The following is a 144,179-nucleotide window of genomic DNA, read 5'->3' as shown; positions in this document are numbered from 1 at the left end:
GCATTTCTCCCTTCAATTCTGCCAATGTTTTCTTCTTATGTGTGGATGGACAGGTACATACATGTTAAAATTGTTATATCTTCCTGGTGAATTGACTCTTCTGTCATTATATAATGTCCTTTTTTTTTCTTGTGATGGTGTTTGAATTATAGTCTATTCTATCTGTTATAAGTATGACCACCCCTGCTCTCTTTTGGTTACTATTTTATGGAATATCTTTTTTTTCCCATTCTTTCACATTCAGCCTGTGTATGTCCTTATAGTTAAAGTAAGTCTATCATACAGAGAATATAGGTGGATCTTGTATGTTTTTTATATTCACCCAGCCAATAAATGTCTTTTGATTGGAAAGTTCAATTCCTTTACATTTAAAGTGATTACGGACAGGAAAGGACTTATTACTGCCATTTTTGTGAATTGTTTTCTGTGTTTCTTGTAGTTATTTTGCCTTGCATTTTCTCTCTTGCTCCATCCTTTGTGTTTTGTTGATTTTTTATAGTGACATGCTTTGACTCCTTTCTCTTGTCATTTCCTTGTGGTTACCATGGGTATTGCATAAAACATAGTTATGGCAATCTATTTTAAACTGATGACAACTTAATTTCAGTTCTATACAAAAAATCTATTCCTTTACATCCCCTCATACTTTATATTATCAAATTACATCTTTTTATGTTTTGTATCAATTAATATCATTTTGTAGTTATTTTTATAATTTTATCTTTAAAATTTTATACCTCAATTAAAAGTGATTTGTGTACCACCATTACAATATTGGGGAACTCTGTATTTGTCTATATATTTATTATACCCTTACCAGAGAGCTTTATATTTTTATATACATTCATGCTGCTGTCTAGTGTCCTTTTGTTTCAACTTGAAAAACTCTTTTTAGCAACTCTTGTAAGGCAGGTCTATCGGTGATGAACTCTCTCAGCCTTTTCCAAGATGAATATGTTTATCTGGGAAGGTTTTTATTTCTCCTTATTTTTGAAGGACAGTTTTGCTGGATATAATGTTCTTGGTAGCCTTTATCTTTCAGCACTCTGAATATATCCTCCCACTCCCTTCTGGCCTATAATATTTCTTCTGAAAAATTTGCTGATAATCTCATGGGAGCGCCTTATACATAATGAGTTGCTTTTCTCTTGCTGCTTTCAAGATTCTCTCTTTGTCTTTGAATTTTCACAGTTAGACTATAATGTGTGCTGGTGTGGGCACTCTTTGTGTGTGTGTGTGTGTGTGTGTGTGTGTGTTTGTTTTCTGAGATGGGGTCTCACTCTGTTATCCAGGCTGGAGTGCAGTGGCATGATCTTGGCTCACAGCAACCTCTGCCTCAGGCTCAAACTATCCTCCCAACCTCAGCCTCTTGAGTAGCTGGGACTACAGGCACACACCACAATGACAGGCTAATTTTTAAATTTTTTTGTAGAGGTGGGGTTTTGCCATGTTGCCCAGGCTGGTCTCAAACTCCTGAGCTCCAGTGATCTACTCACCATGGCTTCCCAAAGTTCTGGAATTACAGGCATTGAGCCACCATGCCCAGCTTTGTGGGCACTTTTTGGGTTCATGCTAGTTGAAGTCCATTTGTTCTTTCTTATAGATTCCAGACGTCTGGTGAAAATTTCCATCTTTCTTTCTATTTTCTTGAATGTATTAATCATATTATTTAAAAGTTTTTCTCAGCTAACTCTAAAATATGAAATACATTTGGGTCTGTTTCTATGTTTTTTTCTTTTCATATTTGGTTCTATTTTTCAGCATAATTTGTGATTATTGAATAGACAAATAGATATTGTGTATAAAAAGTTGTTGACATTTTAGAAATCTAGATGATATTGTTATCCTCCAAATAGTGTTAAATTTTCTTCTGGAGGCAGATGGAATTACTGATGGATCACCAGCTAGTTTTAGGCTTTGTTGAGATTGTTGTATTTCAGTTTTACTTTTACTTTTAGGCTTATAACCTTTACTCCTAGAATGTGGCCTCTCTTTGTTTCAGCAGAAATCCAGGAGTGGTTATCATGTCTCCTTCTTCCACTTTGGTAAGACATGAATGTTTACTTCTTTCTTCCTGCTGTTACAGAGCTGTGGAGATTAGCTTATCATTTTTGGCCTCTCAGTTGCTATTTTCTACTGAGAGGTCTTCTGGTAAGCCACCTCTTTAAGGAGGTAGAAAAAGCCATGACTTACGGTATTTGCTGATTTTCATGGTGTAAGTACTCCCATCATAAACAATTTCAAGATACCAATGTAACATCATTGAATGAGAAGTTGGGAAGAGATGTGTACAATCACCTTTAATGAGCTGTTGTGAGTTGGCTCTAAGATAGAACTGGTTTGTTGGAGTTTTGTGGACATGTGTAGCTTTGGAGTCTCCTAACAATATGACAAAGATTTGTATGCAGATTTGGAGATCAATTTCTCTGTGATTCCCTTCTTTCTATGATTTTGTCCCTCAACCTTCAACCCTAACTCAATTTAGTAGCCTGAGATCTTACCTCTGTCTCCTCATCCCAGAAATACTCACGCTTTCTCAAATCAGAAAAATATCCTTTGGTGAATGCCTGGATGAATGTGAAGGTCTCCTCATGTGCATTTCTCCTTTCAAGGAAAGTAACATATCATGTCTTGCCTGTGTTGGTTGTTCTTCAGTATCTCCAAAGACTTTGTTTAAAAATGTATTTTGTATAATTTTTATAATTATTTTCAGAGGGAGACTTAGTCAGATAAATGCTACTCATTTGTAGTTAGAAGTAGAAGTTTTTTTTCCCGTCCAGTCTATGACTTTAAATGAAGAGGTTAGTCTATTATATTCATTATGGTTAGTGATATATTTGGATTTATTTATACATTTAACATTCATTTTTATCTTTTCATTGTCGTTCTTTTGTTTCTCTTTCTTCGCCTCATTTTTTGCTTCCTTTCAGATTGATATTTTTATGGATGTGTCTGTTTATCCCCAACAATTTTTTTCCTTTTTGACTTGAAAGTTATATGCTCTGTTTTCATTATTTTAGTTATATTCTCTTTTTCTATTTTAGAAATGTGCTGCATATTTAATAATGTTTAAATTAAATCATTATATTTGCCACCCTCCCAAACAATACAAGGACCATAGAACATTTTAATTCTGATCATTCTACTCTGACTTATATGTATTCATTGTCCAGCATTTTTTACTATATTTTTGATCCCATGAATTAGATATTGTTTCACATAGTCACTATTTTAGCTTACTCATGTATTTATCACATTTTAAATGTTAGGTCAAGGGGAGGAAAAGTAAGATAAATTGACAGAGGTTCACTCTCCCAAGATTTAGGATTGAATATGACAGTACTCAAGTACAGTCATGCTCTGCATCATGATGTTTTGGGCAATGACAAACCTCATATATGGTAGTGGTTCTATAAGATTATAGTGGAAGCCAGGCATGGTGGCTCCCACCTGTAATCCCAGCACTTTTGGAGGCTGAGGCAGGAGGATCACTTGAGCTCAGGAGTTCAAGACCAGCCTGGGCAATATACTGGGACCCCATTCTCTACAAAAAATTTTAAAAAAATTATCCCGTCATGGTAGTGTGTGTCTGTAGTCCCGGCTACTCAGGAGAATGAGGTGGAAGTATCAATTGAGCCCAGGAGGTCGAGGCTGCAGTGAGCTGTGATCACACAACTGCACTCTAGCCTGGGTGATAGTGTGAGACTCTAAAAAAAAATTAAATAAAAATTATAATGGAACCAAAAATTCCTATTGCCCAGTGATGTTATAGCCATTGCAACATCATAATGTAGTTACCTTATTTATTTATTTTTTTTTTACAGATTTAGTGTAGCCTAAGTGTACAGTGTTTATAAAGTCTACAGTAGTATACAGTAATGTCTTAGGCTGTCACATTCACTCAACATTCACTCACTGACTCACCCAGAACAACTTCCTTTCCTGCAAACTCCATTCATGATAAGTGCCCTATACAGGTTTACCATATTTTATATTTTATATTGCACTTTTACTGATGCTTTTCTAGGTTTAGATATGTTTTGATACAAAAATACTTACTATTATGTGTTACAGTTGCCTATAGGAATCAGTACTGTAATATGCAGGACAAGCGTGTAGCCTAAACAGTATGCTATCCCATGTACCCCAGGTGTGTAGTAGGCTATACATCTAGGTTTGAGTACGTACACTCTATGACGCTTGCACAATGATGAAATTGTCTGATAATGCATTTTTCAGAACATATCCCTGTCATTATGTGATGCATGACTGCACTTGGGATTGTCATTAGTGATCCACCAGGATGACTAATCAAAGCTTAATCTCAGTATATCAATCATGGCCTAGTTAATAAGGCAAAAATATTTGAACATCCTGAATGCACTGTAGAAGGAGTCCATGATGTAGTGGAATTGGATTCTCTGATCATTTTGGGAATAATGGATTTTTGGAATTATAGAACACAGATGGTGACACCTAACCATTAGAAATAAGGGAATACAATTATCACAGTAAGCCACAGTGGCATAATGGCAACTCGAATATTCTGGAATGGAGAGAACTGTGGTAGCTAATTGGTAACAGATCCCTCAAAATGAAATATATGGGCAGCCTATTAAAATGCTGCTTGTTTGATACATGTGGAAAAATTTTAGGTCTGTTGGACAAAAATCTAACTTGAATCAAAACAATGGCAATTCATAGCCTCTTACCTAGTTCTTAGACTTAAGCTTGTTAATAGACTTGGAGCTTCTCAAATGGAGAGGTGGTTGGATCCTTTTGAAGAAGCACCCTATAATATGGCCATATGTATATACTGTCAATCTTACCCTAAACTTTTCCCAAAGTGGCCTTCAGCCATGTACTAAGGGGACTGTGCAGTGGGGAAAGAAACATACCAGAATTTTAAAATTATCTATTATGTACTGGCTCTGACCCATTGGAACAAGAGATCCATTCAGTGGTTATTTCTATAGACATTAAACGTATAGTATGAACATATATACTTAGTAACTGGCAGAATCTCTACCTTGTCCCCACCTGAAGGATGAGGTCTCTTACGGTGGGCAGTGGCCAAGTAAAAGCCCTTGGAAATTCCCTTCATCCCACTCAAAGACAATAAACCAAAAGCAATACCATATCTCTGGAGGAACTGCAGAGATAAGACTAGAGAGATGCAAGGGTGATAACTTCTACCTCATCTCCATTTAACTCATCTAATTAACTGGTACAAAAGTGAGATAGGTTGTGGATAATGACAGCAAATTGTTACGGACTTATTCAGGTGATGATGCCAACCACAGCTCCAGTTCTGGATATGGTATTTTTACTAAGGCAAATCAACACAGATTCTGGCCTGTTGTATACAGCTGTTGACTTGGAAATTGCTTCCTATTCCCATTCCTCTCAGTAATGAAAATCAGAAGTAGGGATGACTGTATTGTTTCCAGAGCTATTCTAATTTTCCTATTCTTTATCATAATATAGTTGAGAGGGATCTTGTCCATCTTGATATCTCACAGATCATTATTGTTCTATTAAATTGACAATATTATGCTAATTAGATTTGATGATCAGGAAGTAGAAATAAAACTAGATACCTTAGTAAGATATGTTCATATATATGGTGGGACATAGTTCAAGATCCTCCCATGTAGATGAAGTTTCTAGGGGTCCCATTTCAAGCATCTTGAGATATCCTTCTAAAAGGAAAGTTGCTGCACTTTACACGGCTCACCATAAAGAAAAAGGCTTGATGTTTGGTGGGCCTTTTCAGATTTTGAAGGCAATATACACTATATTTGAGCATGTTTAATTAGGTACTAAAGAAAGGCCCAGTGCAGAAAAGGGTCCCAACAGTGGGGCAAGCTGTGCTGCCACTTTGACCTTATGACTAGAAGAATAATAATAAGGACGAGTCTACAGAAGACAAAGTTTCTGAATGATGTCTCTGGAAATCTCCAATAAAAATATCACATTGCAGACCAAATGCTTGGAGTAAGTCCATGCTCTCCTTGACTGACAACAATTCTCTGTTTGAAAGTCAGCTCCTAGCTTGCTATTAGACCCTGGCAGGAACTGAATTCCTGACTATGTGACATAAGGAAACTATATGACCTGAACTTCTCCTTATAAACCGGGTGTGTTAACTGATTAACTGAATCATAAAATGAATATATTCATCAGTGTCCTGCTATAAAATTGAAGTGAGATATACAAGACTGGGCACAAGCAGGTCTGAAAGGCATCCACTTGAGCAGGTTATTCAAGACTCCTATGGTACTTGCTCCTGGTACTTTACCAATTTCTCCTGAAACATACTCCTATGGCCTCATGGAAATTTCCCTATGAACAATTGCTGTGGTTTAAATGTTTTTGTTTCCTCCAAAACGCATGTGTTGGAAACTTAATTCCTACTGTAACAGTATTGAGAGGTAGGATCTAATAGAAGGTGTTTGGGTTATGAGGGTTCTGACTTTGTGAATGAATTAATGCTGCTATAAAAAGGGCTGCTGGGAGTAAGTTCTCTCCCCTGCTTTTCTGCTAGGTCAGGACGTAATGTTCCTACCTTCCAGAGGATGCAGCATTTAAGTTGCCATCTTGGAGGCAGATGGAACAGGCTCAAACCTGCTGGCACCTTGATCTTGGACTTCTCTGTGCCCAGGACTGTGAGAGAATAAATGTCTGCTCTTTATAAATTACCCAGTCTGTGGTATTCTGTTATAACAGCACAAAACAGACTGAGACAGAAATTGGCACCAGGGAAGTAGAGTGTTGCTATAACAAATACCTAAAGATGTGAAAGTGGCTTTGGAACTCGGTAATGGGTAGAAGCGGAAAAGTTTTGAAGTGAATTCTGGGAAAAGCCTATATTGCTATGAAGGAAGCATTAAGGGTGACCCTGGTGACGGCTCAGAAGAAGAAGAGAGCTATAGAGGGAAACTCAGTCTTAGAGATTATCTAAGTTGTTGTGAACTGAATATTGATAGAAATATGGGCAGTAAAGGCCGTTCTGATGAGGTCTTTGATAGAAATGAGGATTATCTTACTGGGAACTAGAGGAAGGGTCATTCTTATTATAAAGTGGCAAAAAATTTGGATGAATTGTATCCATGTCTGAGGGCTTTGTGGAAAGCAGGATTTAAGAGTGATGAACTAGGATATCTGGCAAAAGAAATCTTTAAGCAGGAAAATGTTGAAGCTGCTGCATGGCTTCTTGTAATTGTTTATAGTAAGAAGCGAGTACAGAGAAACAATTTAAAGATGAAATTTTTAATTAAAATGGAAGTAGAACATAAAGATTTGAAAAGTTTTCAGCCTGACCTTGTAAACAATAAAAAAGTGTGTTTAGAAGAGAAAACCAAGAGTGTTGCCAAGCTACTGTTTGATAAGGTTAGTATGGATAGAGTGAATCCAGATGATATTCATCAAGACAATGGGAGAATGACCCCAAAGGCATTTCAGAGATCTTGGCGGATGCTATGTCCATTACAGGCCTAGAATGCCAGGGCCTTGAGGGGAGAACTGTTTTGAGAGAGAGGCCCAAGGTGCCTGGGAGACTTTGCTGCTCACTGTTCAGGACGCCCTCATGATTTTGCTCCAACATTCTGGCACAGCACTCATCAGCCACCCCAGATGTGGCTCAGGTGGGCCCAAAAGCGGCTCAGGCTGTCACTGGGGAAGGTGCAAGCAGTGAACTTCACCAGTGTCCACGTGGTGCTAATTCTGCAGGCACACAAAATGCAACAACTTGGAGACATGGCCTCTTCCACCCAGATTTCAAAGAATGTCTCAAACAGCCTTGGGACCACTGTAAAGACCACAGTGGCTGGCAGAACCACCACAGAGAATACCCACTAGGGCACTACTTAGTGGAGTTGTGGGGTCAAAGCTGCCTCTGAGACTCCATAACTGTGAGACAGAGCAGGCACCCCTTTTAGGGGCCTGCTGGGTGCCCCCCAACCCCACCGCTGACTGCCTTAAAGGCATGGAAATAAAGAAAGATTTGAGTCCCTTCAAGGGAAATACTAGGCACCGAGCTAGCACTGTAACCAGCAATTAGGGAAGTAAATGAATAACATGCTAAGTAAGAAGGTAATAATAGCATAAACAATAGTCACCCAAGTAAGTCAGAGTCACAAGATGTTTCATTCCCTATAGAAACTAGAGAGAATGTATTGACATATGTCCTTTAGTTGTTTTTCAGAAGCCACGGACTCCACCAGGTGGAAATGCCAACCACTGTCATATAGACGTCAGACAAACTGAAATGAGAAAATGTATAAGGAAGTTCTAGAGATTCCTCACCCCTTAACTCACTTTGGAAATTCCTCTATCCCTGCCTTAAAAACCCTTGACTGTAAGCCGTCAGGGAGTTCAGGTCTTAAGCATTACTTGCCTGTTTTCCTTGCTTGGCCCCCTGCAATAAATGCCTTACTTTCTCTTGCTGCAAATCCCAGTATCAGTGTTTGGCTTTGTTGTGCACTGAGCAAGCAGACCCAGGTTCAGTAAGATGACAACTGTAGAGCTACCAGTGTATAACACCAGCCTGGGAAAACTGCAGGCACCTGACTTTAACCGATGAGAGTAATGCAGGCTGCACCTAGCAAAACTGTGGGGGTGGGGACACTAAGGAGCATTGAGGGTCCATTGCCCACATTAGTGTGTCTGGATGGCAGGACATGGAGTCAAATAAACAAACCTTAAGATCTAATGTTGTTTGCCCTATGGGGTTTTGAACTTACCTGGGACCTTTTACTCCTTCTTTCTTTCCTTCTGCTCCCTTTTGGAATGTGAGTGTCTATCCTATGCCTATCCTACCATTGTATTTTGGAAGCACATAACTTGTTTGATTTAACAAGCTCACAGCTGGAGGGAAATTTGCCTCAGAGTGAATTGTGCTTTGAGTCTCACTCATATCTGATTTAGTTGAGACTCTGAATTGTAGACTTTTGGGTTGATGTTAGAACAAGTTAAGACCTTTGGGGCTATTGAGATGGAATTAATTTCTTTGTATATAAGAAGGATATGAATTTTAAAGGGACAGGGGTAGAATACTATGGTTGGAATTTTTTTTTAGAGATGGAGTGTTTCACCATGTTGCCCAGGCTACACTTAAACTCCTGAGCTCGAGCGATCTTCCCACCTCAGCATCCTAACTAGCTGGGATTACAGGCAAGTGCCACTGCATCTGGCCTGAATGTTTTTGTCCTCTCTAAAACTCATGTGTTAGAAACTTAATCCCCATTGCAGCAGTGTGTGGAAGTGTGGCCCAATAGGATGTGTTTAGTATGTCTTTAGGCCCAATAGGATGTGTTTAGGCTCCACCCACATGAATGAATTAACGCTCCTGTAAAAAGGGTTGATGAGGCCAGTGCGGTGGCTCACACTTGTAATTCCACACTGTGGGAGGCCAAGGGAGGTTGATTGCTTGAGCCCAGGAGTTTGAGACCAGCTTGGACAACATGGCAAAACTCTGTCTCCATAAAAATACACAAAAATTAACTGGGTGTGGTGGCATGTCCTGGTAGTCCCAGCTACTATAGAGGCAGAGGTTGGAGGATTGCTTGAGTACGAAAGGTAGACGCTGCAGTGAGCCAAGATAGTGCCACTGCACTCCAGCCTGGGAGACAGAGTGAGACCTCATCTCAGAAAAAGGGCTTATGACAGCAGGTGCTTTCCCCTGCTTTTCTGCCAGGTGAAGACATGGTGTTTCTCCCCTCTAGAGGATGCAGCATTCAAGTTGACATCTTGGAAGCAGAGAGAACAGGCTCTAACCTGCTGGTGTCTTGATATTGAACTTCTCAGCCTCCAGAACTGTGAGAGAATATATTTCTGTTCTTTATAAATTACCCAGTCTGTTTTATTGCAGCACAAAATGAACTAAGACAGCAGTTAAGGGAGAAAGGAGACATGTATGGCTGATTTAGGCATGCATCTGCACAGTAGGCCATCACTAGTTAGAAGTGGATGGCCTTTGCACTACAAGCCCCTCTGGATGGCTCTGAAAGACAGTGGAGAAAGAATTTCCTTCCAGTGAGGTGAACTTCAGGAGCATCCAGTTGTCCATTTCATGTGGAAGAAGAGATGGCCTGAGGTATGTATTTGCTGGTCAGGGACTTGGAAAGAACATAATTCGACAATTGATGGCAGGAGATCTAGGGGGAAAGATATGTAGATGGACTTCTTGGAATAGGCAGAGTGTGAAGATAGTTATGCCTTACATAAATGCTCACCAGAGGCCAGTTAGTCCAGAGGAGGTTCTCAATGATCAGGTGCGAAAGATGACCCAGCCTGTGGAAGTCAGCTAGACCCTCTCTTCTGCCACTCCAGTGCTTGTATAATAGACCCATGAACAGAACAGACATGCATGCATGGATAGAGGTTAAGTCTGTGCCCAGCAGCATAAAACTCATTAAGGTTGATTCTGATTACTACTGGGTGTCCATTCTCCCAACAGCATAAGCCAGTGTTGAGCTCCTGATATGGCACTATTCCCTGGGAGGACCAGCTAGCTACCTGGTGGCAGGTCGATAACATCAGACTTTTTTCATTATGAAAGGGACAGTACTTGGTCCTCACACGGATAGACATATTCTGATAGAGATTTGTCCCTAATGTTTACAGGGCTTCTTTCCAGTCACCATCATTCATAGATTTAGAGAATGATTAGTCTATGCAAGAGTAACCAATTGTGATGGTAAACTTTATGTGTCAAGAATGGCGCAAGATGGCCAAATAGTAGCCTCCGTCAATCGTCCTCCTCCACAGGAACAGTAAATTTTAACAACTATCTGCACACAGAAAAGCACCTTTATAAGAACCAAAAATAAGGTGAGCAATCACAGTATCTGGTTTTAACTTCATATTGTTGAAAGAGGCACTGAAGAGGGTAGGAAAGACAGTCTTGAATCACTGATGCCACACCTCTTCCAACCCCCAGCAGCAGCTGTGTGCTGTGGAGAGATAATCTGTGCACTTGGGGAAGGGAGAGTGCAGTGATTGAAATCAGTGCTGCTGTGTCTCAGCATAAAGTAAAACCATGCTGAACTTAGCTAGTGCCCACCCACAGAGGGAGCATTTGGACCACATCTAGCTTGAGGGGAAGTGCCCATCCCAGTGGTCAGAACATGAGTTTCTTGGCAAGCCTTGCCACCATGGAATAAAGTGCTTTGGGGTTTGTATTAGTCAGGGATCTTTAGAGAAACAGCACTAATGGAATATATATATATATATATATATATATATATATATATATATATATATATGACTTTATTAAGTATTAACTTGCACAATCACAAGGTCCCACAATAGTCTGCCTGCAGGCTGAGAAGCAAGGAGAGCCAGTCAGAGTTCCAAAACTGAAGAACTTGGAGTTCGATGTTTGAGGGCAGAAAGCATCCAGTACAGGAGAAAGATGTAGGCTGGGAGGCCAGGCGAGTCTCTCATTTCACATTTTTCTGTCTGCTTATATTCTAGCTGTGCTGGCAGCTGATTAGATTGTGCCAACTCAGGTTTAGGGTGTGTCTGCCTTTCCCAGCCCGCTGACTCAAATGTTAATCTCCTTTGGCAACACCCTCATGGACATACCCAGGATCAATAATTTGTATTCTTCAATCCAATCAAGTTGACACTCAGTATTAACCATCACAGGATCCTAAGTGAACTTGAAAGACAGTCTAGGACACAAGGACTGCAATTCTTAAGCAAACACTGATGCTATGCTGGGCTTAGAGTCAGTGGACTTGGTCTGCATGTGACCTAGGGAGACACCAGATGGTGTGGCTGGGCGAGTGCTTATATTACCCCTCTCCCAGTGTCAGGCAGCACAACTCAGATCAGCAAAAGTGAGTCCTTCCTTCTGCCTGTGGAGAGGAAAGAGAAGCATAAAGAGAACTTTGTCTTGCATCTTGGATACTCGTTCAGCCACAGTAGAAGATGGCACTGGACAGAGTCGTGAGACCCCCATCCCAGGCCTCAGCTCCTGGGTGACATTTTTAGACACACCCTGGGTCAGAAGGGAACCTGCTGCCTTGAAGGCAAGGACCCAGTCTGGGCAGGATTCATCATCTGCTGACTAAAGAGTCCTTGGGCCCTGAATAACCAACAGTGATACCCAGGGAGTAATGTTACGGGCCTTGTGTGAAACTTGGATATGTGCTGGCTTCAAATAGTAGGTCTTAAATAGTAGGTCTTATTCCTAAATTTTATATGGAATCCTAAAATTTATATGGAACTACAGAAAACCCAAAATAGCCAAAGCTGTCCTGAGCAAAGAGAACGAAACTGGAGAAATTACATTATCTGACTTCAAATTTTACTACAGAGTTATAGTAACCAAATAGCATGGTACTAACCTAAAAACAGACACATAGACCAATGGAACAAAATAGAGGACCCAAAACGAAAGTCACACATCTACAGTGAACTCATTTTTGACAAAGTTTCCAAGAACATGCTTTGGGGAAAAGACAGTCTGTTCAATAAGTGGTGCTGGGAAAACTGGATATCCATATGCAGAAGACTGAAACTAGATTCCTATCTCTCACCATATACAAAAATCAAATCCAAATGGATTAAAGACTTACATCTAAGACCTCGAACTATGAATCTATTAATTTGAGGAAACCCTCCAGGACATTGGTCTGGGTAAAGATTTCTTGAGCAATACCTCACAAGCAGAGGCAACCAAAACAAAAATGGAGAAATGGGATCTCATCACGTTAAAAAGCCCCTGCACAGTGAAACAGACAATCAATGAAGTGAAGAGACAACTCACAGAAAGGGAGAAAATATTTTCAAACTACCCATCTGACAAGGGATTAATAATCAAAATGTATAAAGAGCTGAAACAACTCTATAGGAAAAAATCTAATAATCCAATTTAAAAAATGGGCAAAAGATCTGAATAGACATTTCTTAAAAGATGGCATACAGATGGCAAACAAGCATATGACAAGGTGCTCAGCATCACTGATCATCAGAGAAATGCAAATCAAAACTGCAATTAGAGATCATCTCACTCCAGTTTAAATGGCTTTTATCCATGAGACAGGCAATAACAAATGCTGGAGAAGTTGTGGAGAAAAGAGAACTTTTGTACACTCTTGGTGGGAATGTAAATTAGTACAACCAATATGAAGAACAGTTTGGAAGTTCTTCATAAAACTGTAGATAGAGCTACCATATGATCCAGGAATACTACTGCTAGGTATATACCCAAAAGAAAGGAAATCAGGATATCAAAGAGATATCTGCACTCTCATGTTTATTACAGCACTATTCATAATAGCCAAGATTTGGAAGCAACCTGAGTGTCCATCAACAGATGAATGGATAAAGAAAATGTGGTACATTTATATGCACAATGGAGTATTATTCAGCCATAAAAAGGAATGAGATTCTGTCATCTGCAAGAATATGGATGGGACTGGAGGTCATTATGTTAAGTGAAATAAGTCAGGCACAGAAAGACAAACCTTGCATGTACTCATTTATTTGTGGAAGCTAAATATCAAAACAATTGAACTCATAGAGATAGAGAGTAAAATAATGGTTATCAGAGGCTGGGAAGAGTAGTGGGGGGAAATTAGTGGGAAAGAGGAAATGGGGATGGTTAATGGGTATAAAAATGGTTAGAAAGAATGAATAAGACCTACTATTTGATAGCACAACAGGGTGACTATATTCAATAATAATTTAATTGTACACTTTAAAATAATTAAAATAATATAATTGGATTGTTTGTAACACAAACGATAAATTCTGAAGGGGATGGATACATCATATTCCATGATTTGATTATCATATATTACATGTTTGTATTAAAATATCTCATGTACCACATAAATATAAACAGCTACAAAAATTAAAAATTAAAAAAATTAGGTACCCACAAAAATTAAAACAATTTTGTATCAAATTGGCTGGGCCATGCTGCTCACAGAGTTGGTCAAACGGTATTTTGGATGTTTCTGGTGAATGTGTTTTTGGATAAGATTAACATTTAAATTGGTGGACTTTGAGTACAGCAGATTACACTCCATAGTACGAGTGAATCAAATTTAATTAGCGTTAATAAAACAAGACTATCCTACCCCAAGCAATAATTTCTTGACTGCAGATTGCCGTTAAACTTGGACCGTAACTATTCCCTGGGTGTTCAGTTTGCTGGCCTACCCTGTAGATTTTGGACTTGTATCTTCACAATCACATGAACCCATTCCTTAAAATAAACCTTTCCTTCTCTAGGTGTACATATCCTGTTGGTTCAGTTTCTCTAGAAAACCCTCACTAATACACCCACCCAACATTTCTTTGACCAGAAATTCACTTTATGGCAAATAATAATAATAATAATAACGCAGTGGGCTCATACCCATGGAATTCACTGTCTTACTATGTACTCCTTCATCCAGAAATAGCTGTCTTCATAAAATGTGTAATGGCCTGCTGAAGGCTCATTTATGGCAGCCTCTGAGAGACAATACTTTGTGAGCTTGGGGTGTTATCCTGCAGGACAGTTTATGCTTAAAAGCAACCCATGGCCAGAGTGTATAGGTATGATAACCAAGGAGTGGAATTAGGAGTGGCCCTTCTCAGTATAATATCCAATAATTCACTTAAAGAATGTTATCTTCCTGTATCTGCAAGCTTGGACTTGGTGTGTTTGGAGTCACCAAGGGAGCTAAAGCGCTAAGAGAGGATTGCTTACACCAGGATACATGGTCAGGATGTTTCCAATTAATTGGGAGCTGCGATATCACCTGGTCATTTTGGAGACACCATGCTATTGAACCAACAGGTCAGTGTGTTGTCTGGAGTGACTAATCCCATTTACTAGCGGAAAATTGGGTTCCTGCTACACATGGGAAAAATAAGAGTATGTTTGGAACCCAGCGTATTCACTGGGGTGTCTCCTGTACTTCTTTTACCCATACTACTGGTCAAATTGGAAATGGGACAACCCAATAATATAGATATGACCACACTCATATGCCACTGATCTAAAGAGTTTGTTTTTCCCACCAGTTTAAGAGCCCCATTGAGCCTGTATGCTGGCAGAAGATAAGGGAATTATGAGGTGGGTAGTGGAAGAAGGTAGCTTTGATTACTTAAGCAGGTTACAAAAACAGATACTATAGCAGCTACTTTTTATGTTACTTTTAAAAGTCCTGTTTTTATACCGTCTGCCTTATGTGAAGAGCACTAGTGGTGATTGTTTTAGGTTTCAGTTGGGAATGCAACTCAATTGACATCATCCTTTGATCATGCAATAGCTGTGGGTCTTTGTGTGTCCTGTGCAAGGGACACAAACTCTTCACCTAGGTGAACAACAATAGTGGACACTGAGGGGCAAAAGGATTGCACTATGTTAGATATGTATCACTTACTCCTCCAGATCCACTCTCTACCTTTTTTTTATTCTGCTCTCATCCCTGAGAGGGTGATCTTTATGGATTATATCAACAGGCTTCCTTTCCTCTAGTTAGTTTCTATTTTTGTTTGCCCATGGGGACCATGGCAGGATATCATAAAGAAAATAATGAGCTTAGGCTATTTATTACATTCAGCTCTTTTCTTGTTGGGTCACCTCGAGCTGGCTGTGTCCATTTGTTGATGGACCTTTTGTTAAAAGGTCACAATTCTTTTCCGAGTGGTCCTTTCTACATGACTTTTTTGAGTTCTGGTAATTACTCCCTTCCCTCAGTCCTTCCAGCCTAAGGGTTTTAATATCTCCAGTTAAGAGTGTTATCCCTTGTGGTTTAGCTGCACCCTGTAAACACCTTTGTAACAATTTCTTTATTAAGCCATTCTTGAATCTTCCTATTTTGAATATGTCATCTGTTTCCTGCTGGGACCCTAACATGTCCCTTCTGGTTGTTTCCTCTCTATGTTGCCCCTTTCCTTCTCTAATTCCCTTAACTGTAGATGCTTACTTAGAGTCCATTACTAGGATTTCAACTATTACCTCTAAGCTGATTAACCCCTAATCTATAGCTGTAGCCTGGATTTCTCTTCTCAGCTTCAACTCTGCCTTTGCATCTCCCTACTATACCACTTAAAAGTTAACATTTCCAAAAATGAAATTTGTCCCCGTCTCCCCAAGACTGTGTGCTTCCTGCCATGTTCCTAACTCAGTTCTAAGATATTTCAGGGATAAGGGTCCTCTTCTCATGAGTAAAAGTCAATTACACTCAGAGAAAAGGCATTTTAAAACACTACTGTCACTGTCATCCAGGTCTAAATCTCAAGATCATATTTGACTCGCAGTTCTCCTCCACTCCCACCTCCAATGCCATCAAATCAGTTACTGTTAGTTCAATTCTACCTCTTAAATGATTCTTGAATCCACCCTTTCCTGTTTTTATGGTTACTATACTATATAGCATGGTGATGAAGGGATAGGTATTGGCTTCAGTCAGACCTGGATTTCAATTCTATATCTGCAACTTACTTGGCTAAGTTCATTTTCTCATTCAATGAATACTTATTGGGCATTAACAGCACCAGGTACTGTTCTAGGCCCTAAGGATTCAGCAATAAGCAACAATAAGTCTCTGCCTTCATGAAGCCTACATTCAAGTGGGAGAGATAGATTATAAATATGTTAACAAAGTAGTAAATAAGGTATTTTTAGATTGTGCCCCAGTGAAAACAAAACAGGGTAGTGGGAAAGTAAGTGTCATGGGAGATGGAAACCTTAGACAAAGTCATGACAGAAGTGTGGCTAGAGAAGAAAAGAGGGTCCTGGACCAATTCCTGGAATATGCCAAGATTCAGAGGTTGGGAAAAATAATAGCAAATGTGTTATAGGCCTTACTAAGTGCCAGGCACTGTCCTAAGTGCATGACATAGAGTAATTCATTGAATCCTTTACCAAAACACTAGGAAGTATCATTTTGATCTTTACCACCATTATACTAATAAGGAAATGGAGGCACAAAGAGGTTAAGTAACTTCCCAAGCTCACATAGAAAGCAAATGGTAAAACTGAGGCTTGGACATAGGCAGTCTTGTTTTGGAATCCATGTTCTTAACTACCATGCAGAATGCTGCCCTCCCAAGAGGAGGGAGAGGAAGAAGAGCCAGTAAAAGAGACTAAGAAGTAATGTAATCTGTATGATTTTCAGTTTTCTCATCTGTAAAATGGAAATAAAAAGTATGTGGTTCATGGGGTTCTTGTGAAGATAAAATTTTATAATGCTTGCAAAATACATATCACAGTGCTTGTCAAGTAGTAGCCACCCAATTAATGGTAACTACTATTTTTACTTCTTAGACTGTTGTAGTAGTTCCCTGAGTAATTTACGTTACCCCTCTCTCTGATCCCTTATGCCAAACCAAACAACTGGTTCACACATTCCAGTTTACCTCTATGCAGGGGTGCCATTGTAATATTACGTACCACTCATCTAATCAATTTCCTTCAGTAGTTCCCAATTGCCTGCAGTAGAGGTTGGCAAACTTTTTATGTAAGAGTACAGATAGTAAGTATTCTTAGGCTTTGTGGGCCATGTATTTTCTGTTGCAACTACTCAGTCCTGCCATTGCATAAGAAAATAATCTATAGACAATGCATAAGTAAATGAATGTGAATGTGTTCCCACAAAACGTTACTTGCAAAAACAGGGATCAGGCTCGGTTTGCCCTACAGACCATAGTTTGTCAACTCCTGGCCTACAGAATTCAGTTTGGCATTCAAGATCCTATCTACCTCTTACACTGGCCTCCTGCTGCTCCCAATCATGCATTCAACATTCCAGCCAAACCACATGATGCTCTATTCTCTTTGTTTACACCAGTTCCTCTCTCTGAGTTGTTCTCCTCTTTAAGCTCTGTTAAAATCCTATCTATCTGTATTGATTATGGTCCTTTGTTAGCAAGTAACAGAACTGACCTTGGCTGTGGTATGTAGACTGCAGGTGCTCATACATAATAATGTTCTCCTCTTTTGTTTGGACACCCATCTAGATTACATTTCCCTGTCTACCTTGCACCAAGGAATGGTCATGTATCTAAGTTCTGGGCAATGTAATGTGAGCAGAAGTGATATGTGCCATTTTCCATAAAAATCTCCCACATTTTATCCCGTCAGTTGAATGCAGAGGACTTCTAAGACCTAAAAGAGAGCAGAGCCAAAGAATGGAAAGAGCCTGGGTCCCTTAGTAGACCCACTCTGGGTAGGACATGAATGGGAAATAGACTTATATTTTAAAGCCACTGAAATTTGGCAGTTGATGTATTACTTACCCAAATTAATACACTGGCTAGTCAAGGAGTTTACTTGGAAGACAATGAGTTAGCTTGCAGAAGGAATAATTAAACCAGCAGGTCTCAAAAAAGATGGAAATCATGACATCATCCAGGATCTATATGGAGGGAACTAATGAGCTACTTTTCCAGGTGCATTAGACCCTTCTCACATTGCTAATGAAGACATGCCCAAGACTGGGTAATTTATTAAGAAAAGAGGTTAAATTAACTCACAGTTCCACACAGCTGGGGAGGCCTCAGGTAACTTACAATCATGGCAGAAGCCACCTCTTCACAGGGCGGCAGGAGAGAGAATGAGTGCCAGCAGGGGAAATACCAGATGCTTATAAAACCATCAGCTGTCATGAGACTCACTCATTATAATGAGAACAGCATGGGGAAGACAACCCCCATGATCCAATTACTTCCACCTGGTCCCGCCCTTGACATGAAGAAATTATTACAATTCAAGGTTGAATTTGGGTAGGGAGACAGAGGCAAACCATATCACCAGGGCACCATTGGCACTATGAATCAGCTCTGTTTTTCATCTTTGCATTGCTTAGCTCAAGATTCAGATTCTTAGGCAAATCCAATTGACTTGGTTTGGACATAGTACCCGCCACTTTCTTGATCAGAGGGGTGCAGGGCATATTGATTGGCAGTCCCTGAATGCTACACACAATGGGGGAAGGGAGTCTTCCAGAGGGAATAACATAACCGGTACTCAGAATATCATACAAAGTAGTGGTGAATATCCAGAATCTACAATGAACTCAAACAAATTTACAAGAAAAAAACAAACAACCCCATCAAAAAGTGGGCAAAGGACATGAACAGATACTTCTCAAAAGAAGACATTTATGCAGCCAAAAAACACATGAAAAAATGCTCACCATCACTGGCCATCAGAGAAATGCAAATCAAAACCACAGTGAGATACCACTCACACCAGTTAAAATGGCGATCATTAAAAAGTCAGGAAACAACAGGTGCTGGAGAGGATGTGGAGAAATAGGAACACTTTTACACTGTTGGTGGGATTGTAAACTAGTTCAACCATTGTGGAAGTCAGTGTGGCGATTCTTCAGGGATCTAGAACTAGAAATACCATTTGACCCAGCCATCCCAATACTGGGTATATACCCAAAGGACTATAAATCATGCTGCTATAAAGACACATGCACACGTATGTTTATTGTGGCATTATTCACAATAGCAAAGACTTGGAACCAACCCAAATGTCCAACGATGATAGACTGGATTAAGAAAATGTGGCACATATACACCATGGAATACTATGCAGCCATAAAAAATGATGAGTTCATGTCCTTTGTAGGGACATGGATGAAATTGGAAAGCATCATTTTCAGTAAACTATTGCAAGAACAAAAAACCAAACACCGCATATTCTCACTCATAGGTGGGAACTGAACAATGAGAACACATGGACACAGGAAGGGGAACATCACACTCTGGGGATTGTTGTCGGTGGGGGAGCGGGGAGGGATAGCATTGGGAGATATACCTAATGCTAGATGACGAGTTAGTGGGTGCAGCGCACCAGCATGGCACATGTATACATATGTAACTAACCTGCACAATGTGCACATGTACCCTAAAACTTAAAGTATAATTAAAAAAAAAAGACACCAATTAAGAAGACTATGTAATTCAAAAAAAAAAAAAAACAAAGTAGTGGTGAACCTTAGACTTTATGTGGCCCACTCTTGAATTATTAATTTCATTTATTGTATTTTTCATTTTCAGAATTTCCATTTGATTCTTTTTTTATAGATTCTAGTTTTCTGGTGAAATTCTCCACATTGTTCTTCATTTTCTTGAATATTTATAGCCCATGTCATATAACTGCAATAACTTGGTCATTAAGTCTGTTCCTGTTGCCTGCTTTTTTTTTTTTTTCTTCTTGGTGCTGTTTCTTGGTACATTAGTTAATTTTTCACTGAGTGCCAGACTTTGTGCCTAAAAAAGTATATAGACTCTAGATGATCTTATGTGCTCCAGAGAGGATTCACCCTATATTTTGCCAGGCAGCAGAAGGGCAAATTATCTTAATCCTTTCAGCCACTGAGCTGACCTGAGGCTGGTTTGCAGTGTTTGCTAGACTCAACCTATTTCTAGTTTGCTCTATTCCTAGGATATAGCTCTCCAGGGATCCCAAATGAGAACCAGGGATAGATGTTTCCCAGGGACACATCTCCTTGAGAAGTTCTGAACTCCAATTTTTGCATCTTCAGCTCTGTGAATCTTCCTGAAACTCCGCTCTACTTTTTAGCCACTCTGCAGGGCTTATAATCTTTATAATCTTTTGCCCTGCGCAACTTAATTGGCAATTTCCTGGAGTGGAAAAGTTGTGCTAAGTGTCAGGTTCACTTTCCTGTGCTGCTTCTCTCTGCAGTTTCATGGCTGTTCAAATCCTGGCTGGCCTTGGGAGACCTTAAACTTCAATTTTTATACTCCGAGTTCTGTGATATTACATAAAGCTCTGTTGACTTCTCTGCCTCATAGGAGTCACCCTCTACCCAGTTTCTGGGCCAAGAATTGAGAAATACCCTAAGGGAAAAACAACATGCAGAAAGTTGGGCTTATTTTCATGAGCTTCCCTTCTTTCTGGGTTCTTACCTCTCAAGGCCTGGCTCTCTGATGCCTTCAAAAAGGAACTTTTTGGGGAGTATTTCACCTGATTTTTCTAGTTGTTCGCAGCAACAGCATTAGTTTGCTACAAGTTGCTCTATCTTAAAACAGAAGTCCCTTGTGTGGTACAATATTTTAATAAGTATTGGGCCTCCAAGAATTTTCTTGTATATTTATTTTATTTATGAGATTCATTACTGCATGAGAAACCGGCTGTTTGCACCACCTCAGATATATAATGTTTAATGATGATAACGATGACAGTGTGTGTACCAGTCAGGGTTCAGGGCAGAAAACAGAAACCACTGTAAGTTTCTTAAGCAGAAAGGAATGCCCTTGCCTCTTTAATTACAAAAATGGAATTATACAGACCATTTCCTTAAATGTATCATGGCATACTTTCAGATCAATAAATGGACAACCTTTCCTTTTTAAAAAAAAATTTTAAATTTTTTAATTTGATTTATAGTATTCCGCAGCGTGGATGTTCTGTAATGAATGTAACCACCCCCACCCCCCCATTGGTGGGCATTCAGGTTTTCTCCAGGTTGTTTTCTGCCACTAAAATAACACTGCAATAAATATCTTTGTGAAAACACATGCTAATGCTTTTATTTCCGTGCAAGAGAATTTTCCAAGTACAACTGCTAGGTCAAAGTGTATACATATTTTTATATTGTAATATATACAGTTAGATTATGTTCCAAAAAGTTCCTAACAATTTACAGGCAGAAATTTAAAACAGGGTACTGAGTACTTATAAGATTGCTGGAAGGTCTAACGGTCTATTTCACAAGCGTAGTTCCAGAAAAATACAGAACTGAAACTTTAAGGGAATTACTATCTTTGATGTCACCAGTAGAGCTCTGCCAGAATCAAAAACCTGTTCTTTTCTCCTCTGCAGCTGCTGCAGCTGTTTCTGAATACCTACGGATCTAGATGAAGAGCATCCAATAGCTGTGACCCAGTGATTAGAAACCAGATCGGGACGCTGCTGTTGTTGACTTTGGTGGGGGTAGCACATCACTTCCTCTTGAGACCTAGGAAGGTGGAAAATGAGCACTGCAGAAAACCTCATATATACACATAGTTTTTCAGCCCACTTTTAACTGCCAAACTTCATATGAGTGCATCTACTTGGTGACATCTAATCCACATGGCAAATCTTAGGTACAGAAGATTCCGGGGTGGAATGGAAGTGAAGCAAGCCAATCCATAGTATTAGCACAGTTTATAAGCACTATATAGTATTATTAACTACCTGATTCTGCATAAGACTGTGCAAAGACACTAATTTTGGGGAATCCCCTGTCTACCACTGGACCTTAGAAGCAGGGAAAGAGACAAAGAGAAGATTCACAAAGCAGAAAATGCATATGGCTTATAAAATTATGAGAAAATAATTTTTAAATAACTCAATAGTAATAGAAAAATAGACGTTAATACCAAATATCTTTTTCTGGCCTATACAATTGACAAATGTAAATTTGAGACAATCTGCAGCTGGTGACAGGGCAATAAAATGGACACTTTTATTTTATTGACCATTGGTGAGAGCATAAATTGGTCCAAATATTTTGGAAAGTCATTGGACAATACATGTTAAGAACCGTTACTGATATTCATACACTCTGACTCAGTAATTTTACTTCTGGGACTCTATCATAAATTAATAATCCTATTATATTGAAAAGAGGTTTATATTTAACGATATGCATTGTAGCATCATTTATAATAGGGAAAATTTGGAAACAACCTAAATACTAGAGGAATGATTGAGTACATTTTGGAACATATACAAAATTAAATATTCTGTAGCCATAAAATAATGCATAAGTGAAGTGGTAATAATGTTGACCAGATTCTTTTATTTTAATCCATTGAGCACTACAAGGAAAATGCCTAAGACCTATGAACTTCCCAAGGATCTGCCAAAGGGGTTTGAAGCCCGACAAAAGTTATTGGCTTCAAAATATGAAGATAACTGCAAAATTAAAGTCTATAAATGTCTAAGTAAATGTCAAAAAATGTAACTCATCGTTTTTATAGATTATTCCATTTTGTGTTCAGAACAATTTTGACACATTGGAAAAATGGCTGGTTAGATTGTATCAGTTGGTAAGAATTCTTTAGTATATATAATCTCTGCTAAGAAGCATAACTGATAATAAATTTCAAAGGCAAAATTTTAAAATCGTCTCAAATTTTTAGCAAAATATATACTTATTTGACATAGGATATGGGGTGTGTACATGTCAAAGTATATGGGATAAAATGTAGAGTGGAGCGTCTAAAAACAAGAGTGCCATGGGGTTAGCATGGTCTAAAGAAATGCCATGTTTTGAGCACCCACCGTGTGCGACACTTAATATACATCATTCTTTTTAATCCCCACAACAGTGCTGGGAAATAGTTCTGTTTATCATAATTTCTTTCATTTGAGGAAACCTAGGGCTTTAGGGAAATTAAGTAATTAACCTCAGGTCACACAGCTAGGGAATATGGTGATGGGGTTTGAAGGCAGGTCAGCTTGACTCCAAATCCTGTGCCCTTAGTGAGAACATAGGTATGTTTTAATGTCAAATTAAAAAAATAAGTTTACAAAATTGTATACCTGGTTTGAGTATAACTTTGGAAAAATACAGGATTCAATAAGAGCAAAAATTTTTTTCTGTTTTTTACTGTTCTGTATTTTCTGACATAGTTTTACAACAATCAGGCAGCCCGTATTAATTTCTTAAAAAAATTGATCTTAGAGGAGTTTGATAATAATGTTAAAATATTGACATCTTGCGGCCGCGTGGTGTCATTACAACCTTGGCTTTACTTTCAGTGTGGGAGCTGACTACTAGAGGGCAGCACTGAGGTTTATTCGGGTCACGTTTTCTGGGCTGAATGTGGCAGAAAGCCGGGTCACTTCTCCACTCAAAACTGAAGAAAAGCAAACTCATTTATAATGCCATAAATACACACACATATATGTAAACAAAATAACGTATACTGTAAATATACAAGCGTAATACATTTCAATAACTTCTTTGCATCCTGAAGCAGTATAGCAAAGTTATTCAGCGTCAGGCCCTGGAACTATGCTACCTGAATTTGCATCATGGCTCCACCATGTATCAGCTGTGTGACTTTGGCCAAAGCACATAAACGTCCTGTACTTTATTTTTTTTTCTCTATCTCTAAAGTGAGAATAAGAATTTTCCCTACCTCTTAGGGATGCTGTGAGAAATAAATGAAGTAAGGCCAACAGTGCCAGTTGAAAGGAGATGCTCAAAAATTGGAAATTATCATTTTGCCTGTTGCCCAAAGCTATTCTACTTTTATGAAAGAATATATGTCTTGTTGAGTACTATAAGCATTTGTTTAGTACTATAAGCAGACAGAGAATTTTGTTATTACTACTGAATCAGAAAAATAACTTTCTGTCAGGTAGGGTTAGGTGAAAAATCTAAAGGAAGGTCGAGAATCACAGTTCAGAGCCCTCACTGGAATGAAGCAAAATGTGTAAGTTTGCCTAACATCCTTTCTTGTAGTTTTCCTCTCTCATTCTAATTTATCTTTGTCCATCACCTCCCTTGTTCCCCAGGTTCTCACTTCCCCCAGGACAAGGAGCTACTTGTCCAAGCCTTATTCTGGATGATTAACTAGAAGCACACCATTCTGAATCATTTTTATACCTCATGCCCCAGCCCTGCATCTTAGTCTCCAAAGGAATGCAAGGATCCTAGGCTAATATTATGTAAGGCCATTTCCCATGATGTATGTAATTAGGAGTTCCCTGTAGTGTTTAGTAGTAATATATGTATATATAAAATGTAAAAGGGCTACTTTTTTTCTTTGCAACTAATGTTAAGAGGAAAGCTCAATTGATGTGACTGGCTTCACAGTTTTGTGGAGGGAGAGGGTGCTATTTTGGATTCTTTCATTCCATGGCACCTTAGGGAGTAAAGATCATACAGAGAAGACGAAATTTTGTAAATTGTTAGGCTTTGATATTGGAAACATAGACAGGAACTGATACGAGTTCCAACAACATGTAGTAGAATCCATGAACATTCTGGTGTTGTAAGTCCATGAGAACACTAAGGTCAATACTTAATCATACAGTGTGCTGATGTTTCTGACATAGCAGTTCTAAAAGGTGTATAGGAATAATTCTTGTTTGTACTCGTGAATGGATTTGAAGTATCTGTATAATTTTAGATTCATGAGGACCCCAAATGGTTTTAGATTTCTGTTCTAAAATCATCTTTAATTATACTATAACTAAAACTTAGAGATCTAATGGGAATTCTTGAGTGTATGGATAAATCCAATGACGCCCATACTGTGATTAAGAGGCAGTGGTTAAGAGCCCTGACTCTAAAGCTAGACTACTTATTTTCACAGATGGCTCCACCAGAAACTAGCTGTATGCGCTTGGGCAAATTACTTAATCTCTTTGTGCCTCAGTTTTTCATCTATAAAATGTGGATGATAATAATACCTACCCCATAGGACAGTTGTGATGATCCATTGAGTTAGTATATGTAAAGTCCATAGAGCAACAAGTGTTTGTGGAACTCTTAATCAAAAGAAGCAAATTCACTTTAGAAATTTTATTTATGTGCTAATTCCCAGCTACTTCTACCTATAAATTTAGAATCTTATGTCTATTCAGGATTTTGGAACATTCCTTGAATGATGGTCCCTTGAACATCCTAGTCCTCATCAGAACCTTCTCATAAAATCCATACTGGGGTTGCTCGTGGCACCATGCAGCACTACATAGAGAATGCTAACTGGGGCCCTCACTTGCACCAATATTTCCATCAGGTCACCTGAAATTCTACAATTAGGGATTGTTTCCTTTGGGCAGTCACGGTGTGTTTCTGGAGACTCTATTAGAGTGCAAGCAGTCTTTGGAGGGATAGCACAAGGGTGCATTAGTGGAATATATCAAGGATAAACATGAGCTTTCTTGGAGCCAAATAGTCTTGTGTTTAAATTTTCTGGCTCTATTATTTACTAGAATTAGAGTGTCTGAGTTCAAATTCTGTCTCTACTGACCAGTGGCTGTGTGATTTTTGGTAAGTTACTGTAACCTCTCTGGATGTCTGGGAATTCAAATAGTATCTATCTCGTGGGGTCACTGTGAAGATCTAAGGAGATAGGGCTTCCAAAAATGCCTGTCACATCATTGGCACTCAGTAAGTATGATTATTGCCTAATTTATCTCAGTCTTGGCATCCTCATTTACAAAATGGAAAGAATGGGTAATATCCACCTTCATGGTTGTTGTGAATATAAAGATGTACATATAAGTATAATGTACATATAAAATGCCTGTCATACTTAAATAAAAAACTGATGGATAATAACAAGTGTTGGTAAGCATGTAGGCAAAAAAGAACCCTCATATGTTGCTGGTGGGAATGCCAAATGGTGCATATACTTTGGAAAACAGTTTGCCAATTCAAAAAATGTTAAACATAGAGTTATTATATGACCCAGCAATTCCCTGGGTATATGCCAAAGAGAAATAAAAACAATATGTCCATATAAAAACTTTTACACAAAAGTAATAAAAGCAGTATTCACAATAGCCCAAGGTGGAAACAACCTAAATTTCCATCAACTGATAATGTGGTATATCCAAAAAACTGGAATATTATTTGGCCACAAAAGAAATGAAGTACTGATACAGGCTAGAACATGCATGAACCTTGAAAACAGTGTGCTAAATGAAAGAAGCCACTCGCAAAAGATCACATGTTGTATGATTCCATTTATATGAAATGTTCGGAATAGGAAAATCCATAGAGAAAGTAAATTAGTGGTGGCCTGGGGCTAGGAGGAGGAGAGAAATGGGGAGTGACTTTTAAACAAGAATAGAATTTCTTTGTGGGAATAATGAAAATGTTGCACAAGCTTGTGAATATACTTTAAAAAAACCCTAAATTATATACTTTCGTGGTAGATAAATTATATCTCAATAAAACTATTATTAAAAAACTTTTCTCATTTAATATAAGTCATTTTTAGCCCTTAACACCTCAGTTCTCACGTTGGGAATCCAGAACAGGGCCCTGAGTGAATGATGCCCAGGACAGAGAGGGACTTCTTAAGGAAAAGGAATACATCTAAAGTATGGGGAAACAATGTCTCTGTACAAAGGTGTAGAGGGAAGTAGGGAGTCTCTCTTGGGAGGAAAGGCAGTGAAGGCACTTAAGGGGAATAGGAGAAGGAGACAAAATTCACCTGCTTTGAATTTTGCAGGGAGCCAGCCTGGATCACCTTTTATATGCTGGGCTGGAATCACAGCTGATGAATGTTTTGGCATTTAGAACTGTCCTGGAGAAAGGGCGATTGGTGGTTATTAGACAGAATGGAACAAGGAAGAACACAGAGGCAAAATCTGAGAGTTTGTGTCTGACTTTGAAAGGTAAAAGAAGGCAGTAGTCTGTGGAGGACGTATTTATCCAGAGGACTCTATTTGTTTGTTAATCTCTGGGTCATTGCATTTAGGTCAGCACTAACTCTGCTACAGGTGGGATCAATTTAAAGGATTAGAAGTGTCACTCTAAATCCTAATCCAAGTCTTGGTCTGCGGATGCTGAAGAGTGATTTTCAAAACATTTACTAACGCTTTCAATTATTTGCCCCATTAATGGAATTTGTCAACAGACTGGAGTCCTTGACAGGACTGTGAATGCATAGAGGATGCAAAGAAATGGACACACTGAGGTAGCTATGCCAGTGGTCTGCATGCGCAGGCAGTAAATTGAAGACATTTGAGCGGTGAATTACTTGGTGAGTAGTTGACAGCTCTTGTTTATAAGAAAGATTGTAATGGGGGAAAAAAGACACAGCCCACCTGGGAGCTGAGACTCTGATTGAGATACATTAGTTTTACTGCAATATGTAGTAAAAAAAAATTTAAAGAATGAAGGAAAGAAGGAAAGAAGGGTTAAAGAGAGCCTTGGAGATACTTTAAGTCAAGATTTGAGCTCCAAGGCTCTCATCCAAGCTTTCGTTTAGTTTCTCTCATGATTCTTTTTTTATTTCTTCCTAATGTTGTCTTATACAAGCTGTTAACTTGATTCAGGCTGTAATTAGAAAGACAAATCAATCTTTCATAGAAGTCCTCAGCTTGAGAAGCTGGTATGAGGAGACATTTCCCTCAGAGCTATTTGTCATAGTCTTTCTTTGTACATGTTTAACAGACAGTGGTTTTCTGTGTGAAGCCAGGCTTCCCACCAGATTGTAAAAACTACCTGAAATGAAATTATGCATCCCTATGCTCTAGCCGCTTTCCATGGAAGTCAGATCCCATGCAGGTGTTCACACCTGAGTAACCTAGGCAATGGCCCCAGAACAACTGTGGGCCAGTAGTATTCTATTTCCAAAATTTCATACCTTCAAACTTTGTTTTAGTTATATCCACATTTCCCATTAACCCCAGGAAAGAATTTAGTGAGCTAATTTTTTTCCTTAAACCAAAATCAGCAGGTGGAGGTTTAGGGCATCCTCCCCCTATCTTGCCCCTTTCTTTCCCTCCCTCCCTTCCTTCCTTCCTTCCTTCCTTCCTTCCTTCCTTCCTTCCTTCCTTCCTTCCTTCCTTCTTCTCTCCCTTCATTCCTCCCTCCCCTTCTTTCCTTCCTTCTTCTTCCCTCCTTCCCTCTCCCTTCCTCCCCCTTCCTCTTTTCCTTCCTTCTCTCTTCCTCCCCCTTCCTCTTTTCCTTCCTTCTCTCTTCCTCCCTTCCTTCCTTCCTTCCCTTCTTTTTTTCTTTTTTCTTTTTTAAAGAATAAGTTTCCTTCTGTAAAATCTTGAGTTGGGGGATCAAGACTAAATCCTACAGCAACATAAAACTTTCTGGTTGTCCAGGGAGTCCTAACAGAGTTAGAAATATCACCAAATGCATCACATCGGTACCAGAAAAAATGTAAGGGCAGACCTTCAGCTTGGGAAATGTTTATCTTGCAGTTAACAAAGGGAAAAGAGCAACAAAAACTGAGAGTGAATGCCAAGGGGCACTTTGTGGCATGTGGCCTGAGGAGGGACCCGTGTTGTATGAATTTTAGAAATGGTATAAAAAATCCAACTTTTTAGAATTTGGGGTGGGCATTGTGCTTAGGAGTTACCTGGATTATAACACAAAAATGCCAGCCTTACACCTAGAATGGACAGTTAATCACTTTGATCTGAGGGGCACCAAAAGTTTCTTCATTTTTTTACTCAAAAAGTAGTCCATTCTCCTTTGCCTACCTGCAACTGATGCTTGAAATAGACATTATATTATTAGAGATTAATTATTTTGGCATAAACTTCTCCCCAGCCCTTAACAGAGAACAAATACCACTGGTTGGGGAGGAATACAGGAAAGTGTCAAATATTATCATTCATTTACATATTAGTGCAAATCATTTAAAGAGTTTCTTTCTTTAGAGTTGTTTTCTCTCCATTAACGAGAGGGCAGAGAGAGCTGTGCTAGAAGTTTGAAGACAAACTTTACCCCTTGATAATTTTGCCAAAGGTGGGTCTTGATTAAGGCCTAAAATAGAGCATTTTAAATAACATGGTAATACAAAACATTTTATTTGTGCTCCATATCTCCTCTTCAGTATTAATTCAACATATATTTTTTGCGCACCTACTATGTGTCAGGCACTGCGAAGGACACTGGAGATTTAATATTAAGCAAAAGCAAGCAGGGAACTTACTAACTTGGTTTTCTCCCTCCTGAGGTACGTGCTTGCTTTTCTTGTTTAGATTTCTTGGCCAGGCCCTTATACTCTCCCATTTTTTTTTGTAGTTAGTCTTAGCACAGACCAACTTCTCAACGTGTGTTTGTTATTAATGATAATAAGATAACCAGTGATTTTAGGAGCCCAGGTTTTCAGTGTAGCATAACTCCAGCATTGTCGGGGAGTGGGGTCTTCACATCACAGATGCTTGACAGAGGATTCTAGGCCAAAATTAAAAATGATCAGGAACTGGATCTACCAGATAGAAGCAAGTACTTTGGGGGAATCCAACTCCAGTGAGAAGCTAATTAGAGCAGCAAAGGCTAGAAAATCTTGAATGAACTCAGCAGTTTCAAAGTGCAGAGGTTTAGAAAAGTAACTGCCTAGACAAAGTACAGAATCCCAGGATGGATGGAGGTCAGAGAAGAAAGGGACTTGCTGATCTGCTAGTCCAGCTAAAGGGGAAAAAGGAGAGACCTAGAGTAGGCAACAATCTGTTCGGGTCACATGGTGGGTCGGTACAGAATTGGGTCCAGGACCCTGGCCTTCTGATTCCCAGTGCAGTCCTCTTTCCAAATAGGAAGGAAGAACCAGTGTTTATTGAAAGACAACTGTGCACTCAGTATTCTAACTTATTTAATTCTTTATCTCAAAATGATTAAATTAAATTTACCCCCACTTTGCAGATGAGGAAGTTGAAAATTGGGGCTAATATGCTGAAGGGTGTACCCTCAAGATTTCCATTCTCAAAGATTAGGATTAGCTTTATATAGAAAACAGTGGAACTGGTGCTCCCCACCCCCAGCTGTGCAGCACTGTGCCCTGAGTGAGGAGTCAGTGGGCAGTCCCAGGGCTAGGCTTGAACACTAGTAGCAAATTACTTCTGGTTGGATAATGAATTTCTTGGTGGCTCCTCCCAATTTACTCTGCCCCTCCCCAACTCTACCTAATTTATCCTTTCATGGGTGACTGGGGAACTTCTTTAAACTGCAAATGAATGATTCGAACTCAGTTTGAGTAATATAGCAGGTATAATAATGGTAGTCTCATTGACTTCATAGATGAGGGGCTATCTGCAGAACTTCTATCTAGTACAGGGCTCAATCAACTGGGGTGCAAATCTCCATTCTACCATGGTTTGCCCTTAGGCAAGTTACTTACCCTTTCTGAGCCTATTTACTATTTACAGTTTCATCATCTGTAAATAGTGATGATAATAACACCTACTTCAAAGGACTGTAATGAGTTTTTTAAATTCAGTTTTTAAAATGAGACAATACAAGGAAAGAGTGTAGCCCAGCATTTGACACATAGCAAGAACTCAGTATATCTTAGACTTGGTTAGTCTAAGTGCTAATTTCTGGATTAAATGCACAGATACTGGGAAGGAACCCAGGAAACTAGTGTGTTTGGGGAAGAAGAGGCAGTATGTCGGCTTTCTTGCCCTGTTGCTGTGAATAGGGTTCTGTTTCCCATATAGAGCTGTCCTCACTGTTGCACATTCCTAGTGGTCAAAAGAGTGAGGCCTATAAGGACAGAGAGATAATGTAGTTCAATATCCTTGTCACAATACAGACCAGAAATAGAGACCCTTCCCATATTACTCCAGATGAGTGGCTCCTACAGCGTCCTGGCTCCCAAATTTTGCCATGGCAGAGAAAAGAGGGAGGCTGGAAGAAGCTGGAAGAGAAGCTTGTGGCTCTTGACTAGAGCTCAGCTCTGGGTTGGGAGCTCTTTGAAGCCTGAGTCAACACCTCACACTTCATCCATCCTGTATCTCACTCTCATGCATTCAACATAGTGCACAGAATAGATCTAATTTTTTTGGAGGCAGGTTAGACTGGATTATCTTTGAGGGCCTAGGAATAAATTTGAGGCTCTTATGCATATAATCAGCTCAGAATCATCTTTCCACTATCCCCAAAGCAAAGTTGGAAGCCCTCCCCCATCCCACACACCCCTCAGCCACTGGCTTATGTTGTTTTGTGAACTGTTTGCTCCCCCAAGACTTTCTTGACTCTCATTCAAATCAGCTTTCACCAATATACGAATGTTGGGCATACTATTTGTGGTAGGTCTTTAAGATTCACTAGATATGCCTCAGATTGGTCTCTCCAGGAGTCAAGCTTTCTCATAAAATTAGGAGTGAGAGTCAAGATAATAACCAACAGGGCTGGCACAGACAGAATTGTTGCTGCCCATAAACAACCAGTTTGGCCTGACTGGTACACACCAGCGCTGATTATCAGCCCTGAAGAAAGCTATGCCATTATTTTGATCTTTGATTAGAATTAAGGATTTACTAAGGATTCTCCTTATTAACATCTCTGTGACCTATCTTTAAGTGTTGTGGGGTCTCAGGGTTTTGTCCTTTGTCTTCTTTCTTTACTCCACAAAAGGCATGTTTTAAATTACCCTCTATCAATTGATTACACTCAAATTTATAACTCTTATTCAGCTTTCTATTAAGAATTTATAACTCTTGTTCAGCTTTCTATTTTTTTCCTAGGCCCTCCAGTATGTGCTATTATCTACTGGATATTGCCACTTGTTGGCCAGTTCAAGATCTCTATCAGAATGCATCGTCTCTCCCACCTCCTTCCTCCAACGTTTCCTATCTCAGAGACTTGTGCCATTTTCCAATCAGTTTCCTAGGTCTGAAAATCTCAAAATCATCCTAGAGTCCTCCTTTCTTTTCACTTACCTTCTATATCTTGTCAGTCACCAAGTTCTTGTTATTTCTGTTTTCTTAATCTTGATATTTTTAATCTTGGAGGAAATGATCCCATTCCTCTAGGTCTTCACTACCACTGTCTTGGTCTGTCATCATTTCTCATATGGATTATTGTGACAGACTCCAAACTGGTCTCTTTGCCTCCAGTCTTGCTTTCTTCCAACTCATTCTCCACATTGTTCCTAGAGAGATCCTTTAAAATGGAAATCTGATAATACTATTTCCCTGCTTAAAACCATTGGGTACACTATTCAATCATGGCATATCTTGGTGATCTGGCCCTTGCCTTGTCTGACATCACAGACTCAAGCAGAACAAATGCTTTAGAATTCTAAGAATCCATATATATATATATATACACACACATATATATACACACATATATATACACATATATATACACACGCACATATATACACACACACACATATATATAGTCTGTCTATCTATCTATCTATCTATCTATCTATCTATCTATCTATCTATACCTCTGGGTCTTTCTGCATGTTGTTCCTTCTGTTTGGAAGGCTCTTAGCATCTTAGCACCAAACTACTCCTGCAACCTCATTCACCTGGCTAACTTTTCTTCAGTACTCAATCCAGAGAGACTGTTCTTCCTCCCTTCTCTCCTCCCCTGAAATCTGGGTTTAGGTGATCCTCTCTGTCTCTCTGTTTGGGCTACCTCAATCATAGCACTTTTTACTCTGCATTGTTATTATCTGTTTACATCTATTTCTCTCCAAGAGAGCTGTATGGGAGAGAAAAATGGACATATTGAAAACTATAATAATGATACTATGTCTAATATAATGCCAATGACTTGCCAGGCTCTGTTATAAGCACTTGCCGTGTGTTAACTCATGTAATTTTCACAACACTGTAAGGTGGGCAGCTATTACTGAAGTTGAATAAATAGGAATTGGTGATAGATTGAATGTGGGGGAAGAGAAGGAGTCTCAGTGATTTCCAGTTTTCTGAAAGAAGCAAGTGGGCAAACAGTGGATGGATGTGCCATGTACTGAGATACGGGGTACAGGAAGAGGAGGAGTTTTGTCAGGATGGGGGAAAGAAACTTTTAGTTTGGGCACTGCCATTTTTTTTGCCATTCTTTCACAACCGATGATTTCCAGAAGCTTCAGAAATAATGTGAGTAACAAACCTTTTCCTCTGATTGACAGGCATTTCGAAACACCACCGTCTGTGTCGGGAAAGCAGAATAACTCTCCAGTATCCCGTCATTAGCTTGCTGGAAGCAGGAGGGCTATGTTCCTGGGACTCGGGCGCTTTTCTCGCCTTGTTCTCTGGTTTGCGGCTTTCAGGAAACTGCTGGGACACCATGGCCTTGCATCCTCCAAGTTCCTGTGGTGCTTGTGCCTTCTGTCTGTCATGTCGCTTCCGCAGCAGGTGTGGACACTCCCCTACAAGATAGGGGTGGTGGGCCCTTGGGCTTGTGATTCGCTGTTTTCAAAGGCCCTGCCTGAGGTTGCTGCGCGATTAGCCATTGAGCGAATCAACCGGGACCCATCTTTTGACCTGAGTTATTCTTTTGAATACGTGATTCTCAATGAAGACTGCCAGACTTCGAGGGCCCTCTCCAGTTTCATTTCCCACCACCAGATGGCCTCAGGATTTATTGGACCTACCAACCCTGGCTACTGCGAGGCAGCCTCGCTCCTGGGAAACAGCTGGGACAAAGGAATTTTCTCTTGGGCTTGTGTGAATTATGAATTAGACAATAAAAATAGCTACCCGACCTTTTCTCGGACACTCCCTTCTCCCATCCGGGTGCTTGTAACTGTCATGAAATATTTCCAGTGGGCTCATGCTGGAGTCATTTCCTCAGATGAAGACATTTGGGTGCATACAGCCAATCGAGTCGCAAGTGCTCTTCGGAGCCACGGCTTACCTGTAGGGGTCGTCCTGACCACAGGACAAGACAGCCAAAGCATGCGGAAAGCTCTCCAGAGGATTCACCAGGCAGACAGAATTCGCAGTGAGTGCTTTCTCCCGCTGAAATTTAAACGTGACTTCAGGGAAAGAGATTACAATCTCCAAAAGGTTTCCTACCCTCACACCCTAGAGTAGCACATCCCTTCCCATTTCTTTACACATTTGCCCTTTTTCACTCACACACAGGTCCCAAGCCTGCCCTGCTTCAACAGAGCCTATTTTATGAACTGAATAACAGTACAAAGAACTCTGTGCTTCATATGCCTGTGAATGCTAGTGCCTGCTCTTAGCGCCTGAGTGAAGAATGGTGTCAAGAGCACTGTAGCCATACATCCTTTCTTTCTGCCCTTAGGACCTCGGTAGCTTCGAAAGTGCCAAAATGGTATGGGGAGGCGAGGGTCTTCTTATGGCTTCATTTTTGTTTGTTCTAGTCACTGAGGAGAGATCTACTTTTGACTCCTTTCTGGATACTTTCCTTCAAAGGTACCCAGTGTCCTTGTGGGACACTTACTTAGAATCTGTCTTCTGTGGACTCCGAAATGTCCATACCTTCTGCCTCTTCTCAAAGCAGGGCTTTTCTTTTTGCAGCACACAGTTAGTTGATATGGAGGGCACCTAGCTGATGAATGAAAGCATATTAAAATGAGAAGACTTGTCTAAATTTTAACAGTTTCCCCTTCCAATGGAAGCTTAATGTTCAAAGATGATTCTTGCAGAGACAATAGACAAAATGTGAAGCAAAGGACTTGACCCACCAAAGCTATCATTCTCAAAGTTAGTTGGGTGCATTTTGGCAAAAGGGGGCCCTTTCTGGTCCTCTTGAATCAGATCTCTTTTACTCACACTTAACGGCAAGCCCTTGTGACACCTGGTTTTGATTTTTTCTATTCCAATTTTTTAACCTCCATTTTACCTTCCTCTGGAGATGGCTATGATTCATGGGAACGCTGCTCATTCCCCCACTGCAGCCACTCCACCACTTTAGGATGGATATCTCAGAAACTATTTGACAAACTGATTCCTTCAAGGATTAGTCCTGGTGCCAGTCATTTCCTTAACCATTCTTAAGGAAATGTTTGTTAGAGAATGGTCCAGCTTAGGCCTGGCCTATAACCAGAAGCCTGTTTTAAGTTTCAAGTGGCTTCAGTATTGGACCTTAATTATGATGATCACAAGAGGATGAGGGCAAGAGGAGTTTTTAGTTCCAGAACTATAGTAATCTGCCTCCAGCTCCAGTTGACAAGATTCCGTGATGTTTAGCAATCAGTATGGCTCTGATTACTTCATAATAGAGCTTGATACTTTCAAAGCAGAGCATAGAATTATTTTGAAAGACATAAAATCGTTTGCAGGAGGAGCCATGCCAGAAACAGGCTAATATATTTAGTATCATAACTTTATAATAGGTTACAAATCTTCTTGAAGCCCAGTGTCTCCTGCAAGTTTATATTCCATGAATGTTTCACATCCCACCCATTTGTATACTTTGAAATGACATTTTGGCCTCTACCATAAAATGTTAAATAAATCCAGGCCCTGAAGCAATTTGGGCTGCCAGACTGAGAAGAATTAGGATTGAGTGCTAACCACCCACAACCCCTTTGAGGCAGGGAGGAAGCAAATGCACATATTATTGCCCTACCATTAGAGATTCCTTTAGGTCAAGGGTTCTCAGTCTGGCTGCATGCTAGAATTACCTGGACATCTTTTCAAGACTACTGGTGCCACAGCGCCACCTCCAGAAATTCTACTAGAATTGGTCTGTGGTGGGTCCCAGCAAAGGTATTTTAAATAGCTTCCTGGGCGCTTGTAACGTGCAGCCAGAGTTGAGAAATGCTGCTTTAACTTAATAATAATCAAATAAATATTTCTTGCTTTAAGTTCCCATTGTTTTAATATGACTTCGCTTAGTCAGATTGTTTTCTTTATTACAGTACAGATCTGCTCACTAAGGGAATGGAAATTTTGAGGATGCAGAGAAAAAAACCTAGAGAGGATGGTTATGGAGCAAACGAAGACCTTGAATAGCAAGGACAGCAACAGGAAGTGGAGGAGGGATTCAGAAAGAGAGATTAAAGGGAGTGAAGACAAAAACTCTGCACTGCAGGATTTTCCTTTGTTTTTTGACAAAACATAGGCAGATTCAGATGAGGCATGCTGGGACCTCAGTGACATGAGTCAGAATGTGGGTGGGGTGGGGGCAGGGGAACTGAGCCATTGGTTGGGCTGTGGCCTGAGTACAACCTCAGGCAGCTCACTGTGCTTTGTTCAAAGGAGTGTGTAATACCCATACGTGGTACAGGCACATGTCTGTATCTGAGGGCATGCCAACTGGTGGGTGAGGTGTGACGGGGGAATGGTGGAAGGGGAGTGAGTGTTAAAGTAAGATAGACCTTGCCCTTGTTGTCCACTTGATCATTTGTTGAAAACAATGCCCCAACCCATGGGAACATGTAAAGCAGGATCCAGAGAATGAACAAAAATAGATTATCAGAGCTTTAGCTAAGTGGCCTAAGGGTCAGGGCACATCTTTTGTCCCATTAGAAAATTGGAGATTTGGTGAGAAACCGAGCCAGAAGCCAGTGAGTACAGATTGGGTCAACATAGCAGTGAGGAAGACTGCAACACACCATCCATAGCACATACTGGATCAAATCTTTAGCTAATTTTCCAGCTCCTCTCAACTGCTGGGACTGAGGCTGCTAAGTATTCCTGGATGTTATCTATCTGGACTGAGAAGAGCTAAAAAGACAACAAACTTTTTGTGTGATCTCAGCTGAGAAGGTCTGAGGAAGGCAGAGCCTGACTTCTTCCCTATTTTGCTGGATATGAGGCTACTTTTTAACACTGTGGACCCCCAAGCAAACCTTCAGAGAGGACCCTTTGTGACATACAAAATACAGTGGAAAGGGACCCCTTCCTTTGGAGGGGCCTAGAAATATTTGGTAGTAGAAATAATTGGGAGGTTTTTTTTTTTTTTCCTGATCTGTTCACAAAAGCAGTGATGGCATTGCCATGTGGCAGTAGCAGTGGTGGTTGTAGTGATGGTGTGGGAGGGGAGAGAAGAGCAGCCTATTACTGGCTGGTATGACACTTCTGGTTCTTATAAGTTAATATTTCCAATTAGGAACTCTCATTGGCAACTTACTGGAGTTAGAGGAAGCGTCTTTCTCAGAAACAGGTCTAATTTGCACTTACATAATATCAATGCAATGATAGATTTAATAGTAGGTAATAATAGCAATAATAATAGCCATGCGCTCTTGGGTGGGAAAACAGCAGAGATGTTACTATATGCTGCCACAGAGACAATAAAAGCAACTATACTATTACTTTACGTGTAAACAGCTCTCTACATTTTACAAGGCATTTGCACATAGATCTCAATTAATTCTCAGGATCATCCAGGAGATAGGCATTTTCTTTCAAGTTTTACAATACCTGCGAGTCTCACAGTAATAAGTACATATGTGTAAGCACTATCAACACTAAAGAAGGAATAAATAAAGTCTCAGAGTAGGGGGATTCAGCCTCTCCCAGATTCTCAACTCAATTCTCTTAAGCCTTGGGAGCAACTATTTCTTTGCTTTGACAAAGTCAAATAGGAGAGTTATTAATCAAAGACAAAGGCCTTAATTTATAGTCAGGGCTGCTGTGTGTGGTTATGTAGGTTGTGCCCTGCATAAGGAAACCTAGCTGATTGGACTTGAGGGCCAAAATCCAGTCCAGTCTCTGCTCCACAAACCATGAACCCTGTTGGAAGTTTTTGTCCAATGGCACAAAAGGGCATTTACTTACCAAGCAGGGCACCTGTAGGGTTGCATTCATTCAGAAGGGGTTCCTCTTCTAATTCCTGTGAAGGTTAGCAGGAGGCCCTACCTGCAGCTCTTTAGAGAACTTTTCAAATGGCTATTCTAAGCCCTCTCTTCTCCTCGTCTTCTTGCTGATCAGCCCTGTGCTTGGCTGATTGTATAATCCTTTCAATTTGGGCTTACCGGGATGTTGGACCATTTGGGATTTCCTTTCAATCCTTCCAAATTGGGAATGCTTCATTACAACATGATGTTAAGTAAATATGACACCATTGGAATAGCCTTCTCTTGCTCTTCCAAAATTAGGTACCTGATTGCTATCTTATTGCCTGGGACAGAATGGCTTCTTCTCATTTATTGAAGATTCTTGTATATAGGAAAAAGATAGCAATAAAAATAATGGTAATAGTTAATATTTATTGGGAGTTTACTATGTGCTAGTAATTTTTCAAGGGCTTTGTATGGACTATGTCATCCAATTATTGCATCACCCCTATTAAGTAAGGGCAATTATTGTTTACCTACTTTATGAATAAGACTTCTGAAGCTAAAAGGGGTTAAATAACTTACCCAGTGTCATACAACTGGTGAATGAGAAAGCCAGGATATATATTCGGAGTAGTCTAAAGCAGCGGCTCTCAAATCTCAGTGGGCATCAGAATCCCCTGGAAGACTTATTAAAACACAGATTGTTGGGTTCCTCCTCCTGAGTTTCTCGTTCAGGAATGCTGGTGTGGGGCCCCAAAATTTGTATTTCTAATACTGCACATTCTCAGGTGACACTGATGCTGCTGGTCCACGGACCACACTGAGAACCACTGGTCTATTGATAGACCAATACTATACTACCTCCTGAAGCATACTCACTTGAGATCCTGTGTTCTATATGTGGCATATAATTCAGCCCTTCCACCTTTCTTTCTTAACTTTTGGACCCATAGATAAAATTCTTTTATGTGCCTCAACATACCAGATGTCAGCCCTGTTTTCCTATACTAATAACAACAGTGATACTGATAATACTATGACTATGAGCCTTAGCATCAATAGGGAATTTGGTATAGGATTTGGTATAATGTAACACCAAATGTAAGTAAATATAAATGGCAAGAGGACAACTGGCTTTCATGAATGGCAAATGATCACTAATGATCAAATTATTGAAGGCTTGACACAAGAGGAAATCTCTAAACATCTAGACTTCTTGCATTTAAGAGGCCTTATGTACATAGCAGTTTAGGAAAAACAGGAGGAAACATATGTTTCAAGGTATGGAGAAATATAAAACCTTATCTCAAGCTGGGCAGCAATGTTAAGGCAACATTGCTGTACAAATTGCAATGCAAGTTTGAGTGTGGAAAAAAACATGGTCTGATGCAGATGGAATAGTCTTTGAATGTTATATTTGTGTGCCATCATGCTGAGCTACTTGGACCAGTTCAACACCAGTGGTAGTTAAGTAAGTGGTAGCTTCAGGACTTATGGCCAAAAACGTGTGGGGTATCCTTAGCTGATAGAGATAGCCACACATCACCTAGTATAGTGTTCCAAAAGTCTACTTTGAGAGCCTCCTGCACTGAGTCACAGTTGAGGATGGGGCCTGGGAAACATGCACTTTCCAGAGCCTCCCACCTTCCTCTTACACAGCCATTTATTAGGCTGGGTGGGAGAAAACTGAGAGGGAGAGTGTAGGAATGTGCTTCTTTCACAATATGGCCAGATAGGAAAGAATCCTGAGAGAAGATGGGACTTGGGATAAATCTGCATGTTGCCCTCCTCCTCTGGTCTGCCTCCCCTCCCCGCCCTCTTAGCAACTGTTCAAATGAATGACAGTGGCAGGAAATATCACAAAGGGGTTACAATAAAGAGCAAAGACAGTAGAATGGGGGGGTGTCTCTGTGGACTGTGAGCAATATCGATGACTCACAAATGTGAATATGGCTCCTAAGGACTTCTTTAGCAGCAGCAGGTGGAATCATTTCCATCTTGCAAGGTGTGAAACTGGGCCCAGTTTCCTCCATGGAGGACACCATAGCCAGTAATCTGAGAGAAATAAGTGACCTTTGCCTTTTCAGAAACACAGTTACTCTCTCTCAAGAAAATATTTGATATAATATTTTAATTTAGGAAGAGAAATAGGAATTGAGTGACATGGAAATTGGCTTCTCCCGGAGTTTCATGGCATTTCCTGCTGCTAGTGAAAGAAAGGATCCTAGACAGCCTGCTATGGTTGGTGCCACAATATAAAGACATAGACACTAGGCAGCTCAAGTAGCTCAGAGAAAGTGCTGGTGTCATATCCTGGTGAGATGCGATCTCAGAAGGGTGTATTTCCTGGTCCTTGTTTTGACTATAAAGTAGCTTGACAGGATGGAAACTTACAAATTAGTATTATTCAGTGACCACCTGTTGACCCAGGCCTTGTTTAGGATTTAAGGTTTCTGTACACTAATCCTTTCCTGACAACAACTTACAGGTCAAATCCCATTTTAATGAATGTAATTTTAACATAATAAAACTATTTAGTAAAATTATCTTGTAGAACAGATGTATCTACAAATCCCTGTTCACGAAGCACTCAATCTATTAAATTAAGATGCTGTTGTTTGAATTCAGTATTTATGCTTTCTACTTTAATCATGTTCAATGGCAAGATCTTGCCAGGCAAAAAATAGAGGAGCCTGTGATTATTCCCTGTTGAGTTTCCTATTTCTTCTTCTATAAAATGATGGGGACAGGTTGGCCTACTTGGTCTTAAAGGGTCTTTTCAGTTATAAAAATTTGGACCCTTTGAAATATGGTCAGTATGGGTCAATGAAACAAAAATAAAGAGGAGAGATTCAGGGTTGAGGGTAAGGTACTGGGTATAGTTAATGATAGTAGGCATGAACAACAGGTATGGCAGTATCTACCTGCCCAGCAAATATCACTTCCAATTGTTCCTCCATCCTAACAATCAATATATGCCCATATCTCGTATCTCAAGGAACCCACAAAAAATACCCAAGTGTACAAGCTCTCTTCCTGAAGAGGCTGTTAGTTTACAAACATTCATCTAAACAACGTTCATTGTGTGCATAATATGTACAAGGATATGGAAATAAATAAGACACGGTTCCTGACCTCAATGAGCTCACAGTTTGGTAGTAGAAGCTGATATAGGTAAATAACAGCAATAAATCTTGTAAGTGCCAGGATAAAAATCATCTCAGGGTAAGATGGGGGCTCTAATCCAGTGTCACAAGTCAGTTTCCCTGGAAAGCAGCCTGTTAGATGGAGCTTTGAGTGCAGGAAGCTTACTGAATGAGTATTTTCAAGGAGAACACCTGTGAGGAAGAGAAGACAGTAGGATTGGGCAGAGAGAACTGAACTGCAGTGCAGCCACAACAAAGGCCTCAGCCAGTCTTAGAGGGGAGCTCTAGAGCTGGTATGACCCTTCAGAGTTGTCCAGAATTGAGATGAGGAGTCTGGGCTGTTCTACCTCCATGTGGAATTGACATTAGGTTCAGTCTCACCCACAGAAAGGGGCACAGTGTGTAATAATAATTGTTTAACAGTCAGATCTTCAGATGGAAAAAAGTTCTGATTTGTAGTGTTTGCTGATTTCCATAGTGTAATCACTCCCACAGTGGTCAATTTCAAGCTAATAACATGATGTTAACTGGCTCACAAAATCTCCGAAAGTTGAACCAGCAAAAGCGAACCCCAGCACACTACTGAGAGGATGTAACCTTGAGAGAGGTGCCTTTCCTTAGCTGAGGCCAACTCTCAGAGAAAAGTCACCTATCAGCTACTAACACACCCAGCAGCTGGTGGAATGAGTGCTTCAGTGCTGAAGCGTGTATCTTGGTGGCACATCACCATAGCACCTACTACATGTAATGTATGTTAAAGTATTTGCTGTATTGCAATCAGCACCAAACACTAGTTCTATTTAACTTTTTCCATGCAGTAAAGTCATTTTAATATTCCTTTAAGTAAATTAAATCAAATTGTATCACTGTTGAGTAACCTTGAACAAATCACTCAATCTCTGATTTGCAGAAGAAAGATGCTAATACTGATCTACTTGCTGAGGATACTGTTGGACAAACTGGCCAACCGAAGCCTCTGACTAAACTCATTTTCCCCGCCTCAATGGACCTACGACTATACTAATTTGACCAAACTAATTTACTTTTAATGGTTCAGCCAAATGTACAGAGTGAGAGGTCTTCAGTTCTACTTTCTTTTTCTAAATCCAACTCTTGCATTGTCAAACATCTCTGGCACTCCATTTTCCCATTATACAATGTGTGATTATAAACAAGTGAGGCTGAATTCCTTGTGTGGCTCATGAACTAGCTCCAAAGATATCCTTCGAGAATTCTAAGGAAGGTCTGAACATCAGAATACATGTAGAACCTCTTAGCGTAATTATTTTGAAGGAGTTAATGGTCATTTGAAAACTCATGTCATGTTGTGGTGTGTGCATATGTGTGTGGTATGTTTAAATAAACTTCATAACTTATTAGTTACACTTTAAAAACTAAAAGGTACCAGCTCTAGCTCAAAGGGAAACTTTCTAGGGGTGCTTAGCAAGTGTAAAAAGGTGTTTGAAAATAGATGAAACAATATGCAAATGCCAAAGACAAGTCATTGAATGTAGTTAAGCACCCTTAGTTCTTGAGATTAAAGGTTCCATATAAACATGTATAATTAATATTTACCAGTAGCAATAGAGTCTTTGCCTTTCTTCAAGGAGCTCAGAATGCTTGCCAGGCATTATCTAATTAAACTACTCAGTGTACCTGTAAAATGCATTGGAATCTACATTTTAAAGATGTGGGCACTGAAGCACAAGTGGGCTTAAACTAAACTTATTTAGCATGCCAAGGGTAAAATTGGATATAAGACTTTCAGTCTCATGGTCTAGCTGCCATTTTTCAACCGTGGCCCCCTTGAATCCACTCTATTCTAGCATAACCTTGCCAAACAACATAGTTTCATAAGTCTAGGAAGAATTAAATTGAGTGCATAGTAATTTCAATTACAGGGAAGTTAGATTTTAAAAAGTTGAACATCTCACCCATAATATTACAGAGAGTACATCCTTAATCTTAGAATCTGAAATCCGAAATGCTCCAAAATTGAAAACTTTTGAGCACCAACATGACTCTCAAAGGAAGTACTCATTAAAGTATTTCAGATTTCAGATTTTTGGATTAGGGATGCTCAACAGGTAAGTATAATGCAAATATTATACTTAATATCCCAAATCTAAAAAAAGTCTGAAGTCTGAAGCACCTCTGGTCTTCAATAGTTTGTATAAGGAGTACTCAACCTGTAGTAACATTTATAGGTGAGTGAGTTAGTGCTTTTCATTGTCTATAATGACCTTGGTAAGGATGAGAACAATTGGTCAAAATGTATTAGAGTGCATGTTTGTAGGAGATGGACAATAAAAAGCAATAGTGGCTGTGGTAACATCTCCCATCCTCTCTTACTATTCTCTCTTCTAATTCTTAGGTATATAGTAGCTACTATTTATTGTGTGCTATGTACTAAGTAAATGACTTGTCTCCTTTCTTCAATCATCAGTACCACCCCATAAGTATATATTGTTATCTCCATTTTATGGACAAGACAGAGAGTGGTTAAGTAATTTAAAAAAGGGTACACAGTTAAAACTGGTGGTGTTACGATGTAAAGCTGATTTTTCCAACCCTAAAGCCTCTTTTGTTATGCTACTCCCCATTAATTATACTAGTTCTTGTTCCTGTCTGAGTATTAGGCTCTGCAGCCTGTAGGCATCTCTCTCTTGTCACTATCCCCAATCCAGAGTCCATGAGCATACCTCAGCCTCAGCTCAGGACAACATCTTGCTTATCTTGGAAGCATAAGAAACCACTTACAAATTGGTTAGAACACATTTATTTTTCCTCTCTGTAGTTTTTGGTACTGTGCTTTACTAACAGTTTGCTTCCACAACCTCCTTGCTTTGTTGGTTTCAGTAATCATCATGTGTATGCATTCAGCTTTGATTGGGGGAGAGACTCAGATGCATCTCTTGGAATGTGCTCATGATCTGAAAATGACTGATGGAACCTACGTCTTTGTTCCTTACGATGCCCTGCTCTACAGTTTACCTTATAAGCACACCCCCTACCAGGTCCTAAGGAACAACCCAAAGCTCCGGGAAGCCTATGATGCAGTGTTGACCATTACAGTGGAGTCCCAAGAAAAGACCTTCTATCAAGCCTTCACAGAGGCAGCAGCAAGAGGTGAAATTCCTGAGAAGCTGGAGTTCAATCAAGTAAGTACACATTCATAGGTTGTCATGAGCTGAGAACCTAAAACATCAGCATGGTAAATTATTTTCAGACCAACAGTCTCAATTCCATAGGAGACCCAATCAATGGCAGGCAACCACAGACAAATTAAAAACATCTTTAGTTTGCTGAAAACATTTGTGAAACAAAGGCATATTATTTGAGATTTTTTTCTTTTATCTTTAAGCAGCCCACGATGACATTATATAGTCAGGAAGAATAAATGTATTTAAGAACAGATAAACAAAACTTTAATATATACTGGTGCTGTTCAAGGGAGCCTAATAAAAATAAGTCCTGTTTGTGGTGTAAGTTCTGAATTAATTTAACAATAAGGCAAAAGAGCTAGTATATAAGAAACTATTTCCTTTATTTTTGATAACACTGGTATTGGAGGATGCGGCTTCTACCTGTAGGCATTTGAGCTTCCCAATACTGAACCCAAGGATTAAACAAACTTCTCCATCTTGTCAATGGCATTGCTGGACCACTGCAGTCCTGCCCCATGAGGGCAGGTCTGTTTTAAAATGTGTAGTCTGGAGAGGAACAGCAGAGCATTTGCTTCTTGTAGGTAGTCTGCTCCCAAGAGAAAGAAGACAGGAGGGGCTGAGCTACACATACTTACTTCTCCTTCCAAACTAACCAGTCAGATTAATTCATTTTTCCTTTGTGGGGAGGAATGAGTAAGTGGGTGAAGACAGGCCACTTGGAATGGGGAAGAAGTCCTCCCTTCTGATATACAAGAAATAGTATTTATATATGTGTAGATAAATGTATGTATAGGCATATTTCAGATTCCAATCATAGCCACTGAAGGCTTAGAAAAAGAAAAAGGAGTGAGGAGGGGAAGAAAGTAGAGAAAACAATGGAGAGAAAAGAAAGAAACAAAGAGGATGAATACAAAGAAGACGAGGAATATGAGAGGAAGATGGGGAGACAAAAGAAGCCATTTAGATTGGAAAAAATACAGAGGGACTTTTCTGTACACTGGAGGTCAGATGTAGAAAGCAGACATTTTCAAAAGTACTTAGAACAACATACACATAAGTTTAAAAGCTCTGGCATTTGCTAGAATACTGCATTAGTCATATTGCTTCCAGCTGTAAGTAATAGCTCAATACAAAATGGTTTAAGTAATAATTCTTTTTCAAAATTTGAAGATAGGGCTTCAGGGTTGGTTAATTCAGCAGTCAATGATGTCATCAATGAAACATGTTCATCTTTCCACTTTACAAGCCATAGCATGCTAAGCTTGCCCTCATGAGCTGGTTCCTCTTATGGTCCCAAGGTGGCTGCCACAGTTCCAGACATCACATACAGGTGGAAATGTCCAGAGGTGAAAGTAGAGACTGTCTTTCCCTTGTGTCTCTTTTTAAGAGTGAGGAAATCGGCCGGGCACGGTGGCTCACGCCTGTAATCCCAGCACTTTGGGATGCTGAGGCGGGCAGATCACGAGGTCAGGAGATCGAGACCATCCTGGCTAACACGGTGAAACCCCATCTCTACTAAAAATACAAAAAGCCAGGAGTGGTGGCGGGCGCCTGTAGTCCCAGCTACTCGGGAGGCTGAGGCAGGAGAATGGCGTGAACCCAGGAGGCAGAGCTTGCAGTGAGCGGAGATGGCGCCACTGCACTCCAGCCTGGGCAACAGAGCAAGACTCCATCTCCAAAAAAAAAAAAAAAAAAAAAAAAAGAGTGAGGAAATCTTTCCCAGAATCTCCCCAAGTAGACTTCTTCCCATACCTTGTTTGTCACGATTGTGTCCCATGCCCATGCCTAAACCAATAATCTGGAAGGAGGAATGTGACAACTGTGATTGAAAAGTGTGAACAAAATATATAGCTGCTGGAAAAATGTGAACAAAATTGAGATTCTGTTAGCAAGAAAGAAGACTGTTAGGTAGGCAGTTGATTGTGTCTGATATTCATATTCTTTTTTATCTGTCTTTTATTTCATCATTCTGTGGGCTGCTTCTCTGTCTGAATAGTGATTCAAATGAAATTTAGGTTTATGTATCTCTTTCTGCTCGGAGGATTTATATCAAATATTTTGCTGATTCTTGTTCTAATAAAAAAATTAATAACAGATATTAACAATGCTGGATTTGGACTTTATTGTTACTGATAAGTTTATAATAAGTACTACTGTCTTTTAGGAGACACACACATGCACACACACACACATAACTGAAAACAACTGGTCAGTTTAGTCAAGAATTGCAAAACTCAAATTGCTAAAAATGGTCGGTCAAACCAGTTGTTTGATGTGTTTATAGGCAAGCAACAAGATGGTAACGTTTTGTACTTTTTAGCCAATGATATGGCATCACATAGATACAATTAAAGTCAAATTTCTATTTTAATCAAACGATCAAAGGAAGGAAGGAGAGGGTGTATGTGTGTGTGTGTGTGCACATGTATGTATGTGTATGTATATTGTTCATATATATGAACAGGTATTTTGATATAAAAACTCAGACCTTCTTCTCTTGATATTTGTGTCAATCCTTTTGAGCTTGTGGAAAACATAAGGTAATTAAGGCAAAAAAAAGACGCCATTAGCTTGGTTGCTAGGCAGCCTGCACTCTGCTTTACACAAGGAAATAGAATAGCTACAACAAAGAATCCAGAGCTTATGAAAAAGCCTGTTTGGATGCATTTGTACCCCTCAGTTTGCAGGTGCCCAGTCTGGACCTTCATAACTGAAGAATGATAAAAGGGTGAGATAATTATCTTCATGTCTCTGATAAACAAAACCCCAATTTTCCTTAAATTATCTTGCTCAAAGGTACTTTAGAAGGAAGCCAGTATAGCAGAAACTGCATATGTTAAGCTCTCACTTTTACTAGCTGTGTGCCCTTCGGCAAGTTACTTAGACATTTGAGTCTCAGTTTCTCCATGTGTAAAATGGGTTAGTGAGCTATATCTTCTAGGACTACTGTGAAAATTAAACAAAGTAACATGTAAAAAGTGACTATCAGAGTGCCTGGCTCACAGCTACCTTTCTTTCCACTTTTTCTCCTTTGAGGCTAGGATGACCTTATTGATTGGTGGTGACCTAGCATCTAAGTTACAATCTTTAGCTTCCTACTCTCTTGAAGTTTTCTGATTACTGGCAGAGAGTCTCTCAATATTTCCAGCTTTCAAAATTATAAATGGCATATTCTCAGATCAAGTTATGTAGTTTGATATTTGCCTATCCCTGGGCTTCTGTTGTTTGTTCCCTATTTGGTCAACAGGTCAACAACTATTTATTGAGCACCTGTGATGTGCTAGGCAATATGTTGAACCCAAGATAGAACACTATACAAGACAGACAGGGTTTCTAGCAATGGTATGTTAGAGCCAGTCCAGAAAAGTTGATTCTGTGCATCTTTTCCCAGCTCTCCATTCAGTGACATCAATTGGTAGCTTGAAATCAGGCATGATAGTAGTAGTTACACCGCAGAAACAAGCAAATGCTACAAATAAGAGTTTTTTTTTTCCCTCTCCATATAGCTGTTGTCAAACACTTACTAGCACATCACTCATTGCCACCCTTATAGACCTTAGATTTTAGTGAGAGAGACAGATAATAAATGGTTAAGCAAATGCATTAACAAGATGGCTGTATTTATCCCTTGCCCAATAACTTTCAATGAAATAGAGATTTCTATGTACAAGGAGCATTGCCTACAGCAGTGGTCTGCAACATCTCTTAATTTGTACCTTTGCTTCTTTAACAAGTAAAAAATGAAATGAACAAAAAGCTATCAAAGCGATACAAACACATAGTTTTAAAAGTCAAGAAATGCGAAAAGGTTTATATCAATAACAAAGCAGTCTATAAGGCCTCCTTTCTTCCCTTCATCAGAAGCAACCACTTTCATATTTTTTTAGCTCTTTATTCTGGTATTTACTTCTATGTTTCTAAATGCTATGCTGCTACTGGTGACTCTCGATTAATCAATTTTGAGCATTATTTGTTGTATTTCTATTATAGTTGAGGAGCACTCTTAGTCTTTTTGTACTTCCTTACTCTCCTTTAAACCTTAAATATGGTTATGTCCCAATTTATAGTTAAATCCATATTTAGTATTTTTAACATAGTAACTATGTAAATATCATTTATTGCTAATCCACATGAAATAATATGGTTATAATTCTTGTCACATGTAACTTCATTTTTACCGGGGTTAATAATTACTTCGATTTTTAATTTGTTTACCTTAATTTGAATGTCTAAGTCTTTCCATACTTTCTGATAAGGCTGTAAAATCCTGTCAAAACAATTTTATGCATAGTAAAGCCTATTAAATACCTTATGAATTTCATTTGTTTTTGCTGGGGCTCTCTGTCTTCCTATTCCAATCTAAACATTTTGCTCCCTAAGGCTGCTGCACAGCTATTAATATTACGCTAGTTTTCTATTTTCATAATTCTTAAATGTCTCTTTCTTTCTCTTCTCTGCAGGATCTATGTTTTATGAATCTCATGACCTATATTCTTGGTTTAATCTGTCATTTTTTGTGGAGCACATCCTGTAGTAGCTTTTTACAGGAGGTAAATTTTTGAGATTTTGCATGTCCGAAAAGTCATTATTTCATCTTCACTATTGATTGATAGTTTGAATGAGTATACAAATCTAGGGTAGAAATCATTTTCCCTCAGTCCTTTGAAGACATGTCACATTGTCTTCCAATTTCCACTGTTGGTGTTGAGAACACCAATGTCATTCTTATTCCTAATCTTTTGATACAACCTATTTCCATTCCTCTTTGTCCTCTCAGAAACTTTTAAAATGTTCTCTTTATTTCTGATGCTATGAAATTTCATGATGATGTATGAGTCTTTGACACATAATATGCTGTATTGGTGGAGCCTTTCAATCTAGAAGCTGATTCCTTCTGAGAAATTTTCTTCTATTGTTTATTTGATAATTTCTTCAACAACATTGTCTTTCTTCTCTCTGGAAATACTATAAGATATATAAGATATAAGATGTCCTTGGTTGATCTTTTAATTGTCTTATTATTTATCTTATATGGTCCATATTTTTGTTTTTAGTTTTCCTTTCTGGGAGTTTCTCATCTTTGTGTTCTAACACTTTTACTAATTCTTAAGAATGATTTAGTTATATTTTTAATTTCCAAGAGTTCATTCTTGTTGTTATCAATATAGTATTTTTCCTATTTTCTTGAGGTACTCATTACAGTTTTTTTGAAGTTTTCTTCTGCTCTCTATTTTATCCGTTTTTTCCTCAGTTCCTAATTTTTCATGTTTTTATTTCATGTTGAAAGTTTTCCTTAGATGTCTGCAGATTTGAAGGTTTATGTGCATGATGGATATGTTGACAAGTGGGCTTCAGTACAGGGCAATTGGCTAAACAGTTGCTTTTTGTTTGCTTCTTTTGGTCAATATCTGTAGGCCTTGGCTCTTGAGCTAGTCTTTTTCTTCAGAGAAGAGTCTTCTAATCTTCTTGGGAGTCATAATCATAGCTGTCAGTATTCCGGAAGCAATGTTGGGAGGAGACTGGGATTCTCACCATTAAGCATGAAAACTTTAACTTCATCACTGTTTTTTTGTGCTCCACCTCATTTCCAACTTCCTTTTCGTCTAGTGCCCCAGCTCTGGAGCTGCTCTGAATCAATTTAATCTGTTTCCTATAGACGTCTGCACCTCCTGGTAGAGGTGGGTATGGGGGATGTCTACATGTTTATTACACAGACATTCAAAGAGCTCTCGCTCTTTTAGTGTTTGGCCTCACCTTCACTTCTACAGTACTTGGTGGTTGTAATTACTCTTTCCAGGATTCTTAAGGGGCAGATCTGCTTGTTGCTTATCAGTAATTCCCTCTGCAAGGACTTAGGTTTGACTGTTCTCCTCTTTGCTAAATCAGTTGCCATGTTTGTAGCAACTTTTTATTTTCAGATTCTGTGGTACAGGGTTACAGATGTTTCCTAATACCATTAGATATGGAGATTTAGTGTTTCTGTTCCTTGTTCTCTTTGTTTGAGAGTGATGTTTGAGAGGAGAAAGAGAGTGAAGTAAAAAAAAATCTTGATTTCATTATTTTTAATCAGGAAGTCTATGGAAAGTCATGAAGGAAAAAATAAGTCACAAAAGGGTGCATGTGATATTATTTTACTGGTGAGTTCACCAAAGCCTATTAATGAAGTTAGTAAGTATTTATTAAGCTCAGATTTAATATGAAGGTTAAGATCATGGGTTTTGAAGGCAGACTGCCTTAAGTTTACTTAAGCTCTCCACGTCTTCTTTTCCTCATTTTTAAAATTGAAAATAACAGTAGTACCTAACTAACAGGGTTCTTGTGAGGATTAAATGAATTAACACACTAAATAGTTTGCCTGGCACCTGATAACCCCTCAATTAATGTTAGCCATTATTATTATTAAAGTTGTGGTTATTATTATTATTGTGGGTCAGGCACTCTGCAGGGGATATAATAGAGATCAAAATAGAAATGAGATCTTTCCCCCAATGAAGGAGAACAGTTTTTCCATTTCAGGTGCTAAGGAAATTGGATCTAAAATTGGGACTCTAGTACTTCTTGGTCACCAGTTCAAAACTAGGACAAGGGACTTGAACATTATACTTTCAGGATAATGTTACCAGAGCCCTGTGCTCCTCTTCTGAAATACAAATAATAGCAGCTGTTGTATATTCAGTGTTTACTCTGTACCAGGTCGTTTACATAAATGATCCAATGGGATCCTCAGACAACACCTACAAATTAGATATTAATATCTACATTTTGTGGTTGAGGAAACTAAGGCTCAAGGTAACTTGCTCAAGGTCATACAGCTGGGAAGTGGCAGAGCTGGGATTCCAACCCAAGTCTGCTACCAGATCCTGATCATTTAACCACACATTAGGCTTGTTGTGTTTTATTCCACTGTGCTAATAATATCTAATGCCAATGCTTTACTCAGGCAAAGTAACATTGCTAAGTGACTAATACTTTGATTTGAATAGATTTATTGAATTGTTTTTCTGTAATATAGGAGGTACTAGGGCCTTATGAGGACCTGTGAAAAGAGAACAATAAATCAGAATAGAGAGATCTGAGGGGTGGGGACACCAGTGATGAACTTCTTAATTTAGTCTCAGGATGATTGGGCAAGGATTATAACTTTGTACCTTTATATTTTGGCCAAATTAGAATTCTGAATTAGGGTTTGATGCCTACATTCTTCCTTTTCATTGTATTCCCAATGCTTGTTTTCAGTTAAATTCTATTGGCCACAAATGTATATGGCTGGAACACACATTTTGGATATTTTTCCAAATGTACAGTTATTTGATTAAGCAAAGGAAATCCTCAGGATTTCTTAGAAAGCTTGGGGACCTTATGCTCTTTATTGCTATTGTTTTCTATTACCCTAAATATGGGTGCCTGGCAGGGGAATTCTAGGCTGCAGCAGATGTGGTTAGGACTGGAACATTCCAGAATGGGGCCCACCAAACAAGGTTGTCAGAAAAGGTTGCCTGCAGCTCACAGTGGCTAAGATTGTCTTTCTACCCCATTCTATACAAAATAAGGGTTTTGTGTTGATGTGCATCACATCAAACACATTGGTGTTTTATCCATCTCTTGACTATGCCCAAGGGTTGAGATCATGCATTATTGGAGGTACTGCCTTTAATAACAAGAATTCAATTATCCTTTGGTTTCTTGATCTGTGCATGTGCCTGACTTTTTGTTCAAAATTGATGTGCCATTTTGTCCTTCAAGTGATGGCTTTTCAAGCTAGGCATGTTTTAATGTACACTTCTGAGGATAAAATTCTTTGGAAGGCGGTTTTGTGTCTTCTCAGACATAGTAAATCTGAACTGATGGTAGTCAACTTAAAAACAGCATGAACCATTATACTGAACAAATTCATATATTACTGTTCCTGATCCAGACCTTATTCTCTTGGATAAAAACTTTAAAAGCCTCAGGTAGAGCTATCTAAAGTAACAGAATAAAAACCAATGATATGTTTTAATTATCATTCATAATTAATTCTTTCAGGTTCAGGTCTATACAGTAGGCAAAAACAATGGGCTTAGTCACCAGTGGTCTCACCATTTTGGACTGTGATGTCAACAAGGTCATCTCTCTGACAGAAGTTCCCACCAATTCTGTCTTACTTTTTTGGAGCTGTAGTGAGAAGCTGGATAGAGGCCTGTAGAGAATGCCTCTTCTTCCTGTGTTCCACCCTTTACCTTTTCTCTTTCTTGTTATTTGTGGCAAGTGCAACTAGAGACCTTTTGTGAGTGATGCTAACATTGTGTGCCCTTGATGTATGGGAAGAGGCAATTCCCTTTGCTGAAGGGCACCATGGGTGAAGCAGGAACTCAAACCAACTACAGCACAACTCCAAGGCCTTGAAGTGACAGTGGACCATTGTGACAGCCCCTCTTTTGCAAGTCAATGCTGTTGCTATAGCTATGCTATAAGTCTCTCTACCATACTTTTGTGGCTGTGAGTACATGTGTTGTCTAGGCTAGAGAATCCTGAAGAACAGGCTTCAGGTTTCAGTCATCTTGGGGAGTTTCTGTCAGTCAGCTCCAATGGGTCAATCAGAGCACAAAGACCAGCACAGCCTGGCCAGCTGAAAACCCAGTGTGTTGGATCAACTCAGAGGTGGGAATGTTGTTTTTGAGTTTTAATCTTCACTTTTGGCTGTAGGTAGATGCAGTTTCTTTCTCAGAAGGCTCTGTGCCTTTCAAAACAGAACACTAGCATTCTGTTTGCTTTCAGGAGCTTGCTGCCCTGTGTGTGTGTGTGTGTGTGTGTGTGTGTGTGTGTGTGTGTGTGTTTTCACTTATTTGTTTTACTAGTATTGATTTTATACTCCACTTTCCATCCTTCACTTATTGTCATAACCTACCAAAGCCCCCAGAAAACAGTCAGGGTTTTGCAGAAATTACAAAGACAATCAAATAGAGCATCCAAGAATGTCAGGAGAGGGAATTAGTGAAAACCTCTTAAGGGAGCTCAGCATGTGCTAGGCAACTAACTGTGGATACCTTGGTGGCAGCACATGCCATCCATTCATGATCTATTTCTACAGAGCACATCTTGAGACAGGGTGATGAAGGAAGATCACTGGAATAAAACCCGCTGGAGACTGAGGTATTGATTTCTGCTCTGCTAGTAGTTAACTCTGTTATGTGGGGCAAGGCTTTTGGCCTGAACAACTAGAAGAAGGGAGTAGCTATTAACATAGACTGACAAGACTAGTTGTAGATGGATCAGGAGGATTTGGGGTGAATATCATGAGTTCAACATTGGGTATGTTGATTTTTAACATCCAAGTGGAGATATAAAAGTAGGCCATTGACTACATCAATCTGGAATTTAGGATATAGGTCTGAATTGGAAGTATGAATCTGAGAGTTATGGCATAGATCTAGTACTTAAGGCCATGAGAGCAAAAGAGATCACCAAGGAAGTTAGTGTGGACAGAGAAGAGGACCAAGGACTGAGCTGTGGGGCACTCCAACATGAAGAGAGAGGTCAGCGAGATGAAGAACCCTTAAACAGGCTATAAAAATGTCTACAAGCTAAATTTTGTCCCTGAACTATACCAAGTATTAGGAATTTTCACAGGAGTTCAGAGCCAGAAGGGACCACAGGGGACATATATTCCAATCAAGAATGCTAAACTAAGAAACAGGAGACCTGGATTTTACTCCTTATTTTATGCTCAGGTAGGTGAACTTGACAGGTCATGTAACTTCTCTGTGTCTCCCTTTCTTACCTATAAAGTAAGACAGTTAGACAAGATGACTTCTAAAGTTTAGACATTCATGATTCTGTATTCTCATTTCACAGAGGAAGAAATGGAAGCACAGAGAAAGCTGATAAATGACTTTCTCAAACATTCTGGCATTAGGCACTGATCACAGGACAGGGTATCATCTTCTATACTGATGTCTTAAAATCCTGCATGCATATTAGAGTCTTTGAGGGGCTTTTAATAATGCTGATTACTGGGGTATCAAACTAAAAGCATCTCTTTTTGTTGGTCTGGGTTCGGTTTGGCATTGCTATTTTTGACACTCTTCAGGTAATTCTAATGTGCAGCTGGTGTTGAAAACTCCCACTCTACATTAACAAGACATGGCAGTGTCTTGCTATCTGCTACACCTCTCTGCATCTTGACTTTTATTTCTAATAAAAAATGATTCACTCAATTTTAAGCCCTTTTTTTTCACATGAAGGTTGTTACAGGAGCTTAGCTTTCTAGATCTTGTGAAACCAAAGTAGCAAGTATCAGCTTTCCCTGATGCTCAGTAAAATGGCATGACCATAGCTTTCTTGAACTCCATCCTAGAAGTGAAGTGACATGGAAAACCATGAAGCCATGGCCGCGTGTGTGAGGGGCCATGTCGGGAGAGGTACAGAGAAGGGAGGAATTGTTTGCTCATCCTCTCTACCTTTTTGGAAAAAAAGATACAAGATTTTATCCAAAAATAAACTTACAAGGTTAATGGGCAGTGCATCTGGGCATAGTATACAAAAACATTGTTGCTTTTACCATATTTATTTAGCAGGCATAGTTATGCTATCCACCTTAGCAGTCTTACTGTTTTAAAGTGGCTTCTTGTTGAAGCTTTGCCACTTTGCACACCAATAGGTTTTCTGACTAAAATTCACATTCTCTATACTCTACAAACTTTGGCTCTAGATAGCTGGGTGCATATGTGTCAGGGTGGATGTCTGTGTGTGCATACATGTGTGTATGTGTAGGTATGTGTTTAAAACTGAATTCTAATATTCACTTTCTCTGGGGAGCATGTGTCTAGAAAAATAGCCATTTTGAACTAAGACAGGATACAGACATGGACTGTGGAGACACATTATTTACAGTCTTTCCACACACACCTACAACTCTAGTAGTGCCAGCAAAATGATTTTACCATGCATAGTGCACCAGTAATTAACCTGGCATATTTCCTTTGAACTCCCCTTGTCTATTCTATACTTGTTTTCTTAAGTGCCCTTTATAATTCTAAATCATTTTCTTAGTTTAGGAGCATAAAAATATATTGTGTATGACTTGGTTTGCTCATAAAATTGTCATATTTGATATATTTAAAGATGTGACAGCCTGGGGGAAAAAAACAGAAAAATTCAGGGGAGAAACCAAGCAAGTCCTTAGAAACAATTTTTTTCCTCTGGGTCTTCATAGCTCTACTTCACTCAGATGTGCAGACCATAATAATGAACACAGGCTTGGAATATACTCTGAGATCGCTCTAGGGCGACCAGGGCTCAAGATAATTGTAATTTTTAAAAATAGGTTTCACCGTTGTTTGGAACCATCTACAATTCAATTTACTTTATCGCACAAGCCATGAATAATGCTATGAAAGAAAATGGACAGGCTGGTGCTGCCAGCCTGGTTCAGCATTCCAGAAACATGCAGTTCTATGGATTCAACCAGTTGATGAGGACAGATTCAAATGGAAATGGAATTTCAGAATATGTAATCCTGGACACCAACTTGAAAGAATGGGAACTCCATAGCACCTACACTGTGGACATGGAAATGGAACTGCTACGTTTCGGAGGGACCCCTATTCACTTCCCTGGTGGCAGGCCCCCTAGAGCAGATGCAAAATGCTGGTTTGCAGAAGGGAAGATCTGCCATGGAGGTAAGGAATGGAAAATCACTAGTAGTCAATTTGGCTCAGCTTGGGTTACAAGGGAACCTCTTTAGGAGAAGGCATATTTTAATATTGAAACACTCATAAAATCAGTCATTTGCATTCGAGTGACATACACTTCTTGGCACTCTATCTAGTTAATTTAAAATAATAAGAACAATGAGAGGTACTTTGCAGCCTTGCATAACCATCCACAACTTAAAAGCCTCCCCACCACTCTTTTCAAAAAGAATCCCACTCTTTCCCAAAGAGCTTACTCTAAAAAGAGGAAGACATTAGCCTTCTTCTTGCTCTTTTGTAGGCTATGACCTACGATTGTTTCTCCTGCTTTCAAGGTCCCCTATCCATCCCTTGATGTTTCCAAATCCTGCCAATCAGGTCCTACCACAGAAATACCGTATCTATACTCTCTCCTCTCTGAACTCCCATTGAAGTAAAAGTCTGTACCTCACAGCTTAGCACAAAATTGCTTTTCAATTGTTTCTTGTGTACTGATTGTCTCTCCACTTCCACTCCCAAATATATTGCTTGTTGAGGGTGGGGACCATAGCTAATAATTTTTATGCTGCCCAACTGCCCAACACAGTAGGTATCCAGTAAATACTTGCAGTTTGATTGACTGGTGGAACTCCTCTAGCTTGTGGAAGAGCGGAAACTTTGTCCAGTCTCTCAGAGCCAGAGGGGATCGTTGGAAGGACCCATATTGTTATTATGCAACTGTATACCATACACTTTTAAAACCAAATGCATCTATTTGAAAGGGGCTTTGATTTCTACTTTGCTTTAACATGATATACCCAACTACCTCTTTACTCACATCATATTTCCCTAAAAAATCTTACTAATCTATCCAAATATTTAGATTTTATGGAGACTAATTTACATTCTGATGAAAACACTAATTATCAAAACCAGACTTACCCTCACCCTTGAAGGAGAAGTACCACGTTTTTCATCTATAACTAATATGGGCTCAGGTGAATTAAAAAGGCCTTTTATTTTATGAAGGCAAGATAATACTTAACTTTCACAGGTGAGATAACATATTTATTCTCAAGAACTCTATTGCTGTCCAACTTAAATTAAGGTACTCAAAGTTTTCCATTTGTGGACTCTTTCCTCCAAAGAAACACTCTGGTCAGCCTTAATTCATGTGATTTGTTATTGTCAGAGTGGTTAGTGGTTTTGCTTCAGAACAGTGAAATTGCTTTCTGTGTCCATAAAGTCAACAAGACAGACTGTGCTGAGAAAAAATGGAATTAGGTTAGGTAGATGTGGCTTGATATTAGAGTCACCAGAAAACATGAGGAGTCACTCTGTGGTGCCCTTTATTTACTGCCTCTCTCTGATAATGCCATTCTTCCTCTTCCTCTCACTCTCTGCAGGCATCGACCCTGCCTTTGCCATGATGGTCTGCCTTACTTTGCTTATAGCCCTGCTGTCTATTAATGGATTTGCTTACTTTATAAGGTACATTTTTTGTTATTTTTGTATATAAAAAATACAAGCCCATATTAGCCTTGTTAATACTGATTTCCAGGAAGTCCTGTTTCAGTACAATTGCCTCATTACATGACCCACTGATTTTCTTTTTTCCACAGTGGTTTACCATTCCTACAGGCCCCATTTAGAGTGAAGTGTTTTCATGATGCCAAGAATAACTTCCTCAGCTGTGTTGTCAGTGTTGTTGCCTGTGAATAGATCTGGCTCTCAACACAATGGTGAAATAAGAGAACTAGTACTTTAGGGCCTGTCTACTCCCTATCGTTGTTCTCCTTTCTCCTAGCAGAGTCTCCTATAACCATCTCCTTGCCCAAATGATATGTGATGATAGGGAATGGAATTGAGATATTTTAATGAATTCCAAGAATTAGGCAGATTTTGCTAGAATCCAAGCTCTAGCAATAATGATATGAACTCATAGGATTATAATGGGGATTAAGTAAACTAAAATAAGTAAAGCACCTAGAACAATATGTGACTCATAGTAGGTGCTCAATAAATGGTAAAATCTCAACCCCTTCCCAGACACAAGGAACTCTCTTGCTGATTGTTGGAAGCTCAGGATCTTCACTTTGATACTCATGCCTTTTGTCCAGGGTATCACATTCTAGATTTCTACCATCTTGCTTCCTTGGGAAAAAGTTATCCTGTCTAATCATCAACATCTTTATTATCATCAAGTTTTGTCTTCCTCTCTCAGATCCCTTAGTACATGATCAAATAATCTAATGAGCTACTTCAGAATCAGGGATAAGTGGCTGAAGATGGCCTAACATGACACCTCTTTCCTATAAACTTTGCATTTTAACACTTGGACCCTCTCCATACTGGAACAATTGGGGGAAAGTGAAAAATAAAATAAATTATAACCATCCCATTTTCCCATTGCCACCCTGCAAACCACATCATTTTCACCTCTTAGTAAGGGCGGTCCTGACAACAGTATGTCATGGATTGGTAGGGAATGGAGTGAGGCTGTTTTGGTGAGTTGTAAGAAAAAATTTCTATAGTGTATTAAATAGCTGTGTGACCTTGGGTAAGCCCCCTAACCTTTCTTGGCCGGAATTTTCTTATTTGCGCAATGAAGAAATTGGATTAGATGATGTTTAAGAGCCCTCCCAGCTCTGATATTTTAATAAGTCTGGGAAATCCTGGATTGAAACCATAACAGGTGTTACTCTTAGTGTTTAAAATGTTGGCATAGCTGTGAAAACTTCTATTATCCAATTTCCCCAGTATTAGAAATTTGATAAAGTCACACAGAGTCGTAGGTAGCTTATGAATTGTTAAAACACTTGATAAAGACACTAGTTCAAAGGAAGTTTTTCTTTTAATTTCTGTAACTGGGACATATTCCTGCTAAGAACAGAAATTTAATATCTTTAACTTAGCTGCTGCCAAAGAATAAAGTATTTAATTAACATCATTAGATTCTTAGCAAAAATAAACTCTATCCAATCAAAAAGCTTCCCTCTCTAGAGAGATTTGAGGAGTGACAGACTCTGTCTACCTAATGCCAAAACATCCCATGGCAATGTGGGAAATGGAATCACTCAGCTGTTTATGTTACTGGTCAACCCCCGCAACTGACAGTTTTCACTGGTCTTTCCCACTGTATGGACTGGTTCTTTGGGCTTTGAGTGAGCCTAGTCTGCAATTCTTGGAAAAGGAAGGAAAAAAGAAAAGAAAAAAACAGTGGGGAGGGGTTTGTTTGAAGCTTGTGGGCTGAAGGGCAAAGATTAGAGAGGAAAATTATTGGAGAGGGACATGATTAGAGAGGAAAATTATTGGAGAGGAAAATAATGAGTTTGAGACAATTCGTACTTCAAATGGTCACAGAAAACTCAGAGATGGGAAAGAGGTACATCATTTCCCAGACTCACTTGGTCCTTGGTTCTTCAGCTAACAAAGCACAAAAGATGCCCCCTCTTTGCTGCCTTCCTCCCTCTCTCTGCCCACCACGGCTGCAATCAGAAGAGCTGAGCGGCTGATGAGATTCTGTAATAGATGGTGATTACTTGCAGGAGAGTAACTCTCTGTTCCTTCCTTTTCTGTATGTTTTGATTGTTTAAGTTTTTTTTCAGAAAGAAAGACATGCAAAGAACCCAACCACCCCAAAACAAAGGATTCTTTGAACTCCTCCTTTCTCTCTACTCCTCTGGAACCAGATTGCATCGCCTTTCTATAAAGCTCTCCCGTGCTTTGTTATACTAATGATGATAATGATAATAATGATCCCTCATACTTTCATAATGCTTTATGCTTTTCAGAGCACTTTCACATACATTATCTGATTTGATTTTCAAAACAACTCTATAAAGCAGGTAATGCAAGGACTGTTATCCTGCTAGATAGATGAGGACACTGAGCCATGAAGAGGATAAATTATTTATCCAAGGTCACCTGGACCTGGCTAATTAATGGCAGAATCTGCACCACACCCCAGGTCTCTGGATTGGGAGTCCAGTTTGCTTTCTACTAGAGTGTACTCTGTAGCATGATTATTTTTACAGGTGTGCCTGTTTTAAGACAATTCACCACACATATGAAACAGATCAGTTAGGGAGTGATGCTTTACTTTGCAAAAAGATTCATGTGCTCTACCCAAGAATCCACTACAGGGCTCTTTTAATTTTCTCTGCAGGGCAGCAGCTCCCACAGTGATAAGGGACATATTTGTTGGCAGACAATTAGAAACACGTTAATTGTTTGTTTACAAACCAGTGGAATCACTGAGAAAAACTGAGTTGCTGATACTTAAAGCTACAGTGACATTGTAAACTTCTCCTTAAAGCAACTTGACGAAGCATTTTGATTCAGTGGTTGTTTTCTCCACCATGGCTCTTGGCTTTAACACATTCCACAGAGTAACCATTATGGGGTTATGGAAAAAGCAAAGCCAAATTGTAGCTGTCAGAGCCCCCAAGACAAAACAACAAAACGAGCATACCGACTAATCAAGATTCCCTCCAGGTCTTCAAGTTACCCAGTCAGACCTACCTGACTGCGTGAATACACATCATAAACTCCTATATGTCTAGTAATTGACCTGTAGAAAATAATTACATTCACTACAAATTAATGGGCATGTTTAGAGAGAATCAGGTTTAAACTGTGTCTGTAATGCTCAGACAAGAGACCAATTCAGTAAAAGAAAAAAACTCAGTCAGCCTACTTGTTTGGAATCATGTAGATAAAGCAACCAACTGACTGAATTTTTCCACTTTTCAACCTGTTGCTTTGGCAACACATAGATGCAACTTTACAAGACAAGTGTCTTATGGGCAGAAATCTGGGCCCACAGCCAGGGAGTAAGGATTCAAGTTCCAGCTCTGCCTCAGGCTAGGAGATCTCATGCCAATTTGCTCAATTTTGTTTTGTTTCTCTAATGTGTTTTTGTCTATAAAATGGAGATTAATGATTCTTGGCCCTGGTATTATTAGGATAAATACTATGGCATATGAGAAAGGGTGTTGAGTTCCTTAAATGTATTCAGAGGTGTTGTTTTGAATGTGTCCTTGATGTGGGATCACCATTTTATTAGCCTGAGATACCATTCCCATGCAGAGCCTTCGTACCTCTCTTTTGGTGCCTCTTCAAGAGCATTTTAATTTTTCTTTTTTGGTCTTTGTAACTGCAAGTTGTGCGGGCCAGGGTTGCTTCCTTCTTTTCCTGTGGGTACTATGGTAAAAATCCATGTGTGATTATCCTCCCAATTACCTTGCATACCTTGTATATTCTTTAAGTGCTATCTTAGGGCAAATTAACCCTGGCTTTGCCGAAACATCGAGTCCCGGTGACCCTCTGATTTCATGTTTGTTTTAGGCGTCGTATAAATAAAATCCAGTTGATCAAAGGACCCAATAGAATTCTACTGACTTTGGAGGATGTAACGTTTATCAATCCCCACTTTGGCAGTAAGGTAAGGAGTATCCTCTTCTTTTGCTGCCCTGTCCAATATGGTAGCCACAAGCCACAAATAATTACTCAGCACTTGACGTTGGCTAGTCTGAATTGTGATGTGCTATAAGAGTAAAGTACTCAGTGGGTTTAGAAAACAGTATAAAAATATGTAAAATATCTTATTAAATTTTAAAAAAATATTTAAAAAATTAAAAATGTTAATTAAATGTCAAAATTAAATATTTTAGATATATTGGGTTAAAGTATATTATTAAAGTTAATTTTACCTGTTTATTTATTTATTTATTTTTTATTATACTTTAAGTTCTAGGGTACATGTGCATAATGTGCAGGTTTGTTACATATGTATACATGTGCCATGATGGTGTGCTGCACCCATTAACTCGTCATTTACATTAGGTATATCTCCTAAAGCTATCCCTCCCCCCTCCCCCCACCCCACGACAGGCCCTGGTGTGTGGTGTTCCCCACCCTGTGTCCAAGTGTTCTCACTGTTCAGTTCCCACCTATGAGTGAGATAATGCCATGTTTGGTTTTCTGTCCTTGCGATAGTTTGCCGAGAATGATGGTTTCCAGCTTCATCCATGTCCCTACAAAGGACACGAACTCATCATTTTTTATGGCTGCATAGTATTCCATGGGGTATATGTGCCACATTTTCTTAATCCAGTCTATCGTTGATGGACATTTGGGTTGGTTCCAAGTCTTTGCTATTGTGAATAGTGCCGCAATAAACATACGTGTGCATGTGTCTTTATAGTAGCATGATTTATAATCCTTTGGGTATATACCCAGTAATGGGATGGCTGGGTCAAATGGTATTTCTAGTTCTAGATCCTTGAGGAATCGCCACACTGTCTCCCACAATGGTAGAACTAGTTTACATCCCACCAACAGTGTAAAAGTGTTCCTATTTCTCCACATCCTCTCCAGCACCTGTTGTTTCCTGACTTTTTAATGATCACCATTCTAACTGGTGTGAGATGGTATCTCATTGTGGTTTTGATTTGCATTTCTCTGATGGCTAGTGATGATGAGCATTTTTTCATGTGCCTGTTGGCTGCATAAATGTCTTCTTTTGAGAAGTGTCTGTTCATATCCTTCTCCCAGTTTTTGATGGGATTGTTTCATTTTTTCTTGTAAATTTGTTTAAGTTCTTTGTAGATTCTGGATATTACCCCTTTGTCAGATGGGTAGACTGCAAAAATTTTCTCCCATTCTGTAGGTTGCCTGTTCACTCTGATGGTAGTTTCTTTTGCTGTGCAGAAGCTCTTTAGTTTAATTAGATCCCATTTGTGTATTTTGGCTTTTGTTGCCATTGCTTGTGGTGTTTTAGACATGAAGTCCTTACCCATGCCTACGTCCTGAATGGTATTGCTTAGGTTTTCTTCTAGGGTTTTTATGGTTTTAGGTCTGACATTTAAGTCTTTAATCCATATTGAATTGATTTTTGTATAAGGGGTAAGGAAGGGATCCAGTTTCAGCTTTCTACATATGGCTAGCCAGTTCTCCCCGTACCATTTATTAAATAGGGAATCCTTTCCCCATTTCTTGATTTTGTCAGGTTTGTCAAAGATCAGATGGCTGTAGATGTGTAGTATTATTTCTGAGGGCTCTGTTCTGTTCCATTGGTCTATATCTCTGTTTTGGTACCAGTACCATGCTGTTTTGGTTACTGTAGCCTTGTAGTATAGTTTGAAGTCAGGTAGCGTGATGCCCCCAGCTTTGTTCTTTTGGCTTAGCATTGTCTTGGCAATGCGGGGTCTTTTTTGGTTCCATATGAATTTTAAAGTAGTTTTTTCCAATTCTGTGAAGAAAGTCATCGGTAGCTTGATGGGGATGGCACTGAATCTATAAATTACCTTGGGCAGTATGGCCATTTTCATGATATTGATTCTTCTTATTCATGAGCATGGAATGTTCTTCCATTTGTTTGTATCCTCTTTTATTTCGTTGAGCAGTGGTTTGTAATTCTCCTTGAAAAGGTCCTTCACATCCCTTGTAAGTTGGATTCCTAGGTATTTTATTCTCTTTGAAACAATTGTGAATGGGAGTTCACTCATGATTTGGCTCTCTGTTTGTCTGTTATTGGTGTATAAGAATGCTTGTGATTTTTGTACATTGATTTTGTATCCTGAGACTTTGCTGAAGTTCCTTATCAGCTTAAGGAGATTTTGGGCTGAGATGATGGGGTTTTCTAAATACACAATCATGTCATCTGCAAACAGGGACAATTTGACTTCCTCTTTTCCTAACTGAATACCGTTTATTTCTTTCTCCTGCCTGATTGCCCTGGACAGAACTTCCAACACTATGTTGAATAGGAGTGGTGAGAGAGGGCATCCCTGTCTTGTGCCAGTTTTCAAAGGGAGTGCTTCCAGTTTTTGCCCATTCAGCATGATATTGGCTGTGGGTTTGTCATAAATAGCTCTTATTATTTTGAGATATGTCCCAAACCAAATCCAGCAGCACATCAAAAAGCTTATCCACCATGATCAAATGGACTTCATCCCTGGGATACCTGTTTCCTTTTGTTTATTAATTGTGACTACTAGAAAACTTAAAATTACATATATGGCTCATGTTACACTTTTATTAAATAGTGCAGCCTTAGAACACTGTTGTGGAAGTGAATGCAGTGCACTTTGAGCAATAGTTTAGCTTTGACTTTATGTAGTTCTTTGTTTATTTGGACTCAACATTTGATGGCTATTTCTTCAAGGGCAACAATATATTTTTTAAAATGTTAGCCTGACATAATGCTTATAATATAGTAGGTGCTTGTGAAGGTTTGGTGAATTAATCAACTAGTGAAAGAGTTGGATTTCACCAAAAGGTCTTCTCTGGTTGTGATTGTAATGTAATTGGTGTTCTTCATTAAAGGTGTGCCACTATGTCCTACCCCTGGGGCTAGGCCTTGTGAAAGATGACATGTACTCCCAGATTTCAAGAGGATTACAGTAAAGTTAGAGAGACAAATCATACCACGCAAGAGAGACAGTGAGCACCATGTTGTACGAAGAAACTAGAATGTGGTAGGACTTCAGAGGAGGCATATCAGTGGAGGGAGGCTTTTCAGAAACTCAGCACAAAAACTGAGTCTTAATGAAGGAATGATAGGGTTTATTTAGGTCACAAACTGGTAACCACCTTTGTTTCGCCCTCACAGTTATTTTTTAAAAAGCCAGAATTTTGAAATTGTGAAATTACATATAAAAATCTGGATTTCTGAGTTTTCTGTAAAAGTTTTAAGATCTGTCAACCTTGGATCTCATCATGACAATTGGCTATAACTCAGTAGTAGTTGCGTTTTGTGGAAAAGGCATGTTCTTTGCAGTTTGATACAATTCCCACCACTCTATATTGTCTTATACTCAGCATATTTCACGTCTTTATATTACCTGTCTGGCCCCATAGGCGAGGTGTCCTAGGCAGAGGAAACAGTATAAACAGAAGCTTGGAGAAGAGAATATGTAGGGAAGAGTACTGTCAAAGCTAGCTAGTGTGTCTTCTTGTGCTAGTATATGTGGCCACGGTAAAGACACTAGTCTGTAATTTATAGTATGGTAGTGGATGTAGGAAGAGTATACAAATACATTATGTTGTCTTCATGTGCCGTTTACTCTTGCTACACAACTGTGCCAGATTTGAGAATTAATTGTTGTCTCAGTGACCAAACTGCTCTTCTGCCTGAATGTGAAATTGAAAGGTATATTTAATTAGTTGGCTGGGTGAGAATGGATTTACATGGTACTACCCTGAGCAGTTGGAGTCAAATTAATTGTTCAGCTGTTTGATTTAATTTTCAATTATAACCCTAATTCTTACTTGTTTAAATCATCAGATCTTTTTGTAAGGTTAATATTGTGTTCCTGGAAACATATTGCTGAAAGCCAAAACTGTCACTGTGGCTGAAGCCTACACTCCACCCTTGTGACATAAAAATTTGTTGATACTAGTCCCCATTTTTGGAGACACCAAAGGACCCTAGGACTCATGGTAGTGGAATTTGTCTGGATTTGCCGTACTCAACATGCCCTGTATAAAATGTCCTGCCTTAAGTAGAAAGTATAGATGTTAAAATACAAGCTACGAAGCAATCCTAATATATAACCCAATACTAAGAAAAAAGTATTCACTTTTGTGACAGGATGTTTTATCGAGAAATGGATGTTTAGTAGTAAAAGTAGATGACTAGAAGTTATTGTCTAAATGTAGCAAAATATAGTAAAGTTTCAGTCAAAAGCAATAAACTTATTTGTAAAATCCCCACTTCTTTGGTGGTATCCATGTCAAAATGACAGTTCATATCAATTGCCTAGATGTTTTAGCTCTAACATATCAAAATGATACACATAGCTCAATTTTGGATTGAATGAGGCTTTTATTTGTATAGGCTTTGCAATAGTCCAGTGTAGTCTATAAGACCTCCACCTATGCCTCCTCTTTTTTATACTGGGACATAAACCATATTTGGGTGACTAAAGCATACCAGGCCTCACAAAATTACCATAAGTAGCTGAGCAGTGCTACCTTCAGGTAAACAAAGTACCTAGGGCTTTAAAATCTTGCTCACCATGATAGTTTTTTTTCACTTGTGCATAAATTTTGACATGAGAATAAAAAGTCATCACTTTTTACCATATGAGTGAGAAAAATGAATAGTAAGAGGGCTGTTACTGTTACTAAGGGATTGGTATACTGTTATAAGGGATGGGTAGCCTTATAGTAGGGAATGTTCTTTTGTAAATAAAAAAAAATAAATTGTTTTATTTCATTTTTTTTTTTTTTACTATTTTGGCCAAGGTGGAAAAGGATGGCATTACCCTAGAAGAACATAGCTCTTGGCCTCCAGATCCCTTTTGGCATTTGGCTTGTATCGGAGGTTCTGATGGGAAAAGATAGGGGAAGCATACATTTTCCTTAATTGCTGTGTAGTCACAAACTTGCAGCTGGCTGTGCCTAATCAGTCAAGAAGCCAAGCCAAGAATTCCATCCAAATGGAATGTCTGAAAGTGTAAACTCTTAGTGAATATAAAATTAATTCCGTCTAGAAAAATTGGCAGGTTAGGAGAAGTCAGGTTAGGAAAGGAAGTTTTTAGAAGAAAATGAATCTGAAGTCAAAATGTGTGTGGATTTTGGCAATTCTCTCACTTTCTCCTTTGCCCTTCATGGAGAGGTCTATATCTCAATATACAGATCTAGGTACTCCTGCTGAGATATGAAAATAAAGAATGAAAGGGAAGTAGATTCCTCCCTGACCTTGCTCTGTTGGGGAGTGTTCAGGTTGATACAGGGGTTATGTGAAGAGTCAAGTTTTACATCTTGTCTGAATTTTGAGCTGTTGAGATTTCAGCACATTGGGGGCTGGGTAGAGTTTACCACTGTCTTGGAACTTTGTGATAGTCTTCATAGAAGGAGCTTAACTCTGGGCTAACTCAGGTGTAATCTTTAGTCGATCAAAGACTACTAAGGTGTAATCTTTAGTTGATCAAAGACTATTAAGGGGTAGAGTGTTGGGAAGTAGTTCAGATTAATTTTTATTGGCAAGCAAAGTAAAATAAAGCATAATGTAGTTGTAGAGAGAGCACAGGACTAGAAAATATAATACCAAGATTCTTGTCCCAGTCCCGATGTACCTCTCTAGGTCTTTGTTTCCTAATTATAAAATAAGGATGTTGGAGTTGAGGGTGGGGGCACTCCTAGACAATACCAAAAGGTAACGGCTAGCTCTGGATTGCTTTAATTCTAAGAAAGGCACATCTGGAGGTATGGAGAATATGAGGAACCTGTTGAATTATATGTCTTCATGTGAAATAAGTCTACTGGTTCAATTGAAGATACAGAGGTTCAATTTTAAAGGTTAACACAGATTGCAGGTAACTCTTCCTCTTGTCATTCAACTGTGCAGTTCCGAGCCCTTTCCTACCAGACTTATGTGTGCAAGTTCAAAAATCAAGGAATAGAGAATGTGACCTATTTAAGCATCAGACTCATAAATTATATATAGGCATGTGATCTGCTCACTCTCTACTATTATTGCTTTCTGGGATACCCTCTGCCGTTAATCTTATCTGCACAAAGAAGGATGCCATTCAGCATAGTATCACAAAAAGAGCCACTCCTGAGAGTCAGCAAGGTGGGATGCTGTCTTAGGTCTGCTATAGATTTTTTTTAAATGTCAGATTTTTACAAACAATAATCTTGTAACTAAATAATTGACTAGCTATATGATATTAGGAAACTTATTTCATCTTTTTTTTTTGGTCTTACTTTTTTGTCTATAAAGTGAGGGTCCCAGATTAAATTATGACCGGCATTCTTTCTTGCCCCCATCTGTATTTTAATCCTCTCTAGGAGGTGGAAGCACCTTTATAATTTTTTGGTGCTACATGGTGGTTAAACAAGGTACCAACCCTGAACTGAAAAAAAAAAGTTCAGAAGGATAGGGAAAATGAATCAATCTCATGTTTACAGGGTTCAACTCATATGGTTATTTTCTTAGGAATAAAAAAGAAAATTCAGATAAGCTCTGTGCCAAATCATGAGTATTTTGGTCATAACTTTTCTTTCCTAATCATTTCATAGAGAGGAAGTCGTGCCAGTGTAAGCTTCCAGATTACCTCAGAGGTCCAAAGTGGGAGGTCCCCAAGACTCTCCTTTTCTTCAGGGAGTCTAACTCCAGCTACCTATGAAAACTCCAACATAGCGATTTATGAGGTAAGATATTCAACAGCTGTCTAATCTACTGCTTTCTTGGATTTTAAAATGAGGCAATGATTTAGTAATTAGTCTTTGGGTAAAAATACTGGGGCTTTTGGCAAGTCTTCCCAGTTTGGTGTCTGTGTTTGCTTATGGACTTGTTTGGTTGACATTCTTGGCAATTATTTTCCTCAGCAACAAATCTACTTATTTACAACTTCACTGATCTTTCAACTCCATGTATTTACTATGCATGTAGAAAAAAGTTCTTGAGACCCAAACATTTAAATGTGTCTGTCACTCCAGAAGATATATAGATAACAATAGAAGAAATGACTCCCTGAGTCTATTGTTTGTAATGAGATGTCTAGAGACATGCGTGTTCATGGCAGGGTTTGGGGTACCCTTCTCTTCAAATTCTAGTTGTTCTTCCTGTACTTGTTATCCTCTGATACTGAGACTTTAAAATTTATTCAGTTATTTATTTTTCTTCACCTGTTCTGCCTCTTGGAGTAACAGGTTACTTTCTGCTGCTGAAAATAGAAATCCTTTTTATTCCACTGAGGTTTCTGTCTTTCAAGCTTTAAGAGGCCACCCTGTACCACCTGATCTAAGATACTAGAATTTGGCAACCAGAACAAATCTTGCATCAGAGAGATGAACTGTTTCTTCTCAGCAGGAATGAGTTAAGCAGGGGGTAAAAGGGAAACTAGACTGCCTTTCTGTTCCTTCTAAGTGAGGCCTTCTCAGTGTGGTTTCCTTGTTTTGTTTGAAGATACTCCCAAGAGCAGCAAACACTCTCAACTTCAACAGTAACTACAAAGAAAGTCCAAAACAGGACAGAATGAGTTTTTAGATTGTCAACCACATTGGATTTTTCAAGTGAATACTCTTCTCCATTAGATAAATAATTGACAGGGACCTTACTATGGTTTGAATGTGTCCCTCTCAAAATTCAGGTGTTGAAACTTAATGGCCAATGTGATGGTATAAAGAGATGGGGCCTTTAGAAGGTGATTAGGCCATGAAGGCTCCTCTCTCATCAATGGAATTAAAACCCTTATAGAAGAGGATTCATGCAGTGTTTGGCTAATTTGCCCTTCTACCTTCTGCTCTGGGAGGACACAGCATTCCTCCCTTCTGGAGGGTGCAGCAACAAGGCACCATCTTGGTAGCAGAGAGCAGCCCTCACTAGACAACCAAACCTGTTGGCACCTTGATCTTGGATATCCCATCCTTCAGAACTGTAAAAAATAATTTTCTGATCTTTATAAATTACCCAATACTAACAGACTAAGACAGAAATTGGTACCAGAGCAGTGGGTTGTTACAAAAAAATATCTAAAACTGTGGAAGTGGCTTTGGAACTGGGTAACGGGGAGAGGCTGGAACACTTTTGAAGGGAATGCTGGAAAAAGTCTTGATTGCTGTGAGTGGAGTGCTAAGGGAAATTCTGGTGAGGATTTGGAAGAAGAGATGAACTGTATGGAAAGCCTGATTCTTCTTAGAGATTACTTAAGTGGTCGTGAACAGAATGACCACATTGGTAAAAATATGTACATTAAAGACCATTTTGAGGAAGTCTTGGATGGAAATGAGGAACGAAGTTGGAAAAGAAGCCATTCTTTTTATAAATTGGCAAAGAACTTGGCTGAATTATGACCATGTTCTAGGACCCTGTGGAATGTAGAATTCATGAGCAATGAATGAGGATTTTTGGTGGAAGAAATCTCTAGGCAGCAAAGCATTCAGGGTGCTGAATAGCTTAACTGCTTATAGTAAGATGCAAAAAGTGAGAAATGACTTAAAGACAGAATGTATTTAAAAAAAAAACAAGGGAAACGGAACATACAGAGTTGTAAAATTCTCAGCCTTGCCATGTGAAGAATGAAAAAGTATGTTTAGGAGAGGAAACCAAGAGTGCGACAAAAAAAAAGTTTGATAAGGAGATTGGTATGGATAGAAGGAAGCCAGATGCTATTCATCAAGATGACAGGAGAATGGGAGAATGACCCCAAAGACATTTTAGGGATCTTCAAAGCTGTCATGTCCATTACAGGCCCAGAGTGCTGGGGCCTTGAGGGTCAAACTGGTTTCAAAGTAGAGACCCAGGACACTGATGCGGTCCAGGGCACCTGTGAGATCCCAGGGCTTGCCGCCTGGGGCTGATTCAAATCTCTGCTTCCCATATTTCAGTGCAGGGCTCTTTGGCCTTCCCAGTTGTGACTCAGCTGGTCCAAGGTGTGGCTTGGCCTACTGCTCTGGAAGATGCAAGCCATAAATCTTGGTAGTATCCACGCGGTGCCAACTTTGCAGGCTCTCAGAGTGCAAGAGGTATGGAGGCATGGATACACCCATCTAGATTTCAAAGGATGTCTTGTACAGCTTCAGGACCCAGGCACAGACTTGCCACAGGGGCAGGGCCACTGCAGAGAGTCCCCATTAGAACAATACCCAGTGGAATTTTGGGGTCTGCGCCACCACAAAGAGTCCTCACTAGGGCAATACTCAGCAGAACTGTGGAGTCAGGGCCACCACAAAGATCCTCCACTAGTACAATGCTTAGTGGGGCTTTGGGACATGGCCACCCTTGACACCCCAGACCTGTAAAGCCACCAGAATGCAATGCCAGTCTGGGAGAGCTGCAGTCATACTGGCTCCAACCTGTGAGAGCTGTGGCATGGGTTGCACCCAGCTAAGCCATGAAGGTGGAATCCACTGGGGCCTTGGGGGCCCAACACCCACCCCAGTGTGTCTGGGAATTGGAACATGGAGTCAAAGATTATTCTCAAGACTTAAGACCTAATGTTGTTTGTTTTGTTGGATTTTGGACTTACTTTGGACGTGTTACCTCTTTCTTCTTGCCTACTTCTCATTTTTGGAATAGAAATGTTTATCTTGTGCATATCCCACCATTGTATTTCGGAAGCACATGATTTGTCTGATTTCACAGATTGATGTGATGATATTAAGATGTGAGGACATTAAGAGGTAATTAGGCCACAAGGGCTTCTCCTTTGTGAATGACATTAAGGCTCTTATAAAAGAGGCTAATGCAGCCTTCAGCTAGCTTGCTATTCTGTATTCTGCCATGCGAAGACATAGTGTTCCTCCTCTTGGGAGAGGATGCAGCAACAAGGCATCATCTTGAAAGCAGACAACAGACCTCACCAGACCACCATACCTGCTGGTACCTTGATCTTGGACATCCCAGCCTCCAGAACTGTGAGAAATATATTCCTCTCTTTATAAATTACCCAGTCATAGGAATTCTGTTATAGCAGCACAAATGGACTATAGGCCTTCAACACCAACATTGGCATGGTGTATGTTTGTTCAGTCTATGTGAGGGCTTTCACTTAAATTAGTGGCAGGAAACCTCTGGATCTTGCCTTGGACTTAATTCAATCAAAGAGGAGAACTGCTTCAAATGTAAACTTGAGGTATTGGGGAATTGTCAGCTCTACTCTCTCAAAGACCTAAGATAGGGTAATCAGATGGCTTTTGAATGTCAAATGGAATGAGCTGATGGCTTTAGAAACGTATTGACACCTCTGGGATTCTGAAGTAAATCTCCATAACCTTGGTTTTTATCTGTAAAATGAAGGGTTGAACTAAGTTCTCAATCTTGGTTGCTTACTGGAATCTCCTTGGGGAAATTTAAGAAATACCTGCTCCCAGGCTCCACCCTCAGCAATTCTGATTCAGCTGGCATGAGGTGGGGCCAGGTATTGGTATTTTTTTAAAGTTCTCTCATATGTGCAGCCTGGGTTGAGAATTGCTGGTCTAACAGACCTCTAAGGCCTTTTCTGGCTGAATATGCTATCATTCTCTGATTCTGTGGAATAATTTATGTGTTAAATTGTGGTATGTTTTACTTGGTGGGGCTGGAAGGTTATAGTGTAGAATTGAGAAGGGGAAAAAATAAACATCTGTATGTAACTGGCCTTTAAGAGTCTGTCAGATCTTTTCACATTTTGGAAGGAGGCAGAGAGCTAAGTTAGTTCCCAGAATGACTACTGGTCAGTCAGATCATGAGTATTTCTAAATGGTGTAGGCCAAATCGTGTAGGCCAAATGGGGACTTTATTTTTACCAAAGGAGGGTGTTATGAGAATAATACCTACACGGTGAAGTCAATATTAGGCTCATGGCAGGGTGTGAAGAAAGGCAGCTGAGGCTAGAAAACTGGCCTGACTAAAGAGGACTGACTAAAGAGGTTAAAGAGGACTCAAAGAGGGAACATAAGCCAATCGAATTAACAGATGAAACAAAGAAGTAGTGTGTCTTCTGAAACAGTACTCTATTAGGAATGTTTTAAAGAAGACTCATTGTCTAGTTTCTGTTTAAAATAAATCAAATTTTCTTTTTTTTTTGCTGTTATTTCATTATTGTTTATTTTCTTTTTTTCTTCTTTTTTCTTTTTTTATTATTATTATACTTTAAGTTTTAGGGTACATGTGCACAATGTGCAGGTTAGTTACATATGTATACATGTGCCATGCTGGTGTGCTGCACCCATTAACTCGTCATTTAGCGTTAGGTATACCTCCTAATGCTATCCCTCCCCCCTCCCCCTACCCCACAACAGTCCCCAGAGTGTGATGTTCCCCTTCCTGTGTCCATGTGTTCTCATTGTTCAATTGCCATCTATGAGAGAGAACATGCGGTGTTTGGTTTTTTGTCCTTGCGATAGTTTACTGAGAATGATGATTTCCAATTTCATCCATGTCCCTACAAAGGACATGAACTCATCATTTTTTATGGCTGCATAGTATTCCATGGTGTGTATGTGCCACATTTTCTTAATCCAGTCTATCATTGTTGGACACTTGGGTTGGTTCCAAGTCTTTGCTATTGTGAATAGTGCCACAATAAACATACATGTGCGTGTGTCTTTATAGCAGCATGATTTATAGTCCTTTGGGTATATACCCAGTAATGGGATGGCTGGGTCAAATGGTATTTCTAGTTCTAGATCCCCGAGGAATTGCCACACTGACTTCCACAATGGTTGAACTAGTTTACAGTCCCACCAACAGTGTAAAAGTGTTCCTATTTCTCCACATCCTCTCCAGCACCTGTTGTTTCCTGACTTTTTAATGATTGCCATTCTAACTGGTGTGAGATGATATCTCATTGTGGTTTTGATTTGCATTTCTCTGATGGCCAGTGATGATGAGCATTTTTTCATGTGTTTTTTGGCTGCATAAATGTCTTCTTTTGAGAAGTGTCTGTTCATATCCTTTGCCCACTTTTTGATGGGGTTGTTTGTTTTTTTCTTGTAAATTTGTTTGAGTTCATTGTAGATTCTGGATATTAGCCCTTTGTCAGATGCTGGCAAACCGAATCCAGCAGCACATCAAAAAGCTTATCCACCATGATCAGGTGGGTTTCATCCCTGGGATGCAAGGCTGGTTCAATATATGCAAATCAATAAATGTAATCCAGCATATAAACAGAACCAAGACAAAACCCACATGATTATCTCAATAGATGCAGAAAAGGCCTTTGACAAAATTCAACAACACTTCATGCTAAAAACTCTCAATAAATTAGGTATTGATGGGACGTATCTCAAAATTATAAGAGCTATCTATGACAAACCCACAGCCAATATCATACTGAATGGGCAAAAAGTGGAAGCATTCCCTTTGAAAACTGGCACAAGACAGGGATGCCCTCTCTCACCACTCCTATTCAACATAGTGTTGGAAGTTCTGGCCAGGGCAATCAGGCAGGAGAAGGAAATAAAGGGTATTCAATTAGGAAAAGAGGAAGTCAAATTGTCCCTGTTTGCAGATGACATGATTGTATATCTAGAAAACCCCATTGTCTCAGCCCAAAATCTCCTTAAGCTGATAAGCAACTTCAGCAAAGTCTCAGGATACAAAATCAATGTACAAAAATCACAAGCATTCTTATACACCAATAACAGACAAACAGAGAGCCAAATCATGAGTGAACTCCCATTCACAATTGCTTCAAAGAGAATAAAATACCTAGGAATCCAACTTACAAGGGATGTGAAGGACCTCTTCAAGGAGAACTACAAAGCACTGCTCAAGGAAATAAAAGAGGATACAAACAAATGGAAGAACATTCCATGCACATGGATAGGAAGAATCAATATCGTGAAAATGGCCATACTGCCCAAGGTAATTTATAGATTCAATGCCATCCCCATCAAGCTACCAATGACTTTCTTCACAGAATTGGAAAAAACTACTTTAAAGTTCATATGGAACCAAAAAAGAGCCTGCATTGCCAAGTCAATCCTAAGCCAAAAGAACAAAGCTGGAGGCATCACGCTACCTGACTTCAAACTATACTACAAGGCTACAGTAACCAAAACAGCATGGTACTGGTACCAAAACAGAGATATAGACCAATGGAACACAACAGAGCCCTCAGAAATAATGCCACATATCTACAACTATCTGATCTTTGACAAACCTGAGAAAAACAAGCAATGGGGAAAGGATTCCCTATTTAATAAATGGTGCTGGGAAAACTGGCTAGCCATATGTAGAAAGCTGAAACTGGATCCCTTCCTTACACCTTATACAAAAATTAATTTAAGGTGGATTAAAGACTTAAATGTTAGACCTAAAACCATAAAAACCCTAGAAGAAAAGCTAGGCATTACCATTCAGGACATAGGCATGAGCAAGAACTTCATGTCTAAAACACCAAAAGCAATGGCAACAAAAGCCAAAATTGACAAATGGGATCTAATTAAACTAAAGAGCTTCCACACAGCAAAAGAAACTACCATCAGAGTGAACAGGCAACCTACAAAATGGGAGAAAATAAATCAAATTTTCATAAGAATTGTCATTGGAAGACCTGGAATTTCCAGATAAGGTGCCCGGAGTAGCAGATATAGCAAAAGACAGGTTTCCTAGTACGTGCCATCACGTACTACACTCACACAAATTCACACTTTTATTGTACACACAGATGCATAACCTTTGGAATTGTGTGGGAAAATCAGCCCTTATTTCACAGATAGCCTTTGAAATGTGAAAGGAAAGCCAGATGAGCTGACTGCCAGGCAGAAAGAGCTGTGAATGGCAGATGCAGTGGGGACATGTCAGGATCTGCTCTAATAGTTACAGTCTGGGTGAGATGTGGTGTGGTGGGCAGCAGTGTAACCCTGACACATTCAGAGAGAACCCACTGAATTCATCTTCCCTCTTCATTTTCTGACTACTTTTTCCTCTTTGCTTCTCCCTGTGTTTTCCTCTTTGTCTCATCTTTCTCTCTCTCCATTCATCTCTCTTTCTCAGATCATTTTTTCTGTCTTCTCACATTCTATATCCCTTGTAGCTCTCTCCCTGCCCCCTCCCTTCTGTCAACCATCTTTTCTTTCTTATCACAGAATCACAGATCATCAGAGCTAAAAAATCATCTATTAAGTCCAGAAATCACCTAGTAAGTCCTAAGGAATCATCTAGTAAGTCTAGCTTTATCAGTGAGGAAACTGAGGCTCAGGCAGATTGAGTGGCTGTTCTAAGGCCACCCTTGAGTTTGAAGCAGGGCCAGGTCTAGGATCTAGTGCTCTTTCCCCTTATTAATATACCGTGGCTTTAGTTCAAAACTGATGGACTTTAAATTACTTCTAAAAAGTTTAGTGAATAGAGTTTGATGTTTCTTGCTCTTAATTAAAAAGTGAGTGATGAGTGAAGTATTTTATCATTCTCTCTTAAAAGAAAAAAACAAAACAAATAGTGCATGTGTGGTGAAGATAAAACTTGCCCATTTCCTCCATTTTCCTCATTATTCATGAAGTAGAACGCACACAGACTCAATAAAAATTTGCTTACAAAGTTTGTGAGAATTATTTAAATCTTAAAACAAGCACACACAAATCTCCCAAACCAAAGAAAGCCCAACGAGAGGAAAGAGCAACAAAGTAGGAGATGGAAGACCTTGGGTCAATTTGCGGCTCTGTTACTACCTAGTTTTCTGACCTTGGGACAGTCACTTAATCTCTTAAGTTTTCAGTTTCTTTATCAAAATATGAAGGGATTGTGTTATGGATACCTATGACCCTTTCCAGCTCTCACAGTTGTTGATTTGGCATGAAAAAGCTCTGCTTAGCTGCTCGTGGCACTTAATAAGCCAGACAGAAGGCTAGCCCATGTTTGCAATAGGGCTGGCTCTGGGAAGAAGGTATCAGGTACCAGGTGTGAGGCAGAGTCAGGACTGCGAGTACTGATGTTCAGGTTGTGTACTGCAAAAGGGAACTACATCTAAGAGGGTAATATTCACATTGTAACATATGCCAATTTATGTGTGAGTGGTACCAAAGTGGGCACAGAGATTCTGGCTTCCCAGCCTAGTTCTGGAATGAGGTGGTAGAAGAGCCTTCTCACATCTACATCTATACTGGCACTCCCAGCTATGCACATACACCATCACTGGTAAACTCATGTGTAGCTGGGTATGTACTATCTTGACTATGTTCCAGAAGTTTCTTGAGGTTGCTTTTCTCTCCTGCCTAATATTCTCAGAGGACCAATTTCGACTTCTCACCCCCTCTCCTAAAGCCTGACTCCAAAGGTGACAAGGAGGCCTCACTGGGCAGATAGAATTTGGTGATGTGCAGAGCATCCATGCTGCTAGTGGAATGTGCTCCCTGGTGTCTGGGGGATGTATCCATAAATGAGAGTGGTACTTGTATGTATACAGCCAGGGTGTGCTGCCTAACATCACAGGGCTGCCACAGGCTGTATGATGATATACTCACAAAGTTAAGATTTTTTAAATTTGAGAGAAAATACCCTTTCTAACTAGCACAAAGGTGCCATAGTGGCTAGCAGTGACCATGAGCTCAGTAACATAGCTGCAAAGGTGCCGGGAAGGCTTTTTTGTTCACCAGTCTTTCCCACACACAGGCTGATTCCATAAATTTTCAGTTAGAGTTTTATTCTTTCAGCTTAATATTTAGCCTTTGATCCCGCTAAAGGGCAAAGTTCTCTGAAGGGTAAAACTTCAAGCTTGTGTCAGGCCCTCCTGACTTCTGTGAATGACTTTTCGATCCCTGACTGAGAGCAGATTTTGATGAAAGAGACGTAGTAAGAGGTAAATGAAGAGAGTATGAGTGAGGAGAGTTCCATAAATGCGAGGAAAAGGCAAAGGCTGGGATGGTGGGTCACAAATTTTCACCTGTATTAGAGTCACGTGGAGGGCTTGTTAAAACACAGATTGCTGGACCTCACCCTACTACGATTTCTGATTTCGTTAAGTGTTGGGTGGGGCTTGAGAACTGGCCTTTCTAACCGGTTTCCAGGTGATGCTGATGCAGCTGGTCCAGGGACCACACTTGGAGATTTACTGGATCAAATACTTTGACCATTCTGCTGCAGGCAGGCACTGATCCGGTACTACCCTTCTGAACTCTCTGGGCACTGAGCCTGGCCAGTGCAGTTTTTTTTTTTTTTTTTTTTTTCCAGCTGCTGAAGGTCTCTGAGGGCCATTTCTTAGTTAAAGGACTTTGAGCTCCTTGGCTAGTAAATGCTAATACAAAGTGCTGGCAGGTAACTCAGAAGCCTGCAGCTTCCATTAGCCTTTGCCTCTGGCAGGTTTCCAGATGCAGTGCCATAGCCGGATATATTCCTTAATAAGAGAGTGGTTACACTCTTTTTTTTTTTTTTCTAGACAGAGTCTAGCTCTGTCGCTCAGGCTGGAGTGCAGTGGCGCCATCTCCGCTCACTGCAAGCTCCGCCTCCCAGGTTCACGCCATTCTCCTGCCTCAGCCTCCTGAGTAGCTGAGACTACAGGCGCCCACCACCACGCCCGGCTGATTTTTTGTATTTTTAGTAGAGACGAGGTTTCACCATGTTAGCCAGGATGGTCTCGATCTCCTGACCTCGCGATCCGCCCGCCTCGGCCTCCCAAAGTGCTAGGATTACAGGCGTGAGCCACCGCGCCTGGCCCGGTTACACTCTTATTTTTGGAATTTGACTGCACAGTGCCCTCTGCTTTATTATCTCTACTTGAGGACAAGTTGGTGCAGCCCGAAATGGAATCTCCAGGCTATAGGTAATGGATGTGAAAGCACTTTGAAAAGTAGAGCATTGTGCAAATGTAAGGCATTATTACTATTATGGAGAAAAAAGAATCTATATTGATATTGTTTTTTTAAAACAATTTGGGTTGGACGGAAACTAAATAGGGCTTTATGACTGATGAATCCTTGAGGCTATGCACATAGAAAAAGGTTATCTATCAGGCGCTGGTGTTGAAGTGAAAACAATAAAATAGTTGTTGTTTCTAACTTGACAGAAGCCTTAAAATAGCAGTTTTTTACTTAATAAGTCAGAAATAGACTTTTGGAAGACTCTAGATTACTCACATTACTATGGTAGTACATTGAGCATTCAAATAAAAAATATTTAATCTAGATTTAAGCCAATTGGATTATGACTAAAGCATAAGACAACCCCCGCTCCATACACACACACAAATGGCCTGTACCATGAGAGAAAAATGGATCAAGGTAAATGCAGGAAACATTTGCTGCACTACATCTCCCACCCTACATTTCCCTCCACAGACGCCTCAAGGCAGTGGGAATTGCAACCACTAACTATCACCATTAATCGCAGGGAACCTGGTGCTACGTCACTTAGCTATGAAAAAGTGAAATGACCTAGCACTTCCTGCAGTTAGTTAAGAAAGGCTTTGCAAAGAGTGGTATCATTCCGTTTCTGGAGTCTACATACTTGCAATTGTTTCCCTGTCTTGAGTAACTGTAATTTTTAAGTTTAACTTCTGTGCATGACCTCATTTCAGCTCAGAATGCAGAATGTCTGTGAGGTGGAGGGTGGGAGAGAAGGAAAATGTCTATTTGGATTGCTGGTATAGGTATAAACCCTTTATGTGGAAGGGACATTTTTCTAAAACTGCTGGCAACTAAGTTTCATCACTATTCATTCTCCTCCTTTTCTTTCTAGGGTGATTGGGTGTGGCTGAAAAAGTTCTCCCCTGGAGATTTTGGAGACCTTAAGTCCATCAAATCAAGAGCAAGTGATGTGTTCGAAATGGTATGAGAAACCTTCATTTATGTAAATTCCCACTAAAATAAATCTGTTCTCCAAAGTAACTAACATCATAGCTGTTTAGGAAGACCCCTTAACAAATCAGTGCAGGGAAACTGCAGGGTTGCTAATGGGTTGGTATGATCATATCATGCAATGGCAAAGGTATATGCTCTGGAGTCAAAGAGACATGAAGCACTCAAATCTCGGCTCTACCATGTAAGAGCTGTAATAACTTGGGCAAGTCATCTAAACTCCCTAAGTCTTAGTTTCCTTATTTACAAAAGGGTTATATTAATGTCTACCCTTTAGGTTGGATGAGGATTTTAAGAGACAATACACGTAAAGCATCTTGAGCATTTCCTGGCACATAGCTTCTTTATCAAGTGGTAGCTATTATGATTATTATCAAGTAAATATCCCATCATCATTCCAAATCTTCATTTTCCAGTCACCTGGTAATTTCTATTTGAAAAGTGGTTATTTCCCTAATCCCACTAATTACGTTCAAGGAGTCCTTGGATGGCTTGCTTAAGAAAGCAGCCTGTAGATAAGGCAGGGATACTGATGATCCTTCCTAAGCCATTTTAAAATCTTGGCTCCTCCTTAGACTGAGTCCATACAAGACTTGTGAATACTATCTTGGGTCCCTTCAGGTTCTTGAAAGTGGGATTTTAAAAGGCAATCACAGATTGCTCTACATTTATGAAGTGAGCAATTTCAAATCATTCCAACAAATCTGAATGAGGCAACTACTACTTCCAGAGCACTGAACAAGTGAGAAAACAAAGGAAATGGAAGACATGTGGCCTGTGGAAGATAGGACATGCCCTATAGGTTACGAAGAGGTGTTATGATTTGGTATTTTTCTTTCTTTCTTTCTTTCTTTTTTTTTTTTTTTTTTTGAGCTGGAATTTCGCTCTTGTTGTCCAGGCTGGAGTACAATGGTGCGATTACAGCTCACTGCAACCTCCGCCTCCTGGGTTCAAGGCGATTCTCCTGCCTCAGACTCCTAAGTGGATGGGATTACAGGTGCCCACCACCACGCCTGGCTAATATTTTGTATTTTTAGTAGAGACAGGGTTTCACCATGTTGGTCAGGCTGGTCTCGAACTCCTGACCTCAGGTGATCTGCCCGCCTTAGCCTCCCAAAGTGCTGGGATTACAGGCGTAAGCCACCGCGCCCAGCCAATTTGGTATTTTTCTTACACGTGATTGTAATGCTTGGAGATGAAGGCAAGATAATGAGACATGAGTCCAGAAGGGGGATCAAGGTCAGAACTAAAATAGACAATTCTACACTGGTTTCGTAATCCAAATTATGGTGCCAAAACAGGCCAAACCTGAGACAGCTGATACACTAGAAGTATTGACCCAAGGTAGAGTGTGTCCATGACATCTTTTTTGGGGTAGCTCTTAATTTTGACATAATTTCAAACCTACAAAAAGCTTCAATAATAATTCAAAGATTCAGCAATTGTTTACATTTTGCCTAGTTGCTTATTATCTATTTATATATTCATGCACATTATTTTTCTGAGCCATTTGAGAGTAAGTTGTAGACCCTATGCCCTTTTACCTCTAAACACTTCAGTGTGTACTTCCTAAAAACACTACAGTATAATGATCAAAATCAGAAAATTTAACATTGCTACAATATTATTATCTAAACTACTTCCCATATTCTAATTTTACTAATGGTCTTATACAATACAGCTAATATTCCCACAGGTCAGTTTCCAATCCAGTCTCACACATTCAGTTTGCTGTCATATCTTTTTAGTTGCTTTTAATCTGTAACAGTTTCTCAGATTTTCTTTGTTTTTCTTCATCTTGATATTTTTGATGAATTCAGATCAATTATTTCATGGACTGTCCCTCAATTTTAGTTTGCCTGTGTTCCTCAAGATCGATTTAGACTATGCATCTTCAGCCGGAATACTACAGAAGTTATGTGTCTTTTTCAGTGCACTTTATCAGGAGGCACTTTATCAGGATGATGTTGATCATCCCATTATTGGTGATGTTAACCTGATTACTTAATTTAGGTGGTGTCTGCCAAGTTCCTCCACTGGAGAGTAACTGTATTTATCTCGTTGTAATTAATACATAACATTGGGGGAGATACTTTAATCTATGTAAATATCCTGTTCTTCATCAAAGTTTTACCCAATAATTTTGACATCCATTGATAAATGTCGTATTCCGTCATTGTTTCTGCATTTACTGGTTGACATTTTATTATAAGAAAGAATCTTCTCTTCTTCCTCATTTATTTATTCATTCAATTATTTATATCAGTGTGCACATATGGGTTTTTATTTTATTCAATTAGTATCTATAATATTCATATCAATCAATCTGTCTATCTAAAACCATAAAATCATACTAAACTCTCTAATTCTAATCCAGTGCCACAGTGTTAATTCTGTTTCTTTTTTAACTTTTCCATATTTGTAATTTCCTTCTCTGACAGTGAAAAAACTGCCTTCCCATTATCCTCATGACATCTGTTTATGTGTTTCCTTCACTGACTTGTGTGGCCATGTCAGGTATAGAGTGTAACTCAAACTTAGAGAGAAAGCCAGGATTTTCTAGAATTTACCATGTAGACGTGCTTTAATGCTTTTTAGTTGAATGCTTTTTTGAAGCTGGAGGTGGATCTGATCATACTGTCACTGTGAGTCCAGCACTGCCTTGACTACTTATGTGTATTCATGACCTTAAAACGTTAGGGCTGGGTACCAGGATCCAGATGGAAAGCAGATCTTTGTGAGCCAGATATAGAAAGGAGCAGTGCACAATGGGATGGATGTCCTTGAAAAACAAATAGCTGGAGTCAGAAGGCCACAGAGCTGATAATTTTCAACATCTTTTAAGATCACAACTTCTGCAAAATTGCGTGCAGGAAAATTAGGCTGTATCTCTTAGTCTCATGTTCTTCCCCATAATGTGGAATTGATTGGCATATTCCCTGTACTCCTATAAAGGCAAATGGAAAGTATCCTGGAGTTCTTTAAAGGAAATTCTCAGTTGTTAGAGAGTGTCTCTTTCTTTAAGAAATGTGAAGAGAAGGAAACTGCAGTTGCTGTGAAACAAAGTGTTTACTTTGTGAAAAAATATTTGGGGCCATTCTAGAGCCTCTATTGAGAATATTATCTTCCCTGTAGCCATTTCTTCTCCAGTGGGGCTGTTGTTATGCCTCAGTACCTCAAGATCATGACCATGTGGTGAAATTGTATCCCCTGCTTACTGATGACGCTTCCCAAACAATGATTCTCTTGCCTTTGTTAAACACATTCACAAGCTTTTGAGGCTAATGCCATTCTCTGTTTTAGCATCTTCTACACCTCCTGTTACTTCCATCTACTCTCCATATTCGCTACCCTTAATTTATTGAATATTTTGGGATATGGATCATGGTCCTCCTCTCTACTCCAGGACCTGCTGCTATGCTGGTGACATCAATTGGACATGCACTGTGGACAACTATATATCTTGACTATTTCATTCTTTGCCATATCATCCTAATAATCTTCTCTTCCATTCTACTTTGGCCAAACACTGCTACCATTATATTAATACCTTCTGCTTTTCCATCTTCTATAACTGCTACTGAAAATGCTTCACCTGGCCGGGTGCGGTGGCTCACGCCTGTAATCCCAGCACTTTGGGAGGCCGAGGCGGGCGGATCACAAGGTCAGGAGATCGACACCATCCTGGCTAACACAGTGAAACCCCGTCTCTACTAAAAATACAAAAAAATTAGCCAGGCGTGGTGGCCGGTGCCTGTAGTCCCAGTTACTCAGGAGGCTGAGACAGGAGAATGGAGTGAACCCGGGAGGCGGAGCTTGCAGTGAGCCGAGATCACGCCACTGCACTCCAGCCTGGGCGACAGAGCAAGACTCCGTCTCAAAAAATAGAAAAAAAGAAAATGCTTCACCTCCCAAATTATGAATTCATCACACTCTCTGATTACAACCTCCTTTTATCCCAACTGTGCCTATATTTGACTATATCAGGTCTTCCAGTCTACTGACCTCTGCTTTCTCCAAACTCACAAGCCCTTGTTTTATTTACTTTATTGTCCAATTCAGATTCTATAATCTATCATTTGAACATGTTCTTATTAATATTTCTGTCTTTTTGGTCAGACACACTTGCAAAACTCTAGTTCTGTATGATCCCAACTCTTAACTTTCTTTGTGCTTGCACTTGAACAGCCAAATATTGTAGCAGAAAGTTATGCAGCAAAGTATATTGTTTCCACTATAAATTCATGGTTTCTTATATTTAAATGTCCCTTACTACTACCTCATAATTCCATTATACTTCATTGGTTAATTCACTTCCTACCACCCATACATCAAAGCTTCTCCATTTTCCTTGAAGCTCCAATGTCCTTCTCTTTCTCGATTTTTACTATTACTATCCTGGTCCAAGCACCATCATCTCCCACTAGAGCTACTAAGATTGTCTTTTTTTCTTTTCATAGACCCAATTTCTTAAAAAAATTTATTTCCATAGTTTTTTGGGGTGAACAGGTGGTATTTGGTTACATGAATAAGTTCTTTAGTGGCAATTTGTGAGATTTTTGTGCACCCATCACCTAAGCAGTATACACTGAACCCAATTTGTAGTCGTTTATCTCTCGCCCCCCTCCCCCACTTCCCCCGAGTCCCCAAAGTCCTTTGTATCATTCTTATGCCTTTGCATCCTCATAACTTAGCTCCCACTTATGAGTGAGAACATACGATGTTGAGTTTCCCATTCCTAAGCTACTTCACTTAGAGTAATAGTCTCTAGTTCCATCCAGGTTGCTGCAAATGCCATTAATTCATTCCTTTTCATGGCTGAGTGGTATTCCATCATATATATAAATATATGTATATATGATGTGATATATATATACACACACATATATAATATATATATACATATATATCATATATATACACACACACACACACACAACAATTTCTTTATCCACTCGTTGATTGATGGGCATTTGGGCTGGTTCCATATTTTTGCAGTTGCAAATTGTGCTGCTATAAACATGAGTGTACAAGTATCTTTTTCACGTAATGACTTCTTTTCCTCTGGGTAGATATCCAGTAGTGGGATTGAAAACTGAATCAAATGGTAGTTCTACTCTTAGTTCTTTAAGAAATCTCCACACTGTTTTCCGTAGTAGTTGTACTAGTTTACATTCCCATTAGCAGTGTAGAAGTGTTCCCTGTTCAGCTGGGCATGGTGGCTCATGCCTGTAATCCCAGCACTTTGGGAGCCCGAGGCAGGTGGATCACCTGAGGTCAGGAGTTCGAGACCAGCCTGGCCAACATGGTGAAACCCTGTCTGTACTAAAAATACAAAAAGTAGCTGAGTGTGGTGGTGGGCATCTGTAATCCCAGCTACTCTGGAGGCTGAGGCAGGAGAATTGCTTGAACCCGGGTGGTAGAGGTTGCAGTGAGCTGAAATCATGCCATTGAACTCCAGCCTGGGTGACAAGAGTGAAACTCCATCTCAAAAAAAAAAAAAAAAAAGTGTTCCCTGTTCACTACATCCACGCCAACATCTAGACTTAATTTTTTGGAACTATTTTGGGTTCACAGGAAATTGAGCAGAAAGCACAGAGAGTTCCCATGTATCTCCTGTCCCCACCTATGCACAGCCTCTCCCACTATTAACAGGGTGGCTCACTGATTATAATCATGAACTTACACTGACACATCATTTTCACCCCAAGTCCATAGTTTACACTGGGGTAAACTCTTGGTGTTATATATCTTGCGAGCATTGACAAATGTATAATGGCATGTATTCACCATTATAGCAACATACAGAATAGTTTCAGTCCCCTAAAAATCCTCTGTGCTCCACCTGTTCACACCTCTCTCCCCCTAACCCCTGGCACCTTGCAATTGTCTTTTAAGTATTTTAATCACATCCACTCTCAAATCCATTCTTCACATTGCAAACTACTCTTTTCAAAATTGAGTCTGATTTTATCACTTCTCTGCTTAAATCTCTTTAATAGATGCCTATTGTTCTTTCCTTTGTGTGGTGATTTCAAATAATAGATTCAATTTCTTTAATAGATACTGGACTATTCAAACTTTCTGTTTCTTCTTGTGCCAGTTTTGGTAAGTTATGGCTTTAATTTAAACGAAGTTGTTCATTTCATATATGTTATCAAACTTATTGGCACAAAGTTGTGTATGATATGCTCAAGCTGTCTTTTAGATATCCTTAGGATCTGTAATGATGTTCTCTGTTTCATTCCTGATACTGATAATTTATGTTTTTTTCTTAATCAGCATTGCTAGAGGATTATTAATTCTATTCATCTTTTCCAAATATCAACTTTGAACTTTGTTGATTGTTCTCTATTGTATGCCTGCTTTGTGTCCCATTGATTTATATTCTTATTTTTCCTTCCTTCTACTTACTTTGTATTTAATTTGTTGCTTTTTTACTAGTTTTCTGAGTGGGAAGCTTTGATGGTTAACTTTAACCTTTCTTATTTTCTAATTTAGTCACCTACAGCTAGAAAATCTCCTCTAAGCACTGCTTCAGCTACCACCCAGAAATTTTTCTTTTTTTAATAAAAACCACTTTTTGTAATCCCAGCATTTTGGGAGACTGAGGCAGGATGATAGCTTGAGCTCAGGAGTTGGAGACCAGCCTGGGCAACATAAAGAGACCCCATCGCTACCAAATCAAAAAAAAAAAAAAAAAGGAAAAGAAGAAACATATGCAAAATAAACAAAATAGTATAACATTTATGTGTCCAAAACTCACCTTCAACAATCATCACTATCCTGTATTTTTTCATCTATACCTTCACCCATTTCTCACATCCCTAATTTGGTGGTGGTTATTATTAATTTTCAATTCTGTATTTTTAGGTACAGTTACACACGTTGAAATGCCCATATCATTTCTCTATAGTTTTGATAAAAGGACCCATACAATCTAGACTTCTATCATGATATAAAATAGGGATTAGCAAACTATGGCCCATAGCCTGTTTTTACAGACTGGAAGCAAATAATACTTTCTACATTTTAAAAAGGGTTATGACAAAATAAAACAACAACAGAAACCATGTATTATCTGCAAAGTCCAAGTTATTTATTATCTGTAGTTTTATAGAAAAAGATTGCTGACCCTGATATAAAACATTCCCTTCTCTCCAAAATTTCACTTGTGTCCCTTAGTAAATTTGTGTTCACCGAAAACCAGAGGCAACCACAGTTCTGTTTTTCTGTTTGTTTGTTTAACTTGCATTAATTTTGCTCCTTCTAAAACATCATATAAGTGGAAACAGACAACAGAAAGACTGTGATATTCATCCATGTATAAGTAGCTTGTTCCTTTTTATTGCTAAGTAGTATTCCATTGCATAAATATAGCACAATTTAATTATCCATTTTCCTGCTGATGGACATTTGGGTTGATTGCAATTTTGGCTATTGTCAATATAAGTGCAATGGATATTCTTGAACCAGTCTTTTTATGGACACATATTTGAATTTCTCTCGAGAATTTCTCCTAGAAATACCAGGGAGGGAATTTCTAGGTTAAAGAATAGTATACACTTAACTCTGTAACACACTGTGAAATATTTTCTCATTTTACTTTCCTGCACACAAGTTATGAGAATTCCCTTTGGTCTACATCATTGCCAATATTTGATGTTGTCAGTTAATTTAATTTTAGTCATTCTAGTGACTTGATGAGGTTATCTCATAGTGTTTTTTATTTTTAATTCTGCTAAAAAGACATAAAATTTACCACCTTAAAGTGTACAGTTAAGTAGTGTTAAGTATATTCACATTGTTGTACAACATATCTCTGGAACTTTTTCACCTTGAAAAACTGAATCTCTGTACCCATTAAACAACTCTCCACTTCCTTCTTCTTGAAGTTCCTGGTAAACACCATTCTATTTTCTTTTTCTATGAATTTTCACTACTTCGTATATCCTATATAAGTAGAATCATACAGTATTTGTCATTTTGTGACTCACTCATTTAACTTAGCATAATGTTTCATTGTGTTTATAAAATATATTTTCTATTCAGGTATAATCAACATAAAATAAAATGTACACATGCTAGATGTTCTGTTCAATGAATTTTGACAATTGCATGTATCTGTGTAACCATTCTCCAAAAAAGTTACTAATATGTTCATTACACCAGAAAGTTCATTTGTCCTCCTTTTCAGTAATTTCTCCTATCCCATAGGCAATCACTATTCTGATATCTATTAAAATAAATTAGTATTTTTTTCTGTTCTTTGATTTTATGTAAATGGAATGATACAGTGCCTTGTGCCTGTCTTCTTTCTGTCAGCACAATGCTTTTTAAGATTAACATATGATTTTGCATATACCTGTAGGTCACTTTTAAAATTGCCTAGTTGTATTTTGTTTTATGACTATATCACAATTTGTTTATCATTCTCCTGTTGAACATTTGGCTTGATTCTAATTTTTTAGAAGAGTTTTTTTGACAATTTTATGAATACGGCAACTATAAACATTTTTCATTATGGTAAAAAAAATCACATAACATAAAATTTACCATCTTAACCATTTTTAAGTATACAGTTCAGTAGTGTTAAGCATATTCACATTGTTGTGAAACATATCTCCAGAACTTTTTCATCTTGCAAATCTTAAGCTTTTTCATCTTGCAAATCTGATCTTGAAAATCTCCCCTTTTCTATTTCCAACAGCCCCTAGTAACTACCACTCTTTCTGTTCCTATGAATTTGACTACTTTAGATATCTCATGTAAGTGTAATCATATAGTATTTGTGTTTTTGTGACTGTCTTATTTCACTTGGCATAATGTCCTCAAGGTTCATTCATGTTGTAGCATGTGACAGGATTTCCTTCCTTTTTAAGGCTGAGTAATAGTCCATTGTATGTTATCCATTTGTTCATTGTTAAATGTTTGGGTTACATCCACCTCTTGGCTAACGTGAATAGTGCTGCTAGGAACATGGGTGTAGAAATACCACTTTGAGACTGTGCTATCACTTCTTTTGTACATATATCTGGAAGTAAGATTGCTGGCTAATAAGATGGCTCTATTTTTAATATTTTTGTAAAGTTTCATACTGTTTTCCATAGCAGTTCCACCATTTTACAATCCCACCAACAGTGCACAAGTGTTCCAATTTCTCCACGTTTGCCAACACTTATTTTCTGTAGCCATCATAATGGGGTTAAGGTGATATCTCCTAGAGGTTTTGATTTTCATTTCTCTATTAATTGGTGGTGTTGGCCATCTTTTCATAGAAAACTATAAAGATTTTTATATATGTCTTTTGTGAACATATATTTTCACTTCTCTTGAGTAGATACGTAAGAATAAAACTGGGTCATAGAGTAGTTGTATGTGTAACTTTATGTGAAACATCCAAACTGCTCTCCAAATCAGTTTTGACATTTTACATTCCCATCGGAAATATTCCAGTTGCTCTAAATTCTTAACATTTGTCTTTTTGATATTTGCCTTTCTAGTGTGGGTGAAATGTTATCTTATACTTTAATTTGCATTTTCTTGATGACTAAAGTTTTTGAGCACCCTTTTAATGTGTTTACAATTCACTTGTATATCTTCTTGTGTGAAGAGCCTGTTCAAGTTTTTGCCCATTCTTAAACATTGGGACTTTTTTGTATTTTTGTTTTTAAATTACAGACATTCTTTATATATCCTGAATAGCCTTTGCTGAACTATTTATTTTGTAATTATTTTTCTCAATCTGTGGCTTGTCTATGATGTCTTCTGTTGAGCAACATTTTTGGTTTCAAGGAAGTCCAATTGTCCAATTTATCATTTTATTTTCACCTCCAACTCCCCTCCCTTTCCCTCTCCTTCTCCCTTTTTCCTCCCCCTTTGTCCCTCCTACTTTCTTTCTCTTTGTCTTTCTCTCTCTCTCTCTTTTTCTTTCTTTCTTTCCCTTTTCTTTCTTTCTTTCTTTCTTTCTTTCTTTCTTTCTTTCTTTCTTTCTTTCTTTCTTTCTTTCTTCCTTTTTCTTTCCTTCTTTCTCTTTTCTTTTCTTTTCTTTCTTCTTTCTTTCTCTTTCTCTCTCTCTCTCTCTCCCCCTCCCTCCATCCCTCCCCCTCTCTCTTTCTTTTTCTTCTTCTTCTTTTTTTTTTTTTTTTTTTGGTGGCCTAAGAAATCCTTGTCTAGTCCAAGATTCTGGGTTTAGGCCTATGATCCATTTTGAATTACTTTTTGTGTAGAGACTGAGACAATGATCAAGGTTCATTTTTTGCATATAGATACCCAGGGTTCCAGTAACAATTGTTTTTAAAAAGCTTTCCATTGAATTAATGTTGTAACTTGGTGAAAAATTAACTGACCATATATGTGTGCATATATTTTTGGAGTCTCTGTTCTGTTTCCTTCACTCATTAGTGTAACCATAATGCCAATATCACACTCCCTTGGTTATCATAACTATAGAGTACCTCCTAAAGTCAAGTGGTGTAAGCCTCTAACTTTTTTTTTCAAGATTGTTTTGGACATTGTAAATTCTTTAAATTTAAAATAAATTTTGAAATCAGCCTGTCTATTACTTCCACAAGGTTTTCTGTAATTTTTGATGGGGATTGCAATGAATTTATACAGACATTTAGGTAAAATGGACATCTTAATAATACTGAGTCTTTCAGTCCATTAATGTGGTATATGTCACCATTTATTTAAGTTTTCTTTATTTTTTCTTATCAAAGTTTTGATACTATTATACATGTTGAGTAGAAATGGTAGGAGCAGACATCTTTGCCTTGTTCCTGGCCTTAGAGGAAAAGGAATCAATGTTTTATTTTTAGGTTTGATGTTACCTGAAAGTTTTTCACATTTCTGAGTTTCTATGATTCTTTTAATCATAAAGAGGTTTTATGTTTATATTGCTACCTATTGCAATTATTCAATGGTTTTGCTCTTTTATTCTGTTAACATGGTGAATTACATAGTTTTTAAAAGAAATATTAAGCACATCCTAATATCCCCGGGATGAATTCCACTTGGTCACGATATATTATCATTTTAATATATTGCTAGACGATATTTGCTAATCTTTTAAAAGAATTTTTGCATCTATGTTTTTAAGAAGAATTAGTCTATACTTTTAATGTTTGTCAGGGTTATGTTTGGCTTCATAAAACAAGTTTGGAAGTCTTTGCCTTTTTCTGAGAGTTTCTGTAAGACTGGTATTATTTATTAAAATTTTTAATCAATTTCATCAATAAAATCATTTGGTCCTTGGATTTTCTTTGTGGGGATGTTTTTGAAAACAAATTCAATTTCTTTGCTAAATATAGGGCTGTTAGGATTATTATTTCATATTGTGCCAAGTTTAATCAGTTGTGTTTTTCAAGAAATGTCAAATTCGTTATTGACTTTATTAGCATAAAGTTGTTTAAAAATTCCTTTATCATCTTACTGATATCTGTATGATCTGTAGTGATACCATATCTTTCATTGTAGATATTAATAATTTTTTCTTTTTCTTTTTGTCTTGATCAGTCTTCTTAGAGATTTATTAAATTTATTACTTTGTTTTAAAGAACAATGTTTTGATTTTGTTAATTTTCTCTACGTTTTGGCTATTTTCTATTTTTATCTGCTCTTATTGTTATTATTTCCTTCTTTCTGCTTATTTTTGGTTTATTCATTCTTATTTTTTGAACATTCTTTCTTTTTAATTTAAGCGACATATTTACATTTAAGCTCTGCTGTAGCTGCATCCCGCAAAATTTTGTTATATTTTCATTGACCTTTCAGCTTGAAGTAATTATGATTTCATTATTCTTTTTTGACCCATGTATTATTTTGAAATATATGCTTAATTACCAGATATTTGTGGCCCTTCTAGTTATCATAATTAATAGATTTCTCATTTAATTTTGTTGTGGTCAAAGGATATTATCTGCAAATTTAATCTTGAAATTTATCAAAAACTTTGGCCATAGCCAAGCATGTGGTCTGTGTTAGTGAACATTCCACATACATTTGAAATTAATGCATATTGTACAGTTGTTTGGTATAGAGTCCTATCAATATCAATTAGGTCAAGATGGTTGATATTGTGATTCAGATCTTCTATATCCTTACTGCATTTTTGTCAATATGTTTTACCAATTACCGTAAAATTTTCCTATTTTCTAATTCTGTGAGTGTTTTCTTCAGGTGCATTGAAGTTCTGTTATTAAGTACGTACATATTGGTGTGCTAGTAAATGTTTAATAACAGGCTTTCTGAAAAAGATCCCTAATTTGGAGCATTTTCTGATTTCTGTGCTGTGAGTACCTCCATTGTAACTAATCTGGGGCTACCCATGTGATGTCACTGAACACAGAGATGGTAAGAAATATGCAAAATATTCTTCTTATGATCCAGCACATCTTTGCACATATACATTTTATTATTATGTCTTGATTATTTTATCATTATGAAATGTCCCTCTTTATGTCTGATAATACTTATTTTCTTGATTTCTATTTTGTCCAATAATAACATAGCCAATTTAGCTAATTAGTTTTTGCATGATTTACTTTTTCTGTACTTTTTCTTTCAATGCATTTGTGTCTTTGGATTAATGTTCATCTTATTTAGGCAGCAGGCATTTGGGTCTTGCTTTTTATCTCCCCATTCTGCAATCTGTCTTCTAATTGAAACGTTTAGGCTACTTACATTTAAGGCACTTATTGATACAGTTAGATTTCTCGTCATCTATTTTGCTATATGTTCTCTATTTGACTCATCTATGTCTCTGTTTGTTCCTTTGTTTCCCTTTTCTTGCTTTCCTTTGGGATAAAAGTGTTTTTCATATATTCCGTTTTGTTTCCTATATTGGCATTTTAGCGATACATTTTTGCACTTTTTAGTGATTGTCCTAGGAATTGCTTAAATGCATCTTGAATTTATCATAATCTTCTTAGAATTAATATTCCACTTCTTTACCTAAAACATAGGAAATTTGTAACAGCAGTGTCCCATTTACTAGCCTACTATTCTTTGCCCTATTGTTATCATATGTATACCTACATTTATTGTGAACCATATAATATAGTGTTAAAATTTGTTTTAAACATTCATATGCATTTCATACAAATTAAGAGAATGAAATAAAAATATATTCTGTTATATTTATCAACATATTTACTATTTCTGATAACTTTAATTATCTCCTAATAGAGCCAAGTTACCATTTAGCATCTTTTCTCTTCAACCTGAAGATCCTCCTCTTAGGCATTACTTGTATTGCAGACCTGCTGATGACGAATTTTCTCAGTTTTCGTCTATTTGATAATGTCTTCGATTTTGAATGATATTTTTGCTTGGTACAGAATTATGAGTTATCTGTGTTTATTTTCTTTTGGCATATTACAGATTTCGTTTCATTGTTTTTTTTTTTTTTTTTGCATTTCTTTGTTTCTGATGAGAAGTCAGCCATTATTCATTTCTTTGTATGTAGTGTGTACTGTTTTTCTCTGACTACCTTCAAAAGTTTATTTTCATATTTCAGGGTTTTGACTGTTAAATGTCTAGGTATTGCTTTCTTTGTATTTAGTCTCCTTGGTCTGAACTTCTGAGATCTTTAAGTTCATCTTTGGATTGTAGGAGTTTGAATATGATATATGTAGGGCATTTTCTTTGTGTTTATTCTGTTTGAAGTTCAATGAGCTCCTTAGAATTTTAAGTTGATGTCTTTTACTAAATTCACAAAGGTTTTGACCACTATTTCTAAAAAAATTGTTTTGCTGCATTTTCTTTATATCCTTCTAGAACTCAAGTTACCGATGTGTTAGTCTGTTTGATATTGTCCCACTTATCCTTTTTCCCTCTGTTTTTCAGACTGGGTATTTTTTATTGATCTCTCCTCAAGTTCATTACTCTTATGTCATTTCCTAAGCCCACCTAGCAAATTTTTTTACTTCAGTTATTATATTTTCCAGCTATATACTTTCCAATTGGTTCATATTTATAGTTTCTTTTTCTCTGCCATGTTCTATACACATATATTCATTTTGCATGTATTTTCCTTTAAATCTTCAAATATATTTATAAAATCTGTGTTAAAGGCCTTTTCTGCTAATTGCAAGATTTGTGTCATTTTGGGATGAATTTCTATTGACCTTTTTTTTCCTTGAGTATGGGTCACATTTTTTTCTATTTCTTTGTACATCTAAGGCTTTTTGGTTCATTACTGAATGTTATCAATAATACATTTTAGAAACTCTGGATTCTGTGGTGTTGCTCTAAAGAACTATTTTTTTGTTCTTGGAGGTAAACCCAAATTTTACTCATTTTAGTTGTCTTTCAAATATAGTTCTACCTCCATTTCTGCTTTCAGTCACTCTCCACTGTCTTCAAATGGTTTTTAGAATATTTTATTCATATTTTATAGGTTTCTTTGTCTACTGAGTATTTAAAGACATTGTTCAATTGTCTTCTGACTTTGTTATGCATTCCCAAATATCTAATGTTTTTTATTTTATGCTAGATATTTTATGTAAATAAACGGTAGAAGCTCCAGGTCATAATTTCTACCAGCAAGGATTTTTCTCTTTTCATTTGTTAGGTGGATTGGGTAAGGAACTAATCACATTAATTGAATCAAAGATTGAGCTGGATTGAAGCTGTGTTGCAGTTTTAGTTAGACGCAGTCCACCACTAATTCTACTGTTTCTCAGGCATATCCTTCCAAGAGTCTACAAGTCTCTTTCCTCCACTTTGAAAGATTGGGATATTCAGACTGTACTTCATAACCTTTTTCCTCTACTCTCAATCCATGCTGCTTCCAAATTTGGCAAATTTCTTGAGGAAGACACCAACCGAATGTTTGTTGCAGGCCCTATTTCTTCAGTGAGACTTTGCCTTCTAAATATTTGGAAACTACAGAAGATATCAAACAATTTTACAGAAGCTTTCTAGTCTCCTCTATAGCCCCCAGACTCAGAAAATATGCTGTGGGGAGAAAACTAGCTCACATTTAGGTCTCCTGAAATTTATTAATTGTGATACCAGTCTTCTACAATTGCCAAAAGCATTACCAGTTTTTGCATTTTCCCAGCAAATTCTTTCTGTTAGGCTAAGCCCAATCTTTGGCTTGTGCTGGAAATCAGCAAATGTCCTCAGGGAAGAAAATGGCTGACAACAGCCTGGTTATCTTAGAAGGGCTCTTGCATCTTTGAATTTTAGATTCTTTTTTTGCACCTACATGTCCCCAATGGTTTTTTTTTTTTAAATATATTTTTTCAATTTTTCTAGCTGTTAAAAGCTGTAGCATCAGGAATGGTGGTCTGCCATAACCTACTACACCCTACTTGGTATTCAATGTCCCTATAATCATTTTTAATATAAATAAATAGCTACTTAAAATGACCTATTAGATTCTGTGTAATCTGGCTCTTCTCTGTCTCTTCAGTCTTATATCACCATCATATTTCCCTCAACTGCTCTGCTTGAGGCACACTGGCTTTTACTTAGTGTTTGGGTTGTGATATGCTCCCAGCGCAAAGCCTTTACCTGTTCTATTACAACCCCTGAAATACTTTTCCTTCCCTTCTTTGCATGGTTTAATCCACTCATCTTTTAACTCCCAGATCAATTCTTACTTCCCATGAAGCCTGTCCCAACTTCTCTGATTGGTCAAAGCCCCAATTATACATACTCACATTATGTAACTCTCCTCCATAGGACTTGTCAGAGTCGCAAATTTTGTATCATTGTGTAATCATCTGGTTAAAACAAGAGGTCAGAAACCATGTAACATTTTGTTCATCATTTGTCCCCAGTCTGTCTCTCAGGGACTGGCAAATAATAGGTACTAAAAAGTTTGTTAAATGAATAAAATATTGCTAGTGGGAAATATAGGATCAGAAGTCTTTCACTAGTACCTGGTTAGTGTGTTGTATATGACCATTGACTTCTGGGTGTTAGATAGTGGGTAGGTTGATACGGGGATAGGAGGTCTTGAACAATAGCTCTTTACAACAAAATAAAAATAAAAAGAAATGCAGGAAACAGACATGAATCACCAATTAACTCATAGAGGTAGAACATTTTCTTGTCGAGGCCAGGCACAGTATATTGTGCCTGTAATCCCAGCACTTTGGGAGGCCAAGGTGGGCGGCTCACCTGAGGTCAGGAGTTCGAGACCAGCCTGGCCAACATGGTGAAACCCTGTCGCTACTAAAAATACAAAAATTAGTTGGGCGTGGTGGCACGCATCAGTAATCCCAGCTATTTGGGAGGCTGACGCACGAGAATCACTTGAACTGGGAGGTGGTTGTGGCAGTGAGCTGAGATCGCGCCACTGCACTCCAGCCTAGGCGACAGAGCGAGAGCGAGACTCTGCCTCAAAAAAAAAAAAAAAAAGAAAATTTTCTTGTCAAAATAGACAGCAATTGCTGATATAGCTGCGGGTGAGCACTTATGTGGAGAATGACATTTTCATAAAGGTATACATACCCACCTCTAGGATGGGATTTCAGCTGCTGTGGAAGAGGGACACATAGAGATTAATTCTGGTGTTATGACATCCTAGGAACTTTTTTCAAGTGGGTGAATGAGTCTTTTAGATAACTTAGGTCAGTATTTGACTTAGGAACAGATGTCTCTGGTGGCTGTATGCTTAAAGGTGTCATGTCACACTTTGGGAGTCTAAGGCGAGTGGATCACTTGAGGTTAGGAGTTTGAGACAAGCCTGGCCAACATGGTGAAACCCTGTCTCTATCAAAAAAATGAAAAATTAGCTGGGTGTGGTGGCATGCACCTGTAATCCCAGCTACTCAGGAGGCTGAGGCAGGAGAATCGCTTGAACCCGGGAGGCGGAGGTTGCAGTGAGCCTAGATTGCGCCACTGCACTCCAACCTAGGTGACAGAGTCAGACTCCATCTCAGAAAAAAAAAAAAAGGTGTCTTGTCAAATATGAAGCTAACAAAATCCTTGAGAGACAGGACACATTCAACTCTTAAACACTTGATGGTAGCCAGCCAGATAGGTATTATGGAAGAGGTAAAGTATATGTCTACCCCATAAATGCTCATCTTGCTAAAGCTGATGTTGCAAACTTTCTCTGCATCCTGGGGTTGTCCAGAATCTTGGTAGGACACGACTGCATGTAGGCATCTACCTGCTCCTTATATGGGATCTTCTCTATTGGTTACAGCTGAGGATGGATGCCTATAAAGATCTATCAAAGATCTAGACGGAATTATTCCCATGCTAGTACCATTAGTGTAATGCTAGATGTTTTAACAAATAGACCTTCAAATATGCAATGTCTCAAACACAGCAGAAGTTTAATTTTCACCCAAATAACAGCACAAGGTGGGTATTCTTGTACTGTTGGCAGGTGACTCTCTTCCAATATCATGACTCAGGGACCCAGGCTATAACCATCTCACGGCTCTGCTATGTCTTAGGGCCGTGTCATCATCTGCATTCATCCATAGAAGTGGGAAAATAATATGGAAGAGGCTATAAAAGCCTTAGCCTAGAAATGGCACGTCTCACTTCCTCTCCCATTTTATTGCCTAGAGGAAGGGGCATATATCGGTTCCTCTTCTATTCCATTGCTTGGAATTCAGTCATATGGCTACACTTAGGTCCAAGAAAGACTGGAAAATATGGATTAGCTCTCTGCCCAAGAAGAAGAGAAAATACATTTGTGTTGAACAGCTAGTAGCATTGAATATGACAACTTTTTACTTTTTCTTCCAACAGAGTTCCAGAGCCCAGTAGTTTTGGCTGCTTGCTTCATAAGAAAATAGAACTTTAGGAGCAATGCCTATTTTGCTGTTTGTGGGCTGAGTTTCTGTCCGCCTTAACTGGTTTAGGTTGCAGTAGATGAAGAGAATTGTCATGGGTGCCAGGCTCTTATGCTTAGAAGGCAACCTTGGTGGTCAATAGCTGACATTCCCACCAGGGATAATTTAACCTTTGCTTGGATCATATTCTAAGAAGCAAGCTCATATTCTAAGTCCTATAGTGTAATTCATCTCAATAAATGGCCCACCATCAGTTCAGTGTTCAAAATAGAATAATTCTTTATTTCATTCTTTCCTCCCCTCCCCACACAAGAAGTCACATGATTTATAGCTCCAAAATACATCTCAGATCTGCCTTCTGCTGTTCATGTACACTGTTACCATTCTAAGCCTATCTCTCTATGTATTTAGATAGATATAGATATACATATCTGTGTAAACATGTTGTAAGTTTCTATAATTAATAAATTTTAATGGTGAAATTCACCAGACACTTTTCTTCATCTTACCTGACCTCTCTGGTATTTATCACACTTTCCTGAAATTCTTTCTGGCAGGCATTTTTCTCACTTTCCTGAAACTAATCCTGTGGTTTTAACAATATGGTTTTAAATAGGCTTTTCTCTACTTCCTGGCCTTTCTTCTAAGTCTTATTATTGCAGGCTGTTCTTCCTTTTCCCACTCTTCAAATGTTGATGTTTCCTTTTTCTCTTTTTCGTTATACTTTCCTTGGGTAATCTCATTTGTTCCCACTGATTTTACCTAAAATTTAATTGCTTACAATTCCCACATGTATTTATACTGGTCAGAACTCATTCCTGAGCTTCAAACCCTGAATATACAACTGTCTTTAAAATAGTTCCCCCTTGATGTTCTGTAGGTACCTCATTCTCAATATGTCTCCAGCGGAATTTATCAACCTTTCCACCATCAAATGTGCTTTTCCATCTGTCTTAGGTCAGATTCCCCAAAATCTGAGCCTGAGATGGAAATTCTTGTTCAAATTATTTATGGAGAAAATGCTTTCAGGTAAAGAGTGAGGGAAGTAGGATAGGACAGGGTAAAAGTTAAGCAAGTATTTGATTTCAGCTGGAAACTAGCAACAGTATGATCTTATGGGGAAATGCTGGAGCACAAGTTATACCATGAATCTTACCTTGAGGCTAGGAAACTGGACTTTTGTACTGTCCTCAGTGAGTAAATTATTGCCTGAGGCCTGTGGGTGGGACCTAACCTCTCAGGTAAGGTAGCTCACCATTAATTTGGGCTCTAGGACAGTTTTTTTTTTTTTTGAAAATGGAGTAACTATGAGTTATCAGTCAACATTCACAGCAGTTGGGGGATGCATGGTTAAAGGCATATGGGTGGGGCACCAGCATATCCACTATTACCTCATCCCTGAATTCCCTATATTAATATGTAGCACCACTGTCTACCCAGGTATCCAAGTAGAAATCTGGGAGGGATCATGGAGTCTTTTTTCCCCTCTCTCATCCCTCATTTAAATAGTAATAATAATAAATGATAATTATTGAGTGCCCACAATATAAATTTCAAATTCCATAGCATGGTTCGTAAAGTCTCATGGGATATGGCTCCTGTCCATTTCTCCAGTCTGGTATTTAATATTCTCTTCCTTACACTCCATTGTGGCCACCCTAAACCTGTTGTGGTTTTCTCCACATAATGTGCTATCACTCTCAACCCCTCTCATCATGTCATCGTCACCTGATCAACTGTTAATTGTCCTTTGAGAGAGTCCACATATTACCTCCTTAGGGAAGCCTTCTCTGACTACCCTAGGGTGAATTAGTTACTTAACATTTGAGCTCTTACAGCATCCCATGCCCCCATTTTTCAGAACACATTTCACAACGAAATACAATTGTTGGATTACTTGCTTATCACCCTTCACTGAATGTGAGCTTTTTCGGGACAGTGATTTTATCTTGTTTATCTCTTTTTCTCTAGCATGCATTCCAGTGTCTTGGATGTTGTGAACATGCACTAAATGCTTCTCACATTAGTGAAATAAAATGAATGAATGCAAAGAGAAAGTGTGGCCAAAATTCTAAATGTTTCTTCTGAAAAAAATTGTATAAGCTCTAGCCTGATGTGTATATAGGGAAACTATTTTAATAGATGCTAGGTAGATGAGTATTCATAGAAAGACAACCTATTCTACATTTTACTGTATCATCTCTCTGTAGTCCTCTTGAGCCACTGAGCTCCATTCCAGAAAGTCCCAAAGGAATCAGAGAGAAATCTGCAGCTTCAGTTTCACTTATAATTATGCTAAAAGAGATCCCTCTCTGAAATTTTCCCCTTTGGCCATTGAATTTGTTTTCTACTGCTGCTGTAACAAATTAGCGCAAACTTAGTGGCGTAAAACATCACTAATTTATTATCCCACAGTTCTGTAGATCAGCAGTCAATGCCGACTCAGCTGGGTGTTTTGCTTGGCATCTCAAAACTCTGAAGTCAAGGTGTCAGTTGCACTGTGCTCTTATCTGGAGACCTGTGGCAGGGGGCAGGGCTGGGGTGAGGGGGAACCATTTCTAGGTTTCTTCAGGTTGCCTGCAGAATTCAGTTCAGTGGGGTCATAGGATCGATGTATTAGTCCGTTATCATGCTGCTAATAAAGACATACCTGAGACTGGGTAATTTATAAAGGAAAGAAGTTTAATGAACTCACAGTTCCACATGGCTGGAGAGGGCTCACAATGATAGTGGAGGGTGAAGGGGAAGCAAGACATGTTTTACGTGGTGGCAGGCAAGAGGACATGTGCAGGGGAATTCCCCTTTATAAAACCATCAGATCTCGTGAAACTTATTCACTATCATGAGAACAGCATGGGAAAGACCTGCCCCCATGATTCAATTACCTCCTAGTGGGTCCCTCTCACAATATGTGGGAATCATGGAAATTCAAGATGAGATTTGGGTGGGGACACAGCAAAACCATATTAATTGAGGTCCCCGCTTTCTTGCTGGGTGTCAGCTGAGGGTGGTTACCAGCTTCTAGAGGCTGCCCACATTCTTTGGCTTATAGCCTCCTTCCCCCATCTTCAAAGCCAACAATGGTCTCTTGAGTCCTCATATTTTGAATCTCTCTGATTTATCTTCTGCACTCTTCTTTTGTTTTTATGGGATCATGTGATTAGTTAGATTAGGCTCACCCTGATAATCTCCTTTTTGTTGTATAACAAAACACAATCACAGGAGTAACACTAGGGGTTGGAGATCATCATGGGAGTCAAAATTCTGTCAACCACACAACCAATCATAAGAAGGGTCAAGAGAAGGTTATGTGCCCTCAACTGTGGTCCCCAGTTGAGACAGGACAGCTGTGACTCTCATTTCTCTCTCTCATTTCCAGATGAAGGACTTGCGTCATGAGAATATTAACCCTTTATTGGGTTTCTTCTATGATTCGGGGATGTTTGCCATTGTGACAGAATTCTGTTCCCGAGGGAGCCTAGAAGACATACTGACAAATCAAGATGTGAAACTTGACTGGATGTTTAAATCATCACTCTTGCTGGATCTCATAAAGGTTAATGGGAAGACTGAGGAAATCTTGGATTTTCCCTGTAGATTAGAACTTTAATGTTTTGGGATATTTTATTTTCCTCAGATTGTTTTGATCATTTCACTCCTTACTTTCTGTATTAGTCCATTTTCATGCTGCTGATAAAGACATACCTGAGACTGGGAAGAAAAAGATGTTTAATTGGACTTACAGTTCCACATGGCTGGGGAGGCTTCAGAATCATGGGAGGAGGTGAAAGGCACTTCTTATATGGTGGTGGCAAGAGAAAATGAGGAAGAAGCAAAAGTGGAAACCCCTGCCAAACCCATCAGATCTGATGAGACTTATTCACTATCACGAGAATAGCACAGAAAAGACCAGCCCTCACGATTCAATTACCTCCCCCGGGTCCCTCCCACTACACGTGGGAATTCTGGGAGATACAATTTGAGTTGAGATTTGGGTGGGGACACAGCCAAACCACATCATTCCACCCCTGGCCCCTCCATGTCTCATGTCCTCACATTTCAAAACCAATCATGCCTTCCCAATAGTCCCACAAAGTCTTAACTCATTTCAGCATTAACCCAAAAGTCTACAGTCCAAAGTCTCATCTGAGACAAGGCAAATCCCTTCTGCCTATGAGCCTGCAAAATCAAAAGCAAGCTAGTTACTTCCTAGATACAATGGGGGTACAGGTATTGGGTAAATACAGCTGTTCTAAATGGGAAAAATTGGCCAATACCAAGGGGTTACAGGGCCCATGCAAGTCCGAAATCCAGTGGGGCAGTCAAATTTTAAAGCTCCAAAATGATCTCCTTTGACTCCAGGTCTCACATCCAGGTCACGCTGATGCAAGAAGTGGGTTCACATGGTCTTGGGCAGCTCTGCCCCTGTGACTTTGCAGGGTACAGCCTCCCTTCTGGCTGCTTTCATGGGCTGGCATTGAGTGTCTGCGGCTTTTCCAGGTGCACAGTGCAAGCTGTTGGTGGATCTGGAGGATGGTGGCCCTCTTCTCACAGCTCCACTAGGCAGTGCCCCAGTAGGGATTCTGTGTGGGGGCTCTGACCCCACATTTCCCTTCCTCAGTGCCCTAGCAGAGGTTCTCCATGAGGGTCCTGCTCCTGCAGCAAACTTTTGCCTGGGCATCCAGGCATTCCCATACATCTTCTGAAATCTAGGCGGAGGTTCCCAAACCTCAGTTCCTGACTTCTGTGCACCTGCAGGCTCAACACCACATGGAAGCTGCCAAGGCTTGGGGCTTCTGCCCTCTGAAGCCACAGCCCAAGCTTTATGTTGGCCCCTTTCAGCCACAGTTGGAGCAGCTGGGACACAGGGAACCAAGTCCCTAGGCTGCACACAGCATGGGGACCCTGGGCCCAGCCCATGAAACTACTTTTTCCTCCTGGGCCTCCAGGCCTGTGATGGGAGGGGCTGCCATGAAGGTCTCTGATGTGGCCTGGGGACATGTTCCCCATGGTCTTGTGGATTAACATTAGGCTCCTTGCTACTCATGCAGACTTCTGCAGCCAGCTTGAATTTCTCCTAAAAAAATAGGTTTTGCTTTTCTACTGCATTGTCAGGCTGCAAATTTTCTAAACTTTTATGCTCTGTTTCCCTTTTAAAACAGAATGCTTTTAACAGCACCCAAGTCACCTTTTGAATGCTTTGCTGCTTAGAAATTTCTTCTGCCAGATACCCTAAATCATCTCTCTCAAGTTCAAAGTTCCACAAATCTCTAGGGCAGGGGCAAAATGCCACCAGTGTCTTCGCTAAAACATAACAAGAGTCACCTTTGCTCCAGTTCCCAACAAGTTATTCATCTCCATCTGAGACACCTCAGCCTGGACCTTATTGTTCATCTCACTATGAGCATTTTTGTCAAAGCCATTCAACAAGTCTCTAGGAGAGTCCAAACTTTCCCACATTTTCCTGTCTTCTTCTGAGGCCTCCAAACTGTTCCAACCTCTGGCTGTTACCTAGCTCCAAAATCACTTCCACATTTTTGAGTATCTTTTCAGCAATGCCCCACTCGTAGTACCAACATACTATATTAGTCCATTTTCATGCTGCTGATAAAGACATACCCAAGACTGGGAATAAAAAAGAGGTTTAATTGGACTTATAGTTTCTCATGGCTGTGGAGGCCTCAGATTCATGATGGGAGGCAAAAGGCACTTCTTACATGGCAGTGGGAAGAGAAGATAAGGAAGCAGCAAAAGTGGAAATCTTTGATAAACTCATCAGATCTCGTGAGACTTATTCACTATCATGAGAATAGCATGGAAAAGACCAGCCCCGATGATTCAATTACATCCCCCTGGGTCCCTCCCACAACACATGGGGATTCTGGAAGATACCATTCAAGTTGAGATGTGGGTGGGATCCCAGCCAAACCATATCACTTTCCTTCCCAAGTTTTTCCCCCACTACCCTTCTCACAGTCCTTTTGTCCATATCTGTTATATGATACAGATATGGAAAAGGTTTGCCTGTCCTCTCCCCAGTTTGAGGTCCAGATTTTTCTTTACTTCCTGTTGCCATTAAGCACTCTTCTGCCTTAAGCCATCCTTTCTTTCATCCAATTTCTCTGCTTTGTGGATGTGGGAAAGTGCTCATTCCCAGATTATTTGGTGCTACTTAGCCCTACCTTCTAGTTTTCACCCTTCTAAATGGTGGCTCAGTCTAGAACTAGGTGAGAGGTCTTTACATACAATGGCTGTGTATGTGGAACTCAGTGCCACTGGAAAACCAAAAGACCAGTGGATCTATCAGGCATCACCTTTGTTCTCTGAGCCAAAGATTCCTGACAGCCAAGGTAGGGTTCATAGATGAGTCCCATGGAGGAGCTTCTGGGGATCCCATGAACACCATGGAATGATATGCAAATTGTGTATATGTGCATTTTTTACAGGGCTGATCTGCATACTCAATGACTTTTTGGGCTTCCTGCATACTGATCACAGTCTTGACCTTTTTCTGCTAGCCTAATCCTTTTTCAGGGGCCTTGAAAGGGAAAGACATTCTCTCATGCCAATTCCCTTTAAGATAGGTGTGATTAGCCTCCTTTCACAGAGGCTCAGGGAGGTTAAATGAGGTACTCGTTGTTATAGAGTGTCTGGCACATATAGTAGGTACTCAATAAATATTTCTCAGCCAACTATTAGGTGGCGGAGCTGATAATAAAATCCAAATCTCCTGATTCTTATTCTAGTACTTTTTCTGCTCACACTGTAAGCTAAGCCCAGTGAGTTAAGGGAGGAGCCTCTATATGACAATCCTCTCAAGGCCATGATGAATGAAAAGCAACCGTTAGACAACATGGGGGGAATCTTGCCCACTGTAGACTCTACTCAGAAGTACTGAAGAGTGCAGACTATCCAAGAGCACAGGGTGAAAAGAATTCCAAGTACAAAGGGGTGTCACACTGCAAAAGAGCCAGATACTTAAAAAGACTCTTAGCAAAGAAAGTTCTGAAATGACTGTACTAGAATATAAATGTATGTATATGCAGAATGAATAAATCCATCTGAACGAGAGTCCTGGTCACATTTGAATACCATATGAAGGCTGCCAAGCAAGTGCAGAGATCGGCACTAGACAGCTTTCTTCTTTCTGGTTGCCTATTTTTAATTACAAAAATAATATATTAAGTGTAAAACTCAAATGACATATATTGGAAAAATACATTTACTCAACCCTCTTTCTTCATACTCCCCCTCAAAGTTAACTACTGCTAACAATTTGGCAACCCACCTTGTAATTAATTTCATGTGTATTTATATGCATTACAGATGACTTTTTTGTTTGTTAAATATACATGCTGTCACATAGTTCTGTAATTACTATATTTCACTTATTTTATGGATTAGAGTTGTTTCTATGTCAGCTACATACAGATCTATCTTATTCTTTTTAAGTGCTGCAGAATATTCCCTACTGTGAATGTACCACACTCTAGCCAGTCCCTTATTGATATTTAGTGCATTTCCAATTATATACTATTATAAAAGCAAAGCTACAACAAGCATTCTTATCTTTGTCTCTTTGTGTATACATGCAAGCATTTCTCTGGAGGAGAGGTAGAACCCCTGGATCATAGGGTACACATAGTTTAAATTTTGATAGCTATTGCCAAATTGCCCATGCACAAATTTGTCCCAGTTTCCATTCTTGCCAATAATGGGTGAGAGTGGGTTAGAACTTTTGGGGAAAATCAAAATCTCCAAATTCCTGGTAATTATACGTATATGGATCCATTCTGTATCTGAAATGTTAATAAATCTAGTAACACATAATTCTCTGCACACACAAGATAACATTCTTCATCAAAGCATAAAATTTTAGAGCTACGAGGGATCTGAAAACTGACTCATGTTGTCAAAGGTTTACTTTGCCTGCATAGAAGAGAAAAAAGCTGAGTTCTGGATCATAATAGCTCATGCCATTAACAATCTCAGAAATTGGTGTTAAAAGCACAAAATAGTTAAATGAGTTGCTAAATAAATCCTGTTGTGTCATCTACAGGGCATGAAGTACTTACACCACAGAGAGTTTGTTCATGGGAGGCTAAAGTCTCGAAACTGTGTGGTAGATGGGCGTTTTGTACTAAAAGTGACAGATTATGGCTTTAACGACATCTTAGAAATGCTGAGACTCTCTGAAGAGGAATCTTCTGTGGAAGGTAAGCAATGAATTGTACCCTTCTGATGCACACGAGGTAACTCCAAAGTTCAAATGAAAATATGCACTGAATTAAAGCCTCAGGCTGATTTCAACTCTCCACTTTTGTTGAAAATCCAGCCTCATTTCCAAGCCAAGGGACTTGAATGAAGTAGGCCTGCTGTAACCTCGGCCCAGCCAAGCTTTCTGAACAAAGCCAGTGTAATAATGTTCAGTTCCTGCTGTGGCAGGATTAGGGTGTATTGTTTGGAGACCCCAGCAGTCCCTGGAAAAACTTGCTGAGCACTAGGCACACAGTAGGTGCTCAATAAATACTTGTCAAGTTGAATGGAGAGTAATTTGGAAGCTGGACCCCCACAACGTACATTTTAGAATGGGATGTCACTAGAGCATACCAGCACAGTCTCTGTCAGAGAGGAAGAAGCGAGGAGTGATCTCTCAGCAAATAAATGCTCTATGGTTTATGTAGGAAGGCTTCAGGCAGAACTGTGGCCTTCTAGCAAATAAGTAGCCATGCCTGTGTCAAAGTCAAATAAAAATATAGGGACAAATCTTTAAATGAAACATTTTATTTGGGAAAACAGAATTTCATTCTGTGGCATGCACATAGAGCAGGGTGGTCCTTGGTGTGTCCAAAGAACACGGAAAAGTTGGGGGTTTTATTGGAAAGAGAAATGTCATATATGGTTTTTAAAGAAAACTCATTGGCACTACCAAAGTTTTGGGGAGCAGGAAAGCTCCGATTGGTAAGTGATGGCTGTAGGTAAAACTCGTCTTAGAGTCATGACAGTTTGTTTCATCAGCTACTAGGTAAAACTGATATTAAGATTATAGAAGGTCATTTCGGTATCTGGCTTGCAAGATTATCCCTGGGCAGGCACTTGTGCCCCAAGTGCTTTTCTTTTTCTCCCATGGTCTCTGGACTCCAATTTAATTGGATATAATAAGATAACTCCAGTTCATATCATCAATTTTCACACCAACAACGTCCATTTTGTGTTTTTGTCTTCTGTCTAGTGCACCAATGGTAGCACTAAACAATGCCAGTAGGAGTTATAACAGATCAAAGAAATAGGAGAAATCTGAGATGGGGGGTGGGTGGGTGAGAACCAGGGAAGAAGGAGCAGATAGATGAGGGAGAGAAAGAGGAAAAAGAAAGAGAACAAACATGATGAAATACGTATAGGAAATGTGGGCATTAAATGTTTTAACCAATATTGCAAGCATAAAGAAGAGAGATAGTGACACAAAAGACAGAAAAGCAAACAGCCCAAAAAAAGATAGACAGAGACAGAGAGATGCAAAACTACATCATATATCCATATTCTTAAAATTACCTTTGGCGTAAGTTTTAGAACTGCTGACTTTACTACATAAAAGAAAAGAAGAATGAAAGAAACACAGAGAGAGAGAGACACATGCATAGACAGAGAGTCCAGTCATTGGTGGTATCTGGACTTTATAAGACTTTGCTCTTTATAAGACTTGTGGGTTATTAAATTTAGGGAGTCATCTAGTCCAATTCCCTCCTTTTACAGATGAGACAACTGAAGCTCATGATTTGCTCCAAAACTGCAGTGACTTAGCAGCAGTTCTAGGACGTCAAATTCAGGTTTTCTGAATTCTAGCCCCTATCCTGTAGAGAGGGCAAGTACTTAGCATTTTGTCAAAATCAATTCTCTATAAAACACAATACCTTGGGAGGCTGAGGCGGGCAGATCACGAGGTCAGGAGTTCGAGACCAACCTGGCCAGCATGGTGAAACCCCATCTCTACTAAAAATACAAAAATTAGCTGGGCGTGGTGGCGCGCGTCTATAATCCCAGCTACTCAGGAGGCTAAGGCAGGAGAATCGCTTGAGTCTGGGAGGCGGAGGTTGCAGTGAGCCGAGACTGTGCCACTGCACTCCAGCCTGGGTGACAGAACGAGACTCTGTCTCAAAAAAAAAACAAAACAAAACACCTAGCTTCTCAGAGTTCCATTTAATTTCCAGATGGGCAACTTTGAAACTTAAGAAAATCTAGTCTTAGGGTGGGTAAAGGATAGCTGCAGGGCTCTCTTTTCTGGTTTTGTGCTTTTGGGTGGACTATGTCTGTCTGTCTCCTCTGTCTCTGTCTCTGTCTCTCCCTCTTATCATATTACTCCATTCTCCAAATTGCAGTGGCAGTATGGATGGTCAGTCCATTCTTCACACACTGCAGCCAGAAGGAGCTTTCTAAACTGCAAATCTGATCATGTTACAGTTGTGCCTAAATCTATTGAATGGCTTCCCATTGCTCTAAGGATAAAGTTCAAATTCCTTTACATGGCTTACGAGCTGAGCCCTGCATGGCCTGGAACTTGCTGACCTCTCATGCTAACCACTATCCCCCTGCTTTATGCTCTGGCCATGCTGAACTGCTTCTAGTTGTTTATTTACATTACACCAGGCTGTCTCTTACTACTAAATCTCCACACAAGCTGTGTCTTCTGCCTGGGACACTCTTCTCTTCCCACTCTTTCATATACTCATCTGGGTCTGGCTAAATTCTACTTCTTCAGGGTTCAACTTAAGTACCACTGCCTCAAGAGGCTTTCCATGACCCCTATGCTGGGCTAGGTTGCCCTCTTTATGATCCTGCAGGGCCCTGAACTTTATTGTGATACCATAGTTCATTAGCATTACTCATTCAATTAACCTTGTCTCCCCCCACCCAAACTACAAGCTCTGTGGGGGCAGGAAACAGGTTTGCCTTTCTCAGTGCCTTTCACAGTTCCTGACAGAATATTTGTTGAATCAACAAAAGAACAAAATAAAATGAAATAAAGGAACTTGTCTCCCTACCTTAGATATGAGGCTAAATGAATCTCATAATTGAAAGGCCATTGGATGTCATCTGACTCACCTTCCATTTTATAGATAGGGAAGCCAAGGTTCAGAAAGGTAGCTACTTGGTGACCAAGCTAAGATTTTGAACCCAGGTCTCTAGACTTCCAGTTCTGTGTTCTTTTATACTATACCACAGTAGCTCTCCAAAGTCAATTCTATCACCCTAGCAAAGCTCAGAGTCAATACTGGCTCCAGCAGATAAAAAACAAACCAAAGTAATTTCTCTAGTTTTCCCGAGAGTTCAACTCTAATGGTAGTTAGTGGCTCTTACTTGGTTCTGGAGTGGAGATGAGGAAATGGGGGCGAGTTGTAAATGTATTCATTACTGTCCACTCTCGATTATATAAGTATAGTGCAGAAAAGCCTCATTATAGCCATTAACAACATACATGTAAGTGCTCTTTGGAAATACTATTTTGTAATGATTGTATTTAATCACCCAGCTTTTACCAGAGAGTTTTGCCCTCTTTTTCCATCTTGTGCTTTTAAATGTGCAGGGAGAAAGGATGCCAAAAAGAAGCAGCCACATGCCATTTTTCCTGCTCTCAAATATTCATCCTTACACTCCTCTCCAAAACCATGGTGCCTAAAATCCCGCAACTATAAATGTATTCCTTTGACATTTAATCATTCAAGTATCATTCATTGTTTTCCGTTTGATTTGTAAATATAAATCTTCCTAGGCAGGGAGACATAGGGGCAAAATCACTATAGTGAGTGTGTTGGAGACTTTCATGGGTGTGAGTGAGTGGTGGATGGTGGGTGGAAGCTCTCAGAGGGGCCTGGTTGGGGGACAAAGCCTGGGGACACTTAAAAAGCAAAGAGAGAAGATGGGTACATGATTGGTGGTGAAACTGGAATTTCTTATTTCACCATTTTGATCAGGATTGGCTGAAAATAAGAATTTCCATGGTGGATTTCTCTTTCCTGGGTTTTGCTAACAAACCAAAATAATCTCTCACCTTTCACCCTTCTTCCTATTTCATAGGACTTTGTTTCTTGGACTCTTTTCCCAATACCCAAAATTTAACAAGATGAAAAGTTAGCCATTACTTTCTCCCTGATACCCTCACTCTTAGCAGACATTTGTCTCCAACCTCACTATCTGGATGTCACCTTGTTGTTTACTCCAACTCCCTCTCATTCTCAAGGCACAGGGAGCCTATCCTTAGCCCTGTCACTTCCTTCTCCATTGTAGCCTTCCAGTGTATCTGGTTGACTGTGTTGCTGCTACTACCCCCACCCCCATTTAGGCCCCTCTCACCTCACTACCTGCTCTTACTGCAATAACTTCCTAGCTGGTCTCCCTGATTCCAGCCTCTCTCCTTCAATCCAGCTTGTGCAGGTTGCCAGATTAATCTTCCCAAACAGGGCTTTCATCAAATCCCTCTCCAGCTCCAGCACCCCTACTGCCTTTTGTATTCACTCCAAATGCCTTCATTTGGCTCTCAGGGCCTCTCACCTTCTGCCCCCATTCTTCCAGACACCCGCCCTCCCCTACTTCATCAACCCCACTTCTCATTTCTCATTATTCCTTAACAGAGCCCTTCTCTTCAGCCAAGCTAATCTGCTTACCACCACCCGGCATCCCCCCACCCGCAATTTGCTCCTTTCTGCCTCTTGTTCTTTTGCACATGCTGTTCTTTCTCCCTGCAAAGCCCTTACCTTCTCAGCTCCAGAAAGTTGCATCCTTGACCTTCCTAACAAGCACATTTAAAATTTAACTTTTCCAGGAAGTCTTCCTGGATTAATTTGATCAGCTCAGTTTTTTTTTTTTAGTTTGAACCTGATGAAATTGCCGATATCTAACTGTTTTTGATTCACAGAAATTGTAACTTTATATAATTCAATCTAAAACACTCTTCTTCCAGCTTTTGAGTACTGTATTTCTATTGTTGAATTATATTTCTTTATACATTGCTTACAGTGCCCCCCACCCAAGAAAAATTTCTGACATTCTCACTGCCATAAACTCTGAATGCAGAAATAATGTTTTGTCCCTGACGGGGCCTGAAATGCAGCAGAGCACACAATGGGTGTTTAACTTTGACCTTTAATGGATTCATTTCCCTTTACTATGTAGTGGCCCTCATCATTCCCTCTCTTTTATTGCAGTTAGGGGTGCATATGTCTGTTTTTCCTACTGGTCTGTGAACTCCTCAAGTTTGATTCATCTCTGGCACCACCTCTGCGCCTAGCACAGGGCGTGGTACATAGTAGACCATCAATAAATATTTGCAGAACTGAGTTGAAGGAATTGTTGCACCTTTTTGCACTGCAAGGAATAGGAAGGCTGGGGTAACTCTAATCCTTTTAGAGGAGACCTGGAGAAAGCAACTTGTGAATCTCTTAGCCCCAGCACAATCAAATTACCAGACACATATAGATCTCAGCAAACAGCAAATCCATGGCAACCACTGTGGTAGCACACTTGCCTTTCCCTGGAAACTTGCCAACTGCTACTTGCAGGCTCAAGAAAGCAAGCACCAGAGAATTTCTATACTTTGAGCTTCTGTGCCCTTTCCCACATCGCTGCTGTGTCTGCCTGCGTGGTCCTGGGGTGGAGAGAGTAGTATGTTTTCTCTGTTCATAATTCCTTAGAAGAATAGATTCAGACCCTGGGGGATGGAGGGCACTAGCATGGCAGTCTGTCTAATAAAAATATAAGGCAGTCAATAAAACAGTACCCTCTGAGCCCTTGAGGGCATTGCAGATGTTGTCAGTTAATCCTCCCTGCATTCATTACACAATGCTTTCTTTTTAGAGCTGCTGTGGACGGCCCCTGAACTGTTGAGAGCTCCAAGAGGCAGCAGGTTAGGTTCTTTTGCAGGAGATGTCTATAGCTTTGCCATCATCATGCAAGAAGTGATGGTCCGGGGTACCCCATTCTGCATGATGGATCTGCCAGCTCAAGGTAAGCGGGAGGTGAGAAAAGGGCCCCAGGGGTCCACCATGACCGAGATCATCAGACCAACTCAGGCTGTCATGATTTTCCAGAAGAGTGTTAGTGCTAACAGCCTGATAGTCTGCAAGCAGCTCAAGTTATGTACAGGTGGGACTTATAGCCAGACAGCTTTAGGCATCTGGAAGAAATTTCCCCACCCAAGAAGCTGGTCTTTTTTCAGACTGTGATGTAAAACAAGGGCCTACAGGACTGATGCCAATCCCTTTTGTTTTTCTTTTTAATTTCACAGTCCCCTCTACTCCTTTGAGACACTCCCTGCCAAGTATTTTAGTATCCCTCATGATGCTTCTGGACGTCAAGGCCTTACCACTGTTTCCCTGTGACATGCTCCAGGCTTCCATCCAAATCTCCCACCAAGACACTTGGCTATTAGGCAATATCCATCAATAATGACAAAATCAGTAGACAAAACTTTGAGGGGAAACAGGATATCTGTATATTCTCAAAGTATGAACCCACAAGATACTTACAAATTGCAAATGGAAAAAATAGAGTTTACAAGTAGAGGATCCTGTAGATACCACCTTAAACAAGCGATCAAGATTACCAATAATAAGCTATTACCAGTAATACAGCACACCCATGTTATGTACCCATTGACATGATACACTAAGAAGGGCAAAATGTCACCTCGGTGTTATTCTTGACAAAAAAAAAAAAATACATAACCTCAATCTAATAATGAGAAAACTTTAGACAAACCCCAGCTGACATTCTACAAAATAACTGGCTAGGACTAATCCAAAGCATCTAAGTCATGAAAGACAGGAAAAGAATGATGAACTATCACAGACTGAAAGAGACAAAGACACAACAATTACATACAATATGGGATCTTGAATTGGATTGTGGAACAGAAAAAGGACATTAAGGGAAAACTGATGAAATTCAAATAAGAACCCTAGTAATATTATTGTACAAATGTTAATTTCCTTTGTACTATTTTTCTGTAAGTTATTAACAATAGGGGAAGCTGAGTCAAGGTGTACAGGCAATTGTACTATTTTTACAACTTTTCTGGAAGTTTAATTTTTTTTTCAAAATAAAAACTTTTAAAAATGAAAAAGAAAGAAAAACTAGAACCACTTAGCTAGGCTTTGTCCCACTCAGGGTTCCACATTATTCCTCTACTTAAAGCCTTCCAACTGTTCCTCATCACTTTTTAAGTGAAGGTGAGATTCCTCCCATGACATACAAGGCCCTTTACAATCTGGCCCCTAGCTACCTCTCCAGGCTTATCTTCTGTCACTCTCTATATCCCAGCTAAACCACATGACTGTCAGGGCCCTGAAAGTATCATGGTCTCTCCCATCTCTGTGCCTTTTCACATACTAGGAGGTGGAATTTTTCCACCTCCTCCCAGTCTTGCCTCATCCAACTCATGTCACCTTCTCTGGGAAACCTTCTCTGACTTCTTTAGTGTGGGTCAGCTGCCTTTTCTATACTCACAAGTGCCTATCTCAGCTAGAGCACTTATATTGTTTGCCACTGTTTATTGCAATTGGACTGTGAGATCCTTAAGGGCATGAATCATGCTGTGCCTAAGCAGAGAGGTGGCCCATTCAACTTGATGGTGTTCTGAGAAAGGGACAAAGACTTCATCTGCCAGAGAATGGATGAGGCAGTCAAGTTTCAGGGAGTACATGCTCATGGAATCTGTTGTACTGAGAGCACGATGCTGTAATGGAGAAATCATTACTGGTACAGCCTGACCTGGGTTAAAGGAACAGAATGTGTGATGTCACAAGGAGCTGAGAAGTCAGAGGCAACAACTGGAATTCTTTTATGGAGGCAAGGGGCTCATATTAGGGATAAAGCAGCACTGTTGGAGTGTTACAGCCAATTCAGGGGTGGGAAGGTCACACTGGTGGGGCAAGCAAAGCTTGGTTCCTGATGTGGCAGTTAGAATTGGAGGTGGTGGGGAGGGGACAAAAGATGAGAAATGAGCTTGAAGAGATAGGGACAAGAGCCTGGATTTTACTCTGTGGGTGAGGGGGAGTCATAAAAGGCTTTTGAGCAAGAAAGTGACACTTCCAGATCTGTGTTTTAGGAAAGGTTTGGAGAAGGGTAGGCTGGAAGCAGAGAGATCAGTTTGAGGCCCAGTGTGGGTTGCTGGGGATATTGAGAGAGAATGATTTTTTTTTTCCTGCTGCCAGGGAGTTTTCTTTTTGTAAAAAGGTCAGTCTGACTGCTCTAGACCTTTTGTCACTAATGGCTGTTGGGTCTGAATAGGGAGTCTAAGAATTCCCAGTTGAAGTCTGAGACATTTGGAAGCAGGACAGTGTAACAGATTGAGATTGTCTGGGTTCAAATTTGAACTCTGTCACTTACTAGCCATGTGACCTTGGGTAAGTTACTTACTCTCTTCATGTCTCAGTTTCCCTAGCTATAAAATTAAAATAAGAGTGCCTACCTCACTTGTCTGTATGTGAGAATCAGTGAAATAATGCATGCAAAGCATTCAGCACATTACTGGTATATAGTAAATATTCCACTGGAAGTGGAGTTCATGGACCGTTAACCAGGAGGATCTTGATGAGGCCTTGAATTGTTTACTGCAGTTCTTAATTCCCTTTGCCTAGACACCAGGTAGAGACCTGGACCTGGGCTGGGCCTGGGCTTGTAAGAAGAGTTAAGTGGGTCTATTGTGGGGATTGGAAGGCTTAGATGATTGGGGATGGGGGAGGGGAGCCAGGTCACTGAAGTTAGAGCATTAGAATTGACATCAGATAGGCAGTATCTAAAACCTAGCAGAAGCAGAATAAAGTGCCTAAATGATACCAAGAGTCCAACTGATTAATTTCTCACTCCTCCCCCATTGCCTAATGCAGCTTTTGCTCAAATATAATCTATATTCAGGCCACCTAAGGAGAGAGCAAAGGAGATGGCCCTTCTGTGTTATCTCCTAACCTACCCCCTTCTTGGCTAAAAGTCAGTTATCTTTGCCAAATCTTGGTCATTTTTTCAATGATTTGTAAACTGTTCTCTTCTCGCATCTGGACAGAAATCATAAACAGACTTAAGAAGCCTCCTCCTGTGTACAGACCAGTAGTTCCTCCTGAGCATGCCCCTCCAGAATGTCTCCAGCTGATGAAGCAGTGCTGGGCTGAGGCTGCAGAACAACGACCAACTTTTGATGAAATATTTAACCAGGTAAGGACTCTGAATCTTATCATTGCCCAGGAGCCTTCCTGAAGTCAGCCTACACAAGGCTAACTCCTTGGGTTCTTGTCATATTGTGGAAGGAACCTCTTGCAAGAGGTAAGGGCACTCCTCTCGGAGGAACAGCCTGGGAGTGGCTACTTTGAGGCTCTTGGTGCTGGAGTGTCATCAGCACATCCTTCAAGAGCCCAAAGATTGGTTCTAGTGTTCTTCTGTGTCTGAACCTCTGTTCCAGACCATCCACAATCTGACCTGATCAACCTTTCAGAGATGGAATTGAACCATCAGGCATTTGTAAGGCAATGGCATTGAAACTATTAGATGATGGGTATCATGGAATAGATGGGGCTCCTCACAGAGCCATGTTTACTTTGGGGATACCAGAGAACTCTCATGAGTGTACCAATTAGGTAATTTCAGGTTGTTTTTGGAAGGTCAGGAAAAATATGGAGTGTTTGAAAGGGTGTTCAAGATGGAAGAAAGAGAAAGTGCAAATGCGGCGTGCAAAAGCAGGAGATTCCTTAAGTTTCCAGGCAATGGGGTACATGAAAAGTGATAACCTTCCTCCTTAAGATACTGAATTTCTAAAGGGGGTGATTCTCTCCCTAGAAGTGGGGATTGAAAGGGGAGTGAAGGAAAGGACAGAGTGAGCCCTGCTGTGGAAGCTAAGGCGAAATTCCAATGTTGGAGCATGCAGTTTAGGCTTTGTTGAAATTACAGGACACCAAAACTGAGGGTGCTCACCATGAGTGCTGTGTCAGCTCTGGCAGAGAGGCTTTTGTGCCTGGCTGGAGTACAGCAATGAGATGCTTTATGAGTGGCAGGTATCTGAGGCGGAAAGAAAGAAAGAGTTGGATTGAAAGCCTGAGGGGCCCTGCTTATGAAGTCATCCGTGTCCCCAGCTAACAATGCCTCCATTAGCCCGGCTGAGTTTCTTGAGGACACTCAAACAGGTGTTCAATAGTATGGAAGAGGCGAAGGACCATGAAGGTCAAATTTCTAAAACCTTACCATGAGGCAGGAGAAAGAGCATTTGCCCCTGTGTTGATGCTAGAGATGTTATTTCAGAAGGCAGCAGAGAAGCCAGTGATAGATAGGGGGAGTGTACATCATGAGACTTTCAAACAAGACATTGCTATAGCTGCCCTCACTAAAATGCTTCAGTGGAAGTTTAGGCTGTCTGATGACAAGGCTAGCCACCTAACTTCCTGCAGTTAATAAAACTTAAGTGGGAGGAGGAGGAGGAGAGGGAGGTTCCCTGGGTTAGGCAATAGGGGGAGCCCAAAGCATCTAAACTGCCTACGAGGTTATCCCCAGCACTTTGATGGACCTGCAGATGTGAACCAGGCTCAGAAGGGAAACTCCTAGTGTTGGCCTTGGGGCATTAGGTGCTAGGTGGAGCATGTGTGGCCCAGCTATATATAAGAGGTTCACTGGGACAGAGCCCTAGATGTCTGTTTAGCAAAACCACCTCCGATTTTTTGTTGTTGTGAACACAGTCATGTGCATGTTGACTATAGCAGTACAGAGGGGCTACCCCTCATGATTCTAATACTATGCCTAGCTCCCTGTTACTGTAGATAGACAAGGTCCCAAAAAGCCATATTGAAAATTTGTGACATGCAGACATCTCTAAGGCATCAGGGCATAGAATGGGGGCAAAATCAGTTGAATTTTACATCACTCTGACTGACCAAAGGACAGGTGCTAGAGGACACCACTATTCTTGGACTCCACGGTAAGAAATAGGGGTTGATTTTATCACGTGGATCTTGAGCCCTCTGTAAGAGGTCAAGGAACCTCTCATTGTTCAAAAACTGGCAACATAGTGGCATTTGAGGATAAGAATGATTTAGTAGACTGATGATCTAGAAGAGTAAAATGGTACTTTTGGCCCTCTTGCCCCTTACCTCACACAAAATTGGCCTGGGCTCAAGACCAAATCCTGTTGTCTTAGAAGTGGCTACTATTCACGTGATAGCATCTCAGAACTGAAGGAGCCGGCTCAGAGCACCTTTGCTCAGGCTTGAAAGAACCAGAAGGGTAGGGGAAGAACTGGTGTAGGGGGGGGGGGGCGGGGGCAGAGGTGCAGTGGTAGTGCCCTGTAAATGGGTCAGGGTGACAGTGAGGATAGGTGGTGACTTTTCCTATTTATATCTGGGTTCACCTTTCCTGCCCTGGCATTTTAGTGGAATGGATTTGTGATAAGGGGACCTGCTCCATCATCTCTGAGTTTGATGAGTAAGCATTTTCTGGTTCCCTTTTCTATTTTACTTCCAGTTTAAAACTTTTAATAAAGGGAAGAAGACCAATATTATTGATTCTATGCTTCGGATGTTGGAGCAATATTCTAGCAATTTGGAAGATTTGATTCGGGAGCGGACTGAAGAGCTGGAAATTGAAAAACAGAAAACGGAAAAGCTTCTAACACAGATGCTACCACCGTATGTGAGAACACCTGAGGAGTGTGAATCCTTATAACAGTGTGTTCTGTTAAAAAAAAAAAAAAAGAAAGAAAAAATTACCCATCAACTAACTGCTGCCTCCCCTTGTCCTGCACCTTCTCTCCTCCTAGCGGGCTTTAGTCACACCTTTAAATCAAAGTAAAATTGGAAACCAAGGGAGCAGAGCACACATCCTAATTTTTCCACTACCTGTAGATCATGCTGGTCATTTAAGTTTTTGTGCCTTGTTTTTTCTGTGTGTCACTTCGTGACTTTGCTAGGAGGTTGACCGATTAAAAGAAAGCAGTTCTTTGAGCTCCTAGAGGAAAGTAGCAAGGTCGTTTTTCCAGGTCTTTCCTCTCTTAGCTGAAAACCTTATCTGTTGCTACAGTTTCCAAGTTTTCCAGGGCACCTTACTTATTATGTTGTAACATAATCTTCTAGGAGATAATTAAGGAAACTAGCCTCATGAAAGGGCAATCGCCTGGGAGCATTCCCCAGGGGTCTGAGTTAGAAGTATAGAGAGATGAAAAACCTCCACATGAAGGCACAGACCAGGTCTGTCCAGTGCTGTATTCCAGCACCTGGCACAGTTCCTGACCGATTGTAAGCACTTAAAACTTATTTGTAGAATAAATGAACGAATTAATGTTTTCATCCATGTAACACTTTCTTCCTCATCATTTATTAGCAGTGATTTTTAGAGGTTTATTTGGTGTATTTTTAGCAGGTGTATGTGGCATGAAGGGGGACCAGTGTCATCTTAGGAATAGCTGTGTCTGCTTTTCAGATCAGTTGCTGAATCTCTCAAAAAGGGCTGCACAGTTGAACCTGAGGGCTTTGACTTGGTCACCTTGTACTTCAGCGACATTGTGGGCTTCACAACCATTTCAGCCATGAGTGAGCCCATTGAGGTCGTGGATCTTCTGAATGACCTGTACACACTCTTTGATGCAATAATTGGCAGTCATGACGTCTACAAGGTAGGTTAATTAGCAGGAAAATATATTCCATAGTGAAATTTTTATATAAGGCCCATCCATATGTATTCCAAAATTGAAGAATACAATTTATGGAATATTGTTATTTAGGAATAACAAATTAAATAGTACACCCCTTCCATTGGTATATCACTGGAAATGAGAGCCAGGTAGAATGCATGTAATTTCCCAATTTACAAAATAGCAACTTTCGACCCAGCAAAAGATTGCCAGTCAGATTTCTTTTGAACTTTTTTTCTAGAATTGGGACTAAGAAGATGTTGGGACCAAGAGAGTTATTGCACATCAGTGGCTGAGTACTCATAGTGTAGGCAGTACTGTACTAGGCACTGAAGGGGATAAAGAGGAAGTATTGGTGTTTTGCCCATAGTTGGTGACTGCTACAGAGTTCTTCTTGGTAAGGTTTGTGTAGATCTAATACATGCTATAAAAATTTGGTCTCCTCCTTCAGGTACTGTTTTATATGGAGAGAACTTGACATTATAGCAGGGAAATATTAGACTCGAGGCTCTTTGGGATTGCTACAGGGTAACCGAAAAGCTGCCTATTGGCCTGAGGTCTGGGGAAGTGATTAATTGTGGGGTGGCAAGCCCCTGTTCCCACCTTCTCTCACTCCTCCAGCCTTTGAATTTTCACTCTTTCTATTAGAGTTTGCAAAATGACTGCATTGACTAATTTTGATGCCATGCTTCCTTACCTTTTTTTACATATGTTGTCTTGTCTCTAGGCAAAAATGACTAAAAATCTCATAGCTGTGCAGGGACATTTCTACATTGTCTGCATCATGGATACTTGTCTTATTGATGGAGAAAGATGCCCCAGGCATCCTAAACTTTAGACAGCTTCTCTGTCCCAGGACCAAAGTAGAGCTGGAGAATGAGTAGCTCCATTCATTGGATTCTTCACAGTAGTCTGAAATGTTCTAGCTCTCAAATCACACACAAGAAAGTGTGTTTATCTCAGATTAGACAGGGCCTTTTCAGGTCAGATAGAGAGCCTCAGGGCTAGGCCAAGCCACCTAAATAGGGCTCAGAAATAAACATCATACCTGTCAATCAGCAGGAGCTGCAAGCTAATCAAGAAGCACACATGGAAACCACGATGCAGGAAAAATCCATGGAATCAGAGTACCTGTCTTAACTTGTTGAACTCAAGCAGCCTGAAGAGAAAAACAAATCACTGAAAGCTAATTCAGTTGAAACTAAAATCAAAGATGATTCAGCGTGGGCTGTAACACAGCTACTGGTTTAATCAATCCAGCTGATTCTGTTCAGACAATTGTTGGGGGTCTTAGCAATAGGCCATTAGATATTTTGGTACTTAATGGTTGCAGTAGGGAGTTAATGGGCTGTTCTCAGAACAGAGCAGGGCTATATAAATCCAAAAATGAAATTTATTTTTTTCAGCCCTATTTATTAAAAACAGCACAGTGCAAAGGAAATAAAAATTGAACCAGCAGCAAATGACCAAACTCATTTGTGTTTTTATTTTCTTTACCTGTAAAATTTGAATCACCTCCCCTGGTACTTGATAATCTGAAATGGAAGTGAGAAGGCTACTGTAGAATTATGAAGTTAGTGATTCAGTTTCAGTTCTCCTGCCACTATCTGCATCCCAGTTGCACCCTTTTCTAAACCTCCTTTTCCCTCAGCATCCTTGTGTTGACTGACACAACCCACAATTTTCCACAGCAGTCTGTACACCAAGACCATGCATGCCCATACTCCCTGCTCTTCTAATCTCCTCATCCATATCCTTGGGGCCTCCTGGGTGACTGACTCATCAAAGCTAAAGGGTCAACAACTAATCTCTGATAATGGCCAGCCACTGACTTCCCCTTGCATGTAGCATTTACATTGTAATCCTTCCTTCCTGTGTGCAGGCTGGCATGCCTATCTGAGGGCAGGTATCCTTTCCTCAAATTGCACAAGGTAAGGGAGACCTTGGATGGAAACATGTTGAGGCAGAAAGTCCTATAGATTGAAAGGATTATTGTTATTGGCTATAGTAATTCATGATGAGGAGCCTATTGCTGATTGCTAAACTTCTTTCTCTGGAGCTGAATCATACCCACAGTTCCAGGGCTGGTTTCAAGACGTACCTATTTGATAATGATGATGATGATGATGATGATGATGATGATGATGATAATGTTGATGATGATGATGGTGATAGCTTGAACTAATTATATATTATCATCCAATAGGCAGGTTTTAAATGCTTTGACATATATTAAATTATTTATTCCTTAGAAAACCCTACGAAGTTTTTACTATCATTATCACTATCTTACAGATAAGGATACTGAAGTACAGAGAGATTAAGTGATTTGCCCATGGCCACACAGTTTGTAAGTGTTGAATCTTAAATGCTAATCAAGATGGTATAACTTCAGAGTTTCATGTTCTTAACTGTTGTATTCTGTGAGTGCAGTTCTCTGGGAACACATGGGTTTTAACTGGATTCAAACTTGTAGTAACACAGTCTGACTGGCGCATTTCATAAAAAGTCCCTTCAGCTTAGTTATTTTTTGGATTTACCCAAAAAGTTTCAACTTACTGGTTATCTAAAAGAGTGAGCACACTTCTGTGGGGAAGGTGAGGAACATAGATTTGGCTTTATTTCCAAGTGTCCAGCCCTAACCGTCCCCTGCAAAGCAGTTGAGGGCCAGTACTGCTGCTCCTCAGGGAGGTAGCAGTAGGAGAGGAGGAGGTAACTGGTGGAAAGAGACTCAGTTCTCATACCCAATAGGCCTGCAAAACTAACATCATCGTATTAGCAAGGCAAAGCAGAGGTAACAGGCTTGTTCTTCCTTTCCCCTTCCCTATATTTTCCTTAAGGCTACCCTAACTTATTTACCCCAAATAATCTATAGAAACATTTGCTGGGAAGCATCATAGGCACCTTCTCCTAAGATGCTCCCCCATGGACACCCTAGGGACAGTCCCAGAAATCTCCCTTTTCTCTTCTCCCCAAATGTCTCAGAGCCTGGTATTTTTCTAAGGTCAATCAGGAGCCTGTGAGGTAGCTACACTTATTTCAGAATCTCTTGGTGTGGGGCCTAGACTTCAGTATTTTTAATAAAGCTCCTTAAGCAATTCTAACATGCAGCCAGACTTGTGGATCATTGACAGTCCCTCTCTGCCTTTCTCACTTTACAACAAGACCACCTGGCCTCCATTACACCCTTACAGCTCTGTGCTAAAAAGAAGCACAAATAAGTTGTTTGCTAATTCTATTTTTCCTAATTCCCAGGTGGAGACCATTGGAGATGCCTACATGGTGGCTTCAGGCCTCCCAAAGAGGAATGGCAGTAGGCATGCAGCTGAGATTGCAAACATGTCCTTAGATATCCTGAGCTCTGTGGGCACTTTCAAGATGCGGCACATGCCAGAAGTGCCAGTCCGAATTCGAATTGGCCTTCACTCAGGTAATAACCAGTTAAAGTAAGAGGAAACATTCTCATGCGCCTCTAGGAAGACTAAAAAAGAAAGGGAAAAAGATAGCTCTCCCCTGATTCCTGGCCACTGGATTATCCAGGTGTCCGGGCTGCATAATTCCTTTATGCCTACCCAAGTTTACTCTCCTCCCAGTACCTGCACTAACACAGTGGGCAGCAGCTCCTTGTTCCAGGTACTAAACTCTTTTAATCTACCATTTTGGTTAGAGGCAATATTTCCATGTTTGACTATGCTACAAGATCAACAGGTATATGTTGTAGTTAGGATAATTCATTTAATTAATTAAAATCCCTACTTCTGAACTATTTTCCTCCCACATTCATTACCTACTAGCTCCTCTTGCTTCTGTATCCACTCCCCACCTTTTTCTCTCTGCTCTGCTCTTCTAGGCTCCTTTCCTTCCCCCATCCTTTTCACCCCTTTCCTACCAAACTTCTTTAAAAAAATGAATGACATCCACTGTGCCATTTCTTCACTGTCCACTCCCTCCTTAGCCCCTTTGTAATCTGACTTCAGTTCTCACCACTTTCCCCCGTCCTTGTCTGCCTTTACCTCTGCAGCATGTGGAATTCATGACAAGCCTCCCTAAAATGCTCCTCAATTGGCTTTTATGACATGCTCCTCACTCTGTGAATGCTGCTTTTCACTTTATTTACTGGTTCTCTTGACTCTTCCTGTTCTCTAACATTTTCTGCAAAGCTCTCAGTCTTGTGATCTTTTTGCTGTCTGCATGTCTCACCTCTAATTTATTACTCAACCCACAGCAACCTGACTTTCATTTCCTACCATTGTCTGATAATTCCTTTTGTCTCTAATTGTCCCTTATATTGGTCTTCTCCAGTGTTCTGTCAGGATCCACTGTTTTTCTCCTCCTACATACTCTCATGGGTGATCTCATTCATATCTGTGGTTTAACTACCACTTGTACGCTGATGACTTCCAACCCCACAGCTTTAGTGCAGTCTTCTCCCTTAAGCTTCAGCCTTCTATATCAAAATTCCTGCTGATATGCCCACCTGAATGTTCCACATGGACCTTAGACTCGACACATCTGAAACAGAATTATTTTTTTACCCATACAAACTTCCTGCTCTTCTTATATTTATTCTCTATTTCAGTTGGTGGTACCACCATTGACCTAGTTACTCCAGTTAGTCTTGAGAGTCATTCTCTTTGACTCCTCCCTTACTCTGACCTTTAACGTTCAACTAACTACTAAGTCTCGAACACTCTTTACCTTTTAAATATTTATTGATCTCTCGTCTCTTATTCACTCTCACAACCCAAGCCTGGGACACCAAGATCTCTTACCTGGATCACTGCAATAGCATCTTCTTGCTTCCACTCTTGCCTCTTACTATCCATCCTTCTCATAGTCATCAGCATAATCTGTGTTTCCTTGTCTGTCCTTCCATTAGGCTTTAAGCTCCTTGGTGGCAGGAAGCATATCTTACTCATGTTTGTATCCAGAGTTCTTAGCACATAGCAGGTGTTTGATTTTTTCTTTTAGAGAAAAGCCCTCATCCGTCATTTGTGCTTCAGTTTCACATTTCCAACCCCCCTCAGCATACCTCTTCTTGTAGGGTTCACCATTATTTCAAATTTAACATATTTAAAACTTCAAGTCATCTTTTCCCACAAATCAGCATAAACTCACAAGCTCATGGCAATTTTCTCATGGTTGTCAATCAGACAGCCAATAAATCTGTCTCTCTTATTACTTCTTCATGGCCATCCACTTCTTATCATTGCCTCCTTTTAAGTACTTTGTGCTTGGATTACTGCAGCAGCCATCTGGAGGGTTTTACTCGTTTTACATTTTCCCCTTTCAATGCATTTTATACACTGATCTGAGAAAAAAGATCATGCAATTCCTTGCTCAAAATTCTCTAGTGGTTCAAGATCCTCCATCTTGTACAACCCACTTAATCCAACCTTGTCTCCAGTTTCTTGTGAGCCATGTGAACTAGGCAGACTGTTCTCTCTAAGAGCTTCCCAAATTCCCTGTACAATCCCGACCACAAGCCTTTGATTTATGTCCCTTTTCCACTGTTCAAATCCTACTCACCCATCAAGACCTAGATCAAATCCTGCCTTCTCCACTGGACCCTTCTTGACTGAGTCAGGTCCTAATAAGCACCTCCTCCCATTTTCTGAGTTATTATAGCACCTCTGTCTGTGCTTCTTGCCTCAGCCATATGTTGTCTTGGGTTACTGCTTAATTGCTTCCTCTTTGATAGTATCTTCTCTTCAATTAGACTATAAATTCCTGGAGAACTGAGACTATGTGTTACATTTCTTTTTTATTCCCCTTGGTGCCTAGCCGTAAAAACAGAGCAGAAGGCCAGGCATGGTGGCTCATGCCTGTAATCCCAGTACTTTGGGAGGCCGAGGTGGGGGGATCACTTGAGCTCAGGAGTTCGATACCAGCGTGGGAAATATAGTGAGACCCCCATCTCTTTTTAGGAAAAAAAAATCAGAGCAGAAACCAGAAAGTTGAAGGTGAAGAAGTTTCTGGATACTCCCAAACTGACTTTTCAGTACGGCTGCTGAAGTTTTCTCAATTACCTTGAACACTTAACACAGCCATATTAAAACGTAAGAACAAAAAATTCTAAATGCAAAATATCCTTTGATTATTTATACATACTGCTTTTCCATGCCCCAACACAGATAATTGAAAGTCAGCTCTATTTGTTTTCAGATTTTTGAAATGTTTTAGAATAATTCTCTTGATAGACACAGTTTGGGAACCAGATAAACCCGTGAAAGCCTTTCTTCCCACCCTAAGGCACAAGAAAAAGTCACATTTTTTTCCTTACAACAAACATGTTTGGACCCTGAGTCCCTGCCCAGGCCTTTCTGGTTTGGGTTTGATACTTGTTTGTCCCTGTTGACAAATATAAGCATCTCAGGTGTAACTGTTACGTGGAACAAAGGTATAAATCAGAAGGGCAGTCATGTCTGCATTGTTATAAATTTGCTTTCTTGTAGGGCAAAGAGTTCATTACTCATTATGTCTTTCTTCAGATTCACAGAGCTATATGATGGCAACTTTTATTCTTTTACAAAGATACATTCCTTCCTCTTTGCACTATTCCTCTATTAGCATTGGGTGCATACCTGTTGACTGTAATTCCAACCCCCTGCTACTCTATAGGGCCGGTTGTTGCTGGAGTGGTGGGCCTCACCATGCCCAGATACTGCTTGTTTGGAGACACTGTGAACACAGCTTCTCGGATGGAATCTACAGGCTTACGTGAGTACCTAATAGAGAGATGGATAGGATGGCACCATTCTGCTATTGAGAAGGTGATTCTTCTTCAGAGAGGTGAAAGAGAGCAGGGTACTTGATGTTTCAATGTTTTAAAGAAAAATAAAAGATAATTTGAGAAGATTAAGATTCATCACACATTTTCCTGGTCTCTAATGGCAAACCAGTAGGGGGTGATGTTGGACTGAACATGTACGTTTCTTGCTCTAGAAATGAAGCTGTAGCTAAGTGACACCAAAACAGCCACTCAATTTGATAAAAACAACTAAAATAGTATTTTGGGTAAAGAAAAAAATTGGCCGGGCTTGTGGGTTTGTGGGAGTCATGTTGAGAAAAGAACTACATAAGGGACTGATATTTTCCATTTTTCAACTAGTTTGTGGAGACGCACTGAAGCCAGCTGCCTCCCAGTTGGCTGCTGTTTGCTGTTGCAGTCCCCTTTTTGAACCAGTTAGGACCCCAGGAGTTCTGGCTTCATCAAATAGCCTCTAGAATTTAGCTAGCAATAATCCCTCAATCCAAGTAGCTTGGAATTCTGAAATAATTTATTGCAACTTCCCTGTATATAAAACCCTTAGCTTCTATCTAAACAGACATACTATCAAAGATACCATTTCTTCTCTGCTTCTTTGGAAAGAAAACTGTACAAACCATATGCCATTTGTCTGTTGTTTGTAAGATGCTGGCTCAACTCTTACTTGGTTATTTACTGCCACTACAGAATCACAATGTGCCTTTTGCTTATATCATGGTTGAGCAAAGCATTTTTTATGCTACTATAGGAAAAGCATAGAGAATAACATTAAATTCTATATGCAGTTTTCATTTTTCATGGATTTTGTACCAAAAAAGGGAAGAAACCACTTAAGCCCTTAGAAGGGCTTAACTCTGGCAAGACAAGTTCTTCCCAAGCTTCAGCAATGTACTCAAACTAGTCCCTGATGTTATGGTGGACTGTATCACAGTGGGTGGTGCCCTGTCTGACCCCACTTCCCATCACTCATGTGTAGAAACAGGCTTACACAATGGGTCCAGTCTTAGTCAATCTAGCCTGTGCTGCCATGATTAAGGAGGCAGTATGGAACTTAGGAGCTGTTGTCAGAATAAATTTTCTGACATCTGGGAAAGTCTTCAAACTCCTTAGATATGGCAGAGGCCATGGAAGTAGTCATCCAGGAACTGCTGCATTAATATGACTTTGCATATGACTTTACTCTTGAAGTGCAACCCAAGATGAAGTGAAATTTATCATGGAACTGCAATGCAGATTTGGCACAGTATTCTGGACTGATGTAAGCTTGTAGAAGGCTGAAGTCATATTCTGGTCTGAACCAGGGAAAACTCCACACATTTCACATTGGAAATACAAAGTTGAGACCAGAAATTGAATTTTGAGATGTAGACAGCACCTTGCCCAGTGATCAGCTAGAACGAAGAAAATGGAGTGAATCACCCACAGCAGGTGTTTATTAAGCACTGACTGTGCAAGGAAGTTATTGTGAAGCATACAAAGAAGTATACGCGTGTGCTCTCTGTGCTAAAGGAGCTGGTTAATGTGCTTTTCTAAAAGCTAATGACTATGACCCAAATATGACATTAAGCTCCACAACTGAATGGAGATCTGTAGAGAGGTAACCTCTCCTCACATTGGATATGAAATCAGGACATGTCACATATCTATTAATAAAAAAATTATTTCATCAATATCTCCTTTGTGCTCAGTTGAAACCACTGAGATTCTGGAATGGAAGTGACTCGTGACCCAGTCCTGGAGTGATTCTCCCTACCATACAAGTGGATGGTAGTTGGTATGAGCTATCTCTCTTTTAAGCTGTGTGTTCCCTACCATCAAGATTACTCTACTGAAAGGCTCCCTGAAGACCAGATGCTTGTGGGATGCACACATAGGACTGGCTAGGAATACTGGCTGGGCATGTGTATTTTAGGAATAGGACAACCTTTTTTGAGTAAGGGCTTTGGGTGATCATGAGTTAATGAGGAAGACACAAACAAACAACAGTACTGAGCTATCAAGAGAAAGAAAGTCACTGTGAGTATACACAGCAGAAACTCCTTGCAGTTCTCTCCCGCCATGCCTTCCTACTCAGGTTGTAATCAGCTTTTTTTTTTTTTAAATGATTTTCTCAAGCATGTGTGAAAACTAGCCTTGGACTTTTATTTAAGACTCAACTTCAACAAGGTCTCACTTCATAGGGTGACAGTTTTTAGAAATGTCAAGGATCTTACCTGAGTGAACAAGTGATTATTCTTAATCAAATAATTACCCTTAGGTTCTAAATAAAATTTTAACGTGGCAGTTCCCTATGTAAATCTCTTATCCCAGATTGAGATCGTTGGTTAGAAAATAGTACATTCATGTGTAAACACAGCTAGGTGCCCCCACCCAAACGTCAGCTATAAATGTACAGTCTTCATAAAATATTTGTTGAAAGAGTTCTTGGGATATTTCTCATTGATGTTTTATTTTTAAGTATAGCAATGTTGAGAGAGAGTTGTAAGAATGCATATGGAAAAGACATCCTTTTGCCTCTTAAGATATGTAAAGCATGAGAGTTCAGCCATAGTAGCAGCCTGTGAAAGAAGCTGCTGAAGTCAAACTTTCTTCAAATGACGTCACGTTTCAGCTGAGAGCACAGTAGATGCTGGTTTCTCCATCTCAACCTTTGAGTTAAATTAACACCTTTCTATTGCATGGCCTTTCATTTAAGATAGTGTCTAGGAGGCTGATAGGTGCTACAACTAATGCCTTATTTGGGCCTGGTGAAGAAGGCCATCACTCCCGCTCCTCCTCTTGTGAAACCCTAAGTAAACCTCTCTCAGGACGTTGCTAATGGTCTAGTTCATTTACAAGTGAAGACATTTATTACATTGACATTTTCTCATTAATTCTACCAGTGAGAAAGGAGCCCAAATCATGTCTCTCCTTCTTTTGCAGCTTATCGCATTCATGTCAGTCTCAGCACTGTTAAAATTCTTCAGAATCTGAGTGAGGGCTATGAAGTGGAGCTTCGAGGAAGGACAGAGCTCAAGGTATAATGTCTTTATGTTTTTTGAGCCAAACTACTTGGATATACCTGCTTCTGGAGAGGTCATGGTCTGCTGAAAGAGTTTACCTGGGAGTCTGAGACTCAGAGCTATAACTTGGGCAGAATCTTCAGCCCCATTTGGGGTTCCCAAAATATTGCTCCATTTTGCCTCAATTTTCTTCTCTTTAAAATATGGCTACAGTGGGGAGGAGTATTGAGATTTTTTCTGCATTTTTCAGACTGTAAGTTGTATCTTTCTCTCTTAAAGAACTGCACAGAATTTGGCTTTCCAATGAGCTGCACTATTATTTACATTTTCTAACCTACATTTTTTCACTCTTTGGCAGTGCCAGACATTGTTCAATAAGCCATAGTAATTGTGAGTTTGGATTTTCTATTCACTTTCTCAGTGGCCACCCTTCCTGGGTGAAAGGCACCCATTGGCACACTATTTGCAGAGAGACTTTTTCTTTCCCTAAGAAACCAGGAGGAACAAAGTCAGTTTCTATGAAAGGCAAACATTTTGTAGCCCCTTTTTCCCTGTTAGAGTTATCACTTGACCTGAGATATAGGATTAGAATAATTTTAGTTTTCTTTTTTTGCCATTTCCACTGTGTTCTATTTATCTATTTCTGAATGACCCAAAGACCACCGGTTGACCCAGTTGTAAGAGAGCTCAGTGATATAATAATCTAACTCCCTCATTTTCAGATGAAGACCAAGGTCCAGAGAGGTGAAGTAGTTTGAGCAGGGTCACACAGTCAACTGATAGCAGAATCAGGTCAAGACTCAGGAAGCCTGACTTCCTTTTTAGTGACCTTTCCATGACACCATGCTGCATAAAGATGATTTTCTCAGTGACTGTTTTTGGGCAAAGCAAGAGCAGGGCACTAAGTGATGCACAATTAGCTTCTGACTTTGGCATTCCTTTTCTAAACAGTGGCAAGTTACACGTGGCTAGATTTCAGACGTTAAAGTTTGGAAGGTCTAATTCTAGTTGACAACTTCCTCCTATGGCTAGTCCTAGTTTTTTCCTTCCAATAGGTCATTAGTATCTTCCAGGAGGTTGGATGAGTCACTTACAAGGGGACAGAGGCTCCTTTCCCACCTCTTGCAGAGAACTCAGACAGTAAAATGTTGGGGACAGGGATATTACTTGGGCAGCGAATCTAACTGTCCAAAGCTTTTGTGATCCTTCTATACATTCTGTCATATTTCAACAGAGGAGTAGAAATGCAGCTTGGTTTCCTGAAGACCTTTTCCTCTGCATTGCTGGGCAGAGACCCCTCATTTAAAAGCTGAAGAGTTGCCACTTTTGAAACTGAAAAACGAAAATGCATCCCTGTCCCAATGGTTTTTATTGTCCCACAAATTCAATTCAGGAGCACTCACATCTTTGGGTGTTTCAAGTACAAAATCAGGACTTAACTTCAAAAGGGCCCTTTGCAGCTTCATGGTTTCCCCAACCCCAGGGAATCTGGGAACATTTCACAGAAAGTTGGAAGAAGAGCCTTTCTCTGATGCCACATTGGGCCTGGATTATTGTTGTGGCAGGGTCCTTATGAGGAGGAGAGATTAAGAGGGAAGAGAAGAGGAAGCCTCAGAGGAAAGGAAGGGGCAATGGGAACAAGGAAGAGGAGAGGAAGTAAGGCCCAAGGAAAGGTCAGGAGAGGAGGAGAGATCCTTTCTGTGTCTGTACCCTCTACCTCCCCACCGGAAACAGGTGTCGTACTTTGCATCATAGGGGCTGGGGATCATGGGGTTTCTGGTCCACCAGGGACATGCAATATACCCCCAATAAGACCATGTCGCCAGCACACTTCAGAAATTCTGATTCAATATTTTCACTCCTCATCCACTCTGTGCTACTGGAAGCAAGAGTTGCTCCAGTACATGGGGCAGAAATATCACATTTGATGGTGGGCCCGGTGTGATTTCAAAGTTGATGGCTAGAAATGTCTTTTCCTTCTAGCTGACTGATGTTTGAAATTCCTCCATTAAAGCCTTTTCTCTTGGGCTCAAGGTTTATATCCAGTAAGAACCTTCTTCTCTCCACGCCATCTCCTCCACTAGGTTGATGACACTTTACGTTATTTCCCTTAGTGGAACCAAAAACATGGATTAATTGGGTGAGAGAGGAGAACATAGGGCAGTTGAGTAGTTGGCTGGGTTGAGGTTACAAAGAAAGAGACCAAAGTGAGGAAGCTGAAGTAGCTTGGGGGAGGACTCATTTAGAGATGAGAAGCTCAGCCTCTTGGGCCCACTGCCCATTGCCCACTTCAAGCCCCTCTTGTACTATACTGGCAACAAATTATCAATGCCTAACTGGCCAGTTCTACTTTTTCAATATTTCTCTCCTGGTGGGCTAGTGATAAGTCACTGTATTACCTTTTCTTGTACATGAGTCCTGTTTCAGTCACTGTTTTTCTGACAAGTGTGGAGCTCCTTGCTGAGATTTTTGTATATATCTAGGCTTATCAGCTGTATTTACCAGAAACTTTTAGGTAGATTTACATTCTGGGGAGACTTTCTCAAATGACTGCTCTTCAGCCAGTTTATGTTGTTGCCAGAGGTGGACACTTTAAAAATATTTTGTAATTTTTTATTGTAAACTGACAATTAATAATTGTGTACTTTATGGGGTACAAAGTGATGTTATGATTTATTAATACAATGTGGAATAACTCAATCAAACTAGTTAACATAGCCATCACCTCAAATACTTAACATTTTTTTTTGTGGTGAGAACATTTGAAATGCATTCGCTTAGTGATTTTGAAATGTACAGCATTATTAACTATATTCACCATGATATGCAATAGAGCTGGAAAAATCACACATATTCTTCCTGTCTAACTGAACAGATTTTGTGTTCTTACACCATCATCTGTTCATTTCACCCACCTTTGGCTTCTGTAACCACCATTCTACTCTCTGCTTCTATTAGTTCAATTGTTTTAGATTCCAAATATAAGTGAAAACATGCAGTATTTGCCTTTCTGTGCCTGGCTTATGTCACTTAGCAAATATTCTTCAATTCCATTCATGTTGTCACAAGTGATAGAATTTCTTTCTTTTTAAAGGATGAATAGTATTCCATTGTATGTATACACTAAATTTTTTTTATCCATTCATCTGTTGATAAACAGGTTAATTCCATAACTTGGCTAATGTGCCTAGTGCTGCAATGAACATGGGAGTGCAGATATCTTTTTGACAAACTGATTCCAATATTTTGAGTAAATACCCAGAAGTGGAATTGCTAGATCATATGGTGATTCTACTTTAACTTTTTGGAGGAATCTTCATGCTGTTTTCCATAATGGCTGTACTAATTTACATTCTAGAAGTGGGCACTTTCTGAACTTGTCTTTGAATTCTGGGGTTAAACAGTATTTGGTTCTCAGGTTCCTAAGTATTAGTATTTGTTTTATTTTCCCCAGTCTTTCCCACTCATACCCCAACCCCAGCATACACACACAAGCAGTGTGTGTATGAGCATGTGTATGAGCACACACATGCACACACACCAGCAATTGAATTAAGAAATAGTGAGATTGTATTGACAGATCCATGAAGGTCAGAAAGTTTTAGCCTCAAATTCTTGCCCCATCACCGACTTAATGTCTGACATCAGACAAGTAATTTCACCCTCTCTCTGTGCTTTCATTTGTCCACATAGAGGCCTCATCTGACTTGTAGTTATCAGGAAGCTCATTAATCTCACAAGCTTCAAATTTCCCAATAGTTGCTTTTTGGCCTCTAGATCTGCCTTTTGACTCCAGTGTGTTGGAGAAGCTTTGTGGTATGGAAGGAAGAGCATTTAAAATTTGGTGTCTAGTAGAGCTGGTTTCAAGTCCCAGCTGTGCCTATTTATTGACAAGTCATTTAATCTCCAGGAATCTCAGTGTCCCCATTCGCAGAATGAGATTAATAATTAACCTACATTCCAGATTTTTGTGAGGATTAAATAAGATAGGAGATACCAAAATGTCTCATAAGCATCATGCCAAAGTAAGATGCTCTTATTTGGGGGATCTCTAGGACTGCTTGGGGATTGATATTGGGTCAAAGAGTTTGGTTCAGGCTTTAGTTGCTGCCATACTTGTTTTCTCTCTTTTTCTCCCTTTAGCAAAATTGTGGAAGTCAGGTAGGTAAACAGAGAACTGGGATTCTAAGAATTCTTTTGGATGGACTCCAAAACCTCAGAGAGCCCCTGGAGCTCCCCTGCATACTCTGATTTGGAAGCTTGCCTGAGTCCACAACACTTCTATCCTCTTTTGCAACCATTAGTTTTGGCATCCCAGTGTGTCCTAAGACCCACCCAAATCTTTGGACAATCCCTCTACAAAGCTCCCTTGGGGATTGGCATGCTGTTCTGTTAGCCTCTAGATCTCAAGACAAACAGTCAAATATGGCTGAGGGTGGGGGGCCCTTGAGTTTGAACTTTAATAGCATGTTTTTCCAAAATAAGATCCAGTGGTGTCTTGAGTATTCCAAGTGCACAAGGGCTGAGAGTTTCAATTAATGAAACAGTCTGATTATTTACTGGGCAACTGTCTGTATAAGACACTACACTAGGTACTGTGTAAAAAGAAAAAGCTTTGGAATCAGAGGAGTTGGGCTTAATGTGTTTAGAACCTATAACATGGCCTAATGGTTGTGTTTAACTGTACTGTGAGTTCCTTAAGGACGGAGCCATCTCTGTATTCCCAGCCCTAGTACAGGAGGAGTGGAATAAATGAAAGAATGAGTGATGGAATATATTTTCAAGTTGCTTACCTCTTCTGAAAACAGAGTGGGCTCAAATAGTCCAATTATTTGAACTATTTGAGGCTTAGGGAGAGTCTGATGCCAGTTAATGGAGGTTGGACTATAGTGGTATGCTCTTTCTACTTGCCTCATAGAAGGCTTGTTCAAGCCTTGAATCAAATATTTGCAAAATGCTTTGAGATTCTCCAATTAAATGTGCTGATTATTATGGTTTTTGTCATTATTGTTAAGGGATAAATATATGTGATATAAAATAGGGAACAGTGGACTTGATATTTAAAGGGGTAAATCTAATTGGAATTTCTAAGTTAAACAATTCAGAACTGCTCCAAATGAGAGCTGCTGAGAGTGAGACCATATTCCAGATTAATGAGTTGGAAACACATCCCATCACTTTTCTCAGTCTTGGTAAAAACACTTTTTTTCTTATGGATTAGAGGAAATGAGAGAACAGATGAAAGAGAATTGAAAGGAGGAGAGAGAAGCACATTGAGAGGAAAGTTTACTGGAAAGAGAGAAAGGCAGAACAGAGGCAGAAAATTTGACTCCTCTGAGGTCATCACTCAGGCCCTGGGGTGACTAGCTTGAGTTTACACTCCTTTTCTCTTCTGAGACCTATGGTTCTTGACAACCAAGTAACTGACGTATAGATGGAGGCCAACCTGGGGTCTTACCCTACCTGTAAGAGTCCCTTGGCTGGAAGAAAAGAACACTGCACAAATGTAGACCTCTCAAAATAGCCAGGATAATTTAGGCTTAAAATTTAACAGCCTGTTTTCCATTTCTACTCTCTTTTTGGGTTTGGTGAGAGCCATTGAATGAGAGGGTAAGCGGGTAGGTAGAATCTGAATATATGTACTCTAGATACAGAAGACAATGGCTTACCTAATGCCAAAAGATCAGGGCACAAATGATAAGCAAAATCTTCAACTGAGCATCCAGACATTTGGTTGCTGTCAAGCCAAACATCCACACATTCCCAATGATGAAGCTGTATGGTGGCGGTAGACAAAACATCTGGATGACAGCTTGATATAGTGTTCACTTTTCATCTGGCTGCTCTGGCTCAGCCCCGTAGGGAGGAAGACTCCAGGGAGTGGTGAGGCAATTTCTGAGCCAACGTGAATGCTTATATTCTTTTGGAAAATTGATTATAGCAGGCTTAAGATTTTTTATGTTTTCTATAATAAGGGCAAAGGCACAGAGGAAACCTTCTGGCTGATTGGGAAAAAAGGCTTCATGAAGCCCCTTCCTGTGCCCCCACCAGTGGACAAAGATGGGTAAGTTGAGTTCACATTTAATTGGAGTCTTCCTATGCCATACTCTGCCACACTTTCTTCACTACCTATTTGATGTCTCCCCTGCCCTGCAGGCAAGTGGGCCATGGCCTGCAACCAGTGGAGATTGCAGCCTTCCAAAGAAGAAAAGCAGAAAGGCAGTTGGTGAGAAACAAGCCATAAGGTAATGGCCAGGAGGAAAACAGAGCACAGCAGCTTGCCAAATTTTCAAATCTGGGGCTTCCTTTGGCATGCGTGCCAGTGTCAGCCTACACTCTGTTGGCATAGTGTGATGGAGCTGGAGAATTTCCAAGCTCTAATAAAATGGGTGAAAACCTTGTTGTGGGGAGGCCTGCTGCAGGGTGAGCTGCACCTGTGGGAAATTGTCTGCCCTGGCCCGAGAGAGACCCTTACCTCTTGCCCTGACAACATATTTGAATGCTAACAAAACTGGCCTTGCTATCCAATTATCAGGCAGGTACACCTGTCTCTTTTATTGTTGAGCACCTGGGCCACATGGTGAGCCACATCAGATCTTTAGAGACTTACATCTGTCTAGGCAATAGCAGTAGGACTACCTGCTATTCCTGGGATCTGTTGGCAAGACCACCTTGGAGGGGATGTTTATGTCATTTCCTCCGGAGGCACTGCCTGATCCCTTTCAAGGGATCAATTTTGCCAACCAAAATAAGACTGGCTACTCTTTGACTGCCTGGCTTGTATTCAGGACAATTTCTCCCATCCTTCCTCCCCTACTAGGATGGTACAATTCTGAAGCAGCAACAACCATCTAATTATCAAGAATTCTCTCCACATATTTATCGGTATTTATCTCTGAGGAATCCATTGTGTTCTTGGGCTCTTCTCAGTATCTCTTCTCTTCTTTATCATGTTTGCTTTTTTTTTTTTTTAAATCTTGCTTTCTTATTCTCTCTTCGGCCCTAAAACACTTTGCTCCCTCCACATATCCTTGGAAATCACAAGATTCTAAGGTAAACATTAAGGCATCTCCACATACTCCTGCTCCCTTGTTCTCTAACATGTCCCAGAATAATCACAATTCTAGCAGCCACTACTAAAGGCATCCACATACTTTCATATTCTCCCACTGGCCTCTGATGACTTTGTTGATTCTTTGTGACTGTTTCTGTCCTAAGGAAACCCCAATGCATCTTCATTTCTACAACAATAACAGGTACCCTGAACTAGTCGTAAACATTTATGCATCACAAAGGCTTCTGTATTGAGTGTGTGGCTCTTCTGCAGCCTCCTGAATCACCCTCTGACTCACTGACACCTGGGGTCAGGATTTGTTCTACAGTCTTCCAATTTCCAGAAACATTCTTTCCTGTGATTAGGGAAACACAGGAACAACCTCTGACACAGACAGACACACACACAGATCCAGACACATACTCTCTAGCCTCTTTCTCTCTCTCTCTCTCTGCAGGAAAGTGTTTGGAAGCTCTTGAAGGATTTATCCCTTTGGAAGGGTAGTGTGGCATTGGAGGCACTGTACAAGAACCCATCCATTCCTAAGAATGTGTTGGAGTTTGCAGCAGAAAATACTGCAACTCACTTACCATCATTGGCTGTGTGATTGGTAGTGCTTTCCTGACATGCAGATGAATGTTGCTTAGGTCATTTGTAAATTCACTCATCTGGAACCCCTTGACAGAGGGCCAGCTTATGTGTACTGTAGATATATGGAACAGATTGAAGCCATTGGGTCAAGAGAGGATTCCATCCCTGGTCCTGGCCTCATTAACACATGTACTTCAATCAGCATGTTAACTGACCACATGGCCTTGGTGGCTTATACAAATCACAAAAATCCCCAAGAAGTACATCCCTGACAAATTTCAGAAGGCTTGTCCTAAATCCAAGCACTCCTCTGTTGCTGTTACTTGCTAACACCACCTATTCCAGAATGTTTCCAACTTTCTGTGAATTTACAGGCTGACACTTACTGGGATAGACCCAACTTACAAAAGACCTATGATACCTATGAATGCCACTGACTTGCTGCCACCATCATAAGAGATGTTGAGGAAAAACTTGAAACCTTCAAGAGAGCCCTGTGGGGTTGGCCAGGGAGGAAGAAAAACTGCTATGAAAGGGGGCACAGCTTTGGTGAAGTGATTACAGGGGCTGCCTCTCAAGCAGGGCCCTACACGTCACCTGATAACTCTTATCTTGTGTCCCCAAATATCCACTACTTCTCAAACCTGGTTTTTGTATCATCTGGTTACTTTCCATAAAATTTCACCTACTGAGGTTAATTTTGGGCTGATAAGCCCCCTCTTTTAATCATAGATGTGCTTTTTTGAGGGTGAGAAGCAATTAATCACCCATATCATAATGAAGGTGAACTGAGCTAACTGTTCAGGAGGACTTGGCAGTTTCATTTTGATTAGGACAAGGAGAAATGGGGAAGTTGGCAGTTTTGAAGAATAGAGGGTCACACTGGCAGGCTTGGGATAACACAAAAGCAGTGGATCCCTGGGAAATAGAAGAAGGGTGAAAATAAGTATGAAGGTGGAAAAGTTAGCTTAGATTCCACCTCTTTTAAACCTTTCGAGTCTTTATTGGACTCAACGAATGGAGAGAAAGCACATTTTCCTTCTGCTATCAGGACCCAGGACTCCCACCAGAGCTTTAATATAACTCTGCTCCATGTGGGTTAAATCAGCCTTTGTGGACTGGCTAGAAACCTGACCACTACACATATAGCACTGTTACTATGGAGGAAGCCACTCCAAGTTCCAAATCATCGATTTATAAATGTGTAGAACATACCTCATTAGTAAGTTGAAGACCACCTGTATATTAACATGCCCTCTTTTTTGTTAAATTTGTAAAACCCTTGTAAATGGCAATGTCTAATTTTGCAAACCTGACACATGTAATAATGTTTATTTGTTTAACAATCCAGGAAAGTTGAGCAATTTGCAAGCTGTTTATGGAATATAGTAGTGGTGTGGGGCTTGGAATCATTCATATTGAAATCCTGTGAAAGGCCTAGGATATATAAGGTATGGTTACTGTTTTCTCTTTCTCTCGCCCAGGGGCAAAGGGCTCCAGGATTTGAATCTTCTCTTGGTGAGGCAATGGGAAAGCTCACTTCAGTTCAAGAAATTGTTCTGCCTGGGCAAGAAATTAGTGATTGACTACACCTCTGAGGATGACCTAATTCCAGTGTGAGCAGGACCCTGGGAAGTAATTTTTAAAAGTTTTGCTCAATACCCAGCTATCACTAGCAAGGCCGTATGAATGTAAACTGCAATAGATGTGAACCTTATGGAAGAGTAGAGAGCCACCTCCAAGTTTAGTCATTCCAAAGTAGCAGGCCCAACTTGGATTAAGATGAGAAGCTCTCTATTTTCACAGAAAAAAAGTAGGAGGCAGTATGTTTTCTTTTTCATTTCGTTTTAATCTCTAGAAAGTATTTAATGAACATAATTTATAACTCAGATACTATAAGATTAGTGCCAGGAAAAAAAAAAAACCTTCCAGCGAACATACATCTGAATCCCAGTCTATTGTGACCTCAATTGGCTGGAATGCATAAGGAAGAAAGAGGGAGAAGAGTCTGGTTAATTGTGTTGTTTGGATAACTGAAGGCTAAGAAGTTTCTTTGTTTTCTTATTGCTCATTTTTCAAAATCTTTCCAAAACTGTCACTGTCTCTTTTCCTAAGTTAGGCAACATAATTGGATTGTCCTTGCTAGATGAGTATTTAACTGGGACTCAGGGTAGTATTCTAAACATGACAGAATAAATGTAAGATATATTGTCAGGGTAAAAGATATAAAAATCATAGATTGAACTGAGCGATTCCCTTAAAGTTTTGTATTTTCCCTCCCTTTTCCTGCCCACCCTGCCTTTCAACCCTCTACCCCTTCTCCTAAAATAAATCCCTTTGAACATTTGTTTTTACTTTATGCTTTTAGTTTTCCAGATTCCACTTTCAAGGGGTTATTGGCAGTGGCTTGCCACAGTCACGTGGACCAAAGCAATAAGGCTTAAGTCTCAGGCATGTTTAAAATAGTTAAGCAAGCTTTTCCTCTCGTTTATTATATTTAAAAAATCTCTTTATTAAAACAGCTGAACCCAAACATATCAGCTAGTAAAGCAGTTAATTCTTTTTAGTACAACCCCTTTTAAAGAAATAAATGCCTAACGTATAATTTGATACCTTTCTCACTATTATTTAATTTTTCCACTATCAACTCACCCTGAATCTGAGCTTAGAGTGAAAAGTTCTTCCCAGCAGTTTTCCTTCAACCTTCAGTCAAAGGCCCTTGGACTACTTATCTCTTAACAGAATCCAACTTCCGCCAGCCTCAGGTGGTCTACTTACTATGCCAAAGCTGTTCAAGAGGATGCAGAAAAGGCTTAAGTTGCCTTTCAACTTCCTTGAGCAGAGTTTCTAACTCCTTTTTCCAGACATGCCAGAGAAGGACACATAAAATATCATCCTCTATTTTTAACAAGGTCTCAGTCAAAAGTTGAGCTTTTAAGAACTAACTAGAAGTTTGGGTGACAAATGTGATAATGTTTATTTGTTTAACAATCCAGGAAAGTTGAGGAATTTGCAAGCTGTTTATGGAATATAGTAGTGGTGCGGGGGCTTGGAATTATTCGTATTGAAATCCTGTGAAAGGCCTAGGATATGTAAGGCATGCTTACTGTTTTCTCTTTCTCTCGCTCTAGGGCAAAGGGCTCCAAGATTTGAATCTTTTCTTGGTGAGGCAATAAAAAAGCTTCACTTCTTCCAGAGATGGTAGCACTGTCCTGCAGAATACATATGGAAGGATAATTGAGGGCAAGGGAGTGGGAGTGGGGCTGCAGCTCCAGAGCCTCCATGAATTTGTATTCTCCCAAACACAGTTCAGTTATTTAGCCCTAGGACCTATAGCTCCAGGGTGGGCCTGCAAAATGAACACTGCTCAGCCAAAATCTTTTATTAAGCAACAAAACCCACTGAGAGTGATTCCTAACTCTGTATCTGATCCTATCCCCTATTTCCCTCCTTAGTATTTCTCTAGTCCAGCATGTCAACCAAGTTTATCTTGTCAAGCCTACTAATTCTGTCTTGTTTATGATCACATCATCCTTTGCTTGATTTTATCATGAGGCCCTTTGTAAAACTATTCCATCCATTTTTAGATTCTTTTTCATTAAGGCCTTCTGCATTGACCAAAACTAAGTTTTCTTCAGTTTTTCTTAGTGCTTTAATTATTTGATCAGAAGAAAAACCATTCCCTACTCTCATATACTATTTGATTTATTTAGTGAGGTATAGCATGATTCTCACATACAACTGATTATTTCTCTATTTGTCTGTTGCTACTAGTACACTGGCTTGAGTTGGTCATTAAGAGGGAGTAAAAATTTCTCCCCAGTTGTTTTCCTAAGTACCCTTATATTCCTTGTATAAAATAAAATATTTAGAAAACAATTTAAATAGTTTTCAAATAAATTTAAATTTGTTTTATCACATCCCTCATATCTGCTTGTTTTCTTGTGATTTATCTTTTAAAAATAAATTATTGGAAAAACAAAGCCAAATGTGAAAGAACTGCAAGTTAGGTTTTGCTTATTTGAGGTTTTACTGTACTTTACAACATAACTGAATAAAATGATCATCCCATGGGGAATTATATAAGTCCTTTTCTTTAGATTTTTTTTCCCTTACGGACCTCAATAGCAATATATGTTCATTGTAGAAAATTTAGAAAAACACAGAAAGGCACACAGGAAGTTAGGATTGTTCAAAATTCCTTTAGATCCTTTATTCTATCTTCCCTGTTTGGCTTCACTTCATAGATTATTGCATGTTATTATAGCATCTACCTAGCCAAAGAATACCTGAACTCAGCTGATTCTGAAATTAACCCAGTTTGCTTTTATTTTATTTTATTGTTGGCAATATTATTCATATTTTTGATGGTAGAAGTTGAATCTGTTTAGATTTTGGGCAGCTTTCAGTGATCCAGTCATTCTTTTTTTTTTTTGAGACAGAGTCTCGCTCTATCGCCCAGGCAATCCAGTCATTCTTCATTGCACTTGGGATAGCGAAGCAGGAAGAGATAGCAGATGGCTATCTACTTCATCAGAGGGCCATAACTTGGTTTACTACATAAAGCAACTCTAACAAGAACTATTGTTGCAAGAACTCTCATTTTTCCTACCTTGTCTTAGACATAGTATAAACAACTTTTTATTACCAAACTACTCATTTAATTACATTCTTGTCCTTAATCCAACTGGAATCAACTTGCAAGGAGTAGGAGGTGGAAAACAGCCAAACAGTAATACTTCATGCACTGGGTGGTCACATCTATGTGATATCAAATAATTGAATGTAACTTAAACACTCAATTGAATCAAGTAAGCATTAATTAGCCAAAAGGCCACAGGGGATTGACCATTTTACTTTAACCTCTTCTCCAGCCAAAGCTGGTGTACCTAATCAATGCATTTCCCATCTGACTGGTTGATTATAGCCCATTAAAATAGTGGAGTCTGTGCAACAGAATTCTCTCTCACCCCTTCTGTGGTCCACGCCTTCTTCTCGGGTCAAGATAACTGACAAGTAGACCATAGACATGGACACAACTTACCTTTTATAAGACATTATATGTCTGTTATTTGTGTGTTGTTTGTGTTTCTCCTGGAATGGTTTGTAAAACCCCTGCAATCTTACTTATTTTCTAGTTTGGATTTGCTGTAGGCCAAGCAATAATGTATTGCTTTCAAAGAGAGAAGCAGAAGTGACCATTAATCTATATATTCACTTTGGCTCACTACAAATTAGAGTGGCTCCAGATGCCACTAAAGAGCTTTCAAAGGTGACTAATTCCAAGCAAATGAATATACACATAGAATCATAGAACTGGCAGGGCCTTTGGAAACTATCAACCCTGTTATAGTATGAAGGAAAATATGAAGATTCTGAGAGGAGAAGCTATCCTTTTAAAGTTACCGTCTAGTTAGTAAATAAGAACTTGCTTTACCAAGTCAAAAATAGATCTGAATTATCAAGGAAAACCTCTGACCCTTAGGAATACTTCTTAGAAATTCTGGGGGTAAGATCCCTAACTGTGTATGTACAAGCATGGGCTTGGCAGGAATACTCTGGTTTGGGGTGTTTTGAGCTAGGTGACTGCTGACATCACAATCCAGAAGGAAATAGAGTACAGAAGGAAGATAGCAGATTCCTTGATCACTAAATCAGCTTTACCATGCAGACAGGATCTAATCCATATATGCCCCTATCTAAGATGATCTGGCCCAAGTGGATGGAGAATAAACCTCTAATTCTGCCTGGCCCTATGGATTCATTTGTAGCTTTTAGCACAGGACGCAGGTCCTATAGAACTAAAGTCTCAGAAATACATGAGGAGATGCCTGACTTTGGAGAACACCAAGAATATTTTCAATGTGCCCAATATCCAAATGGTAGCTCCTATATATAGTGAGAGAAGTCAGGGGAGAACAAAACCTGTGAACTTTAAAGCAAGACAAGAACTGAATCTGATTACTACTTGTCGACACCAACTTTCTCCTCCAGAGACAGGAAATTTCCTGAGTTGTGAGTACAATTTTTTATCCACTGGGTATAGACTAGCCAAAGAAGTGCTTTACTTCAGGGGTGATTGAGCTTATCATGGGGAATAGACACAGGTGAACTTCTCATGACATGGCTTCCTGGAATGATAGATCATTGGAAAAACAATTGTTCAAGCAGCATTGGTAATAAGAATGAGCCCTCTCAGGGACTAGCTGATAGAGCTAGTTTGGGTTTGCTGTAGGCCAAGCAATAATGAATCTATTTCAAAGAGAGACTGGGGGTAGAGGCGACCATTAACCTATATACTCACTTTGGTTCACTATTAGTGCAGTATTTTAACTTCACTGGGACATCTTTGATGTGGTTTAGAAATAAGTCCAACTTGTTTTGTGGGACATCCCTTGGTCCAGGAGCAATCTAGGGTCAGATTAAATTTTCTGGATGGTTGTGAAACTGTAGAACCTGCCTCATTGGTCAGATTTGGGTTGATTTAGTCACTGACCCCACAAGACAAACATTAACACAAAATACTCCCACTTAGGCTTATAATTAGAAAGTACAACACTATTTTAATGGTTTTTAGTAACAGTGTTCCAAACCATATCAAAAGATGATTATGCGACTCCAGAGAAGTAACTTTTTTCCTTCTGTATGTATCTTTTCTGTATTTAAGTGTATTTTTCTGGGATCACAGTTCACCTCTTGTAATTTTCCTGCTCCAGAAACTTCAATGTTCCTTTAGTTTTATAAATTCCTTAGTTGGTTTCCAACCTAGCTTTCTCTACTCTTCTTCTTGCAATTTATTCTCTAGTCAAAATCTATTATTAGCTCTTTCCTTTGACATTTTCTGATTTTATGCCATTAATCATGCTGTTTCTTCTACCTAAAATTCCTTCTCTGTCTCCTACCACCACATGTCCAAATTCTACCCATTCTTCAAAGTCTAGTCAAATATCTCTTTTCACCAAAAGCCTTCCTTGTTCACTATAATCATATGTCTCCATTTCTAAATTCCTACCTATACTTCTTTAATGGTTATGTAACATTAACTTATTTTATGGTTGTTTACTTCTTGTCGCAACTATATTTGACCTAGATTTAAAAAAAATTTACAAGATTCTTGAAGGCAGGAACTATGTTTAATTCATCTTTGTACTCTGCACAGTGCCTGATGCATATGACAGGCACTCAATAAATATATGTTAAATAAATAAATGAATATTTCCATGTCTTTCTGTGTACGTATCTTTTTTCTGTGCACTTTTACCCCTTCTTTTGTTATTTAACGTTTTTATTGTGCTCCCATCTGTCTATTTACTATCACCCTCTTTCACACCACCTGTGGAGATATATATATATTTATATATACATATATATGAGACATACTATATATATATATATGAGACATACTATATATATATGAGACATACTATATATATATGAGACATACTATATATATATTATGACATACTAAAAATGTGACTTAATTTAGCTCTTTAGTATTTTATGAAGGAAATATAAAAACACTCAAACACTTTTCAGATAAAGAGCAAGGTATCTAACCTCTAATAAACACAAGAAATACAAAATATACTTTGTTTTTAAATAATAGCTATGAAGTTACATATATACATGTATATATGTATGTACATATATACATGTATATGTATATATACATGAAGTTACATATATATATGAAGTTACATATATACATGTATATGTATGTACATATATACATGTATATGTATATATACATATATGTATATACATGTATATGTAACTTCATAGCTATTATTTAAAAACAAAGTATATTTTGTATTTCTTATGTTTATTAGAGGTTAGATACCTTGCTCTTTATCTGAAATGTGTTCGAATGTTTTTATATTTCCTTCATAAAATACTAAAGAGCTAAATTAAGTCACATTTTTAGTATGTCATAATTGGCTAACTTTTTTTCTTGAGGGCCGGTAACCTTTGATAGCGAAAACATTCCTCATTTGTGCATTGAAAAGAATCTAGTTATTGTTTACTATGGTTTTAACTTGTGGCATTGAGGGTAGCCAATTTAATGAATTGTAATACTTAGCCAAGAGAAATGGACACTAAGGGACAAAGGAAGGGCAAGATAACTCTCTTAATAGATATGAAGGGATACTATGGAGAACAGGTTTTATGTTGCTTCAGAAGACAGAATCTGAATCAAATGATGGAAGCTGGAGACATAAAATCAACATAAGGCAGAACTTTCTAGTAGTCAGAGATATCTGAAAATGAATGTTAGAGTCTGAGAGATGGTGAGTTCTCTGTCATTAGGGATATTCAAACAGAAGTTAAATGATAGTGTAATGGGAACAGAGTAGATGATATTTTGTGCATTGTATGGGAGTTAGGATAAATGATATTTCAAGTTCTATTCCCACTCTGAGAGTTTTTGGTTCTATGATTCCTTGACACACCTTCTTAAAACACACCTAAGTGGTTTTCAAGTGTTAAGAACACGTGAAAACAGGTCAGTTCAAACCCCAAACCAGAAAAAGTTATAAGAAACATAACTACAAGCTTAAGACAGTCTCATTATAAATCACTGTATTTGCCCACTAAATCTCACTCTGAGTTTCTTGGTAGTTAAAGCAAAAAGGGAAGAAAACAACAAAATTGAGTTGCATGGTTCTCTGTCAAGTAAAAAAAAACCAAAACAACAACAACAACAGCAACATGCCTGTGCGTTCATCTGCCTAGAGAGATTTCTTTTTCCTGCCACTGAATTCCAGGAGGAATTTATCATGTGAATCCTGTATAATAGATATTGTTTATTATAATGGACAACGTGGTTTTATAAAAGATATAGACACAATCTTCAAATGGAAATATCTTTTCTTCCTCTTCAAAAAGGAATAAAAGGCTGTAAAATGTCAAATCTTAAGCCATTAAGTGTCTCCGCCACCCAGAAAGCTAAGGTATTATGGCTCCAGTAAGTTGTTTTCTGTTGATCTGTCTTACTATAGGGACCTGGCACAGA

The 144,179-nt window shown here is 39.5% G+C and overlaps 1 protein-coding gene across 1 annotated transcript; it reads left to right on the top strand.

Annotated features, from left to right (window-relative positions):
- The first annotated feature begins 27,490 nt into the window (after positions 1-27,490).
- GUCY2F (guanylate cyclase 2F, retinal) lies at positions 27,491-137,085 on the top strand. Its single transcript, XM_004064696.5, has 20 exons — positions 27,491-27,711; positions 33,559-34,373; positions 44,136-44,437; positions 55,749-56,103; positions 57,501-57,585; positions 61,444-61,540; positions 68,131-68,262; positions 79,208-79,297; positions 100,474-100,650; positions 105,154-105,310; positions 110,943-111,092; positions 114,148-114,296; positions 116,586-116,749; positions 117,540-117,732; positions 121,006-121,180; positions 124,372-124,470; positions 127,442-127,536; positions 133,497-133,585; positions 133,678-133,766; positions 136,651-137,085. The coding sequence occupies exons 2-19, from the start codon at positions 33,644-33,646 to the stop codon at positions 133,763-133,765; spliced, it is 3,327 nt and encodes a 1,108-aa protein (XP_004064744.3). The 5' UTR covers positions 27,491-27,711; positions 33,559-33,643; the 3' UTR covers position 133,766; positions 136,651-137,085.
- The last annotated feature ends 7,094 nt before the right edge of the window (positions 137,086-144,179 follow it).

The sequence above is a fragment of the Gorilla gorilla genome, chromosome X (assembly GCF_029281585.2).
Source record: "Gorilla gorilla gorilla isolate KB3781 chromosome X, NHGRI_mGorGor1-v2.1_pri, whole genome shotgun sequence".
In the NCBI taxonomy this organism is placed as follows: Eukaryota; Metazoa; Chordata; class Mammalia; order Primates; family Hominidae; genus Gorilla; species Gorilla gorilla.
This window is presented reverse-complemented; position numbering and strand designations above follow the sequence as displayed.

Excerpts from the sequence above, each read along its gene's own strand:
- GUCY2F (XM_004064696.5), top strand. The coding sequence starts at position 33,644 with ATGTTCCTGGGACTCGGGCGCTTTTCTCGCCTTGTTCTCTGGTTTGCG. Across the intron at positions 44,438-55,748 it reads AGAAGCTGGAGTTCAATCAA|GTTTCACCGTTGTTTGGAAC; the intron begins GTAAGTACACAT and ends TTTTAAAAATAG. Across the intron at positions 100,651-105,153 it reads TCTTGCTGGATCTCATAAAG|GGCATGAAGTACTTACACCA; the intron begins GTTAATGGGAAG and ends TGTCATCTACAG.